A 103,679-nucleotide genomic window follows, 5' to 3' on the forward strand; every position below is an offset into this window, starting at 1 on the left:
AAAGCTTAACCGACTGAGCCACCCAGGCGCCCCTGCCTCTTTCTGTGCATGAGCATGGAATGCCTTTCCATTTATTTATGTTGTCTTCATTTTCTCTCATTAGTGTTTCACAGTGGTCAGAGTAAAGGTGTTGCACTTATTTGCTTAGGTTTATTCCTAAGTATCTTATTATTGTATTGTTTAAATGTAATTGGGATTGTTTCCTTAATACCCTTTAGTGTTTTATTATTATTTTATACAAATGCTACTGATTTCTGCACATTGATTTTCTGTCTTGTGACGTTACTCAATTCAGGTATCATTTCTGGTAGTTTTTTTTGTGGACTCTTGTGAATTTTCTATATAGAGTATCACGTCATCTGCATGTGGTGAGATTGTACTTCTTCCTTCCCAGTGTGTATTCCTTCTTATTTCTTTTTGTTGGCTAGGTGCTTTAGATAGGACTGCCAGTACTCTGGTGAATACAAGCAGTGAAAGTGGACCTCATTGTCTTGTTACTGACCTTGGAGGAAAGTTCTCAGTTTTCTCCACTGAGTACGATGTCTGCTGTGGGTTTACATAGGTAGACTATATTAAGCTGAGGTATGTTCCCTCTAAACCTGCTTTTACAGAGTTTTAATAATGAATGGGTGTTGTACTTTATCAAATAATTTTTCTGTGTCTGTAGAAATGATATGTATTTTATCCTTTCACTTATTACTGTGCCATAGCAGTTTGATTGATTTTTTTAATATAAAACTACCCTTGCATTCTGGAAGTTATCCCACTTGATGCTGATGGACGATTTTTCAAATGTGTTGTTGGATTGTGTTTGCTAAATCTTGGTTGAGGACTTTTGCATCTGTGTGCATGAACAATATGGGCCTGTAGTTTTGTTTTTTCATGGTGTCTTTATACCTGGTTTTGGAACAGGGTAAAGCTGGTCTCATAGAATGAATTTGGGTATTTTCCTTCCTGTTCTGTTTTCTGGCGTAGTTTGACAAGTATAAGCATCAACTTTTCTTTAGATGTTTGATAGAATCTGCCTGTGAAGTCCTCCAGTCCTGGTCTGTTGTCTGTTAAGTGTTTTTTGATTACTGAGTCGGTCTCCTTGCTAGCAAATAATCTGTTCACATTTTCGATTTCATCCTGCTTCAGTTTTGGTAGGTTTCATGTTTCTAGGAATTGATCCATATATTCCAGTTTGTCCAGTTTGTTGGCATATAGTTTTTCACAATATTCTCTTAAAATTGTTTGTATTTCATGGTGTTGGTTGTTCTTCTCTGTGATGGTTATTTATATGAGTCCTTTCTTTTTCCTTTTCTGATTAGTCTGGCTAGGGTTATCAATTTTATTGATCTTTTCATGGAAGCAGCTCCTAATTTCATTTATTTTATTCTACCGTGTTTTTAATTTCTATATCATTTATTTCTCCTCCGCTTTTAATCATTTTCTTCATTCTGCTGTTTGGGGGTTTTGTTTGTTGTCCTTTGTCTAGCTTTTATTGTTATAAGATTAGGTAGTATACTTGAGTTTTGTTTTTGTTTTTGTTTTTGTTTTTTTCCTGAGGCAGACCTGTATTGCTGTAAATTTCCCTGTTAGAAACACTTTTGCTGCTTTACAAAAGTTTGGATTGTTGTGTTTTCATTTTCATTTGTTTCCATGTCCTTTTGGATTTCTTCTTTGATTTCTTGGTTGACCCATTGATTGTTTAGGAGCATGTTATTTAACTTCCATGTTTTTGTGCTTTCTCCAGATTTTTTTTTCTTTTTGTAAACTTATACTTGCATGGCATTGTGGTATGAAAAGAACATGGTATGGTTTTGGCTTGTTTTATGACATATTTTATCTAGTGTGGGGAATGTTCCATGTACACCTGAAAAGAATGTGTATTGTGCTGTTTTAGGATGGAATGTCCTAAATATATCTGTTAAGTCCATTTGGTCCAGTGTATCATTCAAAGTCACTACTTACTTGTTGATTTTCTGATTGAATGATCTCTCCATTGATGTAATTGGGGTGTTAAAGTGCCCTACTATGTTTTTGACTGTTTTATGTATTTGGATGCCCCTACATTGAGTGCATATATGTTTGCAATTGTTCTTTTTGTTGGATTGTACCTTTTATCATTATAATGTCCTTCTTTGTCTTTTGTTACGGTTTTATTTTTCAATCTGTTTTGTCTGATATAGGTATTGCTGCTGCAGTTTTCTTTTGATACCCATTTGCATGGTAAATGTTTCTCCATCCCATTGCTTTCTATTTGTAGGTATCTTTGGTTCTATAATTTGTCTCTTGTAGGTAAAAGATAGATGGGTCCTATATGTTTATTCATTCTACCACTCAGTGCCTTTTATTATTAAGAGAGAAAGCACAGGCATGGGAAGGCAGAGGAGTGGGGAGGAGAGAGAGAGTGAGAGAGAGAGAGAGAGAGAGAATGGCAATGACAATGACAATGACAATGAATCTTAAGCAGGTTCCATGCTCAGTGCAGAGCCCAACATGGGGGCTCAGTCCCATGATCCTGGGATCGTAGCCTGAGCCAAAATCAAGAGTCGAAGTCTCAAGCAATTGGGCCAACCAGATGCCCCTCTATGTCACCAAGTGCCTTTGATTTGAGCATTTAGTCTGTTTGCATTCAAAGTAATTGATAGATATGTACTTGCTGTCATTTTAGTACTTGATTTTGGTTGTTTCTGAATCTTTCTGATCCTTTGTTCTCTTTCTCTCTTTGATGGTTTGCAGGGTTTCTTTATTAGTGCATTTGGAATTTTTTCTCTTTATTTTCTGCATATGTATTAGTGGTATTTGATTTGTGGTATATAGGTTTGTATATAACCACTTCTGTGTATAAAAGTCTGTATTAAGTTGATGGTTAAGTTTGAAGCAGTTCTTACTGCTCTCCTCCCTGTGTTGTAGATATCATATCCCTGTGTATCATATTACACAGCCTTTTATATCGTGAATATCTTGACTGATTTTTTTGCAGAAATTCTCATTTTTATTGCTTTTGTGTTTCACACTTTAATACTGTCATTTTAGGTGTTTATTTTCCACTCAAAGAGTCCCCTTTAACATTTCTTGCAGGGGTGGTTTGTTGGTTGTGAATTCCCTTAGTTTTTATTTGGGAAACTCTTGATCTCTCCTTCCATCTGAATGATAGTGCGCTGGATAGACGAATCTCCTTGGCTGCAGAAGTTTTCCATTCAGCACCGTTAAGATACCATGCTACTCACTTCTGATTTAAAAGTTTCTTCTGAAAAAATCCAGTGATAACCTTATGGTGTTTCCCTTGTAGGTAGCTGTCATCTTTTGTTTTCCTGCTGTTAAAATTGTCCTTTTTCACTACATTTTGCTTTTTAATTACGATATGACCTGGTGTGGATCTGCTTCTATTGAATGTATTGGGGGTTCTTTGTGCCTCCTGCTTCTGGATCTGTTTCCTTCCCTGCATTAGGAAAGTTTTCATCTATTAGGTCTTCAAATAAGTTTTCTGGTTCTTTTTCTCAGAGTTCTGACAATCAGAGATAGGACAGGAAAGACCTATTGAAGGTTCTCTGATGAGTCACTGGATTTTCATGTGTGGAGGAGAGATTTGGGGCTCAAACAAACAACCTAACATTAACTTCAAAGAACTAGAAAAAAAACACACAACAATCTAAGTCCATTGTTCTCACAATGGAGAAAGTAATACATATGAAAGTGGAAACAAATGAAACAGACCATGAAATCAATAGAAAATATGAAGAAAACCAACAGTGGGTTTTCTGAAAAGTTAAACAAAATTGACAAGACTGTATATAGACTATGCTAAAACAGAGAGAGGACCCAAATCAAAAAAATTATAAATGAAAGAGAAGACATTACATCTGATACCACAGAAATATTAAAGGAGACAAAGAGGCAACTGTGGTGAAATTATATGGCAGTAAACCGACTACCTAGAAGAAATGGATAGGTTCTTAGAAACACACAACCTACGAAGACTGAATCAGGAAGAAATAGAAGGTCTGAACAGACCAATTAATGGAAGACTGTACCAATACAAGAAGATAACCAATACAAGTAAATTGAATCATCAATCAGAAATCTCCCAGTGAAGAAAAGCCCAGGTGGATTCACTGGTGAATTTGACCGAACGTTTGTAGAAGAATCTAACAGCAGTCCTCTTACCAATTAAAGAAGAATGAACACCACCAAACCCATTTCATGAAACTGGGAATTACCATGTTAGGAAGCCAGAAAAGGATGCTACCTGAACAGAAAACTATAGGCCAGTATCCCTGTGATGAATATAGATGAAAAATTCTCAATAATATACAGACAAATCAAATTCAGCAGCACATTAAAAGGATCATTTACTGTGATGAAGGGTTTTTTTCCCTGTAAAGGAAGGATGTTTCCGAATATGCAAATCAATACATGTGACACCTCACATAATTGAATGAAAGAAAAATCAACCAGAAACCAGACTCTTAACTATAAATAGCAAACTGAGGGTTACTAGAAGGGAGGCGGCAGGGGAATGGGTTAAATGGATGGATGGGCTAAGGAGGGCACTAGTGAGGAACACTGGGTGTTGTATGTAAGTGATGAATCACTAAATTCTATACTGAAACTAATATGACACTGTATGTTAACCAACTAGAATTTAAATAAAAGCTTGAAAAAATAAATACTAAATAGTGTAAAAATTTAAACCAAAAATAAATAAATTTTAAAAATTAAAAAGAAAACTCATATGACCATGTCAATAGACAGAGAAAAAAGATTTGAGAAAATTTGGTATCCATTTGTGCTAAAAAGAAAACTCTTTAAAAATTCAGTGTAGAAGAAACCTATCTCAACATAAGAAAGTCCATGTATGAGAAGCCCACAGCTAACATCATACTCAACAGTGAAATGGTGAAAGATTTTCCTCTAAGATCAGGCACATATGCCCTAGATATGTGAAGGGGATTGGGTGATGCAGGCTTCTGGTTATGGAATGAACAAATCACAGGTAGAAGATACAGCATAGGGAACATAGTGAATGGTACTGGAATAGCCATGTATGGTGACAGATGATAGCTACATCTGTGTTAGCATATCAGAATGTATACACTTGTCCAATCACTACGTTGTACACTCGAAACTAATGTAACATAGTGTGTCAGCATTCCCAGATAAAATGATTTTTTAAAATAAGGTAAAAGAATGAAATAAAAAGCAAGAAATTCAGTAAAGTTGCAAACTAGAACATTGCCATACTAAATTCTGTAGCATTCCTATACACTAACACCAAATTATCTAAAAAGAAGTAAACAACAACATTTTAAATAGCATCAAAAAACAATAAAATATATAGGAATAAATTTAGCCTAGGAAGTGAAAGATCTCTCTACAGAAAACTATAAAACGTGTGTGGAGAAATGGAAGAAATTCAATTTTGATGAAAGAAATGGAAGAACACACAAGTCAGTGAAAAGCGATCCCATGTTCATCTTTTGGAGGAGTTAATATGGATAAAATGTCCATACTATCCAAAGCCATCTAGAGATTCGATGCAATCTCTACCAAGACTCCAGTGCAATGTTTACACAATTAGAGAAACATATCCTAAAATGTATTTGGAACGACAAAAACACCCCAAGTACCCAAAGCAAGAAAGAACAAAACAGGAAGATCACACTTCTTGATTTCAAGCTGCATCATAACATTAATCAGTTATGTCACTGGCGTAAGCACAAACACAGGACAATGGAACAGAAATTGAGAGCCCAAACTAAACCCATGCAAACACGGTCAAGTAGTATTTGACAAGGGAGTCAAGATTACACAGTGGAGAAAAGAGGTGTCTTGAATAACTGGTGCTGGGAAAATTGGATATTTACATGTATAAGAATAAAGCTTAGAACCTTATGCTAAACCACTCACAAGAATTAACTTGAAATGGATTAAAGATGTAAATGAATGATATGAAACCATAATTCTTCCTCATTATTTCGGCTCTTATTATGCCAAGACGGAGCTGTTGAGGTGGTGAAGGGCTGAGTGGAGAGTAGTCCTGGAAATAGATGCCTGGGAATGTGGAACAGACTTTCTTTAGTAGTCTGGAATTCTCTCTCTGATCCTCTAGGACCGGCCACTTCCTTCCCTACATTTGCAGACACAGCGAGTACTATGCACGCTGCCAGCAATGTAGTGCCTTGTCTCCTCAAACTCCTAGAAGCTCTCGGTGAGGCCCAATGGGAAGGGTGGGGTTTTGTGGCACTGATACTGCCCTGTTGAAACCAGATGGAGGAGAAGGAGACAAGTATTGTTCCTGCTTCATTGGGGTTCAGCTATGTTAGTGTTGTGTTGGTGTTGGATTTTTGACCTTTTACCCTAAACACATCTCAGAAATTTAATTTCTGTCAAGCAAGGTCAATGTGGCTACAAGAATATTTCCTCCTTTCCCAGAAGGGCCCTCCATTCCATACCCCATGGGTTGTCCTTTATCACCATCATGGGCTCTGGGCCACAACCACCTTCTCCACCCTGGTGGCCTCTTGGATCTCACTCTCCACCTCCACCTCCACCTCCACCTCCACCTCCACCTCCACCTCCACCTCCACCTCCACCTGCACCATCTGGTAAGATGATCTGAACACTATGAGTTGACTTATAAAACACGTTTCATCTTTTTTCTTGTTGAGTGTCTGGAGAAGATGCAGTGATGTCACCACAGGGCTTTCAGGTCAGCCTGACTGAGGACATTGTAACATTCTTCAAGTTTCTCAAGACATGTATGAAATGGGCTGTCATTTCTACATAGTGAGCTGGGCAGCCTGTGTCTCTTATAGAGAAGGAAAGAGGCCTTATACAGGCTGACAGACATAGCACTCCTTACAATGTGGCTTGTACAGAGACCATGCGCTGGGCTCTCTGAGGGATGAGACACACCCCTAACTTTATTTCTAGCTAGTTGAGACCTGAGCTGTTCACAGCTGCTGGATTAGTTATAAAAACACCTGAACCAGGGCCCTGTGGAACCGACCTCAAGGGACAGGGTCAGATCTCCCTCTTGTCCTCAAGGGTCACCCGAGTCACCTGAAAAACCCTCTGCCCCTGGTAAGGGACCCGAGAGTTGGAAAGAGTTGAATATAATGAAACATGTTGCGGACGGTTTGTTTTCCTTCCACGAAGTCTGTGCAAGTCAGAATCAACCTCCATCCACCTCCAGCCTTTATGAGACCCAGGGTGTGGTGCAGCTCCCAAGGGGAACATCAGTTGTGTCTCTACCAAGGATCCAGAGAAAGACAAAGTGAAATCTGTTGCCCTTTTCAGTTGTAATGATTTCTGGAAACTTTTATCTGGCCTGGTCTGGTTTTCTATGTCCTATGGTATCTTTACTATTTTATTTACTTCTTCCTCACAAGCCTCCAGGCTTCTCCAGTTTAAGATCATCATGTTAGCTGGTGCCTCTGGAAGCCACAGGTGCGTGGAGGCTGAGGGCCACGTGGCTCTCACTTTGTGTTTGTGGAAGTAACTTGAGGAGGATGACACTTCACTCCACACGCAAGTCTTCTGGCGTGGCTGACTCCTTCCGCACCTTCTTTACGTGGGATTATTGTTACTATTTTCATTTTTTCCTGTTTCAGTGTAGGTGATGAACTTGTTCAGAATGTCTGCTATGAGCCTCGTGACTGGAAAAGATGAAAACTCTTTCCAACTTTGTATTGTGTGCTTTGTGCAGTGCTGACTGTTCTTAGGTAAATTTCAGAATTCATTACTGGTCCTTCTGTGTTGGTCAATGTGCGATAGAGAATTTCTCCAGTTGTCCAGTAGGTGGAAACACTGAATTATCAGAAGCGGCACATGTACTCGAAAATGTATGTCGGAACTGCAGTCATGAAGGGAGAGAATCGGTGATTACCTGCAGGGCCAGTACCTCACAGAGTCCTTCAGTTGTGTTTCTATGAGCAGGTTCTCTTGTATCCCGGGAGCTGTTGTGACTGGTACTTTGTCTCATGATACCTTATGGGAGTTTTACACCTGAAATCGAGACATGTTTCTGTTATTTCTTTCATGTAGAATTTCCACCTCCCTTGTACAATGGGACAAAATAGCTCTGCAACTCATATTGTACTTAAAATCAGAATTACCTGTGAATCAAGATAAACATACCTGAGTCCAATGAGTGTGTACAGGTAACGTGTTCCTCTTGGAAAACACATTTCCAGTCCCCCTGCAGGACTCCATAAATCCCCATCTCCTCAGAGGTCTCGGTGGCCTTGCAGAGAAGATGCCTTTGGCAGGGGCGGAAACAGAGCAAGGACAGGCATGGGCTGGCAGGCTGAGCTTTGACCCTGGGGTGACTCTGAATCTCTGTGGTGCTGGGCTTTTCATTCCTTCATGTTCTGTCTGTTCTCAATGTGCAGATAAAAAGTCTGCAGATGTGGTGGAAGAGGACACCGTAGGGATCCTGGACATAGATGCCTGCCTCTATGGAATATGCTCCTTTATTAGACTAGCATCAATCTTCTAGAATAGGATGCCTTGGCTTTCTGCATTTGTAAACATGGGCAGTGATGTGTGGTGACCATAGTTTCTCCTCATGGCATCTGGTACCTTCAAGCTGTAGGTGGGACCTCATATGAAGGTAGAGTTTTCTGGTACTGATGCTCTGTTCTCCTAAAACCTGTGAATGAACAAGGAGCCAGGTGCTGACATCTGCTTCATTGGGTTTCAGCTCCTGTGGGCGTTCTGCTTCTGTCTATCATACCAATATACCAGTGCCTTCTGTTCTGTAGGTCTCTATGGATGCAAGAGGACCTCCTCATTTACCAGGACCACCCTGCAGGCCCTTCCCCACAGTCCCCCCTTTATCACCATTCATGGGCTCTATGAGCCACCTCTAGCCCCCTGGTGTTCTCTGGGACAGGACTCTCCACCTCCACCTCGACTATTTGTTAGATGATCTGAACAGTAGAGTTGACTTGTTCAACGTGTTCAGCTTCTGTCTTGTTGAGTCTTTGAGAAGGGGTAGAGATGGCCTCACAGGCTTTGCAATGCAAGGATAGGGCTGGCTGAGGACACTGTTAAGATTCCTCAAGTTTCTCGGGACATACCTATGTTGGGCTGTGTCATTTTCCCTGACTGAGCTGGGCTGCAGGTGTCTCTTGAGGAGAAGGAAAGAGTCTTTTTATAAAAAAGCAGACATATCAGTTCTGCAGATGTGCCTTGTATGGAGTCCATGTTCCTGGCTCTGTGAGAGATGAGGCACACCCCTACCATCAGGGGCTTCAGGTGTCATAACAGGGAGAGAGTCCCATGCATTAAATCACATGGAGCTTCTGAGCTACAATAGTGGAAGCTCCAGTAATGGGTCTTCAAGTACAAGAGCCGGAGACATGAATTTCATGGGTATGAATTGGAGGCTGTGGACGAGAAGGAAGAGCTGAGATGATGCAGGGGGGACGGTGTTGAACTCAGTGAGAGGGAATTGGAGGCCATTTCTGGTGGGGCCCACAGGCTGGGCAGGGAACATGAGGGCAGCGTGAGGTCTGCAGAGCTGCTGCATGGGTTCAAGTACAGTTCATGTAGTTATCATCTCTCAAATGTCATTGTGGCCAAAGTGCACCTAGTTCATTATCTAAATAAAGACTGTTGTTTCCCTTGGTTTTCTGAAGGTTCTGGATATGTGTGAAAGAATGCCCTGGAGGTTTGTAGTTTAACTTGGTTCTTATGGGATGCTTGTCTGCCTATGTTTGCGTGCCTCTGTGAGACTAAATGTGAAGAAAGGCTGTAGATCAGCTCTGTGGCTTCCTTGGCCTTTAGGCTGAGTCAGACTCTTAGCGCGCAATTCAGGGTTGACCAAGCACAGCCCCTGCTGGACTCCTATCACCACACCACTGCATCTGCTGTCACCACCCTGCCTGAAGGTTTGCATCTCCGAAACTTCCCTCACAATATCCTGAGGCCTGCCTGTGTTCCTGCTGCCTCAGCCTTAATACCAGCTTTCAGTGGGGCCATCTCAGAGCCTCAGCTTTGTTATCTGAGAAGCAGGGACCACGTTGGTCTGAGATCAGTGTGATGAAGAGATTATAAGCACATAAGGAATTTGTAAAATACATGGGATGAGTGGGCACTCACCTTTCTCAGTGTGTAAATGAATGTATCTGCACACAGAAGGTCATCTAAAGACGTTCATTCAGTTTCCTTAAACTAAGGGTATAGTGACTGAGGCTGGGAGATTGGCAGTCCCTGTTTCAAATGATATGGCAAAGACCCCTGTGTTTTTTCTCTTAAAATTCAGGTCCTACTTTACAAAGAAGGAAGAGAAAAGTATGAGACTGTGTACATTCAGGGATCTGTATTTATGATCTGAAGACACTCCTCTTCCATTACAGATAGACACACAGATGCAGACACACAATTAAGTGTTCATCCAAGGCCACAGATGTATTGTAGAAGACAAAATGAACAGAAGATCCCATTGCAATAACTCAAAATATCTTTGACAGAGGACAGTTTGAAATTTGAAGAGGACACTGAACCATTACAAACCAGCTGTGGTGACTATATATTTAGAGATGGTGTCTGATCTGCCCCTTGGTCTGAATGTTTTCCTTGTCCACCCTGTCCCCTCCGGTGTCCTTCCTAGTGTCCCATAATACACTTGTCACAGTTGTGTCTTTGTGTCAGTGTCTGCTTCCCAGAAGATTGACACTCATTCTTCCATCAAGTGTACACTCTGGGGTCCCCGTAGAATGTATAGTATTGGTGGAAGAAGATAGATCATCCTTTGGGGTTGTATTGCCTAGAAGGGACCCATAGTTCCATCTGAGGAGTTGGACACATCCTATAGGGAGCTCTGGTGGTAGCTGTTAATTTTGTATATAGATACTCATGAGCACATAGCGCCTGCTAGTTTATGGGGTTTGTGTTGATAACCAGGGCAGGTATCTGTCTCCAGACAAGGGTCTATTCTGATATTGAGGAATGGATTCAGGAGAGCAGCAAGGAGGCCCTGTATTAATCCAGCTCTTGTGCCCTTGTCCACCTTACCAGCTTCCCCCAATAGCACCAATCCAGGTGGCCTCCAAGGGAGCAAATGGCAGCAGTTTTCAAGTGAGTCACATGATGTCCCATAAACCTCCCCCTGTTTCCTTATTGAGGGATGGGCAGGGCAGAGGTCAATGGTATGAGATTGGTTCCTTCCACAGCACCCAGGAGAGTTGGGTGTAAGCATATGGCTCCTTCTACATCTGCCAGTCCATTCCACTTTACCCCCAGGGACCCTGAACCCTGTAAGGCCCTTTCTGCTCCCAGTTTAGGGAAGCAGCCAGCCATCCAGCAGCTTTTGGGTCATGGCTGGGCCACCAAGGGTTAATGTCTGACTGTCCACATGCTGCCAGCATTGCTACAGCAAATGCCAACATGAGTAGCCGCTGTACAGGGGATTCTCCTCCATTGTGATCAGAGCCTGGGACAAAACATGACAGAGGGAGAGACAGGAGTGACCTGTGTTCCTGGACAGGGCTGCATGCACAGAGCTGATAGCCTGAGGGCCTGGTGAGAGGTGGAGACAGAGTTAGCCAGGGAGAGAGACACTGAATGAGTGATGGGGGGAATTGGGCTAGTCCTAGAAAGTGAAAGGAAGAAACAGAGAGACAGGCTTAGAAGAGAACAGACAAAGGAATTGCAAGGAGGAAAGCAGGGAGCTGGTCCAGGTATTTGGACGGGTGACATGGGCTAGGGAAGAGGGGATGTATTAGGTGGCTGTGAGTGTTGGGGCAGAAAAGAGTGGTATCATGGGCATCAGAGTTCTATGAGTCCAAAACTCCAACTTCCCTGGGGCCAAGTTCTGCAGAGGCCATTGCATTTGAAATGATGGGTATGCGTCATTTCTCCTGAAATTGTGGGGCTCAGCCTCAGATTCTTTCATGGAGAGGGATGTCTTGAGGGAAAGTGTGCTGCTCTTTGACAGGTAAACTCAAGCCTGCCCTGTAGGGAGGTGACCCTGAGCCATCTCCCTCACTGCCCCAGGCCCTGCTGCATTCCCCCCACACCAGCTGGCCTTCCTCATGTTCTGAACCCAGGCATCAAGCATTGTGCTGCCCCCAGGTCCTGCAGCCTGGACCTGGCAGAGGTGGACTGCTGATGTGGATAAAAAGTATTTGACAATAAGGTCCATATTCTCCCTCTGGAAATTGAAATGTGCGTCAAGATAGTGGGTTGCTATTCTCCTGTCTGAGGATGCCAAATAGTAAGTGAACCCTTTTAAACACCATAGTCTCCTCTTACATCAAATTACAAGACATTTTCTTCTCGCAGCTTTCTTTTCATTATGAAGAGATGGCAATTAGTAATTAAAGGCATAATGGTCCTATAGGAAATTGACTGATGGACATTATTTCATTCATCTGCATCCCTAAAGCACACTTCTTTGAAAATATTAGCCAGGATACATGCAGTAAATTCATAACAGATGTACAGCTCCCTGTAAGTTGCATTCTGACCTTGTCACGTATGTGTCGTTAAAGATATTATTAGTGACTTTTAAGATAAGCTGTCAACATCAAGATGGTGATGTTAGAGAATCTGGTATAAATGGAATTTCACATATTCTAAATTAGGAATGATTTAAAAATTTTTTTAATATTATTTATTTTTAAGAGAGAGACATCTTTTTTTAAAAAATATTTTTTTACATTTATTTATTTTTGAGAGACAGAGAGATAGAGCACAAGTGGGGGAGGGTACAGAGAGAGAAGGAGACACAGAATCCGAAGCAGGCTCCAGGCTCTGAGCTGTTAGCACAGAGCCCGATGCAGGGTTCAAACCCACAAACCTTGAGATCATGACCTGAGCTGAAGTTGGGCACTCAACTGAGCCACCCAGGCACCCTGAGAGAGACAAATCTTAAGCAGTGGAGGGTGGAGAGAGAGGGAGACACAGAATCTGAGGCAGGCTCCAGGCTCTGAGCTGTCAGCACAGAGCCTGATATGGGGCTCGAACTCATTGACTGCAAGATCATGACCCGAACTGAAGTCACATACTAACTGACTAAGCCATCCAGGCACCCCAGGAATGACTTTTTAATGGCAAAGCGGGAGAAATTAAAAACAGTATAAAGGATATCAATTTTTATTTTTTTTTATTTTTTTTTACTTTATATATATATATATATATTTTATTTTTTAATATATGAAATTTACTGTCAAATTGGTTTCCATACAACACCCAGTGCTCATCCCAAAAGGTGCCCTCCTCAATACCCATCACCCACCCTGCCCTCCCTCCCACCCTGCCCTTCCTCCCACCCCCCATCAACCCTCAATTTGTTCTCAGTTTTTAACAGTCTCTTATGCTTTGGCTCTCTCCCACTCTAACCTCTTTTTTTTTTTTTTTTTTTCCTTCCCCTCCCCCATGGGTTTCTGTTATGTTTCTCAGGATCCACATAAGAGTGTGATGCTAAGGATATCAATTTTTAATTGAAATATTACAATTTCACATTTGAATATTTCACATTGAAATATTACAATATTACACATTTGTTGTATTAGTTTTAGGCATACATCCTAGTGATTCCATATGTCTATAAATTATGTTGTACTTAACCACAAGTGTAGCTATCTATCATGTGAAAGCATGCAACACTATTATTACAGGTTTGACTATGTTCCATAGTCTGTCCCTTGTATCTGTATGACTTGTTCATTCCATAGCGGGAAGCCGGTATCTCTCTCTCAAAGGTATAAATTTTTTTATCTAACCTAAGTATTTTGGTGGTAAACACAATTAATTACCTGTTGTTCAGCATATGTAAATTAGTAGTGTATTTTTCTGTGATCATTGCTTAAAGCATTAGAAATGATGTCATTACATTAATAAATTCAGTTTCATTCTTCACTCACAAGAAAGGAGAAGGAAAAGATTTCTTTGTGTCCGAGGCCCTGTCACTAAGACCCTTCCCAAGCTGAACAGGCTCAGCTGCCCAGAGCACCTTCAGTGCCTCCAGCTGAGTGGCCATGGCCTTGAGAATTGCAGGAATCCCTAGGATGACCAGCAGAGGGCGCGCGAGCACCACAAATCCGGAGGGGCCGGACTAGGGCGCGCTAGGGGCTTTTCTGATCCAGGGTCCCCTTAGAAAAGCAAAGGCTTTGGTTGCCTCCAGAGGACTGAGGGCCTCTGCTGCTGCCTCAGGACAGAGACTCAGAGCTGCGTTTCCAGCAGGTTCCACCGCCCGCCCCAGGGGAGACCTTGGTAGCTATGCAGCAACTTGGCATCTCCTGAGTCGCCAGAGAGAAGCTGCCTTGTTGCGCTGAGTGCTGAGGAGGGGGCGCTGGGTGGCTTCCCTGGGCGCACTGGTTGGTGAGCAGCACAGTCTCTTGCATTTTCTGGGCTGTTCTCATGTTTCCTTCCTCACTTTCCCTGACGGTATTTGAACAAGACGCATTTTACTAAAGGATCCGCGGATTGAGGGGCCCCACAACAGCATAGATGCAGTGGATGGTTTGTTCCAGGTTCAGGCTTGTTTCCGGGGAGAAATCCTGACAAATTCAGAAGAAAGGGAAGCTGCATTCAGTTGGGATGTGAATACGTGAAATGCTCAGTCTCAGGACCTTCTAGAAGAATGAGCTGGGACCCACTTTCCACGTCCTGCTGGAACCAGAGACCGAGGTAAGGGCACAAACTGTCCCCCACATCATATGTGCTTTTTAAAAATGTAATGGTTATTTTCCCAACATGGTGAAGTAATTGGAAACTAGAGAAAACCTGGTAGCTAGGTATAATAAACCTTACGTTATTTTTCAATTTAAGTTCCAGTTAGTAAAGATGCAGTGTAGTATTAGTTTCAGGTGTCCAATATAGAGCAACACTTCCCACACATCACCTAGTGCTCATCCCAAGTGCACTTCTTAATCCCCATCACCTGTCTCACCCATCCCCCACCCCACTGTGGAAACCCTCAGTTTGTTTCCTAGTTGAGAGTCTGTCACTGTCTCCTTTTTCCCCCTTTGTTTTGTTTCATTTCCATGTGTTAGTGAAATCGTGGTATTTGTCTTTCTCTGACAGGTTTATTTTACCCAGCATAACATTCCCTCGTTCCATCCACCTTGTTGCAAATGACAAGATTTCATTTTTTACGGCTGAATAATATTCCATTCCATATACTACATCTCAATTTATTCATCAGTTGATGGATACATGGGCAGTTTCCATAGTGTGGCTGTTGTAGAAAATATTCTTATAAACATCAGGGTGCATGTACCCCTTTGAAGTATTATTTTTGTATTCTTTGTGTAAATACCTCTTAGTGAAACTGCTGGATGGTAAGGTAGTTTCACTTTTCATTTTCACTTTTTGGAGGAATCTCCATAATGTTTTCCAGAGTGGCTGCACTAGTTTGCATTCCTGCCAACAGTGCAAGAGGGTTCCTCTTTTCCCACTTCCTTGGCAACACCTGTTGTTTCATCATTCATTGATTTTAGTCATTCTGACGGATGTCATTCTGACAGATTGTACTTTTGAGTTGTATTTCCCTGAAGATCAGTGTTGTTGAGCATCTTTTCATGTGTCTCTAGGCTGTCTGTATGTCTTCTTTGGGAAAATGGCTATTCATGTCTTCTGCCCGTTTTTAATTGGATTTCTCATTTTTTGGGTGGTGTATAACTTTATATATTTTGGATACTAACCCTTTATCAGATGTTTTGCAATTATCATTCTGTAGGTTGCATTTTAGTTTTGTTGATTGTTTCCTTGGTGACAGAAGCTTTTAATTTTTATGAAGTCCCATTATTTTTGCTTGTGTTTACCTCACCTCAGGAGATATATCTACAAAGAATTTTGTACAGTCAATGTCAAATAAGATACTGCCTGTGTTATCCTCCGGGATTTTTATGGTTTCAGGTTTCACACGTAGGTCTTTATCCATGTTGGATTTATTTTTGTGTATGTTGTAAGAAAGCGGTCCATTGTTGTTTTTGTTTTGTTTTGTTTTGTTTTTGCAGGTTGCTGTCTAGTTTTTCCAAAACCATATGTTGAGGAGACTTTTTTAAAGTTTCTTTATTTATTTTTGAGAGAGAGAGACAGAACATGCAGAGGAGCGGGGGAGAGAAATGGAGAGAGAGAATCCCAAGCAGGCTCTGCCCTGCCAGCACAGAGCATGACACAGGGTTCAAACTCAAGAACCCTGAGATCATGACCTGAGCTGAATCCACAATCAGACGCTTCAGTGAGTGAGCCACCCATGTGCCCCAAGACTATCTTTTTTTCCATTGAATATTATTTCCTGCTTTATTGAGGATTAATTGACCATACAGGTGTAAGTTCATTTCTAGGTTTCCATTCTATTGATCTATGTGTCTGTTTTGTTTTGCTTTGTTTTGTTTTCGCCAGTACCATACTATTCTGATCTGTACAGCTTCGTAATATAACCTAAAGTCTGGAATTGTGATGCCACCAGCTTTGCTTTTCTTCTTCAAGTTTGTTTTGGCTATTTGGGGTCTTGTGTAGTTCCATACAAATTTGGGGATTATTTGTTCTAGTTCTGTGACAAATGTTTTGTTAGTTTGCTAGGGATTTCATTAAATGTGTAGATTGTTTTGGGTAGTGTAGACATTTTAACAGTATTTTTTCTTCCCATCCATGAACATGGAATGTATTTCCATTTCTCTGTATCATCTTCCATTTCTTTCATCAGTGTTTCATAGCCTTTAGAGTACTGGTCTTTCACCTCTATGGTTAGGTTTATTCCTAGTATCTTATGGTATTTGATATGGTTAGGTTTATTCCTAGTTTCTTATGGTATTTGATGCACTTGTCAATGGGATAGATTCCTTAATTTCTCTTTCTGTTAGCTCATGATTGGTCTATAGAAATGTAATAGATTTCTGTACATTGATTTTTGTATATTGTCCCTTGCTGAATTCGTATATCAGTTCAGTTTTTATGGGAGTCTTTCATGTTTTTTGTATAGAGCATCATGTCATCTACATATAGCGAAAGTTCTACTTCTTCCTTGCCGATTTGGATGCATTTTATTTCTTTTTGTTGTCTGATTGCTATGGCTAGGACTTCCAGTACTGTGTGGAATAACAGTGGTAAGAGGGGACATCCCTGACTTGTTGCTGACCTTAGAGGAAAAGCTTTCAGTTTTTCCCCATTGAAGCTGACATTAGCTGTGGGTTTTTCATAGATAGACTTTATTATGTGCAGGTATGTTGAGTCTCAGTCTACTTTGCTGAGGGTTTTTATGAATGGATGTGACATTTTGTCAGGTGCTTTTACTGCATCTGTTGACGGCATCATATGGTTCTTATTCTTACTTCTATTAATGAGGTGCATCACGTTGATTGGTCTGTGAATGTGGAACCACCCTTGCAGTCCAGGAATATATCCCACTTGATTTTGGTGAATGATGCTATTAATGTATTGTTGAATTTAACTTGAAGTTTTTTTAATGAGAATTTCTGCATACATGTTCATCAGGGTATTGGCCTGTAGTTTTCTTAAAAACATTTTTTAAACATATTTTTAATTGTTTATTTCCTTAGAGAGAGAGAGAGAGAGAGAGAGAGAGAGAGAGAGAACACAAAAGTGAGGGAGGGGCAGAGATAGAGAGTGAGAATCCTGAGTAGGCTCTGCACTGTGAGCACAGGGTCCAGTGTGGGGCCCAAATGCATGAACCGCAAGATAATGACCATCCCGAAATTAAGAGTTGGACACTCAACCAGCTGAGCCACCCAGGCGCCCCTGCAGTTTTCTTTTTTAGTGGAGTCTTTATTTGTTTTGGTATCAGGGTATGCAGGCCTCATAGCATGAATTTGTAAGTTTTCCTAACTTTTCTATTTTTTGGAATAGTTTGAGAATATTACCTCTTCCTTAAATGTTTGGTAGAATTCATCAGTGAATCCATCTGGCCCTGAACTCTTGTGTTGGGAGAGATATTTCTTATTACTGATTCAATTTCTTTCTACTTTAAGATTTTCTGTATCTTCCTATTTCAGTTTTGGTAGTTCATGTGTTTCTAGGAATCTCTCCATTTCTCTCAGAATGTCCAAATTTTTTGCATATAGTTTTTCATAATATTCTCTTCTAACTGTATTTCTGTGGTCTCAGTTGTTATTTCTCCTCCCTTATTTGTGATTTTATTTCTTTGAGTCCTTTCTTCTTTTTGATAAGTCTGGCTATGAGGTTATCAATTTTATTAATGTTTTCAAAGAACCAGCTCCTGGCTTCATTGATCTGGTCTAGTGTTTTTGTTTTTGTTTTTGTTTTTGTTTTTTTGTTTTTTTAGTTTCTATTTCACTTATTTCTGTTTTAATCTTTATTATTTCCTTCCTTCTGCTGTCTTTAGGCTTGGATTGTTCTTTTTTCTCATTCCTTTAGTTATAAGTTTGGATTATTTGAGATTTTTATTTTCAAGGTAGGCTTTTATTGCTCTATACTTTCCTCTTAGGACTGCTTTTGCTGCATTTCAAAGATTTGTACCACTGCATTTTCATTTTCATTTGTTTCAATGTGTTTTCTGATTGAGGTCTTGGTTGACCTATTCTTGTTAGTAGCATGTTGTTTAACCCCCATTATTTGTGGTCTTTAAAAAAATTTTTTTAACGTTTATTCATTTTTGAGAGACATGAGAGAGACAGCGTGAGCAGAGAAGGGGCAGAGAGAGAGGGAGACACAGAAACCAAAGTAGGCTCCAGGGTGTGTGCTGTCAGCACAGAGCCCTATGCAGGGCTTGCACTCATGAACCGTGAGATCATGACCTGAGTTGAAGTCGGACACTGAATTGACTGATCCACCCAGGCAACCCCTTTAGTTAGTTAGTTAGTTAGTTAGTTAGTTAGTTAGTTGTTGACTTCAAGTTTCCTAGCTTTGGGTCACAAAACATGCTTGGTCTGAGCTCGTCTTTGTGTACTTGTTGAGGCCTGATTTGTGACCTAGTATGTGATCGATTCTGGAGACTGTCCCATGTGCACTTGAAAAAAATGTGTATTCTGCGATTTTAGTATGGAGTGTTCTGAATATATGTGTTCAGTTGGTCTGGTCCAGTGCGTCATTCAAAGCCATTGTTTCCTTGTTGATTTTTGGTTTAGAGGATCTGTCCATTGATATGAGTAGGGTGTTAAGGTCCCCTACTATTAGGTTATTATAAATGAGTTCCTTTATGTTTGTTGTCAATTGTTTTATATATTTGGTGCTTGCATGTTGGTTGCATAAAGTTTACAATTGTTGGCTCTTATTGTTTGATTGTCCCCTTTATTATGAGATAGTGTCCATCTTCATCTCTTGCTAGTGTTTTACTTATTTTTTTAATTTAAGTTTTAGTTGACATATGGTGCAATATTGGTTTCAGGAGTAGAATTCAGTGATTCATCACTTACATACAACGCCTAGTGCTCCTCACAACAAGTGCTCTCCTTGATACCCATCTCCCTCCATCAACCCTCAAGTTGTTCTCCATAATTAAGAGTCTCTTGTGGTTTGTTTTCCACTCTGCTCTTTTCCTGCCCCCTTCCCATGTTTCCATCTTTTTTGTTTCTTAAATTCCACAAGTGAAATCATTTATTTGTCTTTCTCTGATTGACTTATTTTGCATAGCATGATGAATTCTAGCTCCATCCACATCATTGCAAATGGCAAGATTTCATTCTTTTTGATGGCTGAGTAATATTCCATTGTGTGCACGTGTGTGTGTGCATGTGCATACACACACATGCGCGCACACACACCACAACTTCTTTATACCTTCATCAGTTGTTGGATATTTGGGCTCTATCCATAGTTTGGCTCTTGTTGATAATGCTGCTATAAACATTGGGGTGCATGCAATTTCACTTTTAGGTATTTACCCAAATCGTACAAAAGTACAGTCTTGAGTTGAAAGTCTGTTTTGTCTGAATGAAATATTGCTACTGGCTTTTCTATGACATTATTGGCATGATAAATGTTTCTTTATGCCCTCACTTTAAATCTGCAGGTGACTTTAGGTCCAAAATAAGCCTCTATAGACATCATATAGATAGGTATGTGTTTGTTTGTTTCTTTTTTTCTTTTTTGGTCCATTCTGACACCCTATCTGATGTCTTTTGATTGGAGCATTTGTCCATTTACGTTCAGAGTAATTATTGATAGGTATATATTTAGTACCATTTTATCATTTGTTTTACCACTTTTTCTTGATGTTTTCTCTGATCCTTTCTTAGCTGTATCACTTTTGGTCTTTCCTTTCCACTCAAAGAGTCCCATTTAAATATTCTCTTCTTTTATATGTTATTACATTTATTTATTTATTTTAAATATATATTTTTTTAAATTTAAATCAAGTTACTTAACATATAATGTAACACTGTTTCAGGAGTAGAATTTAGTGATCTGTCAATTACATAAAATACCCAATGCTCATTCCAAGTGCCCTCCCTAATGCCCAGCACGCATGTAGCCCATCACCCTATTCAATAAACCTCAGCAACCCTCAGTTTGTTCTCTGTATTGAAGAGTCTCTTCTCGTTTGACTCTCTGTTTGTGTCTTATTTTTGCTTCCCTTCCACTATGTTTGTCAGTTTTGTTTCTTAAATTCCACAGGTGAGAGCAATCGTATATTTGCCTTTCTCTGACTTCTTTCACTTAGCGTAATACAGTCTATTGCCATCCACATTGTTGCAAATGGCAAGATTTCATTCTTTTTGATTGTGGAGTAATATTCTTTTGTATATACACATACCACATCTTCTTTATCCATTGATCAGTTGCTGGTCATTTGGGCTCTTTGCATAACTTAGCTATTGTTGATAATACTACTATAAACATTGGAATGCATATGCCCCCGTGAGTCAGCATTTGTGTATCCTTTGGATAAATACCTAGTAGTGCAATTGCTGGGTCATAGGGTAGTTCCATTTTTAGTTTAATTTATTTTTTAAAATTTTTAATGAATCTCCTTCAATTTTCCAGAGTGGCTGCGCCAATTCTCATTCCCACCAGCAGTCCAAAAGGGTTCCCTTTCTCTGCATTCTTGCCAATATCTATTGTTTCCTGAGTTGTTAATCTTAGCCATTCTTAGAGGTGTGAGGGGTATCTCATTGTGGTTTTGATTTGTATTTCACTGATGATGAGTGAGGTTGGGCATCTTTTCATGTGTCAGCCACTTGGATGTCTTTTTTGGAAAAGTACCTATTCTCGTCTTTTTCCCATTTCTTCATGGGATTATTTGGTTTTGGGTGTTGAGTTTGATAAGTTCTTTATTGGGATACTAACCTTTGATATGTCATTTGCACATATCTTCTCTTATTCTGTTGGTTGCCTTTGAGTTTTGCTGGTTGTGTTCTGTGCTGTGCTGAAGTTTTTTATCTTGATGAGGTCCCAAGAGTTCATTTTTGCCTTTATTTCCCTTGCTTCTGGAGACATGTCAAGTAAGGAGTTGCTGTGGCAGGGGTCAAAGAGGTTGTTGCCTATTTTCTCCTCTAGGATTTTAATGGTTTCCTGTCTTACATTTAGATCTTTTATCCATGTTGAGTTTACTTTTGTGTATGGTGTAAGAACATGGTCCAGGTTCCTTCTTCTCCTTGTGGCTGTCCAGTTTTCCCAGTTCAATTTGCTGAAGAGACTCTTTTTCCATTGAATATTATTTCCTCCTTTGTCAAAGATTAGTTGTCTGTCATAGATCTGTCTAAAGTTCTCTCTTGGCCAGCAAGAAAGCAGATGCAGGATTAAAATGCAGAAGATGGCTAATGTCCAGGAAAAGACAAGAGCCCCGAATAAGGGTCCTTGCCCTGTTTTTATTAGGATCAGACGGCTTATAAACATGGTGATGGACATGCACAAAGAGACAATGAAACTGTGAACATTAACTCATGGGCGTGAGGGAAAGGGGGTCTTGAAGATATTCGGGATTAGGGGTTGGGGTTAATAGAAAACAAAATCCTGGCCCAGGCAGCCGGGTGGATTATTGTTGACAGCAGATGTGAGGCACCACCTCTGTTTATCTTAGCTAGCCTAGGGGATGAAACAGAGAAAATAACCTCAGGGTTAACTAGGCACCTTTTCTTTTGTTAATCAGCTCCCATCTCGGCAGCATCACCCACAGAGCAGTGGTCTATAACCCCAGTTACCTTTTTACCTAATTTAGACCTTTCTTCCTGTGAAAGCAGTTTTCTGCTATAGTGTAACTTTGGGGGTGGGGGGGCGCTTCTGCCCTGAACACCTAATCTTATTTATTTTATGTACCTATGTTCTATACTGGGGCCTTTGCCCTGCCCTCTCTATATTGGGGCTTCGGCTCTGCCTTCCCCATACTTATTTACCTAATCTTGTTTACCCAAACTTGGGTGTGAGCATCCTATGGCTTTGTAATTCTTTATGCCTTGTTAAACCATTGGTGTAAGCCCAGGGTGTTTCAAAGCTTATTCCCAACAGTTGTCCATATGTTTGAAGGTCCATTTCTGGGTTCTCTATTCTGTTCCATTGATCTGTGTGTCTGTTTTTGTGACAGTACCATACTATCTTGATGATTACAGCTCTGTAATAGACCAAAAAGTCCAGAATTGTGATATTTCCAAGTTTGTTTTTCTTTTTCAACATTCCTTTGGCTATTCGGGGTCTTTGCAATACATACAAATTTTAGGATTGTAGTTCTAGCTCTGTGAAGAATTCTGGTGTTATTTTGATAGTGATTGCATTGAATGTGTAGCTTGCTGTGAGTAGTATTGACATTTTAACAATATTTGCCTTTCTATTCCATGAGCATTAAAAGTTTTTCCATTTCTTTTTTTTTAATATGAAATTTATTGTCAAATTGGTTTCCATACAACACCCTGTGCTCATCCCAACAGGTACCCTCCTCAATACCCATCACCCACCCTCTCCTCCCTCCCACCCCTCATCAACCCTCAGTTTATTCTCAGTTTTTAAGAGTCTCTTATGGTTTGGCTCCCTCCCTCTCTAACCTTTTTGTTTTCTTCCCCTCCCCCATGGTCTTCTGTTAAGTTTCTCAGGATCCACATAAGAGTGAAAAAGTATGCTATCTGTCTTTCTCTGTATGACTTATTTCACTTAGCATAACACTCTCCAGTTCCATCCATGTTGCTACAAAAGGCCATATTTCATTCTGTATCATTGCCACGTAGTACTCCGTTGTGTGTATAAACCACAATTTCTTTATCCATTTGTCAGTTGATGGACATTTAAGCTCTTTCCATCATTTGGCTATTGTTGAAAGTGCTGCTATAAACATTGGGGTACAAGTGCCCCTATACATCAGCACTCCTGCATCCCTTGGGTGAATTCCTAGCAGTGCTATTGCTGGGTCATAGGGTAGATCTATTTTTAATTTTTTGAGGAACCTCCACACTGTTTTCCAGAGTGGCTGCACCAGTTTGCTTTCCCACCAACAGTGCAAGAGGGTTCCCATTTCTCCACATCCTCACCAGCGTCTATAGTCTCCTGATTTGTTCATTTTAGCCACTATGACTGGAGTGAGGTGGTATCTCAGTGTGGTTTTAATTTGTATTTCCCCGATAAGGAGCGACGTTGAGCATCTTTTCATGTGCCTGTTGGCCATCGGGATGTCTTCTTTAGAGAAGTGTCTATTCATGTTTTCTGCTCATTCCTTCACTGGATTATTTGTTTTTCAGGTGTGGAGTTTGGTGAGCTCCTTATAGATTTTGGATACTAGCCCATTGTCCAATATGTCATTTGCAAATATCTTTTCCCATTCCGTCAGTTGCCTTTTAGTTTTGTTGATTGTTTCCTTTGCAGTGCAGAAGCTTTTTATCTTCATGAGGTCCCAGTAGTTCATTTTTGCTTTTAATTCCCTTGCCGTTGGGGATGTGTCAAGTAAGAAACTGCTGCGGCTGAGGTCAGAGAGGTTTTTTCCTGCTTTTTCCTCTAGGGTTTTGATGGTTTCCTGTCTCACATTCAGGTCCTTTGTCCATTTTGAGTTTATTTTTATGAATGGTGTAAGAAAATGGTCTAGTTTCATCCTTCTGCATTACATGTTGCTGTCCAGTTCTCCTAGCACCATTTGTTAAAGAGACTGTCTTTTTTCCATTGGATATTCATTTCTGCTTTGTCAAAGGTTAGTTGGCCATACTTTTGTGGGTCTAATTCTGGGGTTTCTATTCTATTCCATTGGTCTATGTGTCTGTTTTTGTGCCAATACCATGCTGTCTTGATGATGACAGCTTTGTAGTAGAGGCTAAAGTCTGGGATTGTGATGCCTCCCGCTTTGGTCTTCTTCTTCAATATTACTTTGGCTATTCGGGGTCTTTTGTGGTTCCATACAAATTTTAGGATTACTTGTTCTAGCTTCGAGAAGAATGCTGGTGTAATTTTGATTGGGATTGCCTTGAATGTGTAGATGGCTTTGGGTAGTATTGACATTTTGACAATATTTATTCTTCCAACCCATGAGCACAGAATGTTTTTCCATTTCTTTATATCTTCTTCAGTTTCCTTCCTAAGCTTTCTGTAGTTTTCAGCATACAGATCTTTTACATCTTTGGTTAGGTTTATTCCTAGGTATTTTATGCTACTTGGTGCAATTGTGAACGGGATCAGTTTCTTTATTTCTCTTTCTGTTGCTTCATTATTAGTGTATAAGAATGCAACTGATTTCTGTATGTTAATTTTATATCCTGTGACTTTGCTGAATTCATGTATCAGTTCTAGCAGACTTTTGGTGGAGTCTATAGGGTTTTCCATGTATAATATCATGTCATCTGCAAAAGTGAAAGAAAGCTTGACTTCTTCATGTTTGCCAGTTTTGATGCCTTTGCTTTCCTTTTGTCATCTGATTGCTGATGCTAGAACTTCCAACGCTATGTTAAACACCGTGGTGAGAATGGACATCCTTGTCGTGTTCCTCATCTCAGGGGGAAAGCTCTCAGTTTTTCCCCATTGAGGAAGATATTAGCTGTGGCCTTTTCATAAATGATTTTTATGATGTTTAAGTATGTTCCTTCTATCCCGACTTTCTCAAGGGTTTTTATTAAGAAAGGATGCTGAATTTTGTCAAATGCTTTTCTGCATCAATTGACAGGATTACATCGTTCTTTTCTTTTATTAATGTGATGTATCACATTGATTGATTTGTGAATGTTCAACGAGCCCTGCAGCCCAGGAATGAATCCCACTTGATCATGGTGAATAATTCTTTTCATATGCTGTTGAATTCGATTTGCCAGTATCTTGTTGAGAATTTCTGCATCCATATTCATCAGGGATATTGGCCTGTAGTTCTCTTTTTTTACTGGGTCTCTGTCTGGTTTAGGAATCAAAGTAATGCTGGCTTCATAGAATGAGTCTGGAAGTTTTCCTTCCCTTTCTTTTTTTTTGGAACAGCTTGAGAAGGATAGGTATTATCTGTGCTTTAAATGTCTGGTAGAATTCCCCTGGGAAGCCATCTGGTCCTGGACTCTTATTTGTTGGGAGATTTTTGATAACTGATTCAATTTCTTTGCTGCTTGGGGGTCTGTTCAAGTTTTCTATTTCTTCCTGTTTGAGTTTTGGAAGTGTGTGGGTGCTTAGGAATTTGTCCATTTCTTTCAGGTTGCCCAGTTTGTTGGCATATAATTTTTCGTAGTATTCCCTGATAATTGCTTGTATTTCTGAGGGATTGGTTGTAATAATTCCATTTTCATTCATGATTTTATCTATTTGGGTCATCTCCCTTTTCTTTTTGAAAAGCCTGGCTAGAGGCCTATCAATTTTGTTTATATTTCAAAACGCCAACTCTTGGTTTCATTGATCTGCTCTACAGTTTATTTTAGATTATATGTTGTTTATTTCTGCTCTGAAAGTTATTATTTCTCTTCTTCTGCTGGGTTTGATGTGTCTTTGCTGTTCTGCTTCTATTTCCTTTAGGTGTGGCATTAGATTTTGTATTTGGGATTTTGCTTGTTTCTTGAGATAGGCCTGGATTGCAATGTATTTTCCTCTCAGGACTGTCTTCGCTGCATCCCAAAGCGTTTGGGTTGTTGTATTTTCATTTGTTTCCATATATTTTTTAATTTCTTCTCTAATTGCCTGGTTGACCCATTGATTCTTTAGTAGAGTGTTCTTTAACCTCCATGCTTTTGGAGGTTTTCCAGACTTTTTCCTGTGGTTGATTTCAGGCTTCATAGCATTGTGATCTGAAAGTGTGGATGGTATGATATCAGTTCTTTATACTTATGAAGGGCTGTCTTGTGACGCAGTATGCGATCTCTCTTGGAAAATGTTCCATGTGCACTCGAGAAGAAAGTATATTCTGTTGCTTTGGGATGCAGAGTTCTAAATCTATCTGTCAAGTCCATCTGATCCAATGTATCATTCAGGGCCCTTGTTTCTTTATTGATCCTGTGTCTAGATGATCGATCCATTGTTGCAAGTGGAGTATTAAAGTCCCCTGCAATTACCACATTCTTATCAATAAGGTGGCTTATGTTTGTGATTGTTTTATATATTTGGGGGTTCTTATATTCGGCACATAGACATTTGTAATTGTTAGCTCCTCCTGTGGGTATACCCTTTAATTATTATATAATGCCCTTCTTCATCTCTTGTTACAGCCTTTAATTTAAAGTCTAGTTTGTCTGATACAAGTATGGCGACTCCAGCTTTCTTTTGACTTCTTTTGACTAGCATGATAGATAGTTCTCCATCCCCTCACTTTCAATCTGAAGGTGTCCTCAGGTCTAAAATGAGTCTCTTGTGGACAGCAAATAGATGGGTTTTGTTTTCTTATCCATGCTGATACCCTATGTCTTTTGGTTGGAGCATTTAGTCCATTTACATTTGGTGTTATTATTGAAAGATAGGTATTTAGAGTCATTATGATGTCTGTAGGTTTCATGCTTGTAGTGAGGTCTCTGGTACTTTGTGGTCCTTGCAACATTTCACTCACAGAATCCCCCTTAGGATCTCATGTAGGGCTGGTTAGTGGTGACGAATTCCTTCAGTTTTTGTTTGTTTGGGAATACCTTTATCTCTCCTTCTATTCTGAATGACAGACTTGCTGGATAAAGGATTCTCAGCTGCATATTTTTTTTCTGTTCATCACATTGAATATTTCCTGGCATTCCTTTCTGGCCTGCCAAGTTTCAGTAGATAGGTCTGCCACCAGTCTTATGGGTCTCCCTTTACATGTTAGGGCCTGTTTATCCCTAGCTGCTTTCAGAATTTTCTCTTCATCCTTGTATTTTGCCAGTTTCACTATGATACATCGTGCAAAAGATTGATTCAAGTTACGTCTGAAGGGAGTTGTCTGTGCCTCTTGGATTTCAATGCCTTTTTCCTTCCCCAGATTAGGGAAGTTCTCAGCTGTGATTTGTTTAAGTACACCTTCAGCCCCTTTCTCTCTCTCTTCCTCTTCTGGAACTCCTATTATACGGATGTTGTTCCATTTGATTGCATCACTTAGTTCTCTAATTCTGCCCTCCTACTCCTGGATTTTTTTATCTCTCTTTTTCTCAGCTCCTCTTTTTCCATAATTTTATCTTCTCATTCACCTATTCTCTCCTCTGCCTCTTCAATCCGAGCTGTGGTCACCTCCATTTTATTTTGCACCTCATTTATAGTATTTTTTGGCTCCCCCTGACTATTGCTTAGTCCCTTGATCTCTGTAGCAATAGATTCTCTGCTGTCCTCTATGCTTTTTTCAAGTCCAGCGATTAATTTTATGACTATTCTTCTAAATTCTTGTTCCGTTTTATTGCTTAAATCTTTTTTGATCAATTCGTTAGCTGTCGCTACTTCCTGGAGTTTCTTTTGAGGAGAATTCTTCTGCTTCGTCATTTTGGATAGTCCCTGGGGTGGCGTGGAACTGCAGGGCACTTCCCCTGTGCTGTCTGGTGTAACTTGTGTTGGTGGGCAGGACCGCAGTCAGACCTGATGTCTGTCCCCAGCCCACCAATGGGGCCACAGTCAGACTGGTGTGTACCTTATCTTCCCTTCTCCCAGGAGCGGGACTCACTGTGGAGTGGTGTGGCCCCTGTCTGGGCTACTTGCACACCGCCAGGCTTGTGGTGCTGCTTTGATGGGATCTGGCGTATTAGCCGGGGTGGATCCGCAAGGTGCACAGGGGTGGGAGAGCCAGGCTTAGCTCACTTTGCCATAGGTGGTCCCCTGCGGTAAGGGCCCTGTAATACCGGGATGGAGGCAGACCCATCAGACGGATGGATCCACAGAAGTACAGCGTTGGGTGTTTGCACAGTGGAAGCAAGTTTGGTGATGGGAACTGGTTCCCTTTGGGATTTCGGCTGGGGGATGGGAAAGGGATATGGAGTTTGCCAGTGCCTTTGTTCCCCACCAGGCTGAACTCTGTCCTCCAAGGCTCAGCAACTCTCCCTCCCGGTGCCCTTCCACCCTCCCTGCTCTCTGAGAGCAGACCTGTTGACCTTTAACGTTCCACATGTTAAGTCCCACTGGCTGTCAGAACTCACGCAGTCCAGCCCCTCTGCTTTTGCAAGCCAGACTTCAGGGGCTCTGTCTTGCAGGGCAGTCTGCCCCTCCACCTCCCAGGCTCCCTCCTGCTTGTCCGTGTAGCACGCGCTGCCTCTCCACCCTTCCTACCCTCTTCCGTGGGCCTCTTGTCTACACTTGGCTCCAGAGAGTCCCTTCTGCTAGTCTTCTGGCGGTTTTCTAGGTTATTTAGGCAGATGTGGGTGGAATCCATGTGATCAGCAGGACGAGGTGAGGCCAGAGTTCTCCTACGCTGCCATCTTCCTACCTATAATCTCAAGTTTTTCCATTTCTTTGTGTCTTCTTTAATTTCTTTCATAAGCTTTCTATTATTCTTAGTGTATTGATCTTTGACCTCTTTGGTTAGGTTTATCCCTATATATTTTATGGTTTTCACTGCAATTGTAAATGGGATCGATTCCTTGATTTTTCTTTTTCCTCCTTCATCATCGGTGCATAGAAATGCAACCAATTTCTATACATTGATTTTATATAACCTGAGACTTTCCTGAATTCCTGTATCAGTTCTAGAAGTATTCTGGTGGTGCCTTTTGGGTTTTCCATGCGAGTTTCTAGTCTACCAAGTGTGAAAGTTTGACTTCCTCCTTGCCGATTTGGATGCCTTTTTTTGCTTTTTGTTTTCTGACTGCTTAGGTTAGGACTTTCAACAGTATGTGGAATAACAGTGGTGAGCGTGGACATCCCTGTCATGTTTTTTATCTCTGGAGGAAGGTCTCATGTTTTCCCCATTGAAGATGATATTAGCTGTGGGACTTTCATATGTGGACATTATGATGTTGTGGCATGATCCTTCTATCCCTCCTATCTTGATGTGTTTTTTTTTTAATCAAGAAAGGATGCTGTATTTTGTCAAATGCTTTTCCTGCAACTATCGAGAGGATCATGTGGTTTTATCCTTTCTTTTATTAATGTGATGTATCACATGAATTGATTTACAGATATGGAAACAGCCTTGCATCCCAGGAACCAATGTGACTTCATTGTGGTGAATAGTTTATATATATATATATATATATATATATATATATGTGTATATATATATATATATATATATATATATATATCATATATACATATATATATGTATATATATATTAGTATATATGATATATATATACTAATATATATATAGTTTATATATATATATTTATATATATATATAGTTTATATATATGTATTTAATGTTTATTTTTGAAAGAGTGAGAGAATGCAAGAGGGGGAGGGTAGAGAAAGAGAGGGAGACACAGAATTGTAAGCTGGCTTGAGAGTGTCAGCTGTCAGCACAGAGTCTGACATGGAGCTCGAACTCACAGACCAGAAGATCATGAACTAAGCCAAAGTCAGACGCTTAAACAACTGAGCCACCCAGGTGCCCCTCATAATTATTTTTATGTATTTTTGGACTCAGTTTGCTAATTCATTGTTGAGAAATTCTGCATCCAGTTTCATCAGGGAAACTGCTCTGTAGGTCTCCGTTTTAGTGTGGTCTTTGTCCAGTTTTGGACTCAAGGCAATCCTGGCCTCATAGAATGAGTTTGTAAGTGTTCCTTCCATTTCTATTTTTGGGAGAGCTTCAAAAGAATAGGTGTTAACTATATATGTTAACTAACTTGGATGTAAATTAAAAAAAATCAAATTAAATAAAAACTTTAAAAAGAGAGTAGGTGTTAACTCTTCTTAAATTTTTGGTAGAATTCCCCTGGAAAGCCACCTGGCCCTGGACTCTTGGTTGTTGGGAGATTTTTGATTACTCATTCCATTTATTTAGTGGTTTTGGCTCTGTTCACATATTCTGTTTCCTCTTGTTTCATTTTTGGTAGTTTATATGTTTCTAGAAATTTGTCCATTTCTTCCAGATGGCTCAATTTGTTGGCATATAATTTCTCTATTATTGTTTGTATCTCTGCAGTGTTGGTTGTGATTTCTCCTCTTTCATTCATGATTTTATTGATTTGGGTCCTTCCCTTTTTCTTTTTGATCAAGCTGGCTAGGGGTTTATGAATGTTGTTAATTCTTTCAAAGAACAAGCTCCTCGTTTTGTTGATCTGTTCTACTGATTTTTTTTATTTCGATATCCTTGACATCTGCCCTAATCTTTATTATTTCCCTTCTTCTTCTGTTTGGGCTTTATTTGCTGTTCTTTTTCCAGCTCCTTTAGGTGTAGGGATATGTTGTGTATTTGATGCTTTTCTTCCTTTTTAGGAAGGTCTGTATTATTGTATACTTCTCTCTTTTCTTTTTCTTATGAACAATGCTTTAATGGTAGAATACAATAAAACCATGTCTTAAAGATCAGAGTTATTTTGAATCTTCAATTATATATCCAGTTAAACTATTATCAAGAACAAAGGCCAGATAAAAACATTTTCAAACACACGAGCACTCAGCAAGGTTACTTGATATGCACTGTTTCTGAAATTGTTACTGTCACAACCAGACAAAAAATACAGGCTCTAAGAAAGAGAAGAGTAAACTCAAAATTTCAGTGAAAGGAGTTCTAAGGATGATAGTTGGGCAGTAGGTCTAGAACAGCTGGTCTGTATTTGAACATGATTTGCTAACCTTTTAATGCAGATCAATTTAGCTTTTAACCTCTGTTCAATTTATATATCAGGTCTATATTTCATATCTAAAACTATAAATAAAAATAAACCTATTTTAGGCCTCTATTCATAACTGTTTAAAGAATGGCAATTTTACCTTACTTTAAATACATAGACCAGATGAAATTTTTAGGAGTTAAATCCTGCTGGTATGTTTACAAATGTACCCCAGATGTTCTGAATGTGATCTTGTCTGCCAATTAAGCAATGTACTCAACTCAATTGTCATCCACACATTGAAACCCAGAACAAATTGATAAATGGGTTTTTACTTATTGTAAGTGCTGCAATTAAGAAGTATGAATACTAGTTGCCTAAGCACTCCACCTTCATAAGGAAATAAGTAAACAAATGTGCCAAAATTAATATAATGAATTTTTATTGTAGCATTCAGTGTATTCATTCAAAAAATACTTGAGGCATTTATCAGTTATAAAATTTAAAAGAAAGAAGCAGTCTAAATACATAAAAGTAAGTTACGGGATAAAGAAAATTATATTCATACATTTTGTCACTAAGATTGATGATGGCATAGAAATATATTTGTTAAAAATGAGAAGTCTTCTAATACACATGTAATGGAGAAAAGCAAGTTATAATATGTCATATGATCTCTTTTATATGGATAGATAACAGAAAGATTGGTTGATAAATAGATCGGTTGATAAACTGACAAAGTATCTTCTTCCTGGTTTTCCACAGTTTTTCTATCCTTCTGGATTTGTCCTTCTCTTGAGACCATCTCTTCCATAGCATCAGGATGTAATTTTTTGTCCTCTGACCCCTCTTGAGGGTGCCCTTCCTCTAGCACATCTTGGATAAAGACATTTACCACATAATTGTGCCCATATTACTCTTCAGTGCTGCCTCCTTCCATGCCTCTGCTAGATCACTCAGGCTTCTCCTCCTTTGCTGCCATTTTAGTACTACAATCCCTTCCTTCTCTAGAGAGCATTAAGTTTTTACCTGTATTTGGGGTTTTTTGGCATTTTATTTATTTATTTATTTATTTATTTATATTTTTAATTTAATTTTTTAAAAAATTTACATCCACATTAGTTAGCATATAGTACAACAATGATTTCAGGAGTAGATTCCTTAGTGCCCCTTACCCATTTAGCCTAGCCTCCCTCCCACAACCCCTCCAGTAACCTGTTTGTTCTCCATATTTATGAGTCTCTTCTGTTTTGTTCCCTCCCTGTTTTTATATTATTTTTGTTTCCCTTCCCTTATGTTCCTCTGTTTTGTCTCTTACAATCCTCATATGAGTGAAGTCATATGATATTTGTCTTTCTCTGACTAATTTCACTTAGCATAATACCCTCCAGCTCCATCCACATAGTTGCAAATGGCAAAATTTCATTCTTTTTGATTGCCGAGTAATACTCCATATATATATATATATATATATATATATATATATATATATATATACACTCCAGATATATATATATATATCTCACTTCTTCTTTATCCATATTCATCTGTCAATGGACATTTGGGCTCTTTCCATACTTGGGCTATTGTTGATAATGCTGCTATAAACATGGGGGTGTATGTGTCCCTTCGAAACAGCACACTTGTATCCCTTGGATAAATACCTAGTAGTGCAAATGCTGGGTTGTAGGGTAGTTGTATTTTTAATTTCTTGAGGAACCTCCATACCATTTTCCAGAGTGGCTGCACCAGCTTGCATTCCCACCAACATTGCAAAAGAGATCCTCTTTCTCTGCATCCTCGCCAACATCTTTTGTTGCCTGAGTTGTTAATGTGAGCCATTCTGACAGGTGTGAGGTGGTATCAAATTGTGGTTTTGATTTGTATTTCCTTGATGAGGAGTGATGTTGAACATTTTTTCATGTGTCGGTTAGCTATCTGGATGTCTTCTTTGGAGAAGTGTCTATTCATGTCTTTTGCCCATTTCTTCACTGGATTATTTGGGGTTTTTTGGGGGGTGTTGAGTTTGATAAGTTCTTTATAGATTTTGGATACTGACCCTTTATCTTATATATCATTTGCAAATATCTTCTCCCATTCTGTCAGTTGCCTTTTAGTTTCCTAATTGTTTCCTTTGCTGTGCAGAAGGTTTTTATTTTGATGAGGTCCCAGTAGTTCATATTTGCTTTTGTTTCCCTTGCCTCCAGAGACGTGTTGAGGAAGAAGTTGCTGTGGCCAAAATCAAAGAGGTTTTTGCCTGCTTTCTCCTCAAGGATTTTGATGGCTTCCTGTCTTCCATTTAGGTCTCTCATCCATTTTGAGTTTATTTTTGTGTATGGTGTAAGAAAGTCGTCCAGGTTCATTCTTTTGCATGTTGCTGTCCAGGTTTCCCAGCACCACTTGCTGAAGAGACTGTCTTTATTTCATTGGATATTCTTTCCTGCTTCGTCAAAGATTAGTTGGCCATACGTTTGTGGGTCCATTTCTGGGTTCTCTATTCTGTTCCATTTATTTGAGTGTTCTTGTGCCAGTACCATACTGTCTCGATGATTACAGCTTTGTAGTATAGCTTGAAGTCCGGGATGGTGATGCCTCCTCCTCTGGTTTTCTTTTTCAAGATTGCTTTGGCCATTTGGGGTCTTTTCTGGTTCCATACAAATTTTAGGATTATTTGTTCTAGCTCTGTGAAGAATGCTGGTGTTACTTTGATAGGGATTGCATTGAATATGGACATTGCTTTGGGTAGTGTTGACATGTTAACAATATTTGTTCTTCCTATCCAGGAGCATGGAATCTTTTTCCATTTTTTTGTGTCTTCTTCACTTTCTTTCATAAGCTTTTTATAGTTTTCAGTGTACAGGTTTTTCACCTCTTTGGTTAGATTTATTCCTAGGTATTTTATGGTTTTTGGTGCAACTGTAAATGGGATTAATTCCTTGATTTCTCTTTCTGTTGCTTCATTGTTGGTGAATAGGAATGCAACCGATTTCTGTGCATTGATTTTATTTCCTGCAACTTTGCTGAATTCATGGATCTGTTAGAGCAGTTTTTTGGTGGAATCTTTTGGGCTTTCCATATAGAGTATCATGTCATCTTCAAAGAGTGAAAGTTCGACCTCCTCCTGGCTGATTTGGTTGTCTTTTATTTCTTTATGTTGTCTGATTGCAGAGGCTAAGACTTCCAATACTATGTTGAATAACAGTGGCAAGAGTGGAAATCCCTGTCTTGTTCCTGTCCTTAGGGGGAAAGCTGTCAGTTTTTCCCCATTGAGGATTATATTAGCATTGGGTCGTTCATATTTGGCCTTTATGATCTCGAGGTATGATCCTTCTATCCCTACTTGAGGGTTTTTATCAAGAAAGGATGCTGTATTTTGTTAATGCTTTCTCTGCATCTATTGAGAGGATCATATGGTTCTTGTCCTCTCTTTTATTGATGTGATGAATCACGTTAATTGCTTTGCAGATATTGAACCAGCCGTGCATCCCAGGTATAAATCCCACTTGTCATGGTGAATAATTTTTTTAACGTATTGTTGCATCTGGTTGGGTAATACCTTGTTGAGGATTTTTGCATCCATGTTCGTTAGGTAAAACAGTCCATAGTTCTCCTTTTTAGTGGGGTCTCTGTCTGGTTTTGGAATCAAGGTAATCCTGGCCTCATAGAAAACGTTTGGAAGTTTTCCTTCCATTTCTACTTTTTGGAACAGCTTCAAGAGAATAGGTGTCAACTCTTCCTTAAATGTTTGGTAGAATTCCCCTGGAAAGCCATCTGGCCCTGGACTCTTGTTTTTTGGCAGATTTTTGATTACTGATTCGATTTCCTAACTGGTTATGGGTCTGTACAAATTTTCTATTTCTTCCTGTTTCAGTGTTGGTAGTGTATATGTTTCTAGGAATTTGTCCATTTCTTCCAGACTGCCAATTTTATTGGCATATAATTGCTCATATTATTCTCTTATTATTGTTTTTATTTCTGCTGTGTTGGTTGTGATCTCTCCTCTTTCATTCTTGATTTTATATATTTGGGTCCTTTCCTTTTTCTTGTTGATCAAGCTGGCTAGTGGTTTATCAATTTGGTTAATTCTTTCAAAGAATCAGCTTCTGGTTTCATCGATCTCTTCTGTTCTTTTGGTTTCTAAAATTTTGTTTAATGTTTATTTTTATTTTTGAGAGAGACAGAGACAGAATGTGAGTGGGTTAGGGACAGAGAGAGATGGAGACACAGAATCTGAAGCCGGCTCCAGGCTCTGAGCTTTCAGCACAGAGCCCAATGTGGTGCTCGATCTCACAAGCTGTGAGATCATGACCTGAGCCGAAGTCAGACGCTCAACCAACTGAGCCACCCAGGTGCCCCTGTTTTTTTGGTTTTGATAACGTTAATTTCTGCTCTAATCTTTATTATTTCCTGTATTCTGCTGTTTGGGGGTTTTATTTGCTGTTCTTTTTGCAGCTCCTTAAGGCGTAAGGTTAGGTTGTGTATCTGAGATCTTTCTTCCTTCTTTAGGAAGGCCTGGATTGCTATATACTTTCCTCTTATGATTGCCTTTGCTGCATCCCAGACGTTTTGGGATGTGGTATTATCATTTTTATTGACTTCCATATACTTTTTAATTTCCTCCTTAACTGCTTGGTTAGCCCATTCATTCTTTAGTAGGATGTTCTTCAGTCTCCAAGTATTTGTTACCTTTCCAAATTTTTTCTTGTCGTTGATTTCGAGTTTCATAGTGCTTTGGTCTGAAAATATGCATGGTACAATCTGGATCTTTTTGTAGTTACTTAGGGCTGATTTGTGTCCCAGTATATGGTTTATTCTGGAGAACATTCCATGTGCACTGGAGAAGAATGTATATTCTGCTGCTTTAGGATGAAATGTTCTGAATATATCTGTTAAGTCCATCTGGTCCAATGTGTCATTCAAAGCCATTGTTTCCTTGTTGATTTTTTGATTAGATGATCTGTCCAGTGTTGTGAGTGGGGTGTTGAAGTCTCCTACTTTTATGGTATTACTATCGATGAGTTTCTTTATGTTTGTGATTAATGTATTTATATATTTGAGTGCTCTCACATTTGATGCATAAATGTTTACAATTGTTAGGTCTTCTTGGTGGATAAACCCCATGAGTATGATATAATGCCCTTCTTCATCTCTTGATACAAGCTTTATTTTAAAGTCTAGATTGTCTGATAGAATATGGTTATTCTAGCTTTCTTTTGTTGACCATTAGCATGATAGATGGCTCCCCATCCCCTTACTTTCAATTTGAAGGTGTCTTTAGGTCTAAAGTGGGTCTCTTGAAAACAGCATGTAGATGGATCTTGTTTTCTTGTCCATTCTGTTCCCCTATGTCTTTTGATTGGACCATTGAGTCCATTGACATTTAGAGTGAGTACTGAAAGATATGAATTTATTGCCATATGATGTTTGTAGAGTTGGAGTTTCTGGTGGTGTTCTCTGGTGTTTCTCATCTTTGTTGCTTTTGGTTTCCTCTCTCTCTCTCTCTCTCTCTATATATATATATATATATTTTTTTTTTTTTTCATCTTTTCTCCCCTCAGAAAGTCCCCCTTAAAATTTCTTGCAGGACTGGTTTAGTGCTCACAAACTCCTTTAATTTTTGTTTGTCTGGGAAATTTTTAATCTCCTTCTATTTTGAATGACAGCCTTGCTGGATAAAGAATTCTTGGCTGCATATTTTTCTGATTCAGCACACTGAATATATCCTGCCACTCCTTTCTGGCCCGCCAAGTTTCTGTGGATAGGTCTGCTGCAAGCCTGATCTGTCTTCCCTTGTAGGTTAAGGACTTTTTTCCCTTGTTGCTTTCATGACTCTCTCCTTGCCTGAGTATTTTGTGAATTTGACTATGATATGCCTTGTTGATGGTCAGTTTTTGTTGAATCTAATGGGGGTCCTCTGTGCTTCCTGGATTTTGATGTCTGTGTCTTTCCCCAGGTTAGGAAGGTTTTCTGCTCTGATTTGCTCACATAACCCTTCTATCCCTATTTCTCTCTCTTCCTCTTCTGGGACCCCTATGATTCTGATATTGTTCCCTTTTAATGAGTCACTGATTACTCTAATTCTTAAATTATGCTCTTTTGCCTTAATCTCCCTCTTTTTTCTGCTTCGTTATTCTCTATAAGTTTGTCCTCTATATCACTGATTCTCTGTTCTGCCTCATCCATCCTTGCCGCCACTGCATCCATCCATGATTGCAGCTCAGTTATAGCATTTTTAATTTCATTCTAGTTTTTACTTTTTTTTATCTCTGCAGAAAGGGATTCTAATCTGTTTTCTGCTCTAGTTCGTATTCTTATTATTGTAACTCTAAATTCTGGTTCAGACATCTTGCTTGTATCAGTGTTGGTTAAATCCCTGGCTGTCGTTTCTTTGTGCTCTTTCTTTTGGGGTGAATTCCTTAGTTTTGTCATTTTGAAGGGAGAAAAGGAATTAATGAGGTAGAAAAATCGAAATTAAAAAATACTAAAATTAAAAAAATATTAAAATGAAAAATTACACATGCCACACACACAAATCGAATATATGATGCTAGATCCTAGGTGTGTTTTGGTCTAAGTGTTGAAAGTGGTGGGGCGCCTGGGTGACTCCGTCGGTTGAGTGTCCGACTTCGGCTCGGGTCATGATCTTGTGGTTCACGAGTTCGAGCCCCACATCGGGCTCTGTGCTGACAGCTCGGAGCCTGGAGCCTGCTCGGAGCCTGGAGCCTGCTTCCGATTCTGTGTCTCCCTCTCTCTCTGACCCTCCCCCATTCATGCTCTGTCTCTCTCTGTCTCAAAAATAAATAAGCGTTAAAAAAATAATAAAAAAAAGAAAGTGGTTTGACAGGTTAGAGAATAAAAAAAGGGGGGGGAGAGAAAAAGGAAAAAAAAGAAAATTGAGAATTTGAAAAAATGAATACACTGAGGTAGACTAAAATGAGATGATGGGGGTTAAATAGAATTTGAAAAAATATATACACAAGTAAAGAATATAGTAGGAAAAAATTAAAAATGTTTTTAATAAAAATTAAAAATAAATACGAATATTTTGGGGCACCTGGGTGGCTCAGTCAGTTAAGCATCCGACCGGCTCAGGTCATGATCTCGCGGTCCGTGCGTTTGAGCCCTGCGTCGGGCTCTGTGCTGACAGCTCAGAGATTGGAGCCTGTTTCAGATTCTGTGTCTCCCTCTTTCTCTGACCCTCCCCTGTTCATGCTCTCTCTGTCTCAAAAATAAATAAATGTTAAAAAAAATTTAAAAAATAAATAAATATGAATTTTTCTTTTTCTGTATGTAAGAAAAAAAACGAGAAAAAAGATTAAAAAAATCGTTTGAAAATTTGAAAAAGTGAATACACTGTAGTAGACTAAAATACACAGATGGAAGTAAAATAGAATTTGAAATAATTTACATAAAAGCAAAAAATACAGTAATAAAAATTAAATAAAAATATTTTAATAGAAATTGAAAGTAAAAATGAAGTTTTTCTCTTTCTGCATTCAAGAATAAGAAAAGAAACAAAAAAGAGAAAAAAAGAAATTGAAAATTTGAAAAGGCGAATACAGTGACGTAGACTAAAATAAAATGATGGAAGTAAAGTAGAATTTGAAAAAATTTACACAAAAGTAAAAAATATAGTAATAAAAATCAAAGAAAAATATTTTTAATAAATATTGAAAATAAAAATTATTTTTTTCTCTTTATTCAAGAAAAATAAAAGAATTGTAAAAGAGAAAAAAAAGAAAAAAGAAAAAAAAGAAAATTGAATAGATGAACCTGCTAAAAGATTGAAGTAGGACTGAAATTGCTTCATTTTCCCCTAGCAGTCAGTCTACGTAGCTCTTTATAGTCCATAAATTAAACTGGCAGTGAGACTTGTGTTCTTGAAGAGCAAAGTGGGCCCAGTGGGCAGGGCTCAGTGTAACAGCTCCACTCTCCATTAGATGGCTCTGCTAGCCTACTGGGGTGGATTGTTGCAGTGCTTGTAGGTGCCTATGCGCATGCGCGGGAGCGGTAAAAATGGCGCCACGCAGCTACCCTGTGTGTTCTCCCAGATCAGCAATCATGAACCCGTCCTCTGTCTTCAGCTTTCATTCACTCCCTGCCATGATCAAGACCCAGGCAGTACCTCTCTCTCGAGTTTTGTCTCAGATGCAGCTGTTTTCCCCAGCCCCTTACTTCTGAAGGACTGCGGCTCTGACCCGTTCTGCCCCTCCTGGGAGGGTCTCACCAAGCAATGGCCGAATGAACAATGGCCAAATGAGCAATGGCCGAATGTTGGCTGCACCCAGGGATGCTTGCTGGACCCTGCTGCTGCCAGGTGCCAGTCTGTCCCAGAAAAAGTTCGCGAGACAGTGTAGCAGCAGCATTTCAGGGATTATGGAAAATCACAACACACATCTGGCACCAGGCTTCACCCTTAAATACCTTGTTCCAGCACCAGCGAATGTGGCCATTTTCTGGGGTCTGCTGGGACCAGGTGCCTTCAACAGTCTCTACCAAATGCCCTTGCAGTCTGAGAACCTCCCGGACACCACTCTGTTCCTGGGGATTTGCCCTTCCCACCAGAGCACCGCCAGATATCGAGCTGCGGAGTTGCAGCCTTTGCGCTCCCCTTGTTTACAGTCTTAATGGAATTTAAACCCTCTCCTTTCTCCTTTCTCCCATTTTAGTTTAGTTCCTGCGGCTGTTTCCAATTTTCTACTTTCTCTCCAGCTGCTTTTGGGGAGGGGTGCTTTTCCCATATTCTCCCCCCCTCCCCAGTCTCTATCCTCTCTCCATCCGCAAAAGTGGTTCCCTACCTTTCACGGCTTCTCCCTCCCCAAATTCACCTCTCCGCATCATGTACCTGCTGAATTCTATGGTTCAGGTTGTGCAGATTGTTGTGTTAATCCTCAAATCAGTTTTCTAGGTGTGTAGGATGGTTTAGTGTTGGTCTGGCTGTATTTCACGGATGCGAGATACACAAAAATCTTCCATGCTGTTCCGCCATCTTGGCTCCTCCCTGGTGTAAGCAGGTTAGGTAGCCAGTGTGGGTAGCGCATTGTTTCCAGCAGGTGGCTCTGTGTTTATGCTGGGGGGCAGAGGAGGGAAATGGTGCCATCAAGCTCTCATCCCTAGAGAGGCATCTTTATGAACCCTGTCTCCCCATTGTGTGCTCCAGGTGTTGTAGAGATCACTGTTTCCATGCCATCTACCTGCAAGTTGTTTGCTGCCTTCTCTCCAGGAGTAGGGCAGTGACCTCAGGACTGTATCTCAGCCAAGCCTGCTAACCTCTAAATCTCCACATTCTTGGGATGCCTGGGTGGCTCAGTTAAGTGTCTGACTCTTGATACCGATCTTGTGGGTATGGGATTCTTCTGTCCCTCTCTCCCTTCCCCTCCCTTGCATGTGCTCTCTTTCTCTGTGTCTCTCTCAAAATAAATAAACTTTAAAAAAATTAAAATTTTTTAAAATTTAGTGACAAGGAATACATTATTAGGCATATTTACCTCCCTAAGGAGAATGGAAGGCGTCTATCAGTAAGATTTCTAGCCCTGACTAGGAAATTCTGTTAACTGGTTAAACGTTACATTCCTGGAGGAATGAAACTAGGTTTGGTGACATGGGGCCTTAATGTAAGTGTCTCCATCATGGGCCTGTGCTTTTTCTTAACGTTCCAAACCCAAATTTTTACACATCCATTTTTTTTGTTAAAAATAAAGCCCTAAATAACATTTTAGCCATCTATTGCTATGACCTTCTAATCATAGGTGGAGATCAACTCTTTGACTCTAAGATCTTTGTCGGTCTAAGTTATTTTGATCTAAGTTACTAAGATACTTGTGAGTCTAAGTTACCGCTGGCCTTTTGACCCCCAGCCAGGCTGCTGAGCCATCACCTAGGCACAGAAGCACCCTTTCCAAGTCACCTCTTCCTAAAGTGTTGTCTTTCCCTCTTATACTTCTGGGCCTTAGCCTTACAGTGTTATGTACCTATGTTATTATCTTAAAATATGTAAAATAGATGTTTCTATGAATTGTATAACATTGTGCATTCGGTTTTCTATAACATGAGTGCTATTATTTAAACAACAGTGAGAACAATAAGAATAGGTAAATGTTAATCACTAGTAACTAATACTAAGACTATTATAATATCATGTGTTGAAAAAATAAAACCATGATTACTAATATTACTAATAATCTTTTCATTCATTATGGGTTTCTAGTTACCAAAAAAATTGGTAAGATAGTACTGAGTCTCCACACACATCAGACTGTTTTCTGACTATCGATGTCATATCAGTTGGTACATTACCACAATCAATATCCAGAAGAGGTATTAACTAACGTTTATATTTTTACTCATATTTCTTAGGTTTCAACCTCTTCTGTTCCAGACTCATCTCAGATAGCACATTACATTCAGTCATCCTGTCTCCTTAGGCTCCACTTGGCCATGACGATTTTTAGGTTTTCCATATTTTTCATCATCTGCAAAGCTTTGAGGGTACTTTTGTAGAATGCATTTTGTAGAATGATCCTTGGTTGGATTATGTCTAATGTTTGTTTCAAATTATTAGACCAGCATTAATGTGTTTTGGAGAGGAGATCCAGAAGCATAATGCCATCCATAATTATCACTTCACATAAAGAATGTTTATTCTGAAGATTGGGGTCTTTTGTGGTTCCATACAAATGTTAGGATTGTACTAGTTCTGTGGAAAATGCTGTTGATATTGTGATGGAGATTGCATTAATTGGGTCAATCTCTTTGGGAAGTATAGACATTTTCACAATATTTGTATTTCCAATCCATGAACATGGAATGTCCTTCCATTTCTTTGTGTCATCTTGAATTTCTTTCATCAGTGTTGTACAGTTTTTAGAGTATAGGTCTCTCACCTCTTTGGTTAGATTTATTCATAGGTACCTTATTATTTGGTGTGCAATTGAATATGGGACTGTTTTCTTAATTTCTCTTTCCACTGCTTCATTATTGTGTAAAAATTAAACAGATTTCTATACAATGATTTTGTATCCTGTGACATTGCTGAATTCATTTATCAGTTCTAGCAGTTATTGGGTGACTCTAAGGTTTTCTGTATATAGTGTCATGTAATCTGCAAAGTGTGAAAGTTTTTCTTCTTCCTGATTTTGATTCCATGTGTGTATGTGTGTGTGTATGTATGTATGTATGTATGTATGTAAGTCTTATTGCTGTGGCTTGGACTTCCAGTACTATGTGTAATAAAAGTGGTGAGAATAGACATCCTTGTCTTGTTCCTCACCTTAGAGGGAAAGCTCTCAGATTTTCCCCATTAAGGATGATGTTAACTGTGTGGTTTTCATAGATAACCTTTGTTATGTTGATGTATGTTCCCTCTAAACCTACTTTTTTTTGGTTTTAATAATGAATGGATATTGCACTTTGTCAAATGCTTCTTTCTGCATGTATTGAAATGATCATATGGCTCTTTTTGTAAGTGATTATTCATTTTTGAGAGACAGAAATGAATAACGTGAGTGGGAGACGGGGGGGGGAGACAGAAGGAGACACAGAATTTGAAGCAGGCTCCAGGCTCTGAGCTTTCAGCAGAGAGCCCAACACAGGGCTTGAACTCACGAACCATATGGTCATGACTTGAGCCAATGTCAGACGCTTCAAGGAATGAGCCACCAGGAAACCCAATCATATGGTTCTGATCCTTTCTCCTGGTGATATCATATATCACATTAATTGATTAGCAAATATTGGACCATGCTTGAAGCTTGGGAATAAATCCCACTTAATTGTGGCGAATGATTTTTTTAAGGTATTTTTGAATTTGGTAGACAGTATTTTATTGATAATTTTGCATCCATGTTTGTCAGGGATATTGGCCTGGAGTTCTCTTTTTTAGTGGTTCTTTATCTGGTTTTGGTATCAGGGCAATGCTGGCCTCATAGGATAAATTTGGACGTTTTCCATCCTTTTTTATATTTTGGAATAGCCTAAGAAGATTAGGTATTAACTCTTTATTAGCTGCGTGGTGGAATTCACCTGTGAAGTCATCTGGCCCTAGAGTTTTGATTGTTGAGAGGTTTTTTTGTTTTTTGTTTTTTGTTTTATTACTGACTCAATTTCTTTGCTGGCTATTGTTCTGTTCATGTTTTCTATTTCTTTCTGTTTCAGTTTATGTAATTTACATGTTTCTAGGAATTTATCTGTTTCTCCTAAATTGTCCAAATTGTTGACATACAATTTTTCATAATATTATATTATGATTGCTTGTATTTCTGTGGTGTTGGTTGGGATTTCTCCTCTCTCACTTGTGATTTTATTTGAATCCTTTCTCTTTTCTTATGGAGAAGTCTAGCTAGAGGTTTGTCAATGTTTGGTTTTTTTTTTTCACAGTGAACCAGCTCCTGCTCTCATTGATCTTTTCTGTTGTTTGTTTAGTTTCTATGTCATTTATTTCAGCCCTAATCTTATTTCCTTCCTTCTGCCATTTTAGGTTTTGTTTGTTGTTCTTTCCCTAGCTCCTTTAGGTGTAAGGTTCAGTTCTTTAGTTGAGATTTTTCTCCCTTCTTGGTGTAGGCCCTGTATTGTTCTGAAATAGTCTCTTAGAACCACTTTCCTACATTCCATATGTTTTTGGACCATTGTTTTTTTCATTTTCATTTTCATTTGTTTCCATGTATTTTTAAAATTTCTTCTTTGATTTTCTGGTTGACCCATTCATTGTTTAGTAGTATGTTATTTAACCTCCATGTATTTGTGGTCTTCCCAGAATTTTTCTTGTGGTTGATTTCTAGTTTCATAGCATTGTGGTCTGAAAATATTCATGGTGTCATTTCAGTCTGCTTGAATTTGTTAAGGTTTGTTTTGGAGCCTAATATGTGATCTATCTATTCCATGTGCACTTGAAAAGAATGTATGTTCTCCTGTGTTACACTGGAATGTCCTAAACATATCTGTCAAATATATCTATTCCCCTATGTCATTCAAAGACATCGTTTCCTTGTTGATTTTCTGTTTAGATGATGTGTCCATTGTGTAAGTGGGGTGTGAAAGTCTTATTTTCCAATTAGTTCCTTTATGTTGTTAACTTTTATGTGTTTAGGTGTTCCTATGTTGGGTTCCTATATATTTACCATTGTTATATCTTCTTATTGGATTGTACCCTTTAGTGTTATGTGGTTTTGTCCTTTGTCTCATTACGTTCTTTGTTTTAAAGTCTATTTTCTCTGATAAAAGAATTGCTACCCCAGCTTTCTTTTTACATTCATTTGCGTGATGTTTCTCCATCCTCTCACTTTCATTCTGTAGGTGTCTTCAGGTCTAAAATGGGTCACTTGTAGGCAGCATATAAATCTGCTTTGTTTTTTCATCCATTTTTACACCCTATGTCTTTTGATTGGAGCCTTCATTCCATTTACATTCAAAGTAATTATTGATATGTATGTATGTATTGCCATTTTATTACCTGTTTTGTTGTGGTTTCTCGTGTTTTTCTCGATCCTTTGTCTTTCTCTCTTTCATGTTTTGCTGATTTTCTTTAGTGATATATCTTGATTTCTTTCTCCTTATTCTTTGCATATTTATGAGTGGTTTTAGATATATGGTTACCATTAAGTTTTCGCATAATTTCTTTGTGTTTAGTAGTTTGTCTTAAGTTGATGGTCATTTACCTTTGAACCCATTATTTTCTCCTCCCTATGTTTTGGTACATGTTGTATTTTATATCCATTTTTGTGAGTTCCTTGACTGATTTTTTACAGAAATATTCATTTTTACTGGATTTGTGTTTTCTACCTCTCTATTGTCACTTTTGGTCTCTCCACTCAAAGAATCCCTCTTAATATTTCTTGCTGGACTGATTTAGTAGTACAAACTCCTTTAGTTTTTGCTTAGGAAACTCTTGGTCTCCTATTCTGAATGATAGCCTTACTGGATAGAGTATTCTTTGCTGCTGACTTTTCTATCTAGCACTTTGAATATGTCATGTCACTCACTTCTGGCTTGCCAAGATTCTGTTGACAAATCTGTAGCTGTCCGTTGGTGGCTAGTGTCTATGCACCAGGGCAGCCAGGGGCTCAAGGCTATTCACAGAGTGTGCTGGTGGCTGGGGACACATGGCTGGGTGAGACATATGAGGGCAGCAGGGGGTGCACAGCTCGGTGCAGTGCAGATGTGCACAGCGTGCAGTGGCAGCTTTGCATGCAGCAGACCAGACCGGGTGCCCATGTGGATTTAACAAAGTTTGTCCTGAGCCCAGCGCTGAGGCCAGCAGCCTCGGAGTGAGTGAGTCCCCCAGAGAACTCTTGGGATTGGCACACTGCTAGTGGGTTCAGTAGCAAGTGTCTGTGCAGCCCAACCCATGGTAGGTGCTTCTGTGTTTCTTGGTTGGGGGCGGGGGAAGAATGATGCCTGTGAGCATCCCTCTTTTCTGGAGAAGTCCCCCAACCACTCAGAAATCAGCATGAACATATCTGTCTCCTGTTGCCTCTGGCATTGTGTAAACTACCATGTTTACATTGCCTCTCTACACAGGCAAGGGCCTGGCTCTCATTCATCCTCCTGGATCACCCAGTGCTGAGTCAGCTGACCACCAAAGCTCCAGGATCCAAGCTCAAGGAATTCAGCCCCTCTGGTAGGGGATTAGTCTTCCTTGTGTGAGCTCCCTGGTGTGAGGACTCAGTTTCTCTGCCCTCTCTGCAGGCATTCGTCCTCCACCTTTCTGACCTTCTTAACCTTTCAGATGCAGCGTCTCACTATTTATTGTGGAGTTTGTTCTGCCAGTGTTTGGATCGCTCTCTGGTTTATGGACTTGGATGTGGATGTTATGTAGTTGAAAACATGGGACAGAGTGAGCTCAGGGTCCTCCTACTCTGCTACTATTAATTTTTTAAACGTCTTATTTTTTTTTTTGGATTTTTGAGACATGGTCAGAGAGACTCATATCACCCATGGACTTCAGGATTAGAAAGGAATTTTCCCACAGTTTTTTCTAGTATTTTATGTTTTGAAACTATCTTTAATGAGGCTTAATTTACATATAACAAATAGCTTCAAATTAAAGGGTATAATTTGATGAGACCTGATCTCATGGGTATAGCACCATGAAATCTCTCTAATCCTTAAATCACTACTGATTTAGTAGTACAAACTCCTTTGGATTCCTTTGTGTCCAACGTTAATGTTTATTTTGAGGAAACGACTACATTTTTTTATGTTTTCAGGTATTGCCCAGGTGTCTGAATGCCTGCTTTGGGATACCTCCTTTTCTGATAGTCTATATTCCTGTAAGTACTGCATTCGGTCTACCGTTGGGCTTTATCTTGTATTGTATCTCTGTGTCTCTTCACATAATTTTGTTGCACTACTTTAATGATGAGGGCTTCATAATTGGATTTTCACTAAATGGTATGAGCTGCAGTTCCAATGATGACAGAAAGCATGGGCTTCTTGTGTTAGGTATTCAAGAGCAAGGCAGATATCCTGGGCACTTGAGCTGAGAATGTCACTCTGTCTTTTTGCCAGTCCTCTTCCCCACCCTTGGAGACAAGAATCCCCTTTTGTTCACACAGAAATGTAGCTGAAGTCGGTATAAAAGTTCCCTTCTTTTCTCTTCTTTGTCTCTCAAACTCCCTGTCCCTACCTTCTGCCTTTCCCTTTCCATAACTCAGTCCCCCAGGTCCACTGATCCATTCCAGCCATGATCAGGGTGTCCTCCAGCTGCTGGCCTCTGCCCTGGCCATCCCTCAGTGAGGAATCTGCAGGAGGATTATGGAGTTCATGGGACTGATCAAGAAATCTCTGCTCTTCAGAGCCCTCCTACACATGGTGCGGTATGGGGAGAGCTGGCACCCTGGGCGAGGGTCCGACTCCATGTGTGGCCTCCTCACTCCTCTCCCACAGTCACTGCTGGTCCCTCATCCTTACCCACCATTAGAAATCAGCCATATGCTAGGGAAAGATACCTGTCTATTTGACCATGAGGCACCAGGGAGTCGGTACATATTTCCACAATAAATGAGCATAAGCACCTCCATAAATCTAGATATAGGAAGTTCCCACCACCCCAGAAAACTCTCTCGGGCTCCCCACACAAAGGGTGATCTTGCTACTATCCACCATCACTGGCATTTTTGCCAATTTGTTACCTGTGTGTACAAGAACCCCACTGTGTGCACTGATGGAGAGTGACAGTAGGTCCTCCTAGAAGCGGATGCTGACAGAGACAGAACGGTGAAAGGTGTATTAGGGGACACTAGGAAAGACAAAGTGGAGGGGGCAGGGTGGGTAGGGAAAGCATTCAGGCAGAAATGACACTTGTTTTAAATATATAATCACCATAGTCTGTCACCTTGCACAGTCCTCTTCAAATTTCAAAATAGTTGTCCCATAAGGCAGTGAGATTTAAGAGATTTTGGTTTATTTCCCTACAGTCTTATGTTTTCCTACATGCATTCTGTCTTCTGTAGTTCATCTGTGGCCTCAGATGAACATTTTAGTGTGAGGCTGCATCTGTGAGTCTATATGTAATGGAAAATGATTGTCTTCAGATCTCTGAATATACACATTCTCATAATTTTCTTTTCTTTGGTAGGTCCTGGATTTTAATAGAAGTCCCTGGGCTGAGGTGTTAACAGTCTTCATTTAATGAATTTCCATGAACATCTTTTTTTTTTTTTTGATGATCATTGTGTGGAGATATCATCTTAATTGAAACTGTGAGAAGGGTGAGTGGACACTTCCCAGACATTTTGCAGATGCTTTATCTCATCATGTTGTTCAAAACAAATATTTTTTCACAGATGACACAGCTGAGGTTCTGTGTAGGGGCCACTGAGAACTGGTATTAGGGCTGAGCCAGCAAGAACACAGGCAAAGCCTCAGAATATTGTGAGAGAAATTTGAGGAGATGGAAAGCTGTAGTCCGGGTGATGACAGGGGTGCAGCAGGGGCGGCTTCTGGCCAACCCTCAACTGTAGGTTGACCCAGGGTGAAGGCCAGTGCAGGTACTCAGCTGATCTGGATCCTGTCTCCACTTTATTGTCATTGAGGGATATGAACTTGGGCAGACAAGCATTTCCATAAGACCAAGTTAAATTTCCCATATCTCCAGGGCAATTTTCCCACAAAGTCCAGAACATTCAGAAAACCCAGGGAGACAGCAATCTTTTTAGATAATTACCAAGGTTCACTTTGGCAACACTGACATTTCAGTGATGAACACTGCATTGTGCACTGAGAATGACCCCACATAGCAGGTCTGTGTGGACCCCATGCTCCCTGCTCAGGCTGTGCCCAGGAATGACCTCCAACTGCAACTCACTGACCCCAGCACCCTCCCCTCTGCACCTCCTCAAACTCTACTTTCTATTCACAATTTCCCTTGTATTCCTGTGTGATTCAAGTTTCCCCTATTTCTGCACTGGATCCTTCACTGATGCTTCCATTATGCTGATCACAAGGTCTGTGTCCCTTAATGCACGTATCCCTCTTTCACAAAGGACGCGTGAGCACTAAAAGTTAGTGGTGCACCCCATTCTTTACAGAACCCAAAACACTGTGTCTCCAAAATGCACACTAGTACTGCTGATATGTCTGCCTTTGTGTAAAAATCTTCTTTCTTTTTGACAAGAGAAACCTATAGCTCACCACATTACAGGGAAATGACATAGCCCATTATATGTATGTCCTGCGAAACTTGAGATATGTTACAATGTCCTCAGCCAGGTTTGCAGGTGGATTGCCAAGACTCAGAACCATCTCTACATCATTCCCACCAAGTCTTTCACGAAGAAGATGCATGTGCTTTACCAGTCACTCATCCAGGTCAGGTCATCTTACCAAGTGGAGTAGGAGGAGCTGGTGGAGGTGACCCATATAGCCCGTGACTGGTGATGAAGAGCAGTCCATGGGGTAGGGCCTGCAAGGCGATCCAGGGACAGGACAAGGCCCTCTTGAATACATAATGGCCTGCAGAACAGAAATGAATGCTGTGTTCATAGGACAGAACACAGCGCCAAAAGCAGAAACCCAAAGCAGCGTTCATCTTCTGCGAGCTTCCCCACCACCAGGTTCCAAGAGGGCAGCATCAGTGCCAAAATCTCTAACCATACTTTGGGTTCTGCTTACAGCCTTGGGGTAAGGAATGGATGTTATTGGGATAAACTAGTGTCCCCACATGTCTGGAAATGTAGAAATAGCAAGGGTTCTTTTCCTAGAAGATCGATGGACTTAATACCAAATTAACAAAGTAGCATATTCCAGTTAGGAAGGCATCTAAGTCCAGGATCACCCTCTACCCCTCGTCCCCCTCCACCACAGGAGCTGCTTATTTGTATGTTAAGAACAGACAAGTGAGAAGGAATGACAATCCCAGTCTCCACACATGGAATCATAGCCCTTGTGGCTCAAAGCTCTGCCTCTAAGCCCCTGCCTGTTCCCTATCTGCTTCTTTCCTGACAATGGGATATTCTCTCTGGAAGTGCTGTCCATGGACACAGAGACACATGGGGTGATGGGAGTCCTGAGGTCCTGCAGAGGACCTGGAAAAGCATGTTCTTAGAGAAACAGGTAACCTATACATGTTAGTTGGGTTCAGCTAATTTTTTTTTAATTCAGAGGTACTTCTCAGCTTAAGTACAGTACAATTTGCAGGGTAATTGTCTCCTCTGGAAAAATGAGGTGAAATTCTAAATAACAAAATGCAATATTTCTGGTGTAAATTTCTGGTGTAAATTTCTGGTGTAAATTTCTGTGTTTTAGCTGTACCTGTGACAAAGGACACAAAAGAACCTGCTTATGTGAACACAAATGAAGGACACAGTGGGGACTTGCCATACAGGTAATTTTGGATTTTTTTTCTTCACAAGTTTCAGTGCATGTTTTCTACAACAAATATGTCACCTCCTATATAGTTCAGAGTATTTATACCCAGGACACACCTGAAGGAATTCTGGACAGCATGTTTACCAAAAAACTATTGAATGTTGATGGGTATGAAATTTACTTTGTTTAAGACCACTCTAAATGACACATACAAAAATGTAAGTTGGAGTGAAGGCTGTTCGCCATTTCAAATTTTAAGGATATCCACCGATTTTTCTGAATACATTAAAACCCTTGATAGAAACAGGAAAGGAAGAAACAGCAAGAGCAATGATTCCACACTGAGGAGGTCCAGAAAAAATGAGACAAGCTAGAAGACTTCCAAGTGGAGTGTGGTATCATCCTCCTTGATTTATTCCAGGAACACATTGGAAAAGCCCTAAGGTCCTTACCCCTAAGCACGGTTAGCTTCTAAAGTTACCACAAAGCAATTCCAGGTGGAAAACAGGGAAGCCTGTGGACTTCTGGGTAAAGGCTGTGCATTTGGAAAATTAAAAAAAAAACAAGCAGACATATGATATGACCCACAAACTAGAGACAATGGCAGGAGTGCGTGCTATACAAAAAGATGTGGGTGTCCCAAAAGACTTAAAACTGAAAATGGCCATAACATTTACCTTGTGCGTCTTGGCAGTTTTGGTAGAGTCAGTGTTGTTGTCACTCTCGGGAGTGACACCTGCTTCTGGATCTGCTAAAGGCCCTAGAAGGGATGGAGGTTTAAAAACGAACAAACAAACAAAAAATCCCCTCATTCCTCAGACAACTTAAACTCTTTGGCCCAGTCAGATTGCAAATCACATGCAGAGAGTATCCTGCATGCCTCAGGTGATCCCCAAGAAGAACTTACCCCTTATAACTTAATGAAGACTCCTAAAAGCCCTGATTCAGATGACAACTATGGATGTCTGGGGAGTGCGACTAGATGGATACGTTTGGCTGAGCCTCATGCCTCACAGATCCCAGCACGTGGACTGTGTGTAGAGCATTTCTGCTGAACTGCTGTGTCTGCTTTTCTGCATACAGCCCCATTCCTTCTCCACAAGAGACACCTGTACCAATACATGGTGGGGGAAATGACAAAGATGATATGTCAATCATGAGACACTTGAGGAATGTGGTAATGGCAGCACACACATTTCCCTTGCATTGCAATGATCTGTGGTACCAACTCTGCACCTTGACCAAAGACCCAACAAAAATAAGATGAGTGTACTTCACAAGTCAACTCATACTGTTCCGATCATCTTACCAAGTGTTGCAGGTGGAGGGGTTCAGGGGATCGACAGGGCCACTAAGCTTCAGGAGGTGGATGTGCCTAATAGTCCATGGGGCTACCTCTAGGGTAGGACATGCAGAATCTTCCAGTTAATGGAGGAGGTCTCCATGGACCCATGCTGCCCTGCAGAACAGAAGTGACAGCTATGTGCATATGCCAGAGAAGAAAACCAGTACCTAAAGCAGCTGAAACCCAGAGAAGAAGGTGTCAGCACCTGCCACCTTCTCTGCCACCAAGATCCAGGAGCGTAGCATCAGTACCTGAAAACTTTATCCCTACCACTGGGTACCACCTACAGCTTGGGGTGGTAGATGCAAGAAGTTAAACTACTGTTATCACACATGACTGTCCTGTCTGCAAAAGTAAAATGGCAAGGGTCCCATCCTAGAGGACTAACAGAAGTAATTACAGACTAATGAAGTAGCATTCTCCAGACAGGCAGCCATTATGTCCAGATTCACCCTGTATCCCTCCTCTACGGTAATTCCAGTGCTGTTTTTTTGTATATTAAGAACACAAAACAATGAGTTTAAATAAATGGCTCATATTCTGCTCATGGAATCACAGCCACTCCTGGGGAAAAGTTCGGCAGCCAGCCCTTCAATTTGCCCCCTCTGCTCCTCTCCCTGAGAAAGGGGTCTTCCCTCTTGAAGTGTTGTCAAAGGCCTCTGAGACCTATGAAGAGTGGAGGATGCCTGGAATCTTGCAGGGGAATGAGAGTCTTCTGTGAGGAGCAAGTTACTTGTGAATGACTACAAAGCTCAGATTTGTTCATCTTAATTCATAGGGAATTCTGATTTTAAGCATTACTATAGGGCACAGAGTAATTATGTCCAACAGAAAAAAGAGGTAGAAATTCACATAACAGATTTATTGCAAATGTGTTTTGATTTCTAGTATTAAACTCCTGGGATGTGTCATGAGACTGTATCAGCTCTAACAGTGACTGGGGACACAACCAGAAAGTGCTCATATGAACACAGTCAAAGGACACAACGTTCAGACTTTTTACCTAAGGTATAGCTGGAAGGATTCCAGACAACTCATTTACCAACAAAGACAGGAAGTTGATGAGTGATGACATTGACTTTGTCTAAGACCACTCTAAATTGCATAGGGCACAAAATATAAAGTTGTAGTAGTAACAATGTTGTTTTGCACTTTTGAATTTTAAACAATATGGCAGACTTTCTAACAGGTTAATCTAGCCAGAATCAAGAAAGACAGACACAGCAGCCACACTGTTCCCACAGAGTTGAGGTCTGAAAGGGGTCACCCAGGTCAGGAGACTTCTGTTTGGAGTGTGGGGTCATCCTCCTCTGGTAATTTCCAGAAACACATGGAAAAGCCTTAAGGTACTCAGCCTCTAAGCACTTTGGGCTTCTAAACTTACCATAAAAAAGATGAAAGTAGAGAAGCTGTAGCTCCTGGGATAAGAGTGTGCATTTGGAAAACAAATAACAAGCAGACATATCACACAAGGCCAGGAGAGCGTCTGTACAGAAAGATGAGGGTTTCCCAAAAGAGTTACAATGGAGAATGGCCCTGGCACTTACCTGTCCTTGTCCTCATTCTTGGTACAGTCACAACTGCTGTAACTCACAGAGGTTGCACCAGTTTCTGAATCTGCTAAAGGCCCTCCCTAGAAGGGATAGAGGTTTATTCTGATTTTAGTGGACTGTGCGGAATTAAGTCCTCATCTCATTCCTCACATGTCTTAAACTTTTCCCTACACTCAGGTCCCTGACCAGAGGCAGGGGGTATCCCACGTGCCTCTGGTGACCCCCAAGGATAAGGGGGAGAACCATCCCCTCACCTTAATGCAGACCCCATGGTGCCCTGGTTCATGTTTTTCATAATTAATCAAATAACTGTGGACAGGTCAGGCTCAACTAGTAATTTAGAATTCATCAGTAAAACAGAAATTTCTCAGTTTACATCATGGGAAATCACTATTTCATTACAGATTAAGAATAAGTATGAGGATGCCTGAGTGGCTCATTCGGTTAAGCATCCAACTCTTGATTTCTGCTCAGCTCATGATCTCACAGCTTTTGAGTTTGGGCCCAGGATTGGGCTCCTCACTGACAGAGTGGAGCCTGCTTGGGATTCTCTCTCTCTGCCTCTCTATCTCAAAATAAATAAATTTAATAAAAATGAGAATACTGATTTGGTGTATATCATCAATGAATCCTGAAGATGGGTAAGTTTCTTTAGGTTCCATGTGGATTGTTCAATCTTTCCACTTATGTATAAGGTGCCTTCCACATGTGAACAGTTATTATATAACTATTTCTGAATAGAAATGTATTTAGACTAATATACTAATCATAAAATGAAAACTATGGGAATTTAGTAGTGATGCTGCAGACTTGCACTGATAACATCAGAGTACTAAGCTATATGGAACTTGAATTTAGGAATGTAGGGCTATGGTTCACAAGAAAATAAAAATAAAGAATGTTAAAAAAATCAAATAAATGACCTTCTCCTCAAACTAAAATAAGGTCTTCACATTGAGTCAAGGTGGGAAAGGGGTATTAGGCCCATGTCCTGTCACCCCTCCAGGCTCATCACTTTATAGACGGGAATGCTGGAGGAGGTGGGAGGGTCACAGGGGAGGGACATGAGCTCCACCAATCACAGGGACAGGTGCCCCACTGTCTGAGACACAGAGGAGAACACCCTTCTGTCACCCCTTCAGACCACCTTCTGTACTTAGTGCTTGTGATTCTTTTCAGGCCACATGATGATCACCCACAGGAACAGGCTGCACGGCAGTCTTCCAGGCACTGGTTTCTGCCTCGGGCATCCCACAGGCAGCCTCTTTCCTTCCATCACATCCAGTCTTGGATAAAGAAAAAGAATGGACTTCTATAAGAGTTGCAACACCACGTACTCTACTAGATAACAGCTCAGGCATCATCCCTGGAAACATCCATAAAAACACAAGTCAAACTACCATACCTGTATTTCAAGTAGGTGACCTCCCTGCTCTGCTCTGTCATCTCCCTCTCCCAGACTTGAATCTTGATATGGGGGAGAAAAACATACCCACCTTCAGTTGTGCCAGACTGTGCACCAAAGAGACAGAGGAGGAAAAAAGAAAACACCCAGTTGTCCTGAGCATTCTTCTCATAAACTGCGATCTGAAAAAGCCAACAATGAAAAGCCCATGTTTAGGGATTCCAAGGGCCACTACACTCACCCGCATGAGGTGCTAAGGGTTCAATACATCAGGCAGAACTCAGGTTCCCTGATGTCTGAAGGTGAGCTCTGCCTGTTGCAGCTGTTCTCTTGTTTGTTCAATTTGTTGCCTGTGAGTTACAATTGCTTTCATCAAATAAGGCCCGATATTGGTTAGGATTATACATAATCTGTCCATGTTTCCATCAGCCTCATATCTGTCCCCTGATATAATTTATTCTTACACATGAAACACTCTTTACATGGTTATAAATGTACAGTAGGATCAAAGCTATTGTTCCGTCCTTTCCTTACTCATTATTCCATGCCCATAGGGTTCAGAGTTCATAGAATTCCTTCCCATTTTCAATCTTTTCCTAATTCATCACATGACAAGTGTCTTTCATCATAAAGCTCTATTCTTTAACTTATATCGTCACCATGTTTCCTAGGGTTGCAAAGACCAGGGCCATGAAATGTCACCACCATGTTGATGGGTATGATACATCCTACGACACACTGCTTTCCTATAGATTATGACACTTGACACCAACCCCCCAGGAACGTTAGCATTGATGAAATTTCTATACAGTCTGGCCATTGCTTGAGATCCACAAATGTTTAGAAATGTAATTGTTTTGTTCTTTCTAAAACTTACCTTTTTTTTAGTCTGCTAATACTCTATGCCTATGTCCTCTGAATTTGTGTTTATATTACTATGTTGGGTCTAAACATTGTAAAAAGGTTAAAAACAAAAAATGAGCAGGGTTTTCATGTGCTGCTGGTAATTAGTAGCTGAACTCACTTGTACTTGTTTTCTTCTGTAGTTTTTTTCAAATTTTCCCTGCAGCTGCCAGCTGATTCTTCTTTGCCGCCAGTTCACACTGTGTCATTTTAAGCTTCCTAAGATAGGAAAAATATATACATAGTCCAGGAGCCAAGGTCCAGAAATTCTGCCTTTTTACCTCCCAGCACTCTTGAAGGCAAATATCCCTTTCCCCATCTCTCCCGTAAATGCACAGACTGACAACACAATCAGAGAAATGAACACCCCATTTAAGTTAAAGAAAATTCAACGTCTGTCTGCTGCCATGTCTTTGCTATCAGAACTGTCTTTCTAGTTCTCTGCTTCTACTCCTTCATCATAAAGTCATCAAATAACGTTGCACTCTGTGCCTTCCAAGAGTTGGTCTTTTGTTTGAGATGGTGAAGCCTCATTTCAGCAATGTCACAAACTATGACCAACTGTACCCATTAGGATGAAGCAAGAGATCATCACTAGTCTTACACCTCCATGTGGAGCCCTGATTCTCAGTCCAAAAGTTGTACCCTGACACAATCACCCTGAAAGAGACCTTCCAGGATATGGCTTCACCAGCATTGCAGCTCACTCCCTGACATTGCTAGGGGTTAGGAGTACAACCCCTGCCTCCACCTTCATATATCTTGGTGGAGGAAAAGGCCAATCTTAGAGCAGCAACGTCTCCTGAAGTATAACCTGATATGAACTGTCATATAGTCTGGGTTTATATATAGTCTGTTTTCTGGAGAGGAAACAGATTTCAGATGGAAAACTATCAACTTCATACAGTCAATCTACTTTAACAAGACTGATTCCATTGATAGTGAAGACAGCAAAGGGAAATGCCTTAAAAGGCTGGTTTGCCGTGTTACCATCAGACTATTTTGTTTGTGTAGTTGATTTAAAGGGTTTCTACTTGGCACTTGATGTACTCAAGAATCACATGCAAAACTGAAAGTCTCTTAGAAACTGACACAAAAGCCCTAGACAGAGAAAGGCACATGCATTTCCTTCTGGCCTCTGAGGCAGTCCTTCAGCAAATGCTTTCTGGAGTGGTTGTAATATAGTGGCTCTGTTGTAAGGGAGTGAAGGAAGAAAGGTGGTCAGGGCTCTGTACCCACTCCCAAAAAGAGCTTACAAATTAATAAAAACAAGATGCCAATGAGACAGAGCATCCCTCACCTCAGGTGTGGGAAGGAATAACACACAGCCGAGTCTCCAGGGAAGAGAACGAAGAGCTCATTTCCCATTATGAATGAGGGACTCTAAAGGCCCCGATCTCTGCCTGAGAATGAATGGAAATACTGTACAAAGGAGGAAATATGTGAATGAATGCACCAAATTTCTATCAACCTCATGAAGACACACAAGACCAAGAGAGAGAAGAAGGAAGCCCATGACAAAGCCAGCCTGGCAGTTGGAGCCAATCTCCCTAGGTTTCATCGATGATTTGGGAGGCTTACAAATGAACTGCATTGAAGCTGAACAACTTTAGGGGCATAGACTTAGAATGAAACACGACCTTAGTTCAGGGTCGGCCAGCAAAGATGAGCCCTAGTGAAGCTGCAGGCTTTGGTCAAGACCCAGAGGAGTTACACTTAAAAATCAGGGGACAGGAAATAACTAGGCTTTCTTAGGGATTGGGCCTGTAGTGAACAATCTCACTGGCAGAATGGATGCAGGGATCCAGTACTGCTGGCGCCCCTACCCACTTTCCAGGAAGAAATTACTGTTGTTTCTGCAGCAAGATAATTCCATTTTTTCCCTCTACACTTTTGACCCATGTCTGGTCCTGAACACAAATGACCTAATTGATGACAAAACAACGTGATGGGATTGAAACCTATAGGACAATGTAGATGGATCCAGAGCAGATCCAGGTATCAATGTTATTAATGCTGGTACCTTCCCTCTTCTGCCCCAAATACATGACACAATGTGTGACAAGCACTCAGGACAGAAAGGAAAATGCAGGTTACAGAAAACAAGGTAGGAAGGAAAGGCACAATTCTACTGAATGCATTTGGCAAAAAGACTCTGGACCCAGTTCCAAAACAAGTATCTCTACTGGCTGCCACATTCATTCATACAACGGTACTTATGACAGTTATCACATGATCATCTTACTCTTCTGTAGCCACTTTTGTCCATAGAATTCTTCAAGGATGCCTGCTTTCTCCTTCAGCTGTTTGACTTTTGCTTCCTTGGTTGCTTTCACAGACCTCAACACATTACACTTGTCTTCCAGGGCCTTTTTATTTTCTGTAAAAAAAAAAAATGGGTTTTCTTTGTAAGTGTGTACATGACCTGAGTCTTGATTTTGGTGTGACAAAAAAAAGGGCAAGAACCATGACGGCAGGAAGCTATTCTTTCCCTTCCCAATGCAAAGTCATTGTCATCATATGGGGATTTCTCCCCAACAGACAATATACCTTCCAGTTGACAGTTACTGGACCTAAAGGCTCTTAGCTCTACATCATCAAATTCACCATTTGCATCTTTTGGTTAAGACATATATGAGAAAAGACTTTCAAGAAACAATGATTCCACAACAATTTGAGTGTACCTAACACAAAAGGATTGTACACCACAATAAACAAAGACCTTGAGGCATAAATATAACTAGAAGACAAAAATGGTGGAAAATAGTTCATGTACAACAGCTTATACATGGCTCTTAGTGGTGTGTGTATATATATATATATTCCTCTATTCTCATTGAAAATTCACTGTTCAGCATTAAGAGAGAAAGAGACCATGGGGCACCTGGGTAGCTCAGTCAGTTGAGCATCAGACTCTTGATTTTGGATCAGGTCATGATTCCAGGATCATGGGATCAAGACCTGTGTTGGCCTCCATGCTGAGTGTGGATCCTGCTTAAGATTCTCTTTCTCTCTGCCCCTTTCCCCTACTTGCATGCCCTCTCTAAAATTAAAAAAAATTAATAAAAAAGAATTAAAAAAATTTTTTTAAAGGGAAAGGATTATACACTTTGGCTAACACCCTTTATCTCTCAACTATATTTGGGGACTTTCTACTATCTTATAGGGCAGAGCTGAATGATGTGATAATTACCTAGTTGTGAAAATAAAAGATACTTCCTAGTCTTTGAAATAGCAAAACTCATCATGGTGCTCCTAGTGAAATTCCAGCGCACTGTTCAGAAAGAGGTTTGGTTCCCAGAGGCCCGGTCTTTACTGTGGTAAACAGCAAGCAAATATGCTGTGCTCACCCTACCCAATGAACAAAAAGCCTCCAAAGCCAAGTTACAGTAAAACTCAGCAGCCATCCCTTATCATTTCCTGATTCTTGACATTTCTTTCTCTGAGATTGCAAGGTAGCACATGCAGTTTGAAGGGTGTCATTTAAAATTTCATTAAAGTGGGCACCTGGGTGGCTCAGGTGGTTAAGCGTCCAACTTCAGCTTATGTCGTGATCTCATGGTTTGTGAGTTCAAGCCCTGCCTTGGACTCTGTGCTGATAGTTCAGAGCCTGGAGCCTGTTTTGGATTCTGTGTTTCTGTCTCTCTGTGCTCCCTTCCCTGCTTGTGCTCTGTCTCTAGCTGTCTCTCAAAAAATAAATAAACGCCAATTTTTAAAAATATTTCATTAAAGTGCTCAGCTTCTTGATGTTCTCCTTCAACAAAATATGTTGAATGAGTAATAATAGTTCATTAATTTTACTTGTGTTTTTAGAACACAGTCCAGGCAAAGAAGAGATTATTACCTTCAACTTAAGAGCTTCATCAGAGAGAAACTTAGTTTCTCTCTTAGTTTCCTGAAGACCTTTCCTTAATTCATTTTTCTATAAAACACGAAAAAAGATTCAGAATTCAAAAAAAAAACAAAACCATACTGCTAGATAAACCTATCTTCTAATGTGTGACTCCTTTCACAAATAAAGAGGTAGCTCTTTACATTTGTGAAGCTTGTCTTCAATTGGGACTGTTTATTGAACACATGAAATAGGTCAGTAGGATGAACTACCAGAGTGGAAATAACCGAAATGAAATCACAAAAAAATATTTGAAAGGGCAATGCTACCTTCTGTTTCCAAATGGATATTTCCTCAGCAAGTAAAGTTCTCTATTTTCTTTCTTAAAAAATATTGGTTTTTCTCAGTTATTCACTGTAAACTAAACTAAAAGGAGATAAAACATTTTCTAAGGTTGTTACCAAACCAGTGACATTGAATAATCCCAGTGTATTAGCAACACAGACACATGATCTGACAGATGGGTGTAACTAACATTTTAGCTTTCCCAAAGCTATCCCAAAATTAAGTTTGCCATCAAAACAAATTATTAGTAAAGCTTGATTTCCCAAAGAAATCAAGTTTTAGCAAGATTTTAAACCTAAGAAAACCTTATTTCAATGAGATTCCTATTTAAAATATTGTCCAAAATGGAGAAACGCATAAAATATCTTCTCCTAATTTCTCTCACATCTAGAATCACCCTTCTTGGAAAATTCAATCACTTTAAATACTTATGTCACCACCAGAGATGAAACAGAAAAATCAAATCCTATCAACTTACATTTCTCTCCTCCAATTATTAGGTACTTAAATAAGTCCCTGAAAATAAAGGAACAAAAACAAAACCATCATTCAGTCTTGGTTTGAGCCACTTACACCCCCAGGTGCTATTTGGAATTCCACACAAGGAAATCTCAAACTGCTGACTGATTGACTACCCAAAGGCCTTGGATGACTTCCTGCTGCTCACAGATTGCCTTTCATGAACCGGAGGCTGGGGGCCCTGGAGGACAAGGTCTTTGGAATCAAACATACGGGTACAATCTCAGCTTTAAACTTAGTGGCTGGAGGATCCGGATTAATGACAATTCGTAGAAGACGAACTTTTTTCATCCCAACATGAGAATGTTACCCTCCAACCTTACAGGAATATTATTCAACACACATGAAGCACCCAATTACAGGTGGATAACACATGTAAGCTCTAGAACAGACTCCTCTAATAGGGATTAATTCTCTCATCTGGCCCCAAAATGCAAACTTCTGTTGGCCCATTGTGAGAGCTCTCATGCCCTGAGTTCACTCTTCTCACCGCTACCACTACTGCATTCACAGTGATGAACACCAGGCTTTGAGGGCTTGCTGAATGTCAGGCAGCCACCCTGGCTCTCAACAGCACCAAGGAAACACCACATTCTATGGAGCCCATACAGAATACATTGCCCCCATTTGCATCATATTCACTTCTCATTCTTCCCTGGCATTAACAGCTCCCTCCACCTCAGACTCAAAACCTTGGTTTAAACTCCCTTGTGAAACACACCCTGCCTGGCAATATCTGGCTTCTTCTCTAAGCTTAAGCCACTTGATAGACTCAAAGAGTGTTTTTTCATCTTCACATTTCACCAAGAGCCAGATCATGGCAAAGTACTAACTCCAAACTTCAGCCTTGTTTACTAACCATTTCTATGTAAAATTACACTCATTTCATTCCCTCTACTCTGGTGATGTGTTCCTCCTCCTGATCTCTTATATTAAGGGATGGTTAACTCCCTCCACATTGTCACTTAGGCTCCAAACAGGAAAGAGAAAGATTTTTTAAGAGTTAACAAGTCATTTAGACATCAAAAGTCACCATATTTATCCCCAGTTGAATTAAAATGCACATCAAGTGGTGCCTACGTGGCTCAGTTGGCCGAGTGTCCCAACTTTGGCTCAGGTCATGGTCTCGCGGTTCATGGGTTCTACCCTCACATTGGGCTCTGTGGTGACAGCTGGGATCCTGGAGCCCACTTCAGACTCTGTGTCTCCCTCTCTCTGTCCCTCCCCCGCTTGCACTCTCTCTCGCTCAAAATAAACATAAAAAAACCCACATCAAACACTAGTACTGAGAAAATATCATGAAGAAACTAAAGCTTAAATTCTTACCTCGATTTTCTCAAGGCTCTAAGAGAGGAAAAACCAAATTAAGTTTGCCATCAAAACAAATTATTAGTAAAAACCTATAATTCCTGGTAAATACCAAAACAGTAATCCAATGAAATTACAATAAACATTTTATTTTGCATAATGAACTCACAGGATTAAAAACTTAAAAAAGTTAGAATTTCCTGTTTAATTCATGATACTTCACAATTTCTGTTAAAGAGTACAATATAAATAGCTTATTTTTGACCCAAAAATCTGTTTACATTAAATGAACATTCAACCTATTCAATTTTGACAATTGATAATACATTTAAAAAATGCACTAAATGGTCATTTCCCTGGTCTTTTTTTTTAACCTGGTATCCACACTGAAGTTTGGAACTAAGATTATTTTTAAATCCTGAAATAAAGAAAGAAGGAACTGGGGTGCCTGGGTGGCTCAGTTGGTTAAGCGGCTGACTTCAGCTCAGGTCATGATCTCGTGGTCCATGAGTTCGGGCCCATGTCGGGTTCTGTACTGACAGCTCGGAGCCTGGAGCCTGTTTTGGATTCTGTGTCTCCCTCTCTCTGACCCTCCCCCATTCATGCTCTGTCTCTCTCTGTCTCAAAAATAAAGAAGCGTTTAAAAAAAAAAGGGAGGGAGATGAGGGATGGGGGAGGGAGGGAGATGAGGGATGGGGGAGGGAGGGAGATGAGGGATGGGGGAGGGAGGGAGAGAAGGAATGAAGGTAGGAAGGAAGGCAGGCAGGATGAGCAAAACCTTTGTGTTAACATATGCCTCTTTTATTCTCTAAAAAGCTCTTCTTAAATCTTACACGGAGTTGGATGTTTGCTGAATTCACACACAGAGCACATCAGATGCCATGATTTTTTCCAGACCACCATCAGTTAAATAAAAGCCATCAAATGAGAAAAAAGAATAAAATATGCATAGAGCTAAAGCACAAACAACAGAAATGACAGCTAATATTTCTTTTAAAAAAATATTATTGTCAAATTGGCTTCCATACAAGACCCAGTGTTCATCCCAAAAAATGCCCTCCTCAATGCCTATCACCCACTTTCCCCTCTCCCCCACCCATCAACCCTCAGTATGTTCTGTGTATTCAAGAGTCTCTTATGGTTTGCCTCCTTCCCTCTCTGTAACTTTTTCCCCTTCCCCTCCCCCATGGTCTTCTGACAAGTTTCTCAAGATCTCACATATGAGTGAAAACATATGATATCTGTCTTTCTCTGACTTATTTCACTTAGCATAATACCCTCCAGTTCCATCCATGTTGCTGCAAATGGCCAGATTTCATTCTTTCTCATTGCCAAGTAGTATTAGTATTCCATTGTATATATAAACCACATCTTCTTTATCCATTCATTAATTGATGGACATTTAGGCTTTTTCCATAATTTGGCTGTTGTTGAAAGTGCTGCTATAAACATTAGGTACATGTGCCCCTATGCATCAGCACTCCTGTATCCCTTGGGTAAATTCCTAGCAGTGCTATTGCTGGGTCATAGGGTAGGTCTATTTTTAATTTTTTGAGGAAACTTCACACTGTTTTCCAGAGTAGCTGCACCAGTTTGCATTCCCACCAACAGTGCAAGAGGGTTCCAGTTTCTCCACATCCTCGCTAGCATCTATAGTCTCCTGATTTGTTCATTTTAGCCACTCTGACCAGCATAAGACGATATCTCAGTGTGGTTTTGATTTGTATTTCCCTGATTATGAGTGATGTGGAGCATTTTTTCATGTGTCAGTTGGCCATCTGGATGTCTTCTTTGGCAAAGAGTCTATTCATGTCTTCTGCCCATTTCTTCACTGGGTTATTTGTTTTTTGGGTGTTAAGTTTGGTAAGTTCTTTATGGGTTTTGGATTCTAACCCTTTTTCTGATATGTCATTTGTAAATATCTTCTCCCATTCCATTGGTTGCCTTTTAGTTTTGTTGACTGTTCCCTTTGCAGTGCAGAAGATTTTTATCTTGATGAGGTCCCAATAGTTCATTTTTGCTTTTAATTCCCTTGCCTTTGGAGATGTGTCAGGTAAGAAATTGCTGTGGCTGAGGTCAAAGAGATTTTTTCCTGCTTTTTCCTCTAGGGTTTTGATGGTTTCCTGTCTCACATTTAGGTATTTCATCCATGTTGAGTTTATTTTTGTGTATGGTGTAAGAAAGTGGTCCAGTTTCATTTTTCTGCATGTTGCTATCTAGTCTCATAACTAGGTTCTCAAAGACAATGGTCATGACCAGGTGCAGATAGGAAATACACGACAAGTTAGTTATTGCAAAACTCAGAAATGAGGTAGGGAAAGAGAGCTGAACTGATCTATGAGATGCAGCCCAAGTAGAGGAGGAAAATTCTAATAAAGACGACCAAGAAATTTCCTCCTTTGTGGTCTGAAAAGAAACAGAATAGAATCTATTTTGACTAGAGGTATTCATGGGGGGATGAGTCTGCCTCAATACAAGGGTTGTTCCTGACTACTGAGGCTTTCCAGATCCAGCTCTACGAATCTGGTGCCTGTCAATCAAAAGAAGTCTACTTACTTCTATGCTTATTCCCTGTCTCTCTCCCCTGGGGGTACAGTTTTTGATGTTTTAAAAAATGTTTATATATTTTGAGAGAAAGAGGGACCATGCACGTTGGAGAGGGGCAGAGAGAGAGAGGGAGATAAAGAGTCCCAAGCAGTCTCTGAGATGTCAGTGAAAAGCCCAATGGAACTCAATCTCACAAACCATGAGATCATGACGTGAGCCAAAATTAAGAGTCACACACTTAACACACTGAGCTACCTAGGTGCCCCACAGGTTTGCTCTTTCATGAGTAAGTTAAACATTCACACTGGAATCCACATCTTCATATTCGGACAATCCTAAGGACATTCAGAAACTTTTTGCTTTGGGTAAATCAACGCTCAGTACATAATTGGCTAAAGAAAGGACAAATCCTGCACTTCCTGATAATATCACTCCTAGGTATTTTCCTATTGTAAATGTCCCAGCAAGATTCAGCTAGTTTCTGCTGGGCTTCTCAGAGCTCCCTGGGGGCAGCCTCCAAAACCAGAAAGAATGGGATGATCAGAAGTTCTTAAAAGTCAACAAACCAGGAAGCACAGAGCACAAAGGACATTTCGCTTTTTAACCCTTTAGTACAAACACTAATGCTTCAGAAACACTGTTCCCAGGGCTACCAAACTTCACAAATATGAACAATGTGCTGATAGGAAAACAAATTACATCTAAGATGGACCCTAAACGCACAAGGCTTGAATCAGGATCTTGACAGGGCTTCCAAGAGCCAATCTAATACCCATGGTTCCTATTAAAGAAGAGTTTCTGACCTTTTTGAAAACAATTTTAATGAGATATAATTCAAACATCATATAAGCCCCTATTTAAGACTAAGATCTCAGTGGCTTTTAGTGTCTTTATAAATCCTTCCCTTTTGACACTGTAAACATACTGTTTTCAGGTTTCCATCCTGTCAGTGCTGATCTTTTTGGACCAAGGAGCACAGACAGGACCCAGAAATGGATGTGGACAGTTGTGGCCACAACTACTTTAAGCTGGTGGAGAAATCTGTCCTGTGGTCCTCAGTCTTCAGGAAGAATTGAAGTTCTTCTGAAGTTCCCATCAAGAACCCCATGAAAAAATAGTTGTTTAACCACAGTGTGAATGAACCTTATAGGAAGGAAGAATGGAAGAATCCACTGATGTTCCATGTTTACTCACATTTGTGTTTGAGTAACTGGGACACCAGAGCATGAGTAGACAGACAAACAGCCTCTACATCTTCATGTCCTGGTCATTTCAGGGGGCGCTGGGGCACCAGGGAGGATGTAGGGGCAGGAATGGGGGCGGGGTGGTAATTGGGGTTGGGGGTGGTATTTAAGAAAGTGTGGAATTGGGGAAGGGGTGTGTCAGGAGAAGAAGGGACTCAGGGACAGTACCCGCATCAGATCAAGTACTAGAGTGGAGGGAGGGGGGTTTAGACAGGTTAGTTGGTCAGCAGGTCGACAAATCACTAGGTGAGCAGGACACAAGTAGTAGGTGGAGCAGAGGAGGATCCATCTATCTTCAAACCTTCAACTGTCTGAATGTTGCCTTAACAGCCTAGAACCTTTATACTCTCTCTCACCCAATCAGCTGCCTTCGCACCTGGTAGATCAAAACAGATACCCAACATGACTTCTCACCTGGTGTACCACCACGTGCCATCCCAACAACAGTTGCTCTTTGGAACACTGGCAGACCTTTTAGTTTCTTGTCCCTCCCAACCCAGGTCCCTGTCCTCTCTTCTGGGAGCTCTCTCCTTCCGTTCAGAACTCCAATGAAATACATAAGCAGAGTGAAAGTTGTCAACCCTCTCTAAATAGCTCAAAGCAGACAGAACATCCATAAAACACAGATCTTGATAGGAACCATCTGAACCCCACAGCTATATCCATATATATGTCCACATCTACATATAACACCGTGGAGGATGCATTAACTTTAGGCATATAGGATTCTGTAACAAAAATTCACTCTACTTATTTTGGCCATAGGGAAATTTCAATAAATTCCAGAGGAATGAAATACACAGAGCATCTTTTGGTAATATAATGTGCTAGATATCACTGTTAAAATGCTCACTAGAAATACCCATATGTTTAGTAATTGAGAAGCACCTCTATAAATATGAATAAAGAAATCCCAAAGAAGAAGAGTTATATTTGACTGAATGATATAAGCATGATAAAATTGTAATCAAACATGTCTCCAGACCTGGAATACCCTGAAATATTGGTGTGAGAAAATTGTCTGGTCCCCACATCATCTCTAATTGACCTAGACATTTTAAAACCTCAAATAGTGGTCGATCTGTCACTTATCAATGTGAACCTCCTACCCATTAGGTTGGACTTTACATTATGAACCCCACGGGGGGAATAATCCAAGCTGACTCTCGTGGGATCTCCTGAGATCTGCAGGAATGGGGACATTTTAAGAGAAATAGGTCATCAACTTCTCTCCTGGGGACCCTGGGACAATACCCAGATTGTTGGCAGCACCAGATGCTCTGGGCAGGGAGGGCCTAGCAGGTGGCAAGGGTCACCCCAATTATAACTGGAGCAGGGATCAGGGAAAGAAGGAGCAGTGAACAGAGATTGGGGGCCTCTAACAAATTAGATCATTCATGGAGGGGAGCGAGGTAGTGTTCCTAAAGCCAGTGTCAGCTTCCCATTGGGGGAGTCCTTTGTGGCCTCTGGGGGCAAGGCCAAGAGCCTAGAGCTTGAAATACAGCTATGCTGCTTACCAGCTGTGTAACCCTGGGCTGGTCTCCTTCAGTACAATGGTTTCTTTTCATGTCCATGCCTGTGTCCATAACTGCTGAGGACAAGAGGAACCCATGTCCTGAGCACCTGTTCACATTAACATCACCATCTCCTTGTGATGCAGGATCATCGAGCCCAATGGTCATGAATGAATTCTTGTGATGTTTTATGGTGCAAACAGGTGTTTTAATTATAGCATGAGGACAGGACCAGTTGGCAGAAAGAGCTGCACTGGGAAGGTGAGGAGTGATTGATTGTATACTTTTAAATTTGGTTAGGTTAGAGATAACCTAAGTCTCTAAAGGGATCTGTGTATGTTAAAGACGACTCATGGGATCCTGGAGGTCTGGCTGTCGTGAAGACAGGGTTGCTTTCAGTCTCTAGCAAAATATCAACATTAAGGCAGCCATGAGTGCCTTGAGCAGGGTCACACTCTGCATGTCTCAAGTATTTATTAGTGGGCTGAAAATTGTGAGAAAATTTAACTTTGACTATGATTCTCTTACCTTTGTTCTCCTCATTTTCCACCCTGAACAATTTTTTAAGTTTCTTTATTTTGAGAGACAGAGAGAGTGAGCAAGGGAGCGGCAGAGAGAGAGGGAAAGAGAGAGAATCCCAAGCACCATCTACTCTCATATTGCTAAGCCCGATGTGGGGTTGAACCCACAAACCATGGGATCATGACCTGAGCTGAAATCAAGGGTCAGAGGCTTAACTGACTGAGAGACCCAAGCACCCACTTGCCCCCTGAACAATTCTGACCCTTAAATCTTTAAGGTTGTTGAAGGTGGAAGGCCTCATCTTCTGTAGCATCTTCCTGCTAAATAGAGACCTAAAGATATCCCTACCTAATGACTCAACATTGATTAGTCAGGAATGTATAGCAGAGTTAGGAAAAGTGGAGGCAGTGAAATCCAATGTGGACATTAAAGAAGTATCTCTGTGGGTGGTAAGGACCATCTGTCAACATGAAGTTATTGTAGTAATGGAGTCTTGACACCAAGAAAACTTTGGGAAAGGCAACATATGGGGATTGGTATGGCTATAAGAATGAGAAGTCCAACAAAGAGACCCTTAATAGTTGACCACATTCCTCCTGTGAACCAGGAGCTTAATCAGTCCTTGAAAGAGAGGGAAGTATTTTGTAGAGCCTTAATTTGAGTATACATGTCAGTTGGTAACCCTGTCATATTTGTGTGATAATCTGGCGTACATACAGAGCACTCTGCTTTAATGAAGCATAGGTGCCTCCTTGGGCTGTAGTCAGAATATCAAGGGCCATTCGGTTTTGGAGGGCCACTTTTTAAACTGAACTTGGTTTGTTTAAAGATCGCTAGTTTATGCTTGGCTAAAGCCTCTATTTGCAATTTCATATCAAAAGAGGTGGCCCCTGGGGCAAATATGGCTAAGGGATAAAACCATCAAGAAGCCCTCTTTGTTTGATGTCTAACTTTAACAATATCCTAATTATGAGTAATCAGCAGCAAGTGGGAAAAAACTTGTCTCAGAAGGTAAGGGCATCCCCAAGTGCATCATCCAATCCAGGCATAAGGGAAGTGGGCCATCCATTATCTCCACAAGCATAGTTAAGCAATGGACTGGGACACACACTCGTTTTATCATCACAGACATACAGAATTGGTCAAGGTGATGGCTGAGTTTACCATAGCAGGGGAATCGATCGCATTTTCCAGCTATTCAAATAATCATATGCCCATGGAGTCCTGTTTTTATCCCCATAGAATAACAAGCAAGAAGAATCTCTGTACGAGTTACTGTGGCAATTTCTCGGAAGTTTACCTCAAGTTGTCTAGCTTAGGCAAAACACATTCAAAGACAATTAGAACCAGAATTTAACACCTGCAAAGAAACATAATTTTCTCTCTAAAATCACCCTAATTCCAGAGATAGCCAAATCAAGACTAATTCATTTGAAAAACAAGTTCAGTTTTAACAAACTTGGACTAATTATTTACATGAGCTCAGCAAGAATAGTGACTGATCATATAGATCTTTACAAATTAACTTTGCTGGAATTTTTATAAAGAATCTTGATTGAACTTTTAGTAGCTGCTCTAGGCCAGAGTCCAAGCCAAATACTTGCCATCAGACATGCCTGCCGTACCTGTAGATGTAGTGAATTCCTCTTCTCAAGGTCACCCAAATATCCTGAGGTTCCTGCACCAGCCAGGAAGTGATATTCTTTACTCATCTGGTAAGGCTGCTGGGAAATCTGTAAGCAAGGTATCAGCAAGGTATCTGTAAGCAAAGTTTCATTTTTTAAAATGTTTATTTATTTTTGAGAGAAAGAGATGGGAGGGATGAGTCGGAGAGGGTCAGAGAGAGAGGGAAACAGAAGATCTTAGCAGGCTCTGTGCTGTCAGTGCAGAGTCTGATGTGGGGCTCCAGCTCACAAACTGTGAGATCATGACCTGGGCTGAAGTTGGACACTTAACTGACTGTGCCACCCCAGTGTCCCTTGGCTTATGTTTCATAAAACCAATGATAGTTCCTTAAAGCTGTATGGTCATATCTGAATCTATGTATGTCTCTCTGAAATATGAAATTCCAGTCAAAGTTTTGGTAAAATAATCACTATTTCCAATAGTGTGCTGTTACAAGGAGAAAAGATTCTTATTGACCTTGAAAGAAAGAGTATTCACTGAGAGCTTTTGAATTTCAGAAGGTTCAGCTAGTGAGGTAAGTTAGATGCTTCAATTTATTCACAAAATAATGTCTTACCATGTGTGTAAGTTATAGAGAATCATCTTAAAAGAAAGTTTTCCTTAATCTGGAAGAGCAAACATCAGAAAACAAACAGTGTTTCAAACAAGATTCACAAAAACTATAATCATCTTCTTCAGTTCATTTAGTTCCACGTTACTAATTCTTGTTCAGTTTGTAGCTTTTCATTAGTTTTGGAAATTCTTACCCATTTCAGCTTTATGACTTTTTTAAGTTTACTTATTTGTTTGAGAGAGAGAGAGAAAGCACGAATGGGGAAGGGGCAGAGAGAGAGAGGGAGAATCCCAATCAGGCTCCATGCTTTAACTGCAGAGCCCAACATAGGGCTCAGTCTCAGGAACTGTGAGATCATGACCAGAGCCGAAACCAAGAGTCAGATGCTTAACTGACTGAGTCACCCAGTGCCCCAGTTTTATGATTTTAAAGATATCAAAAACATGCATTTGTTTTTTTTTTAAAAAGTCCTTTTTATGAATCTGCTTTAAGATGAAACTCATTTTGCAAATGACAAAAGACCGTAATGCAATCGACAAGAAAATTCAGTTATTTCTGTGACACAGAATACTTCGATAATCAAAATATTGAGTGATATTAAAACTTCAGGAATTTCATATCTATATCTATCTCTATATGAACAGTTATAGCATTTACCCAAGCAGTACAACCTAAGGTTTGTCATTATTTGTTTGTGCTGATTGCTCAGAAAGACTTCATTTACAATTCAAATCTTGGGAAAGTTTTAAAGTTCATGCCTAAATAGGATTGTGGATCATTATAAAACTTAAAATTTAATTATTTATTTAACCAAATTTACAAAGGCAAATAGATAGTGTAATATACTTGTTAGTAAAACTTAGCTCCTTTAACATTGTGAAGTTTTTTTGTTTTTTGTTTTTTGTTTTTTTTTAATATTTATTTTATTTTTGAGACAGAGAGAGACAGAGCATGAATGGGGGAGGGTCAGAGAGAGGGAGACACAGAATCTGAAACAGGCTCCAGGCTCTGGGCTGTCAGCACAGAGCCCGACGCGGGGCTTGAACTCACGGACCGCGAGATCATGACCTGAGCCGAAGTCGGCCACTTAACCGACTGAGCCACCCAAGCGCCCCAACATTGTGAAGTTTTAACTTTCTTAAGAAACCAAAGACCTGATAAAGACAAGATGTAGAAACTTTGGTTTTCTGGGCAAGGAAAAGAAAAGAGAAAAAAACTTTGTTTACATTTTCTTATCAGGTGCAAACTAGCAATCCAAGAAAAAGTTGTGTTTTTTTAGAAGAGAGGAAGTGGAATTTCAGTCTTCTAACAGTGTACCTTTAAAATCCATTCATTTTGGGGTGCCTGGGTAGCTCAGTTGGTTGAGCATCCCACTCTTGATTCTGGCTCAGGTCATGGAATTGAACCCTGAGTCAGGCTATGCACTGGGTGTGGAGCCTGCTTGAGAGTCACTCTCTGCCCCTCCCCCATGTGTGCACACACACTCTCTCTCAAATGCAAAATAAATAAAATCCATTCATTTCAATCTTAGTCCATCCTGACCACATATAAAATTCCTGTCCAAAGTCTTCCCTTCACAAACCTTCTACAACTTTCTATTGCATTCAGATTTTGTCTCAAGCCATTTCTTTCCAAACAACCAATCTCATTTTAGGAGAAAATTACTTTCTTTTACCTTAACAAAAATGTATTCCCATTCCTCACATCTTTCTACACGTCTCTTACTTTTTTACATGCAGAGTTACTTTCATTATTTCTGTCAGTCTTTTAAAAAAATTTTTTTAATGTTTTATTTATTTTTAAGACAGAGGGAGACAGAGCATGAGTGGGGATGGGGCAGAGAGAGAGGGAGACACAGAATCTGAAGCAGGCTCCAGGCTCTGAGCCGTTAGCACAGAGCCCGACGCGGGGCTTGAATTCACGAACTGTGAGATCATGACCTGACCTGAAGTCGGATGCTCAACCAACAGCCACCCAGGCGCCCCACCCCACCCCACCCCCTTCAGTCTTAATTACATTTAGCAGAAGAATTTTAACTCTTAGAAACCTAAGACTCCAGTGAAAACTGAGTAGTAACCAATTGTGAACTGTTATACCAGAATTCTTCTAGATCTAAAATTTGTAATTACATTTTATAAGTACAAAAACATGTTTTCCATAGTAAAGTATTTTTAACAAAATTTTTAAATGTTTATTTATTTTTGACAGAGACAGAGAAAGAGAGAGTGTGAGCAGGAGCAGGGGAAGGGCAGAGAGAGAGGGAGACACAGAATCTGAAACAGGCTCCAGGCTCTGAGCTGGCAGCACAGAGCCTGACTAGGAATTCGAACTCACAAACTGCGAGATTGTGACCTGAGCTGAAGTTGGGCGCTTAACCAACTGAGCCACCCAGGTACCCCTCCATAGTACGGTCTCTTAATAAAGCACAAAGCATATTTCCAACAGACCCAAATATCCTCGGCTTCTCCGCAATAAGAAGCCAAAAACACAAATCTACATTCAGTAATCAATGCTTCAGCACTCAGTCCCATTTGGAAAAGGCCTCGATGGCCAATGAGTTCAATTCTATTTATCATTTAAGCAACCTTTTACGTTGAAGACTTTGAACCTATCTTAACAATTACACAAGAAAACTTTGAGACAGACAAAATTAAGAATCATTTTAAGTCAGCATTTTGCTAATAAATTGCAACAGAAATAACACAAGCTGATTTGACCTTCTGCACACCTTGGTAGAATAAAAGTTTTCTATTTGATGCTGACAACTCCAAAGACATGTTCATCTGAATTAAAGCAACAAATGTAGTTTAAATACCAAATATATGCCACATGGAGCCACTAAAAAGTAAATTATTTTGTTCCCCATTGTCAAATTTTACCTGGGGCTGCAGCTGCAAACTTGAAGTAGGTGGTGTAAGTCCAAGCGGGTGCTGTTTGCTCCTTGACCGCAAGGATAGAAGGAGCTGGTGGTGTCAGAGGCACCAAGGATGGTATATGAGTCTAATACGCAGGCTGCACCCCAGGTGGTAGAGAAACAGGAGGAGGGGTCCTGAGGAGGCTCGCCTGTGTCCCTCACTTGACCTGGCCCCATGAAACACCCCAAGTGTACCCTGTCCCTACCCTTTGCCCCTGTCCTCATTGCCATCCTACCCTGGCCATTTTCTGGAATCCAGGCCTGGGTACAACCCTCCATGCGCCATTGGCATGGGGCAGATGCCCAGCACAGGGTTGGAACCAGGAAAACACCCCCTTCCATGACAACTTCGATGGGACAGGTCATGCCAGGGTCTGTGCATTCCATCTGCCTGTGCTGGCCTTCATTGGAGCGCTAGAGTTATTGTGGAGTGTGTGGGTATAAACCTGCATTATGCACCTGTGAGTCTGAGTTCTTTCTGTTTCTGTGAGTATATTGACTATCAACAAGAGTTTCCTGTTTCTTGGTTGTTTTCATGTTTTACTCTTGTGTTTATCTGTATGCATGTATCTATGTCTGTGTCTCTGAATGAACATACATCCACTGTGCAAATCTGTGTCTGTGACTGTATTATCTGTGTGTCTCAGGTACATGAGTCCCTGTGGGAGCATCTCTGTGTATCTGTGTTTCATGTTTGTGTGTGTATTGGTTGTATGTGTGAATTTGAGGCCCCTTTGGGTGTTCTTGATCATACCTGTGGGTATGTGTGTGTGTTTTCTGTGTGTGTCTAGTATTTGTAGAGTTTGCTTTATGGGGCTGATTCATGTGACCCTGAGTGTGTGTGTGTGTGTGTGCGTGTGCGTGTGTGTGTGTGTGTGTTCCACTCAGGGTGACACTGGCTATGTCTGCAGTGCGAGTCTGTGTGTGAGCCTGTCCGTGGGCCCCATACCTGAGTCCCAGATGACACTGTGGGTGGTTCCATGCCTGTGTTCCATATCTGTGTATCCATGCCTGTGTGTGCTTGTGGTGTCTGTTTTTTCCTCTGTGCATGTGTGTGTCTGTGCACCTCAGAAGTAGCTGCAAAGGGAACCCTTCAAGGGCGATCCTGGGGTGGGTGAGCAAAAGACAATATGTGCTTCCCCCACCCTCAGGCTCAGCTCCCTCTGCCCATTTTTCTCCCATCCTCCAGTGCCCCCCACTTCGGATGCCATCTCGGTCTCCAAGGATGGATGGAGTGAAGGGCAGCTCACAGGACCACAGGCCAGCAGCTGGGAAGGCTGCAGATGGCAGGAGGAGGTTATAAAGTGTGGGGAGGGCTCCTAGACCCTGGTGAGGCTGAGAGATACCTAGGCCCTGGGAAGGGTGAGTGAGTGGGGGCCCCAAGGCAAGGCTGGGGAAACAGAACTCCTGGGCCCCATGGAAGGAATGCAGGAATGGGCACCCCGGAAAAGAGCTGGAGGAGTCCTGCAGGACTCCTGAGTCCCCAAAGGGCAGATCCTTCACTCACTCATCTGTGCTGGTGCAGGCTAGGGCCAGGAAGAAGCAGCAGCAGCAGCAGCAGCAGCCGCAGCATTCAGAGGCAGTGGCAGCAGATCCATGGAATGGTGGATGGAGCAGGGAGCCATGGTCTTTCGAGCAAGTGGAATCACCACACTGGGCTGCCCTCGGCCTTTTCCCCCTTCCCCGGCCACCTTACTAGCTCTGGCCCTGGCCTCATCCTCAGCAGGGCATGGTCAAGCCAGACAGAGATGGACACCTGGAGCCATAGGAATGTCCCCCTGACCTCTGTGTCCTAGTTGTTGAATGGGCATAAGGAGTCACCCAGGGCCCCTGGCACCAGAGTTTTCTCTAATGGAACTTGGGAAGAATTATGGAGGGATAGCATTTAGTGCCAGTTTATTCACAGAATAAAAGCACAACACAAGGTCGCCTCGGATGCTGATGTCAATGTTTTATTACCAGACCACATTTGGAGCACTTACCCAGGGATGTGGAGGGAAGACAATAACATATTAATTTAAGAGAACAAAAATGCTAGAACATGGGCACTCCTGATGCTACAAAACAGTGCTCTACATTCCCCTCCTCACCCTCTCCATAGTGGGGAAACTGAGGCAGCCAGGGATTTGGTCAAGATTACAGAGTGGTTTCTGAGTGTTTTGCTGATTACATCTGACCAAACTCCTTTTTCTGAAGTTCACTTCTTTAATCTTAACAGTTATGACTTTGGGGAACTCTGGGACAAATTCCACCTGATTGAGGATGAAGCAAACCTATCCTGACTTAGTCCTGCTATCATTTCCTACCAATGACCCATGCCCCTCCTTTGCCCCTGAGCAGTCCCCAGACAGGCTGGTACCATGTGGTGGCCTCGCTAGGCTCTATGAAGAATGTCACATTGTCCTCTTACCCACTAAGCTGGATGCAGCCCTGTGATATGCTCTGACCAGGAAATGTGAGTGGGAGTAAAGTGTGCCACCTCAAACACAACACTTGGGAACAACTGCATCTGGCCACCTCTCTGTCCATCTCTTATGTCACCTGGTAGTTAGCTATGGTGGGTGCTCTTTTATCCTGGTCCCAGGAGGACCATGGTGGACATGTGGCATGAGCAAGGAAGATACTTCCTTTATTATAAGTTGTTAAGACTTTGGGCTATTTGTTACCCACAATAACATCTAGCCCATCCTAACTGGTATGCATCCTCCGTTCTCCTCTTTATGAGGCAGCATAGCCTAACATTCAAAGTATGAACTCTATTGTTAGATACACGTGGGTTTGAATTTCAACTCCATCCTTTTATCAACTCCAACCTCAGACAATTTACTTGAAGTCTCTGAACCTCCATTTCTGCTCCGTAAAATGGATGGTTACACCATCTCAGGTTTGAAGAGGATTAAATCAAATAATAAAAATGTAAATCTTTGAGTCCAGGACCTGGTACATATAGTCAATGTCAATAAATATTAGCTGTATGGCATATGTCTAGATTGCAAACAGTCTGAAAATGCAGCAACTATTACAAAAGAAGGAGACATTAAGCCTGTGGCATAAGTATCCTTTCAAACTGTTTTTCAGCAAATAGGATAATATTATGTCTATTCACTCACACCTTACTTTTTACTCTTAATAAGATATTGTTGTGATATTTTTATGTTGCAAACAAAAAGATCTGCATCGTCTTTTTAAATTATAGGACAACATTAAATACCATTAATAATTCAATCACTTCTCTATTGCTGGACATTTCCATAGGTTGCATATGGCACTGAAAACAAATGAAGTAAATAAAAACTATTAAAATGTATTGTGTGCTAGAGTAAATATTTGTTAACTTTTGTTTGCTCTGCATCTATACATGTACTGGGTTACAATTTAGAATGTATTTCTTATTACAAACAATGTTTTTAAAAGGTGTGGCAGTTGTTGATTTCAATTTTTTTCAAATTTTGAAAGATTACAAATAATCTAATCTTTTAAATTTCAGGAATAGAATTTAGTGATTCATCACTTACATATAACACCCAGGGATCATCCCCAAAATGTCCTCTTTAATGTCCCTCGTCATTTTGCCCATCCCTACACCAACATCCCACCAGTGGCCCTCTGTTCTCTGTATTTAAAAGTCTCTTATGGTTTGTCTCCCTCTCTGTTTTTATATTATTTTTGCTTCCCTTATGTTCACATGTTCTGTTTCTTAAATTCCACATATGAGTGAAATCATATGATATTTGCCTTTCCCTGACTTATTTAATTTAGCATAATACACTGTAGTTTCATCTACGTTGTTGTGAGTGGCAATATTTCATTCTTTTTGATGGGCAATATTTCATTCTTTTTGATGAGTAATATTCCATTATACACACACATACACACACACATACACACACACACACACACACACACACACACACACCACATCTAATTTATCCATTCATCAGTCAATAGACATTTGGGCTCTTTTCATACTTTGGCTATTGTTGATAGTGCTGCTATAAACACTGGGGTCATGTTCCCCTTTGAATCAGCCCTCCTGTACCCTTTGGATAAATACCTAGTAGTGAATTGCTGAGTCATACTGTAGTTCTGTTTTTTTAGTTTTTTGAGGAACATTCATACTCTTTTCCAGGGTGGCTGCACCAGTATGCCTTCCCACAAGCAGTGCAAAAGGGTTCGTCTTTCCCTGCATCCTTGACAACATCTGTTATTGCCGGAGTTGTTAATTTTATCTGACAGATGTGAAGGAGTATCTCATTGTAATTTTCATTTGTATTTCCCTCATGATGAGTCATGTTAAGCATATTTTCATGTGTCTGTTAGGCATCTGGATGTCTTCTTTGGAAAAGTGTCTTTCATGTCTTTTGACCATTTCCTCACTGGATTATTTGCTTTTTAGGTGTTGAGTTTGACAAGTTCTATATGAATTTTGGACACTAACCCTTTATTGGATATGTCATTTGGAAATATCTCCTCCCAATCCATTGGTTGCCTTTTAGTTTTGCTGATTGTTTCCTCTGCTGTGCAGAAGCTTTTAATCTTGATGAGGTCCCAAGAGTTCATTTTTGTTTTGTTTCCCTTGCCTCCAGAGACATGACAAGTAAAAAGCTGCTGCAGGTCAAAGAGATTGTTGTCGGTTTTCCCCTCTAGGATTTTCATGGCTTCCTGCCTTACGTTTAGGTCTTTCATCCATTTTGAGTTTACTTTTGTATATGGGGTAGGAAAGTAGTCCATGTTCAGTCATCTGCCGGTCGTTGTCCAGTTTTTCCAGTACCATTTGCTGAAGAGACTGTCTTTTCCATTACATAATCTTTCTTGCTTTGTTAAAGATTAGTTAGCCAGGGGCTTCTGGGAAGATGGCAGTGTAGGAGGACACTGAGCTCACCGCATCCTGCGGATCACTTAGATTTCACTCACACTTGCCTAAATAACCCAGAAAATCGCCAGAAGACTAGCAGAATGGATTCTCCAGAGCCAAGCATAGACGAGAGGCCCACGGAAGAGGGTAGGAAGGGCAGAGAGGTGGTGCACGCTACATGGACTGACAGGAGGGAGCCAGGGCGGAGGGGCAGCCCGCCGGCAAAGCAGAGCCCCCAAGTCTGGCTGGCAAAAGCAGAGGGGTCAGACGGAGTGTGTTCTGACAGCAAGCGGGACTTAACATCTGGAAGGTTATAAGTTAACAGCTCGGCTCAGAGAACGGGAGGGCTGGAGGACAACGGGAGGGAGAGTTTTTGAGCCCCGGACAACAAAGCACAGCTTGGTGGGGAACAAAGGCGCTCGCCAGCGCCATCTCCCTCGCCCATCCCCCAGGCAAAATCCCAAAGGGAACCAGTTCTTGCCAGGAAACTTGCTTGCACCGTGCAAACACCCAATGCTATGCTTCTGTGGATTCATCCCTCCGGCGGGTCTGACTCCCTCCTGGTGCTGCAGGGCCCCTCCCGAAGTGGATCTCCAAAGGAAAAGCGAGCTGAGCCTGCCCCTCCTGCCCCTGTGCACCTTGCCAATCCACCCCAGCTAATACTCCAGGTCCACGGCACCACAAGACTGGCATTACGCAAGTAACCAAGATGGGCTATGCCACCCCACAGTGAATCCGACCCCTAGGAGAGGGAAAGAGAAGGCACACACCAGTCTGACTGTGGCCCCAGCAGTGGGCTGGGGGCAGACATCAGGTCTGACTGCAGCCCGGCCCACCAACGCAAGTTATTGAAGACAGCACAGGGGAAGTGCCCTGCAGTTCTGCACCACTCCAGGGACTATCCAAAATGACAAAACAGAAGAATTCCCCTCAAAAAAACATCCCGAAATAATGACAGCTAATGAACTGATCAAAAAGGATTTAAACAATATAACAGAAAGTGAATTTAGAATAATAGTCATAAAATTAATCGCTGGGCTTGAAAACAGTATAAAGGACAGCAGAGAATCTATTGCTACAGAGATCAAGGGACTAAGGAACAGCCAGGAGGAGCTCAAAAATGCTATTAATGAGCTGCAAAATAAAATGGAGATGACCACAGCTCGGAATGAAGAGGCAGAGGGGAGAATAGGTGAACTAGAAGATAAAATTATGGAAAAAGAAGAAGCTGAGAAAAAGAGAGATAAAAAAATCCAGGAGTATGAGGGGAAAATTAGAGAACTAAGTGATGCACTAAAGAGAAATAATCTACGCATAATTAGTATTCCAGAGGAGGAAGAGAGAGGGAAAGGTGCTGAAGATGTACTTGAAGAAATAATAGCTGAGAACTTCCCTGATCTGGGGAAGGAAAAAGGCATTGAAATCCAAGAGGCACAGAGAACTCCCTTCAGACATAACTTGAATCAATCTTCTGCATGACATATCGTAGTGAAATTGGCAAAATACAAGGATAAAGAGAAAATTCTGAAAGCAGCTAGGGATAAACGTGCTCTAACATATAAAGAGAGACCTATAAGACTCGTGACCGATCTCTCTACTGAAACTTGGCAGGCCAGAAAAGAACGGCAGGAGATATTCAATGTGATGAACAGAAAAAAATATGCAGCTAAGAATCTTTTATCCAGCAAGTCTGTCATTTAGAATAGAAGGAGAGATAAAGGTCTTCCCAAACAAACAAAAACTGAAGGAATTCGTCACCACTAAACCAGCCCCACAAGAGATCCTAAGGGGGATCCTGTGAGACAAAGTACCAGAGACATCGCTACAAGCATGAAACCTACAGACATCACAATGACTCTAAACCCATATCTTTCTATAATAACACTGAAAGTAAATGGACTAAATTTGACAACCAAAAGACACAGGGTATCAGAATGGATAAAAAAACAAGACCCATCTATTTGCTGTCTACAAGAGACTCATTTTAGCCCTGAGGACATCTTTAGATTGAGAGTGAAGGGATGGAGAACTATTTATCATGCCACTGGAAGTCAAAAGAAAGCTGGAGTAGCCACACTTATATCAGACAAACTAGACTTTAAATTAAAGGCTGTAACAAGAGATGAAGAAGGGCATTATATAATAATCACAGGGTCTATCCATCAGGAAGAGCTAACAATTCTAAATGTCTATGCAGCGAATACAGGAGCCCCCAAATATATAATACAATTACAAACATAAGCAACCTTATTGATAAGAATGTGGTAATTGCAGGGGACTTTAACACTCCACTTACAGAAATGGATAGATCATCTAGACACACGGTCAATAAAGAAACAAGGGCCCTGAATGATACATTGGATCAGATGGACTTGACAGATATATTTAGAACTCTGCATCCCAAAGCAACAGAATATACTTTCTCCTCGAGTGCACAAAGAACATTCTCCAAGATAGATCACATACTGGGTCACAAAACAGCCCTTCATAAGTATACAAGAATTGACATCATACCATGCATACTTTCAGACCACAATGATATGAAGCTTGAAATCAACCACAGGAAAAAGTCTGGAAAACCTCCAAAAGCATGGAGGTTAAAGAACACCCTACTAAAGAATGAATGGGTCAACCAGGCAATTAGAGAAGAAATTTAAAAATATATGGAAACAAATGAAAATGAAAATACAACAATCCAAATGCTTTGGGATGCAGCAAAGGCAGTACTGAGAGGAAAATACGTTGCAATCCAGGCCTATCTCAAGAAACAAGAAAAATCCCAAATACAAAATCTAATTCCACACCTAAAGGAAATAGAAGCAGAACAGCAAAGACAGCCTAAACCCAGCAGAAGAAGAGAAATAATAAAGAACAGAGCAGAAATAGACAATATAGAATCTAAAAGAACTGTAGAGCAGATCAACGAAACCAAGAGTTGGTTTTTTGAAAAAATAAACAAAACTGATAAACCTCTAGCCAGGCTTCTCAAAAAGAAAAGGAAGATGACCCAAATAGATAAAATCATGAATGAAAATGGAATTATTACAACCAATCCCTCAGAGATACAAGCAATTATCAGGGAATACTAGGAAAAATTATATGCCAACAAACTGGACAACCTGGAAGAAATGGACAAATTCCTAAACACCCACACGCTTCCAAAACTCAATCAGGAGGAAATAGAAAGCTTGAACAGACCCATAACCAGCAAAGAAATTGAATCAGTCCTCAAAAATCTCCCAACGAATAAGAGTCCAGGACCAGATGGCTTCCCAGGGAAGTTCTACCAGACGTTTAAAGCAGAGATAATACCTATCCTTCTCAAGCTTTTCCAAAAAATTGAAAGGGAAGGAAAACTTCCAGACTCATTCTATGAAGCCAACATTACTTTGATTCCTAAACCAGAGACCCAGTAAAAAAAGAGAACTACAGGCCAATATCCCTGATGAATATGGATGCAAAAATTCTCAATAAGATACTAGAAAATCGAATTCAACAGCATGTGAAAAGAATTATTCACCATGATCAAGTGGGATTCATTCCTGGGATGCAGGGATGGTTCAACATTCGCAAATCAATCAACGTGATACATCACATTAATGAAAGAAAAGATAAGAACCATATGATCCTGCCAATCGATGCAGAAAAGGCATTTGACAAAATTCAGCAACCTTTCTTAATAAAAACTCTCAAGAAAGTCGGAATAGAAGGAACATACTTAAACATCATAAAAGCCATTTATGAAAAGCCCACAGCTAACATCACCCTCAATGGGGAAACACTGAGAGCTTTTTCCCTGAGATCAGGAACACGACAGGGATGTCCACTCTCACCGTTGTTGTTTAACATAGTGTTGGAAGTTCTAGCATCAGCAATCAGACAACAAAAGGAAATCAAAGGCATCAAAATTGGCAAAGATGAAGTCAAGCTTTCGCTTTTTGCAGATGACATGATATTATACATGGAAAATCCAATAGACTCCACCAAAAGTCTGCTAGAACGGATCCATGAATTCAGCAAAGTTGCAGGATACAAAATCAATATACAGAAATCAGTTGCATTCTTATACGCTAATAATGAAGCAACAGAAAGACAAATAAAGAAACTGATCCCATTCACAATTGCACCAACAAGCATAAAATACCTAGGAATAAATCTAACCAAAAATGTAAAAGATCTGTATGCTGAAAACTACAGAAAGCTTATGAAGGAAATTGAAAAAGATATAAAGAAATGGAAAAACATTCCGTGCTGAATTCCGTGTCAATACTACCCAAAGCTATCTACACATTCAATGCAATCCCAATCAAAACTACACCAGCATTCTTCTCAAAGCTAGAACAAGCAATCCTTAAATTCTTATGGAACCACAATAGGCCCTGAAGAGCCAAAGTAATTTTGAAGAAGAAGACCAAAGCAGGAGGCATCACAATCCCAGACTTTAGCCTCTACTACAAACCTGTCATCATCAAGACAGCGTGGTATTGGCACAAAAACAGACACATAGACCAATGGAATAGAATAGAAACCCCAGAACTAGACCCACAAATGTATGGCCAACTCATCTTTGACAAAGCAGGAAAGAACATCCAATTGAAAAAAGACAGTCTCTTTAACAAATGGTGCTGGGAGAACTGGACAGCAACATGCAGAAGGTTGAAACTAGACCACTTTCTCACACCATTCACAAAAATAAACTCAAAATGGATAAAGGACCTGAATTTGAGACAGGAAACCATCAAAACCCTAGAGGAGAAACCAGGAAAAGACCTCTCTGACCTCAGCCGTAGCAATCTCTTACTTGACACATCCCCAAAGGCAAGGGAATTAAAAGCAAAAATGAATTACTGGGACCTTATGAAGAGAAAAACCTTCTTCACAGCAAAGGAAACAACCAACAAAACTAAAAGGCAACCAACGGAATGGGAAAAGATATTTGCAAATGACATATCGGACAAAGGGCTACTATCCAAAATCTATAAAGAAATCACCAAACTCCACACTCGAAAAAACAATAACCCAGTGAAGAAATGGGCAGAAAATATGAATAGACACTTCTCTAAAGAAGACATCTCGATGGCCAACAGGCACATGAAAAGATGCTCAATGTCGCTCCTCATCAGGGAAATACAAATCAAAACCACACTCAGATATCACCTCATGCCAGTCAGAGTAGCCAAAATGAACAAATCAGGAGACTACAGATGCTGGAGAGGATGTGGAGAAACGGGAACCCTCTTGCACTGTTGGTGGGAATGCACATTGGTGCAGCCACTCTGGAAAGCAGTGTGGAGGTTCCTCAAAAAATTAAAAATAGACCTACCCTATGACCCAGCAACAGCACTGCTAGGAATTTACCCAAGGGATACAGGAGTCCTGATGCATAGGGGCACTTGTACCCCAATGTTTATACCAGCACTCTCAACAAGCCAAATTATGGAAAGAGCCTACATGTCCATCAAATGATGAATGGATAAAGAAATTGTGGCTCAATATAGAATCTAAAAAAACGGTAGAGCAGATCAATGAAACCAAGAGTTGGTTTTTTGAAAAAATAAACAAAATTGACAAACCTCTAGCCAGGCTTCTCAAAAAGAAAAAGGGAGATGACCCAAATAGATAAAATCATGAATGAAAATGGAATTATTACAACCAATCCCTCAGAGATACAAACAATTATCAGGGAATACTATGAAAAATTATATGCCAACAAATTGGACAACCTGGAAGAAATGGACAAATTCCTAAACACCCACACGCTTCCAAAACTCAGGAGGAAATAGAAAGCTTGAACAGACCCATAACCAGCAAAGAAATTGAATCGGTTATCAAAAATCTCCCAACAAATAAGAGTCCAGGACCAGATGGCTTCCCAGGGGAGTTCTACCAGACGTTGATAGCAGAGATAATGCCTATCCTTCTCAAGCTATTCCAAGAAATAGAAAGGGAAGGAAAACTTCCAGACTCATTCTATGAAGCCAGTATTACTTTGATTCCTAAACCAGACAGAGACCCAGTAAAAAAAAGAGAACTACAGGTCAATATCCCTGATGAATATGGATGCAAAAATTCTCAATAAGATACTAGCAAATCGAATTCAACAGCATATAAAAAGAATTATGCACCCTGATCAAGTGGGATTCATTCCTGGGATGCAGGGCTGGTTCAACATTCGCAAATCGATCAACGTGATACATCACATTAATAAAAAAAAAGCGATGAACCATATGATCCTGCCAATCGATGCAGAAAAGGCCTTTGACAAAATCCAGCACCCTTTCTTAATAAAAACCCTTAAGAAAGTCGGGATAGAAGGAACATACTTAAACATCATAAAAGCCATTTATGAAAAGCCCACAGCTAACATCATCCTCAATGGGGAAACACTGAGAGCTTTTCCCCTGAGATCAGGCACACGACAGGGATGCCCACTCTCACCGCTGTTGTTTAACATAGTGTTGGAAGTTCTAGCATCAGCAATCAGACAACAAAAGGAAATCAAAGGCATCAAAATTGGCAAAGATGAAGTCAAGCTTTCGCTTTTTGCAGATGACATGATATTATACGTGGAAAACCCTATAGACTCCACCAAAAGTCTGCTAGAACGGATCCATGAATTCAGCAAAGTTGCAGGATACAAAATCAATGTACAGAAATCAGTTGCATTCTTATACACTAACAATGAAGCAACAGAAAGACAAATAAAGAAACTGATCCCATTCACAATTGCACCAAGAAGCATAAAATACCTAGGAATAAATCTAACCAAAAATGTAAAAGATCTGTATGCTGAAAACTATAGAAAGCTTATGAGGGTAATTGAAGAAGATATAAAGAAATGGAAAGACATTCCCTGCTCATGGATTGGAAGAATAAATATTGTCAAAATGTCAATACTACCCAAAGCTATCTACACATTCAATGCAATCCCAATCAAAATTGCACCAGCATTCTTCTCGAAACTAGAACAAGCAATCCTAAAATTCATATGAAACCACAAAAGGCCCCGAATAGCCAAAGTAATTTTGAAGAAGAAGACCAAAGCAGGAGGCATCACAATCCCAGACTTTAGCCTCTACTACAAACCTGTCATCATCAAGACAGCGTGGTATTGGCACAAAAACAGACACATGGACCAATGGAATAGAATAGAAACCCCAGAACTAGACCCACAAACGTATGGCCAACTCATCTTTGACAAAGCAGGAAAGAACATCCAATTGAAAAAAGACAGTCTCTTTAACAAATGGTGCTGGGAGAACTGGACAGCAACATGCAGAAGGTTGAAACTAGACCACTTTCTCACACCATTCACAAAAATAAACTCAAAATGGATAAAGGACCTGAATTTGAGACAGGAAACCATCAAAACCCTAGAGGAGAAACCAGGAAAAGACCTCTCTGACTTCAGCTGTAGCAATCTCTTACTCGACACAACCCCAAAGGCAAGGGAATTAAAAGCAAAAATGAATTACTGTGACCTTATGAAGACAAAAAGCTTCTTCACAGCAAAGGAAGCAACCAACAAAATTAAAAGGCAACCAACGGAATGGGAAAAGATATTTGCAAATGACATATCGGACAAAGGGCTACTATCCAAAATCTATAAAGAGCTCACCAAACTCCACACTCGAAAAACAAATAACCCAGTGAAGAAATGGGCAGAAAACATGAATAGACACTTCTCTAAAGAAGACATCCCGATGGCCAACAGGCACATGAAAAGATGTTCAACGTCACTCCTCATCAGGGAAATACAAATCAAAACCACACTCAGATATCACCTCACGCCAGTCAGAGTGGCCAAAATGAAGAAATCAGGAGACTATAGATGCTGGAGAGGATGTGGAGAAACGGGAACCCTCTTGCACTGTTGGTGGGAATGCGAATTGGTGCAGCCACTCTGGAAAGCAGTGTGGAGGTTCCTCAGAAAATTAAAAGTAGACCTACCCTATGACCCAGCAACGGCACTGCTAGGAATTTACCCAAGGGATACAGGAGTCCTGATGCATAGGGGCACTGGTACCCCAATGTTTATAGCAGCACTCTCAACAATAGCCAAATCATGGAAAGAGCCTAAATGTCCATCAACTGATGAATGGATAAAGAAATTGTGGTTTATATACACAATGGAAAGCTACGTGGCAATGAGAAAGAATGAAATATGGCCTTTTGTACCAACGTGGATGGAACTGGAGAGTGTGATGCTAAGTGAAATAAGCCATACAGAGAAAGACAGATACCATATGGTTTCACTCTTATGTGGATCCTGAGAAACTTAACGGAGACCCATGGGGGAGGGGAAGGAAAAAAAAAAGAGGTTAGAGTGGGAGAGAGCCAAAGCATAGGAGACTGTTGAAAACTGAGAACAAACTGAGGGTTGATGGGGGGTGGGAGGGAGGGGAGGGTGGGTGATGGGTATTGAGGAGGGCACCTTTTGGGATGAGCACTGGGTGTTGTATGGAAACCAATTTGACAATAAATTTCATATATTGAAAAAAAATAAAAATTAAAATTAAAAAAAAAAGAAATTGTGGTTTATATACACAATGGAATACTACGTGGCAATGAGAAAGAATGAAATATGGCCTTTTGTAGCAACGTGGATGGAATTGGAAAGTGTGATGCTAAGTGAAATAAGCCATACAGAGAAAGATAGATACCATATGTTTTCACTCTTATGTGGATCCTGAGAAACTTAACAGAAACCCATGGGGGAGGGGAAGGAAAAAAAAAAAAAGAGGTTAGAGTGGGAGAGAGCCAAAGCGTAAGAGACTCTTAAAAACTGAGAACAAACTGAGGGTTGATGGGCGGAGGGAGGGAGGGGAGGGTGGGTGATGGGTATTGAGGAGGGCACCTTTTGGGATGAGCACTGGGTGTTGTATGGAAACCAATTTGACAATAAATTTCATATATTGAAAAAAAATAAAATAACTTATGAATTTGTAAAAAAAAAAAAAAAAAGAAAGAAATTGTGGTTTATATATACAATGGAGTACTACGTGGCAATGAGAAAGAATGAAATATGGCCCTTTGTAGCAATGTGGATGGAACTGGAGAGTGTGATGCTAAGTGAAATAAGCCATACAGAGAAAGACAGATACCATACGTTTTCACTCTTATGTGGATCCTGAGAAACTTAACAGAAACCCATGGGGGAGGGGAAGAAAAAAAAAAAGAGGTTAGAGTGGGAGAGAGCCAAAGCATAAGAGATTCTTAAAAACTGAGAACAAACTGAGGGTTGATGGGGGGTGGGAGGGAGGGGAGGGTGGGTGATGGGTATTGAGGAGGGCACCTTTTGGGATGAGCATGGTGTTGTATGGAAACCAATTTGACAATAAATTTCATATATTGAAAAAAAAAGAATATCTTCAGCAAAAAAAAAAGATTAGTTGGCCATACATTTGTGAGTCCATTTTTGGGTTCTCTATTCTGTTTCAGTGATCTAAGTGTCTGGTTTTGTGCCAGTACCATACTGTCTTGATGATTACAACTTTGTAACACATCTTGAAATCTGGAATTGTGATGCCTCCAGACTTGGTTTTCTTTAGGATTGTTTGTTTTAGCTCTGTGAGGAATGCTGGTGTTATTTTTATAGGAATTGCATTGAATATGTAGATTGCTTTAGGTAGTATTGACATTTTAACAATATCTGTTCTTCCAATCCAGGAGCATGAATGTTTTTCCATCTTTTCTGTGTCTTCTTCAATTTCTTTCATACACTTTTTATACTTTCCAGTTTAGAAATTTTTCACCCCTTTGGTTAGGTTTATCCCTAGGTATTTTATGGGTTTTGGTGCAATTATAAGTGGGATATATTCCTTGATTTCTCTTTATGCTGCTTCATTATTGGTGTATAAAAATGCAACTGACTTCTGTACACTGATTTTGTATCCTGCGACTTGGCTGAATTCATGTAGCAGTTCTAGCAGTTTTTGGTGGAGGTTTTTGGCTTTTCCACATAAAGTATTATGTCATCTATGAACAGTGAAAGTTTGACTTCCTCCTTGCTCATTTGGATGCCTTTTATTTCTTTGTATTGTCTTATTGCTAAGGCTAGGACCTCCAATACTATGTTGAATATTTGTGTGAGAATGGGCATCCTTGTCTGATTCTGGACCTTAGGGGGAAAGCTCTCAGTTTTTCCCCATTGAGGATGATATTAGCTGTGGGTCTTTCTTATATGGCCTTTATGATGTTGAGGTAAGGTCCTTCTATCCCTCCTTTCTTGAGGGTTTTTATCAAGAAAGGACGCTGTATTTTGTCACATGCTTTTTCTACCTATATTGAGAGGATCATGTGGTTCGTGTCCTTTTATTAATGTGATGAATCACAATGGTTAATTTGTGGATACTGAACCAGCCCTACATCCTAGGAATAAATCCCATTTGATTGTGGTGAATAATTCTCTTAAAGTACTGCTTGATCCAGTTGGCTAGTATCTTGTTGAGAATTTTTGCATCCAGGTTCACCAGGGACATTGGTCTCCTTTGTAGTGCAGTCTTTGTCTGGTTTTTGAACAAAGGTAAGACTGTCCTCATAAAATGAGTTTGGAAGTTTTCCATCCATTTCTATTTGTTGGAACAGCTTCAAAACAATAGGTGGTAACTCTTCTTTAAATGTTTGGTAGAATTTCTCTGGAAAGTCATCTGGCCCTGGACTCTTTGTTGGGAGATTTTTGATTACTGATTCAATTACTTTAGTGGTTTTGGATCTGTTCAAAGTTTCTATTTCCTCCTGTTTCAGCTTTGGTAGTTTATATGTTTCTAGAAATTTGTCCATTTCTTCCTGATTGGCTAATCTGTTGGCATTTAATTGCTCATCGTGCTCTTCTTACTGTTTGTATTTCTACAATGTTGGCCGTGATATCTCCTCTTTTATTCATGATTTTAATTATTTGGGTCCTTTCTTTTTTCTTTTTGATCACTCTGGCTAGGGGGTTATCAATTTTATTAATTATTTCAAAGGACGGGCTTCTGGTTTTATTGAACTGTTCTACTGTTTTTGTTTTAATTTTGATATCGATTTCTGCCCTAATCTTATTATTTCCCTTCCTCTGCATATTTGGCCTTTATTTGATATTTTCCAGCTCCTTTAGGTGTGTGGTTAAGTTTTGTATTTGAGACCTTTCTTCCTTCCTATGTCTGTGATTAAGTGATCTATATATTTGAGTTCTTTAATGTTGGGGGCATACATGTTTACAATTGTTAGATCTTCTTGGTGGATAGACCCCTTAATTATGATATAATGCCCTTTCTAATCTATTGTTACAGTCTTTATTTTAAAATCTAGTTTGCCTGATATAAGTATGGCTACTCTGGCTTTCTTTTGATGACCATTAGCATGATAGCATGATTCTCCATCCCCTTACTTTCAATTTGCATGCATCTTTAGGTCTACAATGAGTCTCTTGTAAGCAGCATATAGATGGAACTTGTTTTCTTAGCCACTGTGCTGTCCTATGTCTTTTGATTGGAGTGTTCAGTCCATACATTTAGATTGAGTACTGAAAGATGAATTTTGTACCATTGTGGTGCCTATAGATATGGTATTTCTGGTGATGTTCTCTGGTCCTTTCTAATCTTTGTTGCTTTTGGTCTTTACTTTTTTTTCTTTCTTTTTTTTTTTTTTTTCTTTTCTCCAGAGTCCCCCTTAAAATTTCTTGCAGGGCTGGTTTAGTGGTCATGAACTCCTTTTGTTTTTGAATGTCTGGGAAACTCTTTTATCTCTCCTTTTATTTTGAATGACAGCCTTGCTGGATAAAGAATTCTTGGCTGCATATTTCTCTCATTCAGCACATAGAATATCCTGTGACTCCTTTCTGGCTTGCCAAGTTTCAGTTTACAGGTCTGCTGCAAACCTGATCTGTCTTCCCTTGTATGTTAAAGACATTTTTTCTCTTGCTGCCTTCATAATTCTTCCCTTGTCTGTGTATTTTCTGAATTTGACTATGATATGCCTTGGTGGTGGTCGTTTTTTGTTGAATCTAATGGGAGTTCTCTGTGCTTTTTGGATTTTGATGCCTGTGCCATTCTCCAGATTATGAAAGTTTTCCACTATAATTTGTTCACATCAACTTTCTGTCCCTTTTTCTCTCTCTTCATCTTCTGGGACTCCTATTTTTCAGATGTTATTCCTTTTTTTGTTTTTTGAGACTACTTCTTGTAGCATGCTCTTTTGCCTGTTTGCCTCCTTTTCTCAGCTTCATTATTCTCCATAAATTTATCTTCTATTTTGTTGATTCACTGCTCTGCTTCATTCATCCTTGTCGTTGTGACATCCATTCAATACTGCATGTCAGTTACAGCATTTTTAATTTCATCCTGACTAGATTTTATTTATCTCTTCAAAAACAGATTTTATGCTTTTTTCCACCCCAGGTAGAACTCCTATTTTCATGGTTCTAAATTCTAGTTCAGACATCTTGCTTATATCTGTGTTGATTAAACCCCTATCATTTCTTCCTGTTCTTTCTTTTGGGGTGAATCCTTCATCTTGTTATTTTAGAGGAAGAAAAAAATTAGTAAAATAAAAAATAATTCAAATAAAGGATGCTATATCCTAGATGCGTTTTGGTTGGCTTGTTGACAGAAGCTTGCTAGAATAGAGAAAAGTATGAAAGAAAAGAAAAAAAAAAAGCAAAAATTAAAATGTATGTAATTAGAATAAAATAAAATAAGTGAAAGAGAATAAAAGATCTTAAAAAGTCAAAAATAAAAAAATAAACCAAAAATAAGTTTTTCCCTTTCTGTTTCCAAAGAAAGGAAGAAAAAAGTCTGTATTTTAAGCCAAAACAGAAGAAAATGTACAAATAAATGAACCAGGAAACAGAATAAAACCTGAATGAAGTTACATCCAGTTTCACCTAGAACTGAAACTATGAAGCCCTCTATAGTCCATACACTAAGCAAGTGAAGTGACTTGTGCTGGTCTACTAGGGGATGTGCCTGAAGGGGCAGTTGGGCAATGCGTGGTATAATGGCTTTGTTCTCCACTAGAGCTTATTGGTGTGGGTGTACGCATGTACGTGCATGGGAGAAGTGGAAATGGCTTCACCCAGCTCCCTAATCTCTGGCACAGGAACTTCACACTCTCACCAACTTGCGATCAAGCACCTCTTCATTGTCTCCGGCCTGTCTGCTCCCCACCTCTACCCTTTCCTGTCCACACTGCCTGCCTGCCAAGCAGCACCTTCCTCCAGAGTTTTATCTCAGATGGGGTTGTGTTTCAAAACCCCACACTTCAGAGACAGCTGGGCTTGGACAAGCACTGACTCACTGGGGGAGGGTCTCAGTGAGCAGTGGCCAGGGGAAGGCTTGTCCAGAAAACGTGTGTGATCGTGCAGCAGCAGAGGTTCAGAGGTTATGGCAAGTCACAAAACACAGCTGGTTCCAGGTTTCACTCTGGTGTCTTTGTCCCAATACCAGCAAATGTGGCTGCTCTCTGGGGTCCACATGAGATCTCTGTCTGAGGGGAGGCCATATGGCCTCTACCAAGTGCACTCCAAGCAGGGGAATCGCTTCTCCACATGTGGCCCATGGACCTCTCAGGCCCCACTCCCTGCTCGTGGGGAGTCGTCTTACTTCCTCACCAGAGCACAGCCAGGCACTGAGTTACAAAACTTCAGACTCTGCACTCTACTGTTCATAGAATCCTGGTGATATTGAAACCCTCTCCTTTCTTCCTGTCAAAGGTTTTGGGGAATTGATTTCTTGTTCAGTCCCCTGTGAGCATTTTTATTCTTTCTCTCCCTTTCTTTCCAGCTACTTTCAGGGGAGTGCTTTTCTTGCAAAATTCCAATGCACCACACTTTCCCCCTTTCTCTTTCTCTGTCCTCTCTCTGCAAAAACATCTCCCTACCCTCCCTGTCTTTTCTCTCCCCCAGTTCACCTCTCTGCACCATGTACCTGCTGAACACTGTGGCTCAAGTTATGTTGATTGTTGTCGGTCCTCAGGTCAATTTCCTAGGTGTTTAAAATGGTTTCATGCTGATCTAGCTGTGTTTCAGGGATAAGGCAAGCTCAGGATCTCCATGGTGCTCTGCCATCTTAACTGCTTACAAATAATCTTCTTGATATCTCTGAGAATTTGTTTCATCTTTTTCTTTATGATGACATGTCAGCCATGTTTCTGACATAGGACAGAGGTTCCATCTGATTGAGTTGATTCTTCCAAATCCCTAAGTTGAATTGCTTCTTCTGCATAGGAAAATGTTTATTCCATTGGCTACATAAGCTTCACCCCAGCCACCCGAGCAGAGCCCCAGGAACCAGTGGAGGGGAGCACATCCCATCCATCTGCCCTCACTCACCTTCCTCGGGTACTTATATGGGGCTGTCACTGACTTCACATACTGCTGCAGCTCCTGGGTGAGCTGGTCCTGGTCATGGGAGAGGAATTCCGGGGTCAGGACAATAAATGCCTTCATCACCTGCAATGAAGAACCAGAGTGAGGCTCAGGGTGAGTGGCAAACAACTGCGTAGTTTAAAAAGTAAATGTTTATTAAATAAATGGAAAAACAAGTTGAGAGTTGGGCCTTTGGAAAAAAAACAGGACCAGTTTCCATACTTCCAATTTCCACTCTTTGCCTTAGAAAATAACCTCTCAGCCTCCATTTCCTTCTCTGTGACATGGGGATAGCATAGCTTCACCCCTCATTGCATTTATGTCAAGATTCATTGAGATAATGCATGTAAAATGTGAAGCCAGTTTAAATTATTTGTATTCCTATCATTATTATTACCATTTTTACTATTATTGTAGATAGAGTTCTGTGGGCATGAAATAAATGTTGGTAATTAACCATTTTTAAGTTATTTATGTCCCTATTACAGGGAACAGGGCCTTAAACATACTAGGTACTCAACACACACTTGTTGAATCAATGAATGCATGCTCTAAAGCCAGATCTCTCAGATTCCCATTCCACCTCCACTACTTAAGGGCTTTGTGATCAAGAAAGTCATTTAATCTCTTTATGCTTCTTCACTATTAAAAAAAGGGTATCAGAATCCTTAATGAATTAGGCTGTTGTGAGGGGGAAATAAACTGTCACATAAAAAGGGCTCATCAATAGGAAATTATTGGCAGCAGCAGTAGGAGCAGCATTCACAAGTATCATTTTCTGTCACACATAGCTGGAGCCACAGTGCCCTCTGGTGACCACACAGTGTAAATGCACATGCACATGCATTCTGCCCTCCCTCCACCCTAAGTGGGAGGTTGGGGAGATACGGCCTGGAAAATGTTTTTCCTGCATCTGCCTTCCAGGTGCTCACACACAGACACAATGACCTCTGTGTCCTCCTCCTTACCTCCCTTCGAATTGGGTCCGGCCTGCTCACCACAGCCGATTCAGCCACTGCTGGATGTTCCACCAGGGCATGCTCGACCTCATCAGCCCAATTCAGTACCTGGAGGATCAATGACTCCTTCTTGGTTTTTGAGCAGCTGGCAGGTCTGGGTGACCCAGGTCTTCAAGTGTCATATTTTGAAGAGTCATATCTTCCTTTGGTATGTAGGATAACTGTCTCAGGGAGCCCAGATACCTGTCACCTGCCTCTGTTTTGGGCCCCAACCATGAAAAATGGACACTCCATATAAGAAATATGACAGTCACAGGACACCTGGTTGGCTCAGTGGGTTAAGGATCCGACTTTATCTCAGGTCATAATCTCGCAGTTCATGAGTTTGAGCCCCGTGTTGGGCTCTGTGCTTACAGCTCAGAACCTGGAGCCTGCTTCAGATTCTGGGTCTCCCTCTCTTTCTGTCTCTCCTCCACTCGCACTCTGACTTTATCCCTGTCTCCCTCTCTCTCAAAAACAAATAATCATTTTTAAAAAATAAAATACAGCAGTCACATGCTCCCCAGAGTTTCTTATCTCACTGCCTCTGGTCAGGGAAGAGGGTACATGTTTAGTCCTCCCTGAGCTATGGTGCTTCATCTGAAACTTTCAGGCAAATTCTGCATCCTATTCCCCATTATATGAGCATGTTTTAAGAAAAAGAAGAAAAGACCCTCTACTGTCTAAATATACATGGAAATGGGGTGCTGTAAGATAATGTAAACTTTTTCTAGAAAAATCATTCTATTTTACAAATATGTCCCATTCCTCCTTCTGCCTTCTCTCCAAGACTGCCAAATATTCATTCAACAAATGTTAAGTGCCTGCTATGTGTCAGACATGATTCAAGGTCTTAGGGACCTTGTAGAGAACAAACAGGGTCCCTGCTCTCAGTAAATCACATTCTCATAACAGTAAGAAGGTTACCACAGATTAAGCTGTTACTGTGTGCAAGGTGCAGAGTCATTTCCACACATCATGACTCTTACACTTCATAAAGGATTAGAAATCACACAGTTACTTCCCCAGTTTTTCTAATGTAACATAGACTCAAATGGTGAAGTAATTTGTCCCATGTCATCAGCTAGTGTTGAGGCCTCAGGGTTGAATAATCACCTGTTTCATTCTAATATTCAGGCTGCATTTCTTTTGGCACATGGACTGTAATTGTAACAAAGTCAATAAGATCTTCTGATCTGAAGTTGAAGACTGCCTCCTACATGTCCTATTATATTACTGCCTCAGCTTGAGTTTTTAGGTTAATTAATATGCCTCACTCTAGGGGCGCCTGGGTGGCTCAGTCCATTGAGCATCCAACTCTTGATTTCAGGTCGGGTCATGATTTCAACATTCATGAGATCAAGCCCCACATCAGGTTCCATGCTGAGCATGGGGTCTGCGTGGGATTCTCTGTCCCCCTCTCTCTGTGCCCCTCTCCACACTCACAAAATAAATCAGTAAACTTAAAAAAATATGCCTCGCTCCAACGTGTAGCCAGGTGGCACACACAGCCATGAACAAAGTCAACATTTCTTATACTTTGAAGTATTTTCTAAAATGTCAATGTGGAGATACTCTGAACTAGAGCTCCAAGACATAGTTTCCATGTGTGCTAAGGAACAACTGAAGGAACATGCAAAAGGTCCTGTGCATCCCTGTCTGTATCCAAGTTTGATTCATTCACTCATTCATTCATTCACTCCATGAATACTAATGGATGAATAAGCCTATTCTCTTCTAAGCAAGTACATCATGGTGAGCCAGAACATGCAGCCCAGCTTCATGGGTCTCAGATATAGCAGAGCAAAAAAAAAAAAAAAAAAAAAAAATTTGGTCTAATAACCGTGTAGTAAGTATATAGCCAGAAACTGGAATAAGTGTTATTAAGGGAAGGACCGAATAAGGCCATAAAGATACATTTTAGAAGGAAATTACTTATTTTAGGAGAACAAGGGTACCTCCCCTAAAGAAGTCCTACTTCCCCTGACATCTGAAGGATAAATGGGACTTCACCAGGTGATGGGGGGTATCCTGGGAGGGGGAACAGTTTGCACCAGAGAAACTCTCAGAAGGGTCATGCACACACTACTGTCAGGGGTCACTGAGAGATGGCCTTGGTCTAGACCTTCCAGACCATTTAGAGCCAAGATGATAATTGTCATCCAACATCTGTTCCCCCTTCTCTGTCACAGTAAGACAACAAGCTGAATTTAAGATGAATAATCTTAGGCTCCAGACAAGCTGAACAACTTGTAATGATCACAGACTCACTCTGGGTTGGTTATTTTCATTGAGATATTTACCCACCATAGGATAATTCATTGAGCACTTTTATGTAGATATTTTCAACTTCAGTTACATTTTTTTTTAGAAAAGAAAAGAAAAAGATATTTGCACACCATGAAATTTATCACGGTGGATTTCAGTATATTCATAAGGTTCTACAACCATCACTGCTAGAAGCACTTGCTTTTAAGTACTCTTTCTTCTTATCAAAATTACTTTAAAATGATATTTTTAATTGAGTTTATAAAATACACTATTTAATTTGCACAATACTGTAAAACGGCTCAATGAAATTTGTACATGTGCATTCATCTGTGGAACCACCTACCAAATCAAGATGCTCAGGACACCCTCAGCCACCTCGTCGGCTCCCCAGGCCCTCTCCCACTTGGTATGCCCTTCAGAATGACCACTAATGATTCTGAAAGCCCCTTATAGTAGAGAACAAAAAGGCAATGACTTAGAAGGAGGGTCAGGTGCTGATTCCACATGTTATGCAGCAAAGAGGGCTGATGAGATCCTCCCTTGCTCCCTCAAACAGGCTTCCTCCTCAGAGGTGAGTAGAGAAGTACTGACAGGCCTTGTCCATCTCAGAAGGGAAGGAAGCAGCAACTACCATGGCTCTGGTGCTGTGGGGGGTCAGAAGATTTCATCTTATCCCTAAAACCGTCAGTTGGTTCTGACTGAACCATGGGGAAGGGATCATCCGGATCCTCATTAGGATCCAGGGGTAGAATGATGCTGAGTGAACTACCACTGGCCACCAACACAATGATGTTTCTTAAGGAACCTGCTGCATGTACCATTGATCACTGTGATGGCTTTGTCATGTGTCAGCAGAGAAACACACACATTTTCTAAACCCACATGTAACCTCTACATAAATACAATGACAAAGTCATGCTTCCACCAGGGTCCAACTAAACCTTGTACAACTGAAAACACACTAACCATTTCCTTAGAAAGGTTTGTCCTTTGGTAATGTTCTTGAGTATTCCTCTCTATTTCATTCAAGTGGCTATTCCTCACCCTCCTTGCAACATTCTTGATGCTGGCCTCTGCTGTCAATCGTCTATGAGGTGTAAGATTTCAAGATGCTAAGAGCACTGATGCTGGAAAGTATTAAAATCACTCATAAAATGACAAAGGAGTGTGTCAGAGAGTTAGATCAGAAACATCTGAGAGACAGAAAATGAACAGGAGGAATGATGTGACAAGCCCTCTAAGAAAAAAAGATAATGAAGAGATTCAGCACCCTGAGAAAATTTTTGAAGCTCTCAAATATTTTTCATTAAACAAGAACCATTTTGGGGTTGCTTGAGTGGCTCATTTGGTTGAGCATCTGACTTGATTTCGGCTCAGGTCATGATCCCAGGGTCATGGGATCAAGACCCGCACTGGACTCCATACTGGGCATAGAGCATGCTTGGGATTCTCTCTACCTCTGGCTCTGCTTCTCCCCCCTGCTCATGCACACTCTCAAAAAAATTTTTTTAAAAAGGAACCATTTTTATGATAGTATTGTACAATTAGGAATGGATTTCAAAACATATTTATAGTTGACATATATTTTTTATCAGACAATTTGCATCCAAACTCCCCTACATCAACACTCGACTCAGTATGTGTTTATGCCAGGAATGATCACATAGTTGCATCTATAGCTTTACTGTTATACAGAGTAAGCTAAAGTACATCAGATGTTTTCAGGGCAAATTCTCAGTTTTGCTTTCTTTTCTCAAACCTAGTATTATGTTTTGGCCTGTAATGCTTCAAATAAAATATTAAGGAGCAAAAACAAATAAGAAGTAATCTTCATCAAAAGAACAAAAAGAGAAGCCACAGACTGGTAGAAAATATTTGTAAAGGACACACTTGTAAAGGACTGTTACCTAAAATATGCTAAGTACTCTTCAAACTCAACAGTAAGAAAACAAGCAACCTGATTGAAAAATAGGGCAATGACTAACAGATGCCACAACAGAAAGATATACACATAGAAAATAAGCATATGAAAACATGTTCTACATCATATGTCACAAGGTAGATGAAAATTAAAACAACAGTGAGATACCAGTACACCAGTTAGAATGGCCAGAATCTAGAATGCTCACTATACAAAATGTTGTGGATGTGGAACAGAAACTCACTCATTCCTGGAGGGAATGCAAAATGGTACAGCCACTTTGGAGACAGTTGGGTGATTCTTACAAAACTCTTAGCCTATGATCCATTAATTGTGCTCCTCGATATTTATCCAAAAAGTTGAAAACTTTTACCCACAAAACCCTGATGTTTAGAGTGGCTTTAATAATAATTTCCAACAGTAGGAAGTAACCAAGGTATTCATCAGTAGGTGAATGGGTAAGAAAACCGTGGTACATTCAGACAATGGAATATTATTCAGGGCTATAATGAAATAAGGTATCAAGCTATGAAAAGACATGGAGAAAAATCTAAACAGATGTTATTAGGTGGAAGAAGCAAATCTTAGAAGGCTACATACACTATTATTCCAACTATATGACATTCTAGAAAAGGCAAGATAATGGAGACAGTAAAAAGGTCAGTGGCTGTCAGGGCTTAGGGGAGAGGGAGGGGGAGGGATGAATAGGTGCAGCACAGAGGATATTTAGGGCAATGAAACTAGTAGGTATGATACTATAATGGTAGATATATGTCATCAAAAATTTGTCCAGTCCCACAGAATCCACAACCCAAGAGGGAACCCAAATGAAAACTATGGTATGTCACAGGTTCCTAGTGTCAAAGACATACCCTGTGTGGGACGCCATCCAGGAGTTGGGGGTAGGGGTGATGGTGTGGATTTTTGGTAATGGATCTTCTCTAGGCTGCTTCTTTGGTTCCCAGGGACTCTCCTTTGGCATGACTTTCAATCCACTGGAACCAATTAAGATCGCAAGGTTTAAAAAAGGACTGGTCTTTTGTAACACTGCAAGGTCTCATTATTCCTTAGGATATGAGGGAAAATGGCCCATTAATGGGACATTAAGCTTAAGTATAGCTTTTCCATTAGATCTCTTCTGCAGGAACAGGGCAAATGGACTGAGGTACCCTCTGTCCAGGCCTGAATGGCCCCCAATCAGGACCCTGATCTAAGGGCCTCTTGATGAATATATTTGGCCACTAACCAGGCTGATAAACTCCCTCCTGATATACTGGATGATTGTTTAAACAGGACTCCTCTGAATAAATCCATCTTGCTTGAGGAAACACAGGCCATCCCTAACAAAGGGGATGGTGACACTCTTTGTTCCTCCTTATAGGCTCAGGTTCCTCTAGCTGTATGTGGGAGTTTCTCCTTCATTCACTTCCCAGGTTAATGGCTATAATTGGAGCCAATTGTCTCTGGTGAATCTACCTTGGGACAGGGACTTGGGACAGGACCTTGGGGCTCCTGGGTGGCTCAGTTAGTTAAATGGCCAACTTCAGCTCAGGTCATGATCTCGCAGTTCACAGTTCGTCTGTTTGAGCCCTACATCAGGCTCTGGCTGGCAGCTCAGAGCCCAGAGCCTGCTTCTAATTCTGTGTCTCCCTCTCTCTCTGCCCCTCCCCTGCTTGCTCTCTGTCTCTGTCTCTCTCAAATAATAAACATTAAAAAATTAAAAAAAAATTAATATTCCCAAGCAGCTGCCAAAACTCCTTTTGTTTCAGGGAAGTTCTCTGTCTTCACTGTCCAGATATGTACTGCCCAATTCCCCTTGAGTGTGGGGAAAAAACACTTGCATCTGGTCATCTGTCTGAAATAACAGGCTTTAGGACCAGAAAAGCTCTTTCTCTGCCCTCTGGGCTTTTACCTGCCTCCAGCCTTCCAGGCAGCAGAAAGATGACCTCCCATCCCTGCCTTCCCCTCCCCCTCCTCCTGTTTCTGCACCACCTTGGGTACTGCCTGCACATCTGGTTCCTGTACCATCCTCAGTGCCTCTGGCACCATTGGCTCCTCCTGCTTCCTTTACTATCAAAGGGCAAAGAGCACGCCCTTGGACTTACGCTGCCCACTTCAGATGCCTCACCAGTGTCCCAGGTACAAATTGACAATGGGGAACAAATTGGTTGACTTTTAAGTGTCATACTTAAAAGGTGGAACATACTCAATATTTAAACTAATTTAAGTTTGTTGGTTTAATTAAGATAGACATATATTTCGAATTGTCAGCATGAAATGTGAAAGTTTACCAGCATTTGCTAAAGGTCAAAGAAGCTCCTGTTTTCTCTGTTGCAATTTGTTAGCAAAGGGATGACTTGAAATGATGGTTAATTTCGTGTGTCTCAAGGTTTTCATGAGTAATTGTTAACACAGATATCAAGAGCTTTGGTAACCTGAAACTTTTCATCTCTGACAATCCTGGATAAGGAGGACATGAGGGTCTAACAGGTGGCTTTTCCTGAGAAGAGCTCTCAAGGGGAAAGTCTGGAAGAACTTGCTTTTCTTGGCCCCCTAAAAGGGCCAGAAGGTTGGCACCTAACTTACAAATCTACATGAGGAAATTTTGACCATTTACCTTCTCTTTCCCAATATAGATCTAACTTTAAGATAGTACTGACTGAATACCTCCCTCAGGAGGCCAGGAATCTCCATCCTCTAGGAGATATTTCAGGTGCCTCTTAGCATTGATAGGTCCAGTATCAAGCCCTGACTGGGATAAGACTCACGAGGAAGTCTGATGCCACCTTAAGCTGTATGAAGTCACTCACCATGGAACCGTAGATTGGGATTGAACACCTGCTTCAGCCCCTTGGTCAGGTCGGAACCTTTCCACTGTCCATCTCATTCACACACAGTCATAGAGTGACTCCAACCTGATATCCAGCACCTTAGAGTTATGGCTTGATTTCTTATTCCTTATGGAACTACTCAGGCAACTCTGGGTGGTGGTCAGGCTCCCCTTCTTCTGCTTAGGGGCAGGTCTACCAAAACAAACCTGGGTTTTTACCAGTCTGACCAGTGATATTCCCTGAATTGGTTCCTGGGCCTCACCAGGTTCCATTGTGCATCTGGGGCCCTGGCCCCAGTGTGCTGGGAGGGGCTAGTCTCCTACGGATCAAGTGGTCTGCTGGTGCCAGGTGAGGTCACTTCTTCTGGTGCTCCAAGGTTCATACCCCAGCAACAAAGGAGGTGGAAATGCACCATCCCCAAATCCCTGAAGCAAGCCCCCAAGAAATATAGCAGGATTCTCACACAGAGAGATGGGACACTGAGGCTTTCTTTGTCCAGGAAGCAACTTTATTCATCGTGCTTGCATAGGCTCAAAGGGTTCATACCTAGAAAACTGAGCCCTGAGTGCAGTGGGGTGTAGCCTTTTATGCAATTTCTCTTTCTTTGTCTCCCATATACGGTGACACATATAGTCTGATTGGACCCAGTCCAAGTTACAGAGTCCTGTCAGAGCTATGCATATGTGTCTGGGAGTTCACTGGGTCACATTGCCTTCCTTTGTTCTGAGAAGGCCTCCACCACATTCCTTAGGGAGAGGCTCTACCACATAGCTACCACCTGTCCCATTATATCACCATTACAGTATCACTGACTGTATTCCTTATGCTTTGCTTTTTATTCCCATGACTTACTCAATTCACACCTGGAGGCCTGTATCTCCCTCTCCCCTTCTTCCATTTTGTATCCCCCCCTCAGCTGTCCAATAACCATCCTTTTATTCTCTATATTTATAGTTCTGATTCTGCTTATTTTCCTATTCATTTTTTTAAGATTCCATTTATGAGTGGAATCATATGGTATTTGTCCTTCTGGGCATGACTTATTTCACTTAGTATAATGCCCTCTGGGTTCTTCTATGTTGCCTCACATGGCATGATCTCATGCTTTTCAAAGCTGTATGATATTCCATCATAAACGTATACCACTTTTTCCTTATCCATTCATCTACTAATGGGCACTAAGATCGGTTTCATATCTTGGCTATTGTAAAAAGTGCTGCAATAAACATAAGGGTGTGTGTATCTTTTCTAGTTAGTGTTTTCCTTTTCCCTGTAAATATCAATAGTAGTAGTATTGGGCCATATGATATTTCTATTTTTAATTTTTTGTGTAAATACCATACTGTTATCCCCAGTGGCTGTACCAATTCACATTCCCAACAACAGTGCATGAGGTTCTTCTTTGCCCACATCCTCACCAACACTTGTTTTTTGTGTTCTTGATTTTAGCCATTCTAACAGGCATGAGGTAATATCACATTACAGTTTGATTTGCATTTCCCTGATGATAAGTGATGTTGAGCATCTTATCTTTGCATGTGTCTACTGGCCATCTGTATGACTTCTTTGGAAAAATGTCTTTTAGAAATGTCCATTTTTTAATTGGATTGTTTTTTTGGTGTTGAGTTGTATGAGTTCTTTTTATAGTTTAGATATTAACTCCTATCAGATATGTGATTTGCAAATACCTTCTCCCATTCAGTAGGTTGTGCTCTTTGCTGATGGTATCCTTTTCTGTGCAAAAGCTCTTTATGAGAGGTGAAAGACCTGTATTCTGAAAACTATAAAACACTAATGAAATTGAAGATAACACAAATGGAATGATATTCCATGCTCCTGTATTGGAATAATTAGCATTGTTGGGATGTCCATATTACCCAAAACAGTCTATAGATTGAATGCAGTCCCTATCTCAATAACAAAAGTATTTTTTTTTTTGCAAAACTAGAATAATCCTAAAATATGTATGGAACAACCAAAGACCTCAAATAGGCAAAGCAATAATGAGAAAGAAAAACAAAGCTGGAAATAGCACAATCTCAGATTTGAAGATACACTATAAAGCTGTAGTAATCAAAACATCATGGCACTAGATCAAAAACATATACATAGATCAGTGGAACAGAACAGAGACTCTGGAAATAAACCCACATATAGATGATCAGTTAATCTATAGCAAAGGAGACAAGGATATACAATAGGGAAAAGACAGTCTTTTCAATATATTCTGCTGGGAAAACTAGACAGCTACATCTAAAAGAATTAAACTGGACTCTTTCTAACACTATACACAAAAATTAACTCAAAATTGATTAAAGCCCTAAATCCATACGAATCCTAGAAGTAAACAGTCAGTAATTCTCTGACATCAGTTACAGCAACATTTTTCTAGATACATCTCCTAAGGAAAAGGAATCAAAAGCAAATATAAACTATTGGGAATTCATCAAAATAAACAGACGCCAAGTATTTTATGACTAAATACTAAAGCTGAATTTCGAGTCAGAGTTAAATCATTTCCTAAAATGACTGAGGACCCCTATATGTTTGCTGAAGAATTTAACATATTCATTCCAACTTACCAACCTGGTTTCTCAGATTTTTAACATTGGTTCACATGCTTGTTACTGAGAGCTAGGCCAAATATAGCAAGAAATTCACCCACTGGGAACATCCTGAACAAGATTTAGAGAAACAGAGAAACTTCTTTGGGTGGGGCCAAGACAGCAGAGCAGCATGGAAGTTCTCAGCTTCTCTCATCCCTGAAATGCATCTAGATCAGCACCAAACCATTGTGCACACCTAGAAAATTGATCTGAGGATTAACACAACAATGTGCATAATTTGAGCCACAGAATTTGGCAGATATGCACTGCAGAGAGGTGAAGTGGGGGAGAGAGAAGCTGTGGAGGGTAGGGAGCTATTTTGGAGGAGAGAGGACAGAAAAACTGGGGGAGAGTGTGGTGCACTGGGAAAGTACAGGAAAAACACTCCCCAAAAGCAGTTGGAAAGAAAGAGTGGAAACACCCATGAGGGACTGAACAAGAAATATGTTCCCCAAAACCATTGATAGAGAGAAAGGAAAGGGTTTCAATCCCATTACGACTCTATAAATAGGGGAGCACAGAGCTGGAAATTCCAGAACTCAATACCTGGCGATGCTCTGGTGGGAAAGGTGAATCCCCATGAGCAGACAGCAAGGTCTGAGGAGTCTGTGGGCCACATGGGGAGAAGCGGTTCCCCTGCTTGGAGGGCATTTGGTAGAGATCATATAGCCTCCTCAAAGGCAATGGTCTCAGCAGACCCCAGAGAGCAGCCATGTTTGCTGGTATTAGAACAAAGATGCCAGAGTGCAGTGAAACCTGGTGCCAGCTATGTGTTGTGATTTGCCATAATCTCTGAACCTTTGCCACTGCAAGGATCACATGAACATTTTCTAGGGCAAGCTAGCACCTGGTCAGTGCTCAGCGAGATCCTTCCCCAGATGGACAGAGCAGGTCCAAGCTGCTGACTTCTCAGAAGTGAGGGGTTTGAAAACACATGCCCTAGAGAACTACCAAAAATCTCTCTGCCTGCTTAAAGAGTATGGACTATAGATTGCTTCATAGTTTGAGTTCTAGGGGAAACTGGATGTAACTTGATTAGGATTTCATTCTGTGTGCTGGTTCATCTATTTGATTTTTTTTTTCTTTTTCTCCTTTCTTTTCTTTTTCTTGCATACACAAAGGAAAAAAATTATTTTTATTTTCCTTTTTAAAAAAACTGATTCTTCTTACGTTTTTAAATTTTTTTGTAAATATCTTTATTCTCTTTCATTTTCTTCATTTCATTTTATTCTACTTTATCGTATACATTTGTTTTTAATTTTTAAACTTTTTTTTACCTTTTTTATTTTTTTTATTTTTTTCATTTATTTCCTTTTTTCTCTATTCTATCAAGCTTCTTTCAACCACCAGACCAAAACACACCTAGGATCTGGCTACCTTTACTTGATTTTTGTTTTTTTTTTAATTTTTAAATTTAATTTATTATTTTTTTTCCTTCCTCCAAAATGACAAAGTGAAGGAATTCAACCCAAAAGAAAGAACAGGAAGAAATAACAGCCAGGGTTTAATCAACACAGATATGGCAAGATGTCTGAACTAGAATTTAGAACCAGAATAATAAGAATACCAGCATGGGTTGAGAAAAAAATAGAATCCCTTTCCCTTCCTGCAGAGATAAAGGGAGTAAAATCTAATTAGGATGAAATTAAAACTACTATAACTGACATGCAATCTTGAATGGATGCCACAGCAGAAAAAATGGACAAAGCAGAGCAGTAAATCAGCAATATATCAGCAAAATTTTTGGAGAATAATTAAGCAGAAAAAATAGGGAAACAAAGGCAGAAGAGCACAAAATAAGAAGTAGAGAACTCAGTGAGTTAAAAAAAAAAAAAAAAAGAATAACATCTGAATCAAGGAGTCCCAGAAGATGAAGAGAGAGAAAAAGTGGTAAAAGGTTTAT

General features: G+C 40.4%; 2 long non-coding RNA genes across 2 annotated transcripts; one reads left to right on the top strand and one right to left on the bottom strand.

The window, feature by feature from the left end:
• The first annotated feature begins 14,055 nt into the window (after positions 1-14,055).
• On the top strand, positions 14,056-58,504 carry LOC144614774 (uncharacterized). Its single transcript, XR_013552913.1, has 5 exons — positions 14,056-14,628; positions 46,157-46,219; positions 47,527-47,659; positions 49,695-49,773; positions 53,835-58,504. It is a non-coding gene; the product is annotated as an uncharacterized LOC144614774 (long non-coding RNA).
• Positions 55,126-68,508, bottom strand: LOC132689166 (uncharacterized). The gene is made up of 3 exons (XR_009614890.2): positions 68,420-68,508; positions 57,209-57,343; positions 55,126-55,182 (listed from the first exon to the last, which is right to left on the bottom strand). It is a non-coding gene; the product is annotated as an uncharacterized LOC132689166 (long non-coding RNA).
• Between the last annotated feature and the right edge of the window lie 35,171 nt (positions 68,509-103,679).

This window comes from Panthera onca, chromosome E3, assembly GCF_046562875.1.
Source record: "Panthera onca isolate mPanOnc1 chromosome E3, mPanOnc1 haplotype 2, whole genome shotgun sequence".
NCBI lineage: Eukaryota > Metazoa > Chordata > Mammalia > Carnivora > Felidae > Panthera > Panthera onca.